This window comes from Crocuta crocuta, unplaced genomic scaffold (assembly GCF_008692635.1).
Source record: "Crocuta crocuta isolate KB4526 unplaced genomic scaffold, BGI_CrCroc_1.0 scaffold383, whole genome shotgun sequence".
NCBI classification, from domain to species: Eukaryota; Metazoa; Chordata; class Mammalia; order Carnivora; family Hyaenidae; genus Crocuta; species Crocuta crocuta.
In genome coordinates this window covers 1,247,038-1,364,036 of record NW_027531897.1, presented here as the reverse complement: position 1 = coordinate 1,364,036, position 116,999 = coordinate 1,247,038, and the positions used below count along the sequence as shown (strand labels likewise).

The 116,999-nt window shown below is 41.5% G+C and overlaps 1 protein-coding gene across 3 annotated transcripts; it reads left to right on the top strand.

Annotated features, from left to right (window-relative positions):
* Positions 1 to 8,834: 8,834 nt before the first annotated feature.
* Positions 8,835 to 81,353, top strand: PIK3R1 (phosphoinositide-3-kinase regulatory subunit 1). 3 transcript variants are annotated; one of them, XM_077773522.1, is made up of 15 exons: positions 8,835 to 9,546; positions 55,220 to 55,312; positions 55,753 to 55,827; positions 62,362 to 62,493; positions 63,301 to 63,502; positions 63,714 to 63,793; positions 75,593 to 75,695; positions 76,410 to 76,508; positions 76,631 to 76,811; positions 77,022 to 77,147; positions 77,856 to 77,998; positions 78,154 to 78,330; positions 78,429 to 78,497; positions 79,117 to 79,287; positions 79,991 to 81,353. In XM_077773522.1, exons 1-15 carry the CDS (start codon positions 9,207 to 9,209, stop codon positions 80,178 to 80,180), a joined length of 2,181 nt encoding a protein of 726 aa, XP_077629648.1. In that variant the 5' UTR covers positions 8,835 to 9,206; the 3' UTR covers positions 80,181 to 81,353. The 3 variants fall into 3 exon arrangements, with proteins under 3 accessions (XP_077629648.1, XP_077629650.1, XP_077629649.1); XM_077773524.1 differs by lacking the exons at positions 8,835 to 9,546; positions 55,220 to 55,312; positions 55,753 to 55,827; ... (1 more) ...; positions 63,301 to 63,502; positions 63,714 to 63,793 and adding an exon at positions 72,025 to 72,127; XM_077773523.1 differs by lacking the exons at positions 8,835 to 9,546; positions 55,220 to 55,312; positions 55,753 to 55,827; ... (1 more) ...; positions 63,301 to 63,502; positions 63,714 to 63,793 and adding an exon at positions 74,052 to 74,217.
* The last annotated feature ends 35,646 nt before the right edge of the window (positions 81,354 to 116,999 follow it).

Sequence of the window (116,999 nt, the reverse complement as noted above, 5' to 3'; positions counted from 1 at the left end):
TTGACTTTGGAAGCGATACAGGTTTGGTTTTTTTCTTTTTTTCTTTTCCTGTTCTGTTCTTTTTCTCTTTGTCATTCAGTGCGAAGTACAACTGGATAAAGCAGTTCCGGGTTTTGAGTGCAGCCTAAGATTGTCATTTCAGTGCAAGGAGGTTCAAGTTTTAGTTGTTAGGCGGGACTTTGACAAAGATTACTGACCCAGGCATTTATGTGGAATTGTATTTTAATGTTTCATTAGGTTGGGTTGCATTTTGCCACTTTAAAGATGGGTAGGTATTAACTAGAAAAGATCAGAGTAGACAGGCTTATTTTGAGGTATGCTCTCAGGGTAATGGATCTTCAGGGTGCAAATAATTGGGAACTTGATGAATTCTGCACGGAAGCCCACAAATAATTTTTCGTTAAAAAAGAAAAATACAAGCACCCTCCCCCCTCTTAAAGTTCTTTAATAGATTACACCTTTCTTGAAATTAAGAATTAAAAAATCAGTAGAGGATAGTTTCTTAGAAACACAAGTTGATTAAACTTTGGACAGCAAGTGTTTTGGTTGTTACAAAGAAAATACCTTAAGAGCATTTTTTTTTGGAGGGGTGGGGGAGGTCCCTGTAAAATTCGAGCAGGTGTGTTGGTTCAGAATCAAGATTTAAACTGGAAAGGTCAGTCTAGGAGACCTACCTGCCGTATAGAATTGTTGGGTTATGCCACTTCTGGTGTCTTCTGCTTTTATATGCCAGTTGTAGTTAGGTAGTAGATAGTCCTACTTTTCCATAACAATGTACAGTTTTTTATGTGTATCTCATACTGGCTTTCAAAGTGTTATGTGCGTTTTGCTTTCTAACTTCCATCTTGTTTTGGGACCTGTTCTTGTCAGTTGCATAACAGAACTCTAGTGTACACGGTCTATCTGCTGTTTTATCTGCTTTTGTAAAATGATGTTATCACTGTGTCTTTTCTCATGTGTGACGCTGATAGTGTGAAAAAGCACTTCACTTCCCATGGGTTAATTATATTGTCTTTTTTTAGTTATTTTTAAAAAAGAATTATTAAGATCAGGAAATCCCCACAGCATAAAGTTGGTTTGGGGGAATGAAGTGGTAAAGTAAGTTACAGTTAACACCTATTTCGGTTGTTGGCAGTGATGCTGGTAGTGTGCATGTATCTTCTGGAAATGCCAGCTGTACCTAATCTGATTTTTGGAGGGTTTTGTATCTTAAATGCTAACATACACCACCTACCCAAATCTTCTCTTGTTAAAAACTGTGACGTACCTTTAATTAAATTCTTCCATGAATGCCACATGATTTTTAAATTAGTGTGTTGGTCAAAATCTCTTTTTTTTTTCCTTATATAGTTCAGGGGTCAGGTTCTAAAAAGGCATCCACTCTTGAAAGATTGTCCACATGCTCATTAAAACGGGAACTGTTTCAGTTCATCTTTTCTCATGTTTGCATTTTGTGATTTCCAAAATCCATTTCGGTAAAGAGATGGTGAAGGAGCAGATTCAAAGAAAGTGATTTAATGGTCAGGTAGATCATAGAAAGCTGAGATGATGGTTGCTTTTGGGGTTTTACTTTTAATTCTCTCACTTGTGGGACATACACCATGCAGAGGAAAATGAGAAGTGCTTTTTTCTGTATGGTACACATTTTAACTAGGCTCCTCACAGATTCCCCTGTTTTGGAGGACACAGGGATTTGCCAGTAAAGGCAAGAAAATGGAGCCTCTTCGTGAAGCTCTTAGAAAATGAGGTTGCCTATCAGTGGACGAAATGGCTTATCAATTTAGTTCTTTATCTTAGAAAGCACAATATAAATTGTGTAACAGCTATTAATAAAAAACTTAGATTGTAAATAATTTTTAAAATATTGGTATTATTTATTGCTTTTTTTTTTATGTCTCTTCTACCTATGTCCTAATGTGATTTCTTGTTATGCTTCTGCCAATGCTCTTATTGAAATTACTTGCCTAAAAGAATGGCAATTAAAGGCCATTTCATGTACATGATGCTAAATGAGCTGAAAAATAGACTGTATAATTACTCATAAACTCATCTATTTGGCTTATGTTAGGTTGTTTTGCTTTTTGTTTTTTTTTTTTTAAGGGTACAAAAAGCATTGTCTTCCTTAAATTAAATCAATTACATACCCATGGGCACCTGTAGTCAAAATAGTTTTCAGGTTAAGGATCACCCCAGAAGTACTGAAATCACAGGAGTTTGAGCAATGTGTGAAGAGACTCCACCAGTGTGCAGAGTGAGTTAATAAAGCCAGGTGCCTGGGCGGGCGGTCCTTGCCCCTCGCCTTCCTGACTGGACCCCAGTGGTCCAGACCCTGGGCAGAGCGAGGGCTGAAACCTAAGGATGCAGCTACCTTTAGTCCCTGGAGGACTGTGTTAGTGCCTGTCATCTTTTGTCTTTGAGGGCATCTAGGGAGCCTTCAACATAACTCTGTTGGAGAAGAGTCTTGGCCCCGCCCCATTCTCCTTTGCCTTGATCTCTCCAGAACCACCCTCTACCTCAGGCTGGGGGTGGGGGATGGGTAAGGGAGAGAGAACTAGGAAGGCAAAGTACACCGACTCCCTTTATGTGTCTCTCTGAAAAGGAGTTAAGGAGACAGCAGACTTTTGGCTAACTTCAGGATGCATTTACAAGAGATGGCAAGCATTTAGAGGCAACGCAAAAAAAAAAAAAAAATTCCTAGCAAATGTTTCTGTTTCAGATTAGAAGTAAGGGATGTTGAATACCAGTAGCAATAATAATAATCATACCAGTAATGGAATAGCTGCAGTTTACTAGCTATGTAATGTCCAGCAAATTATTTAAGTTTTCTCTGCTTGCTTTCTCTTCAGTAAAACGGGGGTAAAAATTGTATCTAGGAGGTTGTAAAGGTTAAATGAGTTGATATATACGAAACTCTTAAGAACTATGCCTGATCCATAGTAAACGCTATGTTGGTGTTAATTGCATTAAGCTCTAATTATCAAGCATAGAGCTAAGCACTTTATAGATGTAATTTCATTTAATCATCCTAGTAACCCTGTAAGGTGCATGTTTGCTTATTGTATCTGTCTCACAGGTGATAAAATTGTGCCACGGAGAGATCTGAGTAACTTGCCCAAGGTTAAAAATCCAGACTGTGATGGGGACAGCTGCCCGTGTCTGAAGCTCAGTGCTTATACTAATCTTCTTGCTAAGGCTTTTGCAACATAGTGCTGTATTTTCACATGAGGAGGGGGGCTCAGATCATCTTCCTTAGTCGTCTCGTTCCATGGCTGTTTCGTTAGTGCCTCTTCATTGCGATGAGGCAGAGAACCAGTATAGTCACCACCCCCTGGCCTTTCCCAGGTGTTAGCATATGTGTCTCAGGCCCCGCAGAAGCCCCTGGAGGAGCATAGGCATCTTCCCGCCAGCCTCCTGCTGATGACTCCTGGGTCTCCCTTCTCTACTCCTCCTTAAGCGCTCCAGCTCTGTGTCATCACTTTGCTTTCTGCAGAGTCCTGCCTCTTGGTTATTTCACCGAGCTTGTACCATACCCCTCCCAGCCTCCCTGCTCCTTGGGTGCCAAAAGGGCTTGCAGGCAGGAGTCTTCGCCTAAATACCCTGCTTGCCCACAATTTGGGCTCAGCCCCAAGCCTTGCAGCCGGCAGCACATTCTGGTTGGTTTGAAAATGAATGGGGATGTTTGATGACTGTTAATTTAAGCTTAATCTAACTTTGATTTTTATGATTTCTGCTACACTATATTTGAAAGGTGGAAAGCTTTTTAAATGAATTGTTTTCTTAAGAAGACTGTGAATTTAGTTTGAAAGCTTGCCCTAGACTCAGACCTAGCACCTGGAAGACAAAGAAGTGGAGTGTAGGGAAGTGTGGGTTAGGGGTCCAGGAGCCTTCCATGGCCTTTGCATCTGAGCTGAAGACCCACTGTGTGCTGGGACCCAGTGCCAAACTGCTCCTTTAACCACAGGATAGAAGTGTATGATTAGAGTATATTCTTGATTTATTTGAAGTGATTTTAAAATCTTATATTGCTGCCTCCCAGCAAGTTTGCTAAATCCTTGTCCTTTATAAAAGGGGGGTAAGTCAACACAAAGTCAGAGCACTTTGCAAAGAATTTTGTTTGGTTTTCTGCTAGAATGCCTGCAGATTAGAGGGTTAAACTGAAAATTTACATTGAGGCATTTGAACATTAAGAAGCCGTGGATTGCTGATTGTCAGCTGTCAGACACAATTTTATTTTGAGGCACAGAATAAGAATAGATCAGTATCTTAGCAAAGGGAGAAAATATACTTCTGATAAATGGTGTGACAGGCAGTCTTTGAGAAGATTGAAAGACTGGAGCGCAATGATTACTGTTAAAGAAATTTTGAACTATTGCATGTGATGTTATATAAGAGTAAGTTTCTTATTTGTTGATGAGATTTCTTTACACCTTTCACAGTAACTTACATGTGCAGGAGCTTGGAGCCTACCTAGATCATAAAATTGCATTACTTACTTGAAAACATTAATTTATGGATCATAGATATTGTTCACATATGAAACCTTTACTGTGTTAACGATTGTGTTGAAGCTAGGTGGAAAGAGTTCATTGGATAGGTGAATGTAACCAAAAAGATTGGAGGCATAATCTTGTGAATCTGGGCAACATATATCAGGTCGATCTGGGTAGTTTGGGCTCCAAATTGATTTTAGGAGGGTTATATTACAGAGGCAATGCCAGTGCCTCTGGCTGCTGAGTTTTCTGCAGTCCTGGGGAGAGGTTGAGGGTAAGAGGAACAAAAGAAAAAAAAAACTTGCTAGTTGTCAGGATATGATAGCTCTTGTGACTATGGATTAATGTTTCCCATATTCACCTAAGGAGGAGCTGAGCCGTTAGAAATTGTGTAGTCAGGGGCCTGGGACAGTGGTAGGGGACGTAGATGCCAAGAGGGGTACAGGTGGCAGAAGCTGGAACTCTTGGAGAGAAGTGGGCAGGATTCCAGAAGTGGGCAGCCTTCCAGAAGTGATGTGCCCAGAATTCTTTTTTTCACCAGTTTATAGACTTCTTTGGCAAGGATGCAGTTTACTGAAGTCTCTTTGGAAGAAAATTTGCATTGCCCAAGATCCTGGGTCCTGAACTTGATGGAACTGCTGCCAAGTTGTAGTGGCTTTTTTTTTGGCAGGTGTGTTTGTGAAAGAGCCACAGACACTATCAGTAGGGCCACTGTCCCAGAGAGTAAATAGAAAGCAAACATTCAAGGTTAATCTGAGGCGCCAGAGTGTGCAGGCAAGGAATCTGCATCATTGACCCCGTGGACACACCGGGGCTGTCCTTTGTCATCAAAGCGAGTTGAATTTGGACAGTAGGTTCTCGTGGTGTTAAAAGTGGTGGCCCTGGAGCCAGAGTGTGAACTCTAAGTTGCTGAGTGTTACCATGGCCAAGGTGCTAAATTCTCTGTTATCTCAGTTCCCTCCTCTGCAAAGTGAGAATATTGATAGTGCTGCCTTCGGGTTATGCTGAGTATTCAGCATACTGATGCGCATATAGTTCCCATTAACCATTAGATGGTAATGGCTGAATGAGTTAATGCACACAGAGTTCCCAGTAAGTGTGAGATGAGGAGGAAAAGGATTGGATAGATTAATATACATACAGCTTCCAGTAAGTGTTAGATGATGCCCATGATGACCACTATGACAATGACCGTCATCAAAATGGGATGGCCATCAGGAGACATTGTGTATTGTGCAGCAGGGTAGAGGTGCCTGCCTCTTCTCCCTGGCCAAGACAAGATAATGACAGGACACTATCCAGTCCCCCACCCAGATTACTAGTCACCTTTCCCTCTTCTCTTACAAAGTTGCTCTCCAGCCACTTCGTTGGCACTGAATCTTGGCCAGCCTCGAATTGTTTTGATTGATCTTTGTGGCCTTGGCATTGTGGAGTCCCAGAAAACAGGAATGGTGTGTTCTTATAATCCTAGCATCATAGAAGATGTAGTTTTCTGTTGTTTTGTGTTTTTTTTAATTATTATTATTATTTTTTTTATCTGATGAGAGCCCAGAATTCTGCACAGGATTTTTCTCACACGCAAAGTTAGGTTCTCCTTACAATTAGCAAGGGACAGGAATTTGTAGAGATATATGGGTTTCTAGCACTTGGGGTGGGGATTGCTACCTGTCAGGTCTGGCCTTTTGAGGTCATCACGTTCCTCAGGGTTCTTTTTCTCTTTGCACAGATTTAGCCTCAGGCCAGCATTAGCACAATTTTCAGGTTTGTGAAACCTTGACCATGTGTAGAGCCTCTTAGTATGGTGTCCCCTTTTTAGGAACATGAGTATCTACAGAGGCTTGTTGGAATGGGGGTCCTGATGGTTGCTGAGGGCTGTGTAGGGGAGAGAGTGATTAAGAGAGACAGACGGGGCGGGAGGGAGAGACAAAGGGAAGAAGAGAGGGAGCATATAATATAATACTCACCATTCTGTGAAGAATCTCACCAAACTGGCCCACTGGGTTGTTGAAATAGCGGAAGCCATAGGCAGCAGCTGGTGGAAAGATCTCTCCAACCTACTAGTTGAAGATTTTTTTTTTCCAAAAAGACCCACATAGCCAGGAAAAGCTAACAAAAATTTCAAGGCAGATTTGGAGGAATTAAATTATTCTTAGGCATGTTGCCTGGTTTCCAGGCATTTAGGGATATGTAAATTTTCATGTTCTTTAGAGTTCTGTGTCTCATTTGTACAGAGTACATTAGTACTAAAAACGAGATTTGCTAGTTCTACATTTTTGTGTGAATTTCTGCAGTGAATATTTAATTTGATCCTGAATCTATCAAAAGGAGAGATTGTCTTCAAACATAATATAGTTTATTTTTCTCCTACACCCTGCTGGTTGCTTTAATTTTTTAAATCCGATCCGATGACTGAAATACAAAGTAGAATATCTATCTCAAATTAATATTCTTACTGTGCAAAGGCTTCCAGTGTTTGTTTTTTGCTTCTTTTAATTTTAACTCTCCTAAGAGTATTATCGTACTATGGCTAAGAGGCTCTAACTGTGTAAAGTTGAATACTTCATGCTTCTGAATGCCAACATTACAGTCTGCGATTAGATTTTGCTTCTGAAGATGCATACACCGAAGAGTTCCTATTAATACTACACATCTAAAGTGGCTCCACTCGTTAAAAGGTATCAAGCTCTCTTTGATATAGCAAGCTGATATTCCATGGCTGTCGTTGATGGCTTTGTTACTTGGCCAGCTTAACTGAAACCTTTAGGTCGCTATTATTACTCTTTGTAATAAAGATGGCATTGAGAAACAACTGAAGTGCAAAGTGTATACAGGCACACCCTCTTCTGTTGGCGGGGGCACCTGCTGACTTCCCCTCTCCAGAGTCTTTAATCCCTCTGCCTTCACTATGTTCAAAAAAGAAAAAGAAAAAACTTGGAACTGCTTGTTTTCCCCAACACTGGGGCTACCTTTCCAGGGTGATCTCCAGCAACCATCTCTGCTCCCTCTTCAGTTCCTTAACTCCTCATATGCTAATTGGTATCCTCCATACCTCTAGACTGGAGTCTAATGATGATGCGGTGATGGGTGATGGGCAGAGCCCAGGTTCCCCAGCCTTGCCTCACTTTCCTCCCTGCTGGAGGCCCCTGCAGGACTTGGCCTCAGGGGTTAGCTTTTCCCACCCAAATCCTCTTCTTTATTGTTTCCTGGACATAGGGTTTGGTTCCAAACTTTGAATTTCCTTTTTCAGGTGCATTTAGTGAACCTCAGTGTTTGATCCTTGGATCATTTTTTAACCTTCAGTATTTTTCCCTGCGAGTTCCTCCATTCCACTGAGTTCAGGCTTGTCTTATTTCTAGTCGATCACCAGATCTGCAGTGTGTTCTCTCTCTTGAGTCACAGACCAGGTTTTCACATGCCCCCCACCATCCTTTGCAGCTGTAAGCCCATCAGGTCTCCTGGCTTCCCTCTGCCTGATATCCGTGGCTAAATTCTTTTAATGAACTCAGGTTCAGGCCTTTTGCTGCTGTCCTGACCCACATTTAAGCATCACCACATCCACTCAGGCTTCCTCTGCCATGTCTGTTACTTCATTCTTCCCCTTCTCATACCTTCTGCTGACACCTTGGTTCATGCCCTCAAGGTCCTTTGCCCAGACCACTGCAGAGCACGGTTCACGCCTTTCCTCACCTCTTCTATCCCTATGCCTATCCGTCCTAGTCACCATTATTAGATTGAGATGCTTCAAGTGCATCTCTGGTCCTGTAGCTCCCGTCTCTCCAGACGTTTTCGGTGGCTCCCTAAATTAGACCCCATGACTCACAAACTCAGTGCAGGCATGCATCGTGTCATATAACCCCTGCCTGTCTTCCTAATCCAGATCCAGTGTTCCGTCTTTGGCTTCAGACGGATTGCACTGCCTGTTCTGGCTCTTCCCAGAATATGACATTTGCTTTAGTCACATCTGTACCCAGGATCATGCCCCACATTCCATTCTGTCTTCAGATCCCTGCGGTTCGATGTGATCTCTCCCTCCTTTGAACCCAGTAGTGTTCAGTCTCTGCCTGTCTTAGGGTTGACCTAGTGTTACAGTTCCTTGTTTACCGTTCTCATCTCTGAGACGCTGCCACATGCCAGCACACCTCCCACCCCTGCCAGGTGTTCTTGGAAGGCAGGGACCGTCTTACTAATCTTTGTTGTATATATCATGTTGAGCAATAGCCCACTGGCCTGTGTGTGTATGCCAAATTGATTAAATACTTGTTGAATGGAAGTAGAAATTCAGAATCACACAGATGGCAAAGTGTGACATTCATTCATAAGTCTTGTTTTTCCTTTGCTAGGTGAAGCTTGTGCGTGGTGTGCAACAGTAAAATCAGACGCCAGATGGACAGTGTGACAAGAGTGTCAGAAAGGATTGGGCCGCGCTGCGAGAGTCAGCCTGGAGGCCAAGTGTTGATGAGTTGCTGAAAAGAGAGGACCGTGGGCCGCAGAGGAAGTGGCGCTCTGTCTTCAGTCACACCATTGATGGAGGACAGATGGACAGCCGGACATCCAGTCACCTCTCCTCTTAAACCTTTGGAGAGTTGTCCTTTGTCCTCTGCTGGACACCTATTAGGAATCTTAACATACTCTCTGAATTCGCTTTCCATAGAAACGTAAAGTCAGACTGCAGTGTGCAACTGGACGCGTCTGTTGCATGGTTACAGATCTGCAGCCATGAGTGCCGAGGGCTACCAGTACCGGGCGCTGTATGATTACAAAAAGGAACGAGAAGAAGATATTGACTTGCACTTGGGCGATGTATTGACTGTGAACAAAGGGTCTTTAGTAGCCCTTGGATTCAGTGACGGACAGGAAGCCAGGCCTGAAGAAATTGGCTGGTTAAATGGGTATAATGAGACGACGGGGGAAAGAGGGGACTTTCCAGGAACTTATGTTGAATATATTGGAAGGAAAAAAATCTCGCCTCCCACACCAAAGCCCCGACCACCTCGACCCCTTCCTGTTGCACCGGGATCTTCGAAAGCTGAAGCAGACAGTGAGCAGCAACAGCAAGGTCAGTGTTAATGAGCGATTGCTTTGCGGCGCTTTTTTTTTTCTTTTTTAAAGGAAAAGCCTAAGATTTGTGTCAGATTGTAGTGTGCTCTGAGCAGAAACTTACTTTGACAACCTTACCTGAATTTATATATGGTCCATAAAAGCTGGGTCAGCCATTACAAGACTGGAGAGTTGTGTTTGTGGGGTAGGAAGTTGTCCAAAAACGGAGATGGTGTTTGAGAACTTGTTCTGTATCTTTAAACCCTGTTTTTGTAGTTGCCATTGAATTAAACATCTCATGCATTCTTATTCTGTAATTGGTCTTACTACATGTAAATAATCGTTTGAGGAAAGAAGAGAGTAAGTCTAATGTCAGTAGATGTAGCACTAACTTCATTTGTATGGAGAAATGTAGAAAGTAATAAAGTGAGCCCAGAACTCAGCAGAGAAGAAACCATTGTTTTTATAACCTGGTGTCTGCCTCTTAGGTTCCTCTCCAGAAACACTGGCTGAAGTTGAAACCTAATCCCGTACTCAGTCTAGATGTAGAGGGAGTTCTCTTCCTTTGTGGGCAATGTCATTCGTAGCATTAATGCCTCTTCTTTGCTTGGCCTTCATGAGAAGAAAAAAATTACTGAATGCTTTTCTTATATAGAAACCACCTTGATTCAAAAACCACTCTTGTTACTGGAGATGGTCCACACTTCAGCTTTGTGCACAGCTGGTTGTTTAAAGTTTTTCTTCTGTTCATTTTCACAGACACCAGCACTTTGCTCCACTTTCCTGTTATCACCTTTGTTGAACACTCATTTCTTCATCCATAAATTTCAAGCTTTTTTTTTTTTCTTTCCTACGTGTTTTTTTTTCCCCCCTCAGACTGAGGAAGGTTTGGCAAGATATGTTTAAAACAGGTGGACCCATTTGCAGTGGTTGCGTGTTGAGTAAAACTGCCCATGGCACTTTACAGTGTCTTTCTGGAAGGGATTCTCACACGATCGTGCCTTCTTTAACGTTGGCTTATTCTAGCACATACGAATGAGGTAACAAGAATCAAGGAGCACTATGCAAGGATAAATAGCTGCCTTTTAGCATTGGGTAATAATAGGGTAGGGAATATTTTTAAAAGTCAAGAGTAACTGCCTAGAGATACCTGAAGGGATGTGCTCTTTCCTCCCCTGCCTGACCCAACAGGGATACTTGTTTGATGAACATTATGCTGTACTTTATAAATCATGTCCAAATATTGTCTTCTACTATACAGTTCAAAAGCAGACGTTATTTTTTTTGTAAGAAAATCATAAAACGTTGACTCTGCATATAAATATATATGGTTTTATCAACCATTGAGATACCTTTAGCAGATAGAGGGTATACATGTAATTGGTTTTTCCCCCAAACTACATATTTTTAATTTGTCTTTTTTTTTGAGTTAAAAAAAAATTCTAAAGTAGGCCAGTCCAAAAGGAAAAATTACTTAATTTGTCCCAGAATACAAAAGATCCCAGAATTTTACAAGTATCTGTGTTGGATTACTGGAGAAGATAATTTAAAAGGTAGAAAAAGGGGTACCCTGTCAAGATTAGTGACACAAGATTTTGTAAAAATAATTTCTAAGCAAAATTACATTTGATAACTACTATTAGGTGTAACTTTTCATTGTAAGCAAAGTGATTTTCTCTTCTTAGGTCCCAACCTATTTTATAATGCTTTCTTTCTCATCTAATGTGGTGACAGTAGAGATTTTAACAGCTTTTTCTTTTTTTTGTTTAATACATGGAAAGTAGACTAAATGAAATTTTTTTGTGGAATTTAAGAAAGAAACCATGATAGTGTGCATTCAGATATTAGAAAGAGTGGGCCTAAATATAAATGAGTAATTAGGAGTAACTGAAAGGTTGAATAGGCAGTTGAATTGGAGATTGTGAGGGAGCTATCGCACTAAACTAGATTTTTCAGAAATGTAGTCTTCTAGTCTTATTTACATATGATTGCTATGAAATGAGAATTCAGTAGCTCCAAGTTGCATGTCACATTGACAAGGAAAGTAGTTGTAAGGACAGCTGTGGGATTCCACTTTCTTTTTGCCCACGTGTATGTTTATTTGGATGCCTTTGCAGTGACAGATTGTGGGACAGGACAGAGAGGATAGTTTTTCTCTTACTGTCCTTGAATTCTTTAGCCCTGTATTCTTTTTATCCCTTCCCTCCTCCATTTGATTAAGCCTGCTTTTCCTGTTTCACTGTCTTTATTTTATTTTGAAGGTTACCCCTGAGGTCTGAGGATCAAATGCAGGTCTCCTGTTGAGATGTCCCGTTGGGAGTCGGCACGCCCCGTAATGGGCATGGGATAGATAGAGGGTGCTCACCCTGGCCTGTGTGCTAATCGTGTGGTTCTTGTCCCCTACTCTTGCAACATACTCTCTTATTTTTATTTTTTTTAATGTTTTTTATTTTTATTTCTTTTTTTGGGGTGTGGAGAGAGAGAGAGAGAGATCGAGCGCAAGCAGGGGAGGGACAGAGAGAAAGAGGGAGACACAGAGTCCGAAGCAGGCTCTGACAGCACAAAGCCCGACTCAGGGTTTGAACCCGTGAACTGTGAGATTATTACCTGAGCCGAAGTTGGATGCTTAACTGACTGAGCGACTCTGGCACCCTTTTTGAATTAAAAAAAATTTTTTTTTTATTTTGAGAGAGACCATGTGCATCCAAGTGAAGGAGGGTGAGAATCTCAGGAGAGCTCTGTGCTGTCCACTCAGGGCTCGATCCCATGAACCATGAGACCATGACCTTAGTCAAGATCAGGAGTTGGATGCATAACTGACTGAGCCACCCGGGTGCCCTGTCTCTTTTTAAAAGGAAGTTGTCATTTGAACTCTGGCCAAAAGTAGACTCTGTGAGGGATTCCTTCTTACATAATAGAACCTACTTTTCCACTTTCCGTGAATGTTCCTGGAAATAAAGCTATGAAGATTAGCTTTTGAAACTCCTTTGAAAAGCTGCTAAACCTTCCACCAGTACATTTTGCGTACGGTTTCTTAGGAAGCCCAACCTGTCGATTGAATTGAATTAATGATTTGGACGTTGTTGTGTTTATTGGCCTTCATTCGAGTCATTCAGTCTACATGAATTGCATCCCTTTTTTCTGCCAGGAAGTAGTGATGAAAAATGGCATCAAGATTTGAGAGGGATAGCATGCCTCTCTAGCCTTTCTCCTCCCACCTCAGGTCTGTGCTTCCTTCTCTCTGCTTGGGCAGCTCCTGGGTGACTTAATCTCAATTCTTTTTTTTTTTTTTTTTTTAATTTCTGAGAGAGAGAGAGAGAGAGAGCAGGGGAGGGTCGGAGAGAGACGGGGACCCAGAATCAGAAACAGGCTCTAGGCTCTGAGCTGGCTGTCAACAAAGAGCCTGACGCCGGGCTCGAACCCACGAACCGTGAGATCATGACCTGAGCCGAAGTCAGATGCTTAACTGACTGAGCCACCCAGGCGCCCCGACCTATTCTCAATTCTTGGCTCAAATCTTCTCACAGAGGCTGGCTCTGCTCACTTTCTTTCATGTGGCTACCTGTCCCTCTGCCTTTGCAAAGTATTTACTCACCATGTTGATACTTATCTGTTCCTTCTGGTAGACTGTAGGCTCTTTGAGGGCAGGGACCTTACTTGTCTCTCCATTATCCCAAGCATCTAGAACAGTGCATTAGGTTCGCAGTAAGTGGATAAAGGCTGGCTTCCAAGGTTCATCACCGAGCTGTTTCATGTGACACGTGACTTGAAAGGAGCCATGTGCTTTGTATGTCATGCGCAGGCAAGCCTGTGACAACCCATCCTGTTTTTAGAAATCACAGTTTCTTTGTTATTTCCCATCATTCACATCTGAGGAATATTGCAGCCTTGGCCTTGACCATTGTATGCCATGTCTCCAAAGCTGGTATTTAATACTCGAGGGCCTAGGATAGGTAGTTCTACTAGTGGGAAACTGTGTTAAGCTGATAGAGGGTACTGTCAGCCACTTAAACAAAGTGATTGGAACATGTGTCAAGAGGAGCAGGTGTCCTTAGGCACAGATTTTATTCCCTTCCCCTACTTTCATCTCTTTCCCTTGGCAGGAGGGCTAAAATTGCCAATGGGAATTTTACACTTTTTACACATTTTACACTTTTCCCACAATCCAGTCAAGCCCTGCTTGACCTTCAGAGAGAACTCCCTTCTGTACAGGTGAAGGGTGTGCAAAATGTGTGTCACCTGATCCTTGGGGGCGCCATGCTGTTGAAAGACAGTACGCTAGCTTTTTCTGCATTGGACTCTTCAACACTGGCATTCCATCCCTGAACACCCAACCCCATTCAGCCGCGGTCCCTACTTCCTCTCTACACAAAGAAATGATGGAAGTGGAGACATAGGGATAGAGGAATGAAAATGTATTCCTTTTTTTTCCATAAGTAAGCCATCCAGTGGGGCTGTTTCTTAAAACTGTATTTTGTGATTCTTTAATTAAAGTCATGGTAACAAAGACTATTTAGACTAGTGACATTCTAGGGACAAAGTAGAATCTAGTTAACTATACAAACTAGTGACCATGTTAGTTTAAATAGAACAAACGTTGGAATCTACTCACTCTCAAAGTCGCTTAGGGGGTCTGAGTTCGTACCCACCTCCATACCCAATACCACCCCCGTTTCAGACCCTGACAATGAGTCCCGGGTCCCAGCTAGTTCCCCATATAAAACATAACACATACATTTGGTAAGAGCAGTTTTAAATTTCGATCAAAACTCTTTCTAAACAGAAAAAGAAAAAAGCTTGTACCTTGTCTTTGCTTTCAAGGTTTCCCAACCATGTTATTTTTACATTTATCACACTCAGCATTTGAGTGCCCCTCTGTCATTCCTTGTCTAGAAGGCAAGGCTGTAATAAATCACATAAATCGACTACACTGTACAGGGGTCACAGAAGATAGCGACCCGATCCAAAATTACACACCTTTGCTAGGACTCGTGGTCATAACATACGGCTGCTATTACTCACCCAGATAGTACCTGTGAAAGTAATTGGCTTTGTTTCACAAATTCCTGCCTTTATGAATTCTGTTTTCGTTGAGATTAGACCTTATCATAACTTTCTTCACCTTTGTTTCCTACTTAAGTGGAACTTTGCTGTGAAGTCAGAGGATCATCCTGCTGATGTCCCCTGAATGGGGGGANTTTTGGTGCTGACTGCCCACTCTGCTTTGACCATGCTGCTTTTGTGGGAAAGCAGGGCTGGTTAGAGGGCATTTGAAGGTGAAGGCTGTAGAGCCCTGCCTCTAACTTCTGACCAACTGGAAATTTTAATGCACATGCTAAAGATTTTTTACCCAGGTGTAAAAATTTAAGTGTTTGGCCTCTGTGTTTTAGTATGAAATGAAATACATTTCCAAAGGATATAATCAGTTTAATTGATTGAAGACTAGATCTGGAGAAAACAAAGGCAATAATTATTTCTGAAAAAATCAGATGCACCTAACGATTTCTCTTATGACCCAAGAATATATTACTCATGTTTTAAGTTACATATTATAATACAGTTATCCCCTCTTGAGTGTCAGCACGTCTGTTCTTTTTGCTAGATTCTTGATCTTCGAGACATTTTTTCCTTCTCATTTTAAATTTAATTATTTTGTCTTCCCAGAAATGTGAAGAGAAAGGAAAGTAATCCTAAATAACAGTTTGCATGTTCTTGAGAAGAAAATTGACAGAGAAAAGCTGCCCACCTTGGCTGCCTTTTACCAGAAAAGTTCTGCCCTGAGCTGGCTGGTCATGTTAGGAATTATAGGCAAATGCTGAGGGCAGATGAGTAGGGAGCACCCCTTGGTACCCCCAAACAGAGAGGAAAACATTCCTCCCTCTTTCCTCCAGTCTGTTATTTGACCAGAAGGTATCTATCTTTTCTTTTCCTGGACAGTTAAGTTCAAGGTTACAGATATTATTTCAGGAAAAGACTTTTGCTGTGTTACCATGACCTGTGGCGTTTAGAGTCCCAGAGCTTTGGTATGGAAGCTATATTTTCTTACGTGAGATATACGTTCAGATGATTTCCTCAAGAGTTCTGGCTATAGACATTTCATTATGTGCTCTTTTTTCCAAAATGGGTAAAACATCCGGTGTCCATATCTCTACAACCTAAACAAAGCCCACGCACCTCTGACTCAGGCAGGAACTCTGTAAAGTGGAGGGAGCCTATTCCGTGTACTAGCCACCCAACTAATGGTGATGCTGTCGTGAAATTTTCTTTGTCATAAAAATAGAACTCTGTATTGCGACAGTGTTTCCTTTTTCATTTAGTTGTCAGTAGATTCCTTGTTAAGTTTGAGGTCAGTCTTCTCGGGTTTCTTGGTGAATGCATCTTTGTCGAAGAGGAGGAATTCTGATTAATAAGCACTTCTTCCCTAAATCAGGGTTTGAGAAAATAAAGAACTGAAATTCTTAAATTTAACAGCAAATGGTGATTGCATCTGCTAAGTAGCGTCCAAAAAGGGGAGGATTTTGTACCTCTGGCAAGAAAGAGTACCAAATATATGATGCCACTTACATATCCATATTTTTCTTGGTAAAACAGATGTAAGCAGTACAGCTGACTGTCGTATGTATGTGTGCCTTTGTTGCGAACACATTTCCATGAGGAATGACACAAAATTGGTTTGAAGGCTAAGGAAAGGAAAAATAACTTGGCGTGATAGCTAGATATTAGAAGCATAATTGCATGATGGATTATATCTAATGTTTTGTGGTCTTGGTTGATGTTATAGCACTGAGTACCAAAACAGTTCTTAGGTTTTCAATGAAACTAAAAGAGAAGGTCAGGGTGTACTAGAAGTTGGCTTTATTTTAATTTCTTGGGTATAATCCCTAAAATGTCAAGTTTAACAAAATACTGTCAGAATACTTTATAAATGTGTTATGCTTGCTTACTAATTTCTATAAACTACCACAGTAGTTTGTTTTTACTGTGATAATTCCATGCACTATATACATTGTTAAAATGGTCTGATAAAATAGAACTTTGCACTTGAAAACAAAAACAAGCAGCAGACCTTGCTGTTTAATTATGTATGCAGAATTTTGTCCCAGTGGCTTTCTGCCGTAGAAAGTATGGCTGTCACTTTCAGGAATACCTTTTCTGGATACCTTCTTGCTTGGAGGTATTTGCATTCATCTGTTCATCTATTTTCAGATGGTAGCTTGTATTACGTGCTGCCTATGGATTGAGTCATCTATCCCGTCACAGTTTGATACATATTGAAGTCCTGACTGTGAATTTATTAACTGTGTTGTAAGAGACTGTTTGTAATTTGATGATCAAATGTGATATCCAAGATAGTAAAGATATGGGTATAAGTGAAATATAAATTTCTGATCCATTATTTGAGTCAGAAATTCCATTCTACTTTGCTTCCTGTAAATTCTTTAATCCTTCCTCTTCTTTTTCTTCCTCTTCTTCTAATTCTTATTCTTACTCTTATTCCTCAGCCCCTTCTGTTCCTGGTGTTTTCTAGTTGTAAAATAAGTAGTAGATACTGTCTCAGTCTGTTGAGCTTCCAACTTCGGCTCAGGTCATGATCTCGTGGTCTGTGAGTTCAAGCACCTAGTGGGGTTTTGTGCTGACAGTTCAGAACCTGTACCCTGCTTCGAAATCTGTTTCCTTCTCTCTGTCTCTCTGCTCCTCCCCACTCAAGCTCTGTCTGTCTGTCTGTCTCTCTCAAAAATGAGTAAATGTTTAAAAGAAAAAAGAAAAAAAAAAAGAAGTAGATACCGTCTCTTCTGAGTTTTGGCTGTATTTTTGCTTTAAACTACTGGCACTTAGGAAAACTTTCTCCATTCCTACTAATAAGAATTGTTGGAGAAACCAAACCCAGAAAAGTTAAGTTGTCACTGGTAGTATTTGATTAATACTTCAGCCCTGAAGCCAGAAGAAGGGTAAGTGGTGAAGGGATGTGGATGGAAACGCAAGCTGGGATGATTGGGCAGCTGTGCTCACACGACCTCACTGCAAGATCTGATGTGGAGGTTTGGCCGGGAAATCAAATGAGATTATTGCTAATGAAAGTGCCAAATTGGTAGCAAGGTTTTGTTTTTTGGGTTTTTTTTGTTTTGTTTTTTTTTTTGCAAAACTTCTCAGCGTATGATCTTAAGGTATATTTCAACAGTGTGAGAATTTATGCTCTCCCTCTGTTGGTCGACACTGAGGAATTGCTGACTTCTAAATTGGTTGGCGACTTCCAGTTTGACACATTGTAGTTCATGAGTGAATTAAGGGACATTCATGGAATGCCTTCCTTGTGCTGCGTCTGTGTGGTGTAATTCAATTTGTTGGCATGATGGGTGCTCAGAGTTCTTAAGTATTTGTGTAGTGGGTTTTTTGTTAAATTTTCCAAGGCATGGAGAGAGGGTGATGGTTTTCACATTTGTCTATTCCAATTAGAAAGGTTTGTTTATTCAGAGCTCTTCAAATTTATGTGATAGAACTGTTACACTGTGTGCCCAAGAGGGCAAGGCTGCATTGTAAAGTCAGCCATATTGTTGGTATCATCCTCATCCGACAAGCTTTATCCCGAGGAAGGAAGCTGCCATCGTACCACAACTCAGACTTGGCCCAAGGTACCGTTGCCAAAGTGAGAAAACCTCACATTGGTTCCAACATGCTGTTGGTTCTTGGAAGAGTCAGTTTTCAAAATTGCTTCAGGTTGAGAATAAGATAATCTATTGTGAATCCTCATTAAACACCACTGGGTTTGTTTCATCCTGTGTTTTAAAATAATTTTTAACGTTTAAGCATGTTGCTTCTTTATCAGTGAACAGTTCATTTGAAATATATCTTTCCATCCATGTGTCCCGATTGTTTGAAACATAGCTGAATTATTTGCATCATTACTTGGTAATTTGAAAGTATTTCACCACGCTGCTGACTTGCTTTTTTGGGTAGCAAAAAGTAAGTTTCCTATTTTTGAGGAAGAAAGATTCAAAAAGGTTAGAGCAAAAAGACTTTATTGCTAAATAATGTCGAATATCTACTGAGTACCAAGGAATGAGATTTTGTGCATTTGGTTAGCACATATCAAAGAAATACAGTCATTGAAGCACACTTTCCCCATGGTTGTATTTAAATGTGGAAAATGCCTTTTTCCAAGTGTACCGTAAATTAACAAATGTCGTCAAGACTTTACTATTAAAAAAAAGTACCTGAAAAATTTTCAGACCTACTGTTTGCCAGGCATTTCGTAGGTATTTTTCATTTGATTTTTATATCCACCCTGCAGAGATTGCATTATGACCATCATTTTCCTGATTAAGAGGGTAAAGCTCAAGGGATTGTGCACATATTTAAAAAGGAGAGGGCTCCCTAGAAGGAGTATTCAGAGGGTTCAGAAACACTCCAGCAGGCAGTTGCGTGGCTCCGGGTAAGCAGTCCTTTGTGACGTTACCAGCAACTGAAGCAACCAGATAGTTGAAGCGTTTTGGGTGGTCTTTAATTACGTTTGTTTTATCTGTTAAGTTTCATTGGCTGTTACATTTGTACAACCACACAACAAATTACGTCTTGTTCTTTTTAATGTTTATTTTAGTTTTGTGTGAGAGGGAGACACAGCATGAGCGAGCAGAGGAGCAGAGAGATAGGGAGACACAGAATTCAAAGCAGGCTCCAGGCTCGAGCTGTCAGCACAGAGCCCGACGCGGGGCTCCAGCCCACGAACCACGAGATCATGACCTGAGCTGAAGTGGGACGCTTAACCGACTGAGCCACCCAGGCGCCCCACAGATTACCTTTGTTTCATGTGACTCACAGCATTTTTCTTACGTCTGTTAAATATAGTAAAGGGTGGCATCACAAGGAGACTGATGAGGCCATGTAACCAAGACAAAGTTTTGGGTATATGTGTGTAGACGCAAGTTTCATGGGGAAGAAATAAACCTTGATCAGATAGCCAAAAGCTGTGTCCCATTGATAAGTGGTTTTCCTTCTATAGATGTTATTTTGGAAGAAGTTTATGTCTGTTTCAGGTGTTCACCTCAGTTTCAAAGTTTCTTCTTTCTGACTTATTATTATATCATTTTGATTGAGATGAAGCACAGGCTGGTTATTACCTGTTTAAAAGCCAAAAAGCTGAGTGTGTCCAGCATAAGACTGATGTGTTTTGGCATATGGATGCTGGCTGCTTGAAATCCAGAAGTACAAGAAATCCCACGTGGACTCAAACCAGTCTCAAATCTTAAACCTAAGTTGTGTCAGAGTCAGCAGTAAATGCCATTTTAAAGCCTGGCTCATGACTGAATTCCTTTGAATGTCAAACTTTATTTCCCAGGAAAGTCAGTCACCGCCAAGTTTGTAACATAAACATTGTGTTTTCTGTTTCCAGAGTCCCAAGGACAGGAGGGTGGGTGAGAGCACGTGAAAAGCACAGGTGAATTTCATTTCTGGGTGTTTAAAAGGACCATGTGATCTTGCACAGAGATAGTCTCTGCAAGGCCATGAGTAACAGCAAAACTTCTTGGGTGCTTTTATTTTTACTCATGTCCTTATCCTTGAAAACATTTGAAAGTTTCCTGATCTAAAAAGGTCTCTGCCTGGTGCTCTGGACACAGCCTCGTGAGACTTCTCGCTAGAGTTCCTAAGAAGGTGGAGAAAAGCACTTGGATTCTAAAGTGAGAAATGTCTACTGTAAACCAGACAGAACGGAGCTTAAAAACAGTAAGTTTTGGCCACCTGTAAATAGGTAGGCAGAGCCACATCTACCCCCCACTCTCTGCTTGTAATTGAGAAAGAGCCCAGGCAGCTGTCCCTAGAGTGCCCGTCCCTTCCTCTTTCTCATCTCCCTCAACAGCGCCTTCTTCTTTGGTGGGAGAGGTCATAACTTGGCAAAGAACGGGGCAAAGCGGGGGTCTTGGGACAGGGGCTATTACTGTCGCATCCTGAGATTCTCCCTCCACAAAAGTAAAGTGTTGAAGGTGAGGAAGAGTTAGAAAGACCTGTGTGGACTGAGGTTTGAGTACACTGATAGAGTTCTCCATCATTCAGCGCCACAGGAAGCCAGGCAGTGAAGGCAGAAGAAGGTTTTCTTTCAGGCCAGCGAAATGACATTGGAATGAAAACCACACTGGGAATTGGCCTGGGAACTGTTCATCTCAACTGGCCAGCCGGCTCTAGTTCTGAAGCCATCGCACAGTGGATTAGGACTAGCTCAGAGCAAACACCAGGTCTGGGTAGATTTCTCCTTGCTTTGTGATCACGAAATAGGAAAAATATAGCTTAGCCTGCTCAACAGGGTTGCTTCATAAAGGAAAGGGGGAATCAAGTAGAAGATTGGAAGAAAGAATAGACCTCCACCAATGATTTATTGCTTCAAAATGACATGGCCCTAATGAAAGAGGGGGAGAAAGCAGTTAACTGTTTATAAGTTGAAAAAAAAAAAAAGCGATAAGGTGGGATGAAATGTGAGTGAAACCATAAAAAGAGTGGTCGTAAATAAATTATAAATGTGATAGCATGTTAAAATCCATATGAGAGACAATTAGGAATAGAATTAATGCAGTCGGAAATAAATTTAGTGTTGTAAAGAAGAAAAGCAGATAGGCCTCTTCCAGAATCCAAAGAAAAAGAAGAATGAGGGAGAAAGATGATAAATACATAGAAAGGAGATATAACACGAGACTCATAAGTGCTGATAAACAGGAAACCCTATGGAGTGAAAAAGAGCAACATAGTAAAAATAACCTTGCATGCATGTGTGCACATTTGAAAGTGTTCTCAACATTGTTGCTATGAAATCAGTGGAAGGCTACCTCTAAATAGGTTTTGGCCCCACAAAAAAAGTTTTAAGTATAAAAATATTATTAAAGCATCTAGTCAGAATATCTAGTTAAGTACCAGGCTTCCGTCTCCTTTGTAGTTGTACATGCCTAAAGATAGTGGTTTGCTGTCAGTCGAGTTTTGAGGAGAAAAGATGGTAGCTTGAGAATTGAGGGTGCTGCTTCCTTGTATTTCACCTGGAAAGGCAATTAATAGACACTCTCTGATCTTATCAGCAGGAGCTCAGAAAGATACATGAAGCTTCCCATTTCACATGGGAAGACCTAAACATTCCTCTTCATCTAAACTTTGTAATGAGAAAGTCAGAGGCTGATTACCTGAAAGAACAGTTACCCGAAGAATAAAATTGTAAAGTGTGTATTTTCCAAAGACCTAGAAATAAAATGCATGTTCCCCAACTCAGACTATAGAGATAGTGTGAAAATATTACTGGCTTGGGCAAGTGGGAATCTATATGTACCTATATTTTGTGTGTTTAACAAATGCTAGTTCTGTGTCAGGTGCTGTGCTAACATTTTACTATGTTAACTTGTTACTTTTCGTAAGAACTCCAGGGCATTGGCCTTATTATTATCCCTGTTGTAAAGGAAAAGAAATTACAGTTGAGTTCAGTGATAGCCCAAGCGCACACAGCTAGTGGAGGAGTTGGGATTTGACTCAGACTGTCTGCCTGTTGCCCCACTGTGCTTAAGCAGCTGTACCATACTGCGATAAAGCACCCTCTGCCAGGAATGTCTGTGCTCAGTGACGATGTGATATTCCTGGACACACAGCCCATTGGCCAGGAGGGCACCCCGGAGCCAGAGATGATCCCCTGGCTTGCCAGGGACCTGTGATGTGGCCTGATACCAGGCGGTGAGTTGAACAATAAGGTTTTTCCACTTGCAGGAAATAGACCCAAGAAAAACTAAAGAGAACGAAGCACTTGTGTGAGTTACTCTCCCTTTCAGGAGAAGGACCTATCAGAACAGCAGGCTGGAAAGAGGTAGTTAAAGTCCTGTTGGAATTTCTGGGGTGTACGTGGTTAAAAATTAACCTTTAAGTTACCACTCACTTGACTAGCACTTCTCAAAATGTTTTTTACGTATGTATGACATATATTTATAAAATGGGGTAACGTATATCTACTAGTGTATATAATGTTACATATAAACATGTGATGGCACAGTATACAAAGCAGAACGACAAGGCGTTGTCGATTCAATCATGCAAACGTACCTTTGTGTTGGAATTTGCTCATTTCACTAAAATCAGCTTGAAAGGATTGAGAGCTAGTTGTAACCTGCTACTCCCCCAGCCATCAGATGCTTGTAGTTATGTACGGTTATATTGTAACTGTCATTTGTGGTCTAATCTTCCCCAGAAGGGAAACTTGAGAAACCCGGTCAGCTTTAACACGGAGAGGAAGTTTAAACATTGGAGCATAAAATTCATGGTTGTTTAGGTTGAAACTCCGTTTCCTGTCAGACCACGTCTCTCCAGCTCTTCTGCGAATGGAATCGTGTAACTGTGGCCCGCATTCAGGACAAATTTCATAAGATGCACCGAATATTTACTCATGTTGGCTTCCGTAGTGTGTGCAGCAGACCCCAGGACCTCTGCCTGTCCAATGGTGATGTGGTCAAATTAGGGGATTCGTCTAATCATAACTATTTTATACCCTTAACTGCTTTTGGCGAATTCTACCTTAGCTATTCCATCCTTTATTTATTTAGTATTTTGAATATTCTTTAGCTCTCAGAGTGAGAACACTTTTGCGGGGTACGGGACTAGTGTTCTAGTCTGGCTTTAAAACTAGTTGCCTTTCATATACTCTGAAGGAGAAAGTTGGGGACAGGTTTACAATGATCTTTTGTTCCCAGAATGCAAAACATTGCTCTCCCACCTTGCAGGGAACCCCCATGCAATCCATTTGCTAGAATACATTTGAGATATAACTGAAGCTTTTGCTTACGAATCTCTTGATTCAGTTAATTGCTAAGGGACCATCTTTTGTCAGCGTCAGATGTTTAGTACACAGTTGGAAACGTTTCAAATTTTATATCCCAGCAAATGTAGTTCATAATCTCCAAATTATGTTATCTCACATTTAATGTATGATTTGCTAAAAGAAGGAAATGAAGAAGGCTGGGAGTTAATACAACAATCAAAACTTTTTAAAATGAAGGCAAAAATCCCTTGCTTCTAGAGATCATTACTGATTGGTTTAGCCTTTTCTCAGAAATCTATCTCACTGAGTTGCTATTTAATGTTTCAGGCAAAGGCACTGTAGGCTCTGATTAATTTCATTGCCTTATTCAGGACCTTCCATTTACAGGCATGTCACTGAATGATGACTTGAATTTTTGATTCGCTAAAAAGGTTGCTGTTGCAATTTTTTCTTATTCCCCTTTTTACTTCATTGCATCTGGTTTCTGCCTTTGTCTTAAATACATGTAAGATGACATGTTTTACCTCTGGGATGAAAAGTTTGAAATTTCTTCACCATGATTCTCAAGATAAGTTGACATGCATTGAGCCCTTGGTTTGAGTTGGTTTGAGCCAGCCACACCGTGCTGTGTGCACTGCTCGCATTTTCTCACTCATTCCACTTTTCAGGTTGAGGCCCGGAAACGTGCCCAGAAGCAAACACTAGTTAATAGTAGAGAGCTGGGATTTGCATGCCGACGCTGACTTCAGGGTGCTTTCCAACATCACGCTCTTTGCCACCCTCAAAGTGAAACGGAGAAGGAAAAGAACCTCTAGCAGTCTTACCGAGAGGCCATGTCATATTAAACCCACTGCTGATGCTGGAAGCAAATATTAAGTAAATATTAGGAAGAAGTGGCCTGTAGGTTGTAGACGTTTTAAATATGATCTCACATCTCTATAATCTTTGGCCATTTTCAGTTACCCTCAAACAAATTTAAAAAATCTTAAAGATATAGTTATTAAAAATGTTCGATAAGCCAGTATCTTGTTTGTATCAAGATCATGTACTTGAACTGTATATCAAACCAGAGACTTAGTCGAGGCTCTTTGTACAAAATCATCAATTTCTTTAAAAAATGTTTTAACGTCTATTTATTTTTGAGACACAGAGAATGAGCAGGGGAGGGGCAGAGAGAGAGGGAGACACAGAATCTGAAGCAGGCTCCAGGCTCTGAGCTGTCAGCACAGAGCCCAATATGGGGATCGAACCCACGAACCATGAGATCATGAGCTGAGCCAGTCAGTTGCTTAACCGACTGAGCCAGCCAGGTGCCCCTCATCAATTTCTTTAGAAGTGTTTTCACAGTAAAGAAGGAAGACTGAAATACTGTAACTTAAAGCAGTGACCTCATTCCATCCAAGCGAGAAAGTATTGTGCTATTAGAACATTGTCAGTGTTTGAACCTAGAACTGGACTCGTTTATAGCAATTACAGTCTGGAAGAATTTTTTGCTTTAATTGCTCAACTTAGTAGAAGTTTAATCTTGGAGAAGAGAGCAGCCCTGACTGAACGCAGGTGAGGCTGGACATGGATCGGGCATCTGAACTTTTCCGCGTGATGCCATGTTGAGTCTTGCTCAGAGAGCACATCAGTCACTCTTGGGTTCCTGTCGATGCTAGTGATTCCGTTCAGCCATCAAGGCGGATTTGAGGCAGGGGGATGCCCAGAAAGAGAAGTCTTCCATGGGTAGACAGGCACGCAGATGCTTTCCCAGGACCGACCCAGGAGAGAGAGGTTAAGCCACACTGCAGTAGGTGGCACTAAGATGAATAATTCCACCCCTTGTAGGAGTCAGGGTATCCTCTGTAGCTGTGTTGGGGAAAATTCACTGCTGTGCAGTGGGAGGTGAGGGGTGGCCTAGGGATAGCCCAAGGTTGAGCCGCGGCCAACGATTTCTCAATCCTTGAGGCGTTGAGGTCCCCTCCTCCAGCTTGCCATTTTTCAGACTTAACCCTCAGTTTCTTAGGTAAGTCGGAGTATGTCTATAGGGAAAGCCCCTGGCTTGGGATTAGTCGAGTTTGCCCGAGGAAAATGGATCCAAGCAGGAATAAAGTTTGCTGACCCCTGTCAGAAAGGTTAACATTTTCATTTATGTTTTACATGACTCATTTTAAATTACAGTGCTCTACAGATATAGAAAGAAGCCTTCCTCTTCCCACCCTCCCCCAGACACCACATAATGGAAAAAGCAAGAATTTTCGGCATAAGCATGTTTTTTTTTTCTTTTCTTAAAACAAAAAGCCAGTCTCTGATGGGACATTTTTCCTGCTAGAATTCCCACCGGTCCACTGTCTCAGTTTTTACAAAAGGCCACAAGGAAAGAGGAAGGCCCGTTTTGAGGCCTTTGCCTCTGTGTTATTTGAAACACACTCTTGTTTCTGTTCTTGGTATCAGAAGAATTGTTACTTTTGAGCCTTTCATAGGCACGTAAAACCTGGGCTCTCTGTTCAAGTATTATTTTGATGAAGAAAAGATTTGTTTGCTGCTGTGATTAGACACATAGAACTCAGAAAGGTTTTGATGGTGTATTTCCTGTTTTAAAAGACGTGTCCTCTCTCAGAATCTCCGCCTAGCTGAGAGGATTTTCCTCAGAGAAAATTCATCTCTGGGAAGAATCATCCATGTGGAGGTCATAACCTAGAACATTTTTTTGAAGGGAAGTTTCAGTGAATTAAAAGAGGGCGGAGTTAGGAAGCTCAAAGTTCTGTTCGCTCACAGCTGTAGCTGAATAAACCATTTCAGCCTGGATCCTGGGCAGTCCCCTAGTTTGTCACAAACTTGTCTCACACATTACTGATGTCCCTTCATAGTGGAAGAGAGAGGTAGCCTGGGGCCCCACTGGGAATTTGTACCCATAGTCCTACCTTTCTTTCCTCCACAAAATGTTCACTGAAGAAAATACACATGAACCCGCTGTGACAAACACAGGTGTCCAATAGCAGCCTTTCTTTGTCTTTAGAGATAGTGTAGTTTGCTAAACAGACAGAAGCTACCTGGGAAATAGGTCCCAGCCCGGGACTGCAAGTATAAAGCAAGTGCTCAGTTAACTCTGGTGGCTCAGGAGCAGAGACAGATTAGCTTTGGGATTCAGGTTCTGAGTAATCTGCCATTAAGCAGTCACGGGAACCAGAGTGAGAAGGGACTATTTAATTGAAACTGCATAAAATGGTTCCTTAAGCTTCACGGACAATTGAGTAACTTCAGTTTCCTCTCTTTTACTCTTGTTTACTTCCTGCCCTTCTAGAACCAAGCATTAGTTATTCTGGTCTCTTACAATGAGAAGATTAAACAGCTGTAGTTTAAATTAAAGCATTAATTTGGAGTGTTGTGTGGCTGCATTAATTATATCTTTACTAGATGACATTCCCGTGGATTTGACAGATGCATCTCTGCAAACCGAAGCTTTATCTGGAGCAAACTGAAATTCTGTTAATCACCGGTCCTTGGTGATCTCTTATTTATACACAGAAGCCCTTTAAAATTGAAATAATTTGACTTGATTTTTTTCTTCTAGTTAGGTACAAGAAAAACAATAGTTTGAGCAGGAAACACGGTTGCAAGGAATGTATTTGCATCGGATGGGGGACTGAGTGGAGGGAAAATTCTGTTGTTTCATTCAGTGGGACTTAGCAGAAAGCACATGTTGAAAGTTTCTCACCTAAATGGGTCTTAATTAAAGACTTTAGGGTGCATTTCTTTTAATAGGATTATTAAGCTCACTCAGTGATCCTTGTGAAAACTTGTCTTTTAACTGCATATCAAGTAATAAGTTAAATTTCTCTGGTGGGGTGAAGAATATTTGCTGTAACTGTAATTGTAGCTCAGGCAGAATGTATTAATGCCACCATTCACTGAATAGTTGACTGGTTAGATCCATCATAATGTTTCAGTTTTCTCCCTTTGTATTCTAATGAAGCTGAGGCCTTAGAAAAATGTACTTCTTTGAACGCAGGTATCATGTGGCAGTCGGTGGGAGTAGAGTTAAGAAATAATAGCTTCACCTGAACATCGTCTATAGTTCTGTAATGTTTTGTTGACTAGCACATCCCATGGGTTTTGGAGACAGTTTCTAAAGAAACCCAAAGCATTGTATAGTTTGATCAACCTCCCTGCATCCGTTTGGCACACAGAATTATTTTTGTTATTGCAGGGACAAACCAGGGGTGAAGTGACTCACACTTAATTGCCACATGAAATCAGGCATCCAAATCACTCACTTCGGGTTGGTTCTCTGAGACTCAGCTGCTGTCTTCAAAAGGAAGAAATAGGTTTCAGCATCCTAAAAGAACATACGTGATGGGTCTTACTCAAAAGAGCCTGCCTGGTGGTTTGAGGACGATTTTGAATGACTTTCATACATGAGCTAACTCCAATTTCATAATTAATTATTGTACTGTAAGTGGATCTATTTAATAGATCCAGTGGTTGCACCTGTTGGGAAATTTAGGAATTCTGATAAATATGCTTTCTTCATTGATTTCAAGCTGGTTGAGTTTTGAATGTACTGTAAGTTTGGGTGTTTGTGGGCATTTGGAAGATGTTTAGGAGAAGGGGTTTGTTATTGATGTAGGATCACCAAAGCAGTCATTGCACTTTTTTGTTTAGCGCCATTTTTCATTGTTCTTGCTTATGCTGGAACACTTGTGAACAGGCTGGGCTTTGAACAATGCCCTTGGCCAGCCGTTAGTCCTAATTACTGTGACTAATCTGCTGTGTGTCCTAAAGATGGTAACGTACTTCACTTTGGTTTTCTCATCTGTAAAACAGAATTTAATGACACTCCACCAAGCAGAGGATTTTGTTGAGGCATCATGGTCACAACCAAGCCCCTAAAAAATTAGAGTATTAAAAACCTAGTATTTGGCAGAACTCAGCAACCCGTTGATACCATTCAAAAATGTTAAAAACACATTTGGCACGCACACAAAAGAAGTTCCTGAAATTAAGTGATGTGTGTAGATCTGAAGGAAATGAAAGGAATTGAAATTGTTTAGCCACAGGAAATAAGGACCTAGAGCCGGCTTAAACATCTGAAAATTTATGAAATGATTCTTTTGTATCTTCTTTGTGGCAATCCCAAGAAGAAATGAGGTTAAATTACAGCAGACGTTACAGAAGCTAGACAGTCCTGGCGGTGGCTTTGACCAGTTTTCTGAGACTCATTCTTGAATCTTGTCTTGGCTTCCAAGGAAAGAGGCAGTGCATTCGCCAAACACCTGTGTACTGGCCTAGTGCTTCTTTCTTAAAAGTGTCTGCATGTGTGCTTAACGAGTCTTGTCCCCTGGAAGATGTTCTCTGGTCAGCTCCTGTATTCTTTTTACATTGTGTGTCTTCATGACCTGTGCCCTTTGGTGGGAAGCCATTCCACAGTTTTTAATATGCCACTCGCGTGTATTCTGTACGTATTGTCTGCCTTCCTTTGGTGTAATAACACTGTCAAAACCATACCTAGGAAAAACATGTGATTTTGTTCCCTCTACTTGGTGTGTTTCTTAATGGAAAAAATTGTCAGGTCGTCTTTTTTTTTTTTTCTTACCAAGCCAAAATTACAGTAATGTAAGAAGACACAACTATTGAGCTTTTATGATTAATAATCATTTAGTAGATAGCTCATTGGTAAAAGACATTCTGAGCCTTGACAGGAGGGGAGGAAAAACCATCTTTTCTACACTGAAGGTTTTGCTTAAATAGTCTTAGCAATAAAGATTGCCACCTATTGGTTAAAAAAAGAAATAAAACTAAAAGAAGTTTGCCCATCTAACAGGTGGTGGGGCATGAAAAAGTGGAATTATTTTGATGGCGCTTTTAGCTGAGATATTTGAAAATGTGATTTAATGAAGAATTCTTATTCTGTGCTTTCATTTTTTTATACCCCATCTCATTAAATCATAGTAGATATTGATGGAGAGGAGGTGTGCCACTCTCCTGGTCCCTTTCTAAAAACATACTTATGAGACTGTCAGAATTCCATTTTAATGGACTGTTAAGTGGCTACATGTATGTTTACTTAGACACATGTTGGAGGTTTGATTTTGAGAACATTTTTTCTAACTTTATTGTTAATTTGGTCTTTGCTCCACTCCAGGCTTTGAAATCCATCATTTCCGGTCTAGCCAAAATGGGATGGGCTTGGAGACATTGGCCTTCTGAGCCTTTTGGTGCCAGGATATGCTTTTCTAGATCATGAGCACTATACAGAGAGCTGTGACCTGAGTGATGCCATCTCCCCAAGGTCATCAGACATCTTAAAGATACATTGATACTAATAATAACAATGAAAGGTGATTGTTTTTGTTGAAAAGTCCCAAATGGCTACAAACTTGAAAAATGTTCTTTTTTTTCCCTAATGTTTATTCATTTTTGAGAAAGAGAGGGACAGACGGACAGACCATGAGCAGGGGAGGGGCATAGAGAGAAAGAAACACAGAATCTGAAGCGGGCTCCAGGCTCTGAGCTATCAGCACAAAACGCGATGTGAGGCTCGAACTCATAAACCGTGAGATCATGACCTAAGCCGAAGTCAGATGCTTAGCCAACTGATCCACCCAGGCGTCCTTGGAAAATGTTCATCTTAGTAAATCATTCCCCACCATTAGGATTGATAAATTCAAGTATTAAGAATCCTTAGATTTAAATATAATACAGTAGTATAGCAGTGTTTTTTTTTTATTGTTAATACTGTATCATCTTAAATCCACCTGTGCTCCATATCCCCAATATCTTAAACACCCTTCGTTCAAATCTTGAAAAAATTAACACCTACATAAATTAGTGTCTTATCTGTGACTGTGTGTATGTGTGTGTGTATGTATTGGCATATATCCTAACAAACTTAGGAATAAAGCCACCACTCTCCCTGTATTGTGTCCTTATTTTTTGCTCACATGTCTACTCACATTTGGAATTTTAAGCCGTTTGATGTTAGGTACTTCCCTAATAATTATTTAATACCCTTTGGTGGGATTATGTATTCAGCACATTAATTGTGTGGTAACCCTCCCCTGACTTCACCCTGAGAACTTAGTACTCAATCAGCTAAAGAAAGAGGTAGTACAAGGAAAGTGGGGAGAACCATATGTTATTTGCTTTAATTTTTATATAGTACACCTATATATGTGTGAAAAAAATACATAAACTGTTATAAAGCAACATATTGGTGAATTTAAATGAGTAGGCACAATAAAAGCAAAAACCAAACAGAAGAGTGGTTGGAGCGAATCCATAATAAATCAAGAACTGTTTTCTGAAGAAAGTACAATATATTTATATTTTCCCAACAGATTCCTGTAAATGTCTGCAGGAGGCTTGTACCTGGTGCTGCTGTGTAATTTGGAGTTGGGATAGAGGAGAAAAGAGATATTTGTGAACATTGTCAAGGAGTTTAAGTCATGAGCATTTTATGTAGGAAAGTTGAAGTGCATTGTTATAATCAGTCTGTGTAATTTCCTTCTGTAAAGACCTGCCCATTTACCAGTAATGATACCTTCTTTCTCTTCTATTTTTGTCCCTTCCTTAGGAAAAGGAATATATGCTTACTCACTTTTTAAGATTCAGAGTCATTTTCCTGTTCTGGTTGGTTTTATCCGTAATATTAAAGAAGAGTAGAATTAGGTGCATGTGAAACTTTGATCTCTCTTCAGTTTCTCCTTTTTTCAACTATCCAACTGTTCTCCCCTTTTAAATTCTGCTCTTTCATCCATCAACTGTGTATTGTGTATCTCTCCTTGGTCTTTTTATAGTGTGTTTCCCTAAAAGCGGATACACTGGGCCTTTTAAATACTGCCCAGACAGATTATGTGTCCTAGCACTTCAGAATATTGTACTGGGCATTTGGATTTTGTAACTAAACTATTGTGGGTTTTTTTGTTTCGTTTTGTTTTCTCCCAAATGACATTGGTTAGTTCAACAGGCCATTCTGGGAATACTGCTGCCCTGTGTAGCTCCTGTTGCTGGGCTAGCACAATAATGATTTAACCTCCTGTAAAGCTACATTTTAATAGGTGTTTATAGATGTCACGTACCACGCATTTCAAACACTCTGTGAATGGGAACTCCTAGGGAAAGAAGTTAAGACACATGTTTTCTCAGTCGGGCCACTGTTTGAACTTTCCACGTGGAAGACAGTCAATAGACTACTTGGTGAGTCAATACATGGGTGAATACCCATGTCATGCCAGTATCCTTAACTTGCTTCCCTAAGAGATCTGGAGGCGATTCCTTGGGCATCCCTATTCACACTCATTTATTACATTCTTACTGTATGCCATGTACTGGGCTGGATGCTGGGGTTGCCATAATAAGTAGGATATATTCACTGCTACCTGTGAAGTTCAAACCCTGGTGGAGGGAAGCAGAGCGTGTGAGCTGAGTGCCGTGGCAGCTGTGTGAGCAACAGTGTACCTTAGGAACAGGACAAGGCACCTTCCTTCACCCTTACCACCCACTTGGCATCACTGCCGTTTCTCAGGTTGCTAGGGCTGCATTGCCCCCTCCTCAGATTATCGGAGCAGGGGGAGGGAAGTGGGTACCTCCCACAGGTCTGGGATCTCAGTGATAGGCCCCAGCAGAGGATAGGAAGCCGAGTGGAGCCCCACCCACCCCCGCCCCTTCTTGCTCTCTGGCATTGCCAGACCCCCTCTGTTCCCTTCCTCATAGCCCTTGTAATTCCCACCTGCACCCTTGCCTCTGACATCATTTGCAAAGAGAGGTGGATTGACATACTTAGATATAGAAATTATCATAAGTGCCTTAAGTTTCCATATTTATATACTAAAATTTTTGTTACCCATAATGTCACTGATATAAGCCCATTTGTATTCATCACCAGTGAGTTATCCAAAATAATTTGAGTGGTCAGATCTGGGCACCTGGCCACCCTTTATCATGTTCCCGTGTTCTGGGTTTTGCACAACCACCTCAGCTGTGAGCTTTGGAAACATAATCCCTATATAACTTGGAGGCTTCCTGTGTTGATATTTAGCCATGCTAGGAAAGTTTTGTTAGCTCTTACATATTCCCAAACTTCTGTGCTGCTCTGAGAGTTTGAATGGACCCCGTTAGAGTTTTGGAAGTTAATCACTTATTTTCAAAATGTGCTTACCAGAGCCACTGAGCTAAAGGAAACCTAATTCATATCTTAAAAGTCCCTTTTAAATCAAGAAAGTATATGTGATTACCTTATATGCATATTACTAAAATTAACCTGGTGCTCCAACAGCCTGTTGCCTTGGGACTCCCCAGGGGAGAAGGGAAGTGAGGGAAATGATTAATTTCCTGACACAATAATCAACTCTTAGCTATTACAGATTTATCTGCAAAACCTATCCACATGCCATGAGTTACTGCTATTGCTTTTAGATAAGGATTCCATTTAAACTACCGTAGGATTTACCTTTTTTTTAATTTTATTATTCTTTTGCCAAGGAGCTTCTTAAAAGTAGGTAATACAGTGGTTCTGTTGTCCAACGTTGCCTTTGTCATTGTGGAAGTTAAAATTCCTGGATTATATATTTGATTTTAAAATAGCTATTTAACGTATAGGGGAAATGTATTTTTCATAGAACCTTTGCAGCACATCTCTGATTGCCATGCTGTGCGTAAGATGACTCAGAGATTCTTGGTTTAGAAGATGAAAGATGTCAACGGTTGCTGAGTCGGTTTCTCAGTCTACTGTTAGGTTTAAAAAAAAAAAAGTAATAATTTGAATAATGAGCACGTCTCTGTGAGGCCCAGTGGCCCTCTAGGTTTTTACTTGTTGAGTAGACGTAAGGGGGCTGGACATTTGTGAGCCATTGACGGACACTCAGAGGAATTGCATAAAAAGGGGCTTAAGTCAGTCTCCAGGTTGGGGTTGGGGTGTACAGAAAGGTGGGGGGTCCCGTAGGCCTGGAGTAATCAGCCAGCGATTCCTGATGGTGGACCTGGCTGCAGAAGATAGGAAGCTTTTCTTGTGAACTAGACCTGAAGCTCCTGTCTTTCTTTCAGATCTTCCAGGCTTTTTGTTAGTCCATTCTTCAGACTTTGTAGGTTTTTTCATAGAATCTGTCAGTATCTATAGAGGAAAGTCCCCAGTTGACAGCACAGAGAGGGAGAAAGGAAAAAAGGAAAAAGGAGTGAACTGGGTGTCATCCAGTGGAAGGACTCAGAAGGACTCAGATCGGATCAGATCTGCAGGCCCCACCCTGCTTGGGAGCTAGTGGAGCCTTGGCTGTGTGCAGAGGAATGGCTGACCTTGGAGATGTTCTGGTTGGATCATGAGTTTGGGCTTGGAAAGCACTGCCTCCAGTTCAACTAGCAGGAATGAGGCAGAATTCGCAGTTTGATGTCTTGAGACCTTGCCATTTGCCAAGTGTTGAGCAATCCTTCACATCTCCCCCATTGAACCAAAGAGCTGGGACCTGCCTCACGGTGAGTTGGGCACAGATGAGAAAGGTTAGCCGCTTGCATCTCTCAACTGCTGTTGGGACTAAGACCCAGACCATCCTAGACCACTCTTGACAGCTGTCCTGAACCCAACGTTCAGCAGAATTACAGGCCCAATTTCAGGCCGACTTGGGGAGTTTGTGTCTATTGATGGGCAAGCACCTACATGTGTCTTTCATTATCCTGTTGCAGTTGCCTTAGGAGATGCTGTTTAAGTTGGCAGACAGACTTACTGAAAGCAAAGCTTGTCACTGGTGAGATTACTGATTTCACCAAAAAGAAAAAAAAAGGATCAAATGCCAAGGTAGAGGGAGGAGAGTGTGCAGCCTTTAAAAGTGTGGTGAAGCCATCAAGTTAACAAGAAAAAGAATAAAATGTGGTTTCAATTTGCTGCCCTAGGCTTGGGATGATAATGTTTCAATAGTAAACTGGAGGGTGTATGTGTGTGTGGAGTGTGTGTGTGTTCTCTGAATTTCAAAATCCTAGAAGTTATTTTGAATATTAGAATTGAATTTTATTTCAGTCCCTAGGTCTCTACTCTGATAGTAAATTTGTGTTTTTCAAGGCACTCGGTGATGATCAGAATGAGAGGTTGCAGACCCCTAAGCCAGAAGTCCCCACCCTTGTTTGTGGAGAGGAGCTACTTTTTCTTTCTGGAGGCTCTTGAGTTACAGGTTCAGAACCTGGAGTTGGAGTTGAAATGACCCTTCCCAACACTTAGCAACTTACCTGTGTGACACCCCGCTGCCACCCAGTGGCAGCAGCCTGCACAGCACAGTAGCTGTGATGTCTGCCTGCTTCTGCCTTCTCCTCCTTTTTGTTGCTCACAATTTTGTTTTTTTACCCCGCATATACTGCCTGACACAGTATTTGATGAGAGAAATGAGCTCTATGTCTGAGGCTTGAGTAAGACATACTTAAGTTTATTTACCTTGTCTCTGCTTCCAAACAATACTAATTATTAATCTGCATCACTGCCCCCCCCATTAGTAATAAGATGCATACTTCTTCCTTGAATGTTTATCTTTTGACCAGAGAATTAATGGTTAGTGGTATTTCTGCTTGCTAGAGTTTTAATTTAAGGTGGGTCTTCACTTCTGTCTTTGTGTTTATGCTTTGAACTGTGGTTTCCCAGTTTCCAAGTATGTTTCTTGACACTTACCCTACATTTCAGATGAAGAGTTACGTGTCCCATAGGATTGAAGCTGAACTCGGAGAAAGAGCCAGCTAGCAAATGGAATGATTCTGTCTTGTGAAAGTTTCCAGCCCTTTTGCAGTAGACTCGGAGAAATAGAAAATAAATATTCTTGGGAAGAAACTGGGTTTGTTAGAACTTGGCTAGAAACTTTAGGAAAGGAAAGAACATTTCCTCTGGCCTCAGGAGCACATTCAATGTGAAATATTACTCTTTTTTTTTTTTTTAAAGAGCTAAACTTAAATTTATCTTTGGGTCATATGTTTGACTTGAAAATAAATGGATCTAGCCCTTATTTTAAAAAAAGGTTCAGAATCCTCTTTTTCGTAAAACGATAGTCTGGAAAGTTAGGCAAGATGCTCTCCACATCAGCTATTAACCAAAGACAGCTGGGACTTAGAGAGGTGTTTGCATATATCTACCGGGAGACGGGAGCTTGGTGAAATGTGATGCAAGTTAGTTCCAGCTGCACACATTTGCCTTATTTGAGTCGTTTATGGTCAATGAAATGCATGCTTCTTACATACATCAGTGTAGTCCTATTCTCTCAGCACTTGACTAAGCAGGTGGAAAGTTTATTTAGTCAGAGGAATTACTGAAAACAATGAACTATAAACCCATCTGTATCCATTCCAGGAGCTATTAAATATCTACATTTTATCTTCCCATGAATCCCTTTCCTTTTCTTTCTTTCTTTCTTTTTTTGGTATTTTTATAACCTTTCCAGATTCTTGAGTCATTTTTAAACGTTTGCCATTTGATCATAATGTGAGCCTGCACGCTTGAGTATTCTACAGATCAGTTGCACAGTCCATGCGTGAGCAAACTTCAGATGGTAGCTCTGTGAACTCTATTCTTCTGGCACTGTTAGCAGATAGAAAGACCAGGAGAAATTTGTCGGGGACCAAAGAACGATTCTGTGTGCCAAATCTAAACATGGACTGTGTAGATGTTTTATTGTCTTGTACGGTCAAGCCAAGTCCCTTTTTCTGGAACTGGCCCAAATGGACTGATGATGAGTGTTTTCGTTAGTCACCGTTGGCAACTTACTTTTGATAATTTCAGTGTGATTGAAGAGAAGTCCCCCTTGGAAGTGCTTAGCTATTGTTCGTACCCATAATTACGTTTCTTTTAGGTCTTAAAACTTTATATAATACAGGGAAGTAGATTGCATGAGCATAGTCTTCCCTTTCCCTTTTTCACCCCCCATTGAGGCAAAATAAGTAGTATTGTAAGTTAAATCAAGATTTTCTGACGTTCTAGAGTCTTATTCCTAAATTTTTCATTGGGCAGCCTCAAAATCCTTGTCTTGCCTTTGTCCCTAGTTGACACGGATCAGGCCACCGTTTGTACCGTGAATAGACCTGATGCCACATTGAGGCTGTACTTGCTGGGGAGAGAAATCTTTCAGGGGAAATAACTCTGGATGGGCCCGCAGCATTAGTCACTGGGTTGCTCCAGAAGCTTCCCAGAGCTTAACTTCTGAGATCTTTTGAGATCCAATTTAACAGCATCTAATTTTCTAAAGTTACCTAAGGAGAATTATTTCATCCCCTCATTTGCAAAGTACTCACTTTTTTAGTCCTTGCGAAATTTTTGTCAGATAAAGATTTTTCAATGCCATGGATGTGGAAGAAATAACCCCCTCTTGCCGATAAAGGGAAGTTAGTGTTGTATGGGAACAAATGGTGAATTCAGGGCTTCCCTGGGGTCTTTGGCAGCATTCATTCTTGACCAACCTGTATGCGAATAGCATCTTTATGTGGGTCAACCTCTCATTCAGCCACATCATCTACTTCAGCAAGGGGCTGGTAGACAAATGTCACTTGTTAGCTGCTTCTTCATGAGCCTTATGGACCAAGCGTTAATTGGAAGCCGTGCTCTGTAAAATAGTCCTTGGGGGGAAATGGGTTAGTAATTTTACGAAGACAGTGGGGTTGGGGAAAACACGGAAGCTTGTCTGCAGTGAACCGTATCTTTATTTTGATTGGTGGCTTCACTACTTTTGTAATATGCTTTTAAGATCCCAGCTCACTGCTCTTCTTAGGGGATCAGAGGGCAGAAGTGAAACCCACTGGCTGTCAGTGTAAAACAGCAACTCCCTCTCTGGAATCAGTATCTCTTGTCATTCATTGCTCTTGTAATGGATTGTAATGTGCACATTCATAAGTGTTCTTATGTCGTTTGGAACATTGTTTCATTGTTTATGCTTTGCACAATTCCCGAGAAGTGGTGATTGTTTGGGACTTCATTCTGCAAGTCATGTCACATTAAAATGCTGATAACATCTTTAAAAACCACAAAGACATGGGCTTTGCAGGCGTGATAACCGAGTGCCTTTCTGGTGTGGTTTTTATTCTTTTTTACTGAAGCACCTGGTTGCAAATGAGGAGTAGGGAGGCGGACACAGAATTCATAAGGGCGTGTTCACAGAAATCTTTAAAGTCAGGTATCTGCTTCTTCAAAATAAGATATTGTTCAAAACAAGTTTGATGACCCCAACTAGATGTTTTCCTGTTCTTTAATGAAAACAGCCGAAACTTATTTGTTAACCTGTGTCATTCTCTACCTTGGCCACCACCTCTGCTTTTCTCTTTAACTCCCCCTCTATTTTGAAGGTCAGGGAAAAAAAAAAAAAAAAGGCATGAAAGCATTTTGTTATCTTTTAAGTGCTACAGACATTTCAGGTATTACTTCAACATTTCTCACTTTTATTGTGGTGGTGAGAAGTTGATCGTTGTTGAAGCACAGTGAGTATTGTTGGTGTCCTAAATGATCATCTGGTCTCAGCTTTGCAAAATCTGCCACTGACCACATGTGGCATTTTAATGAACTTAGTGAGACCTATTCTAATGACTCAGAGCACAATACTAAGGAACAGTGCATATGGGTGTATGTCTTCAGAAAAGATTATACCTGGAATTCTACAATTAGAAGAATGTGGCTAGAGACCCTATTAAAATCAACCATATACCTCTGGAATGTCATTCCCATTTCACTGTGATCATTGAGCAAACCCTTCTCTAAGAGGCTGGTTTCTGAGCCTGGGGGAGATCAGAGAGGCCATGAGGCACCGAGCAATCTCACGGATCAGGGAGGAGGATTAGCAAGGGAGCGAGATAATAGAGAAAGAGTATTGCCCAATTGGGAAAAAGTTCAGGAAGGGATAAGGCTCCTGTTTTTCACTTTACCCTAAGTCTGGCTCTGTTGAAGGAGGTTGGTGCATTCACCCAGCCACTTGTAGCATGGTGATCCACCAAGCCAGGGTCAAGATACCCCTTGTACGTGTCTGTGGTAGAGGGCCTCCTCCTCAGGGCATGGCTGCAAGAGGGAGCGACAGACAGTGTGTTTTATGGGGGACTCTTTGCTCACTGCTGTGAGGTATTCCCTGAGGGATGTAGGATGCTGCTTGGGCCACAGTCTGAGGTGGGAGACCCAGAAGTGAGAGCTTCATTACCCAGTCACTTATCTTTACTTCTGGTTATTTTCCCACTTTAGCATTTTGAATTATGCAAGCAAGTATAAAAGAATTTTTAACTCAATGAAATATGGCAGCTGGATGATAGAAGCTGCCTGTTTGTTAGGAGGAACCACAGAATTCCCTCTACCCACAAATTTCATCCCCCCATCCAGCCTACCAAAAAGCCTGCTAAAAGGCATGAAGGAGTGACCCTCATTAACACAGGGCTAACCTTTGGTGATTCTCCAGTGGTCCTTTATGCCTTTGGCTTTCTGTCTGTTGAAAGTCTCCACAGGGAGTCATATTATAGTCATCAGGATGAGGAAAAGATGTGTACTACACTTGAAATGATTCTGTTCTCCTAATAATTTTTCATGTGTCCTGCAAATTGGTGTTCTTTTTCCTCTGTTAAACAGTTCTTGTGGAACAGATTAATTAACGTTTTCAGACATCCAGTGTACGTGGTCTTTTATTTGGGGTTTTGGTTTTTGATTTTTCCAACCCCCTAATATTTTTTTGTTCATCAGTAATCCCTGAATTTTTCGTATACCATATTCAAGTACTGGGTAAGGAAAGGGTTACCACTTCTGGGCATTAAAATCTTGATAATACATTTTTTAAGGGCTTGTATTCATTATTGTTAGCAGAAACACATAATGCAGTTGCTCAATTGTTTTCAGACAGCAAGTTCAATTCATAATATTCATAGAGTACTGGAAAGGATCTTAGAAATGATAACCCAGTCCATACTGCTTATGTCCAAGAAAACTAAGGTCCAGAAAGATTCTACTTAGAGGAGTCCCAACCAACCTTCATGAAAAAACTTGCCTGTGTCAGGCACTCAGCCAAGCACAGAGTGCAGTAATGAGCATCTGTGCCCTAGATGTCTGCTCTTGAGACAACACTGAGGGCAAAGAAACAGATAACATTCGAACACAGGTCACACTACTTCTAAAATGATTGTTCTTTCATTAAACTTTTTTTAAGTTTATTTATTTTGAGAGAGAGAGACAGTGGGGGAGAGAGGCAGAGAGACAGGGGGAAAAATCCCAAGCAGGCTCTATGCTGCCAGTATGGAGCCCAGTGGAGGGTTCGAACCCACCAACCATGAGATCATGACCTGAGCCAGAGTCAGATGCTTAGCTGACTGAGCCAACAGGCGCTCCTATTCTTTTATTTATGTTAGCTAAACTCAGCTAATTAAGAATCTCACATGGGTCATAGTCTATCATAAGTTTCATCCTCAGATTGTTCTCTTGGACCAAGAATTCTTGAACATTTTGGGAGTAATGGACTCCTTTATCCGTGCATTCATGGATCTATTCATTGATCACATCCTCTGTGTGCTGGTACAGTGGGTGTGGGATAAATTCCATGAGTGACTTTCCAAAGCTTACATTCTGTTGGCGATCTGGAGCCCCCCTGTTTAAACACTGGTTTATATCTAAACTTAATCTTTTTTTAGCTGCTTAGTGTAGGTGATGTGGACATACTGTTACAGACCACGTACTTCCTCCTGAGACCCAATTTCCCGTGGTATCATCATCAAGTAGCACATTATACCAAGGTTTGACCTGCATAGTCAAGTGCTAAAACCATTAAAATTGACACCTCAGAAGCCATGTTAACTTGATAAACTCTGTCAAAATGTCAAGTGTCTGATAAGGGCAGACTCTTGTAAACATCTCCTTTGAAATTCAGGTGTGGTGACCCCCACTGCCTTCAGACTCAGGCCTAAAGTCCCGAGGTCTGAGGAGCACGCTGTAAATCTACGTTCTTGTTGCCTTTCCTGAATAATGATATTTGATTCAGTTACCTTTGCATTTTTTATAATGTTATCACATAATCAGAGCTGGCAACTGCTTCCCGCTTCTACCACTTATAAAACATTTTACATTTGGGGAGAACAATAGCGGCTTTGACTTTTTAAAGAAAGAGTTTCTCTTCTGGGGTCCAAAATGGAAGCAGATATTTGAGCTGTGAAACTCTTTTTTTTTTTTTCTTCCATAGAAGCATCAGTTAGGAGCTGGGTTTAAGCTTCACACTCCATTAATTTGGAAAGAGTCAAGTTTTAGGACTGGGAGCAAGTAGCACAGGCACCTGTTGCAAGAGAAACAGTATTTGACAGACGGAACAGGATGTCACTTACCTTGCTCCTACCTTGTCCACAGCCCCATGTCACGCTGCCTTTGAAGCAAGAATTTGAAGCCCGGAATGCACTTTATATGGTTACCAACACAGTCAAGGGATAGTTTCCAAGTTTTTGTAAGAATGGATTCATTAAATTGCGTGTTTCAGGAAGATGGGTGTACTCAAGACCTTGAATTTGAAGATGCTGCACTTTAAAAATAGACCGAGCACCTCCTTCTGCCTCTGCCTCTGCCTCTAGTACTCAATACTCATTTCTACCCCTCCACCCACNTGTTGCAAGAGAAACAGTATTTGACAGACGGAACAGGATGTCACTTACCTTGCTCCTACCTTGTCCACAGCCCCATGTCACGCTGCCTTTGAAGCAAGAATTTGAAGCCCGGAATGCACTTTATATGGTTACCAACACAGTCAAGGGATAGTTTCCAAGTTTTTGTAAGAATGGATTCATTAAATTGCGTGTTTCAGGAAGATGGGTGTACTCAAGACCTTGAATTTGAAGATGCTGCACTTTAAAAATAGACCGAGCACCTCCTTCTGCCTCTAGTACTCAATACTCATTTCTACCCCTCCACCCATTTCACTTTCATTTGTCCGGTAGCTAATACTGGACATGTTAATGATCACTCATCTTACAAATGAAATTATTGAGGATCATACTGTCAAGATGTGAACCTAAGCAGACCTTAGATTGTCTCACTTAATAGCTGGACTGGGGCAGCCTTTCCCCGATAATGGAACCTTTTGTCAGCTGTGGTCAGCAGACTGCCACACACTGAGGAATACTGAAGACTCTGTCTTCTAGAGCGGTGCTGCCCAGTACACATCCACTAGTCACATGCCACAGTCACACTGAGCTATTGAAATGCGGCTAGTCTGAACTGAAATGTGCAAGGAGTGTAAAAGAAGAAGTAAAGAATGCAAAATACCTCATTACTAACCTTTATATTGATTGTATGTTGAAATGATAATAGTTTGAATAAGCAGAGCTAAATAAAAGATTGCATTTTCTCTCGTTTATTTTTTACCAGTAATGTGGCTACTGGAAAACTTTAAATTACAGATATGTCTTATATTTGGGCCCCATCATCACAGAGTTCTAAAAGTCATTCTTTCTCTGAATTTCTGATAAACGGTACTTGGTGACTGTTCCCATAAATTCTTTTGGGCTTCCTTTCATGAATATTTGTATCTTTTCTTTCAAAATGAACAATTGTCTGATAGAGCACAGGACCATGGAAATGGTTGGTATCACCCTGTGGTTTTCAAGGGTTGAGAAGGTTGGTTGTCCCTATGCCTGATAAGTTCTGCCCTCATTTAGTAGGTGTAGATCAGATATGATCAACATCTTGTAGAATGTTCTAGAGTTGGAAGAATATGGTAAAGACAGAAATGGGGCCAATCAAGGAGCCCAAATGGCTCGTCTTGAGCTCTCTCCTTTCCACATCTGTTCTTTACCTAGAGAAGTCATCTTCTATCTTTGTTGTCTGACTCTTAGCAGTCCGAGTTTCCAGGGTAGTGCGCTTGGCTATACCAAAAAAGGATGTAGTCTTTAAGGAAACTATATGCCCTAAAGGAATTCACTGAAAGGACGCTAAGCAACTAAATAAAGATTCCTTAGAAGGGAGCAACCTTTATGTCTCCAGTAGATAACCCCTGTCACTTAAGTCTTGGCTCTGACTGGCAGAGCTCTGTGAGCCTGGACAAATCACTTACCATCTCTGAGCCTCAGTTCCCCTCTGTAAAATGGAAGTAATGGTAGAACTGGCCCCATAATGGGATAATTTCATAAAGGAACTTAGCACAGGACCTGGCACATATTAAGTGCATCATCAGTGTTAGCCATCATTATTAGCACATGGGTAATGAGAGCCTCAAATGTGAAGGGCAGCCCTTGGTGTGTTACTTCCAGTCTTATCTGATTTGGGATTATTTCCTACTACTACATTTTTGAGAGCACATTATTTTCAAGTGACTGAATGCCGCATCCCCTCAGAAGGAAAGGAATAAACTTACAGAGATCTGGGTTTTAGGGAACAGAGCAGTTTCCCATATCATTATTTCTGATTAACCCCTTTACCTGTTTTATCATGGACATTTGCAGTCACTGACTGGCTAGATCATGAGCCCCTTTTGCATGGACCCTCCCTCCTATCTCAAAGAGCCCAGCATGTGTTGGTCAGAAATACCAAAATGTTAAAAGGGGCTGCATTTATAAGCACCTTAATTCGGCAACTCAGGAGAAGGAGTTCCGTAGGACAGAGGTTGAAATGGAAAGAGCATGGCCCCTAGGTGCAGACAGACGTGGGTTGTTGGTGTCTGCACTGCCAGACACTGATCAAGTGATCTTGTTGCAGTCACCTAACCTCTCAGTCTTTCCCACATACGAAGTGAGACTGATGTCCTTCACAAGGCTGTTAGCGTGACTCATGGAAATAAGCTAAGTGACTAGAGCGGTATCTAGGCGAGTAACTGTTCACCCTCCTCTCTCCCTCTTTCCTTCCCTTGGCCTGACTTTTATGTTGCTCTGAATTTCTGAATCTCTATCCCTGTCCCAAATTGTGCTACATAGACACCAAGGGGAAACTGCATTCTTGGATTTGTAGTGGTCTGCACTTTGGAATGCATTTAAGAACACGTAGTAAGTTGTCTTCTGTTAGACCCACATACAAAGAAGTGGAAGAAATGTTTTAGTTCTTTTGAACTCGTTCACACTGACAAAGTCAAAGTTTGTATCTCACTCGAAGAGACTGCTTCAAAAAAATTTCCCCCATCGTGTGTCCGAAATTACAGGTTAAGGTAGCCAGATGAAATCTAATTAAATTTTGACATTTTTCCATTCTTTTAACTTAACTCATTTAATTTATTCCCTTCCCTCCCCTTATTTGAAGTAACTTTTTGCATGAAGTCCAGCCTTCCCCTGGAGTTTTTGCCAGCCATGCAACAACATAACAGCTGAAGTGAGTAGAGTTGTTATTTTTTAAATATTTATTTATTTTTTGAGAGAGAGCAAGCAGAGGAGGAGCAGAGAGAGGCGAACAGCTGTGGGCTCTGCGCAGACAGACTGACAGTAACAAGTCCGATGTGGGGATTGAACTGACAAACTGTAAGATCACCACCTGAGCTGAAGTTGGACACTCAACTGACTGAGCCACCCAGGTGCCCCATGAATAGAGTTATTGTTAAAGTAATTCATGTTGAGATGTAATTCAGTGATTTTATTTTAGCCCAGTGATTACCTCGACTTTTATCTCCAATTGCAGAATTTAAGAACCAGAAGTTGTTTTAGAATTCTTCGGCTAACCCTTACTACTTCACTGACACGCAGCTGAAGGCCCAGAGGTATTAAATGTTTTCCTCCAAGTTCCCACCGTGTTATAGACAGAGCCATCTAGAACTCATGTCTTCACCCATTGCCTGCACAGTAGCGTTTCAACTGTTTTGATGTCATCAAGTAACAAGCCAGCGTAGGACCTAATAGCATTTTTTAAGAAAAAAGTAGTCACAGAAAGGATGCAGTATGTTAGAATACCCTTTCTGGTTTCTTTCATAGGTTACATGAAATGGCCCCAAAAATATTTTATGGACTAACAAATCTGGGACTTTAAAAGGATAATGCAGGGGCGCCTGGGTGGCTCAGTCGGTTAAGCGTCCGACTTCAGCTCAGGTCATGATCTCACCGTTCGTGGGTTCAAGCCCCGCATCGGGCTCTGTGCTGACAGCTCAGAGCCTGGAACCTGTTTCAGATTCTGTGTCTCCCTCTCTCTCTGACCCTCCCCTGCTTACGCTGTCTCTCTCTCTCTCAGAAATAAATAAAACCTTAAAAAAAAAAAAAAAAAACCATAATGCAAAGAGTGACCAACAGGGGGAAACCTAGTACATCCTTTTGGCTTAATTCGCTTAACTTCTAGCCCCTTGTGAAAAAATTACCCAAGCTCCTGTTGAAGCCAGCAAAAAACATCTGTTGTGTTATTTATAGCCCCATTTTCTAAGAAGCATATTCTATAGCAGATGAAAAAGAAGTTGACAGATCATAATTCATAAAGTTACTGAGGCCTGATCTGATAGAACAAAATGTACAAAACTCCCTCCCATGGTTCAGGCCCTATCGCTTCCCTTCCAATGGAAGACAGAAGTGGTGTCCCAGAGAAGCAGAGCACAGGTTGTTACGGAGATTAGGACAGAGATGGCTCTGAGGCCAGAATGCAGAAAGGAACAGCCTGCAGTGGCCGGTGATGGCTGGCCCCTCTGGGACGGCGGTCTGCCAGGGGCACTTTTTCATTAACAGCATCACAGTGACTTCTGTTACAGGCAGCCCACATTTTCCTTACCATGCCCACTGTCCCTGGGAAGTTTTAGCAGTGTGAAATCTACAGACTGTTACAGTCTAGTTTCCATCAAGAACCTCAAGGGTTCATTAAAATTACTGATTGAACAGTTTCATATCTGGGGCTAGCTTAATTTTTAACATCCCTCCTTTTCTTTGAGTGTTTGGCTCTTCGTGTATTTGATGTGGCCCCTTTTTTTCCTCCTGTTTTAAACAATTATAAAATAGGCCCACTCCTCAAATATTACCCATCTACATGTTTGGGGTTGTTTTTTTGTTTTTTTTGGTTTTTTTAGCTTATTTCTGAGAATCTTTGTAGAAAGAGGTCCCATTTCTTTCTGTAATTGATATGTATTTTATATTCTGCTTCTGTTCTGTCTGTAGGGCCTCCTGTATCTCACGGTTTGTGAAACAAGGTAGATGGTTGTGGCAAAAATAAGTCTCTGTAGTATATAGGACTATGTATTGCCCTGGGTTTTTTTCAAAATGTAATGATGTGGTTCACCTGTTACCCAATTGACCCATCTAACATTGTTATCCTTAATAACATGAATTTCCATGAAATTCATCAAAGTCCATGAATTTCCATAGCTGAGAGGTGAATAGTCTCTTGCTCATTTCACCAGTGATCATAGTATATTATGAAATAGGGGAACTTACTAGCCCCCCAGAATTAATCACATTTGAGGCAGTGGAAGTATATTGCTTTATTTTTGTTTAAATTCCAATTGCTCATGAGGCTTGTGTTTACTTTTATCTTAACATTGTTACCAGTTGCTTTATTATAAATGGATAGGTTAGTTTTATGTATCAGTGGTTTTTTAAAATATTTTAAATTGAACAAATCTGTCTAAATAGACATTTTCTTATGCGATTTTTCTGCAGTAGCTGGTAAGGAATTTTCTGTCCAGTATTTTCCATCTCCTTGTTTCTTTTTGCTTTATTTTCTTTTTCTTCCTAATCCTATGGATGGCTCATACATTTCCTTTTCTCCCCCTCAGAGACAAATGTATGTGTATTTGTAAATTATTTCCTGGGCTCTTTATCGTCCATCTGTACCTTGCTGCAAGTGATACATTAGCCAACTATATTTAGCTGAATAAAGCCCATTACATCCTTGGGGAAGAATGTGCTTAGTTTAGACTTATGAGAAAATATTTAATAAATGCTGTCCTCAAAATATTTAGCCTGGCTGAGGGGACTGGCAGGGATTCAATCCTGATAAAGCAGAGGTGATGGCGAGATGCTGGCCCGCTAGCCCAAGCTCCAGCTGAACAGACGCTGCCTCTTGTCACTAAGGGTTGTCACTGTAGTGGTCTTCCCTTGACAAGTGCTCTTCTGTCTTTCTTCTCTTCTCAGGGCTTTGTAAGCCCCAGAATGGAGCCCTGCAGTGTGTCTGACTCAGAAGGCACCTGAGATGCATGGAGTGGTTACTGCTGGCTTTGAAGTCAATCTCTTCTATAAAATCACTCCTTTACCACTTCCTCCTGGCACATCTTTGGCTAAAGTGCTAAATTTTTCTTAGCCTCAGTTTCCTCATCTTTAAAATGGGGACAATTATAATCCTTTACAAGGTTGCACAGATTAAATGAGACGAAGCCCTCAAAGCAGTGAGCACAGTTTCCAAAACTAAGTGTTAAATACATGAGAACCATCAGTAGTAGAAGTAGTAGCAGTCATAGTGCTTATAGTAGTGGTAGCAGGAATATTTCCTATTCCTCTCCTCCTACCAAAATTTAAACAACTGAGTCCACTTGAATGTGGCCAGTTGGGAAAAGCTTTCTTGTGGATGTCAGGGGAACTGGGTACTTACTAGTTCTTGGCCTGAACTTACTGTGGCACCTTGTCAAGTTCTGACCTACACATGTAGCAGTGCACAGAACAGTGGATCCTCTACAGCTCATCTCTCTCTTTTGGTGTCTAATTAGGTATGATAATCAGCTCTCACTAGATTTGATAACTAGACCCTCTGAATCAGTCCTGTCATGTGCCATCATGTGTTTAGATGCTGGGCTCCTGGGATCTGTTGTTAAACCAGCCCTTGAATTCCAGGGCACATTGGCAACAAGTACGAAGGTTAGCTGTTGGGATTCTCTCTCCCACCACAATCTGGGTTTTCTCTCTGGGACTGGTGGGCTCATCCTTGCTGCTCAGAGTGTGTTCTGAGGGCCGGCAACACGGGCCTCACCTGGGAGCTTGTTGGATATGCAGAATCCTGAAGCCCATGCAGATCAGAATCGGGCTTTTAGTATGCTCAGTAAAAATTAAGGAAGCTTGTGCCTTGTGAATATTCCAACACAGAGAAGATATTTACTAAATCCCTGTGGAATTAGTATTTTACACTGATTTTTCTTTCTAGACCTAATGTTTCTTTCCTTCCTTTGGGTACAGTGTATTGATGTTTTTGTCAGCTTGGGCCGCCATGACAAAATACCATAGACTGAGTGGCTTGAACAGCAGACATTTATTTGCTCATCTCAGTCCAGGTGGCTGAACCTCCGAGGTCCAGGGGCCACCACAGATGGGTTCTAGTGAGCATTGTTTCCTGGCTTGTAGATAATTGCCTCTCTTCCCACTCTCTCCTAAGGAGGGAGAGAAAGAGGAAGCATTTTGGAGTCTTAGAAGGACCCTAATTCCATCATGGTGGCCCCACCCTCATGACCTCATTTAAACTTCGTTCTCAAAAGTCACATCTTCAAATACTATCTTAATGATATTTGAGGCTTTATCGTGTGGATGAGGGGAGAGGGTGCACTGTGCAGTTCAGCCCACCCCAACTGATTTCCGCCACCTACATTGAAATGCTTCACAGAAAGTAAGGTGAATTGATGGATCGGTAGGTAATAAAACAGATCTACTTAAATGTTGGTTGTAGAACCTAGGAGGAGGCTGGCTACATGGGCACTTCCTGTACAGTTCTTTCAGCTTTTTGGGATGTTTTCAAATGTCAGAGAAAAAGCCCACCTCTCTTGGTAGTTATTAGAATGGGGTCTGGTGGTTGTTTCCTCTGAGTTCGGTCCAGGCTTTGTGACGAAGCTGGTGCCACCCAGCTAGAGGACTTGGCCTCTGTGGCAGCCCTTCCCTCCTGTGGTACTTTCTCCTCGGCCCTCCAGCAGCCTGCTTCTGCGCATGTAGTGAGGGGCCAACCTAGATCAAGAAGCTTCTTTCAGCTCTCTCATTTCACCAGTAATGTCCATCTTTACAGTTTCTCTTTCACTTCTCCGCTCTCCTGATCAGAGGATCTTTAATTCTGGAGAGATGGGGGCTTCTCAGGTTACATCGGAAGACCCTGCTTTTTTAACATTGTATTTATCTGTTTGACTGTGAAATCTGTTACCGGCCACAAATTGGAGAGAAGTGAGTGCCTCTGGAGGTTCCCCTGGAGCTCCCCTGCCTCCCTCTTGCCACTGAAGGGACTCTCATTGATTTCTCTTTCTGGTGTTAATTTCCTGCATTTGAAAATATTTTATAGTGAGGGAGAAGGTGCTACCTAGCTCATTTTGGGGAAGTGCCGAAACTGGTGTTACCAGGGTAGGTTTACTTGAGCACACCAGCAAGTATTGGGGCTCCTCGCTTGTGAGATCGAGCATCACTTATCTGTGCTTTATGCAGCACCATTCATGATCGCCGTTCCCTTTTAAATTCAGGAGACTCCCAGGAAATTCTGGGTAACTTCTTACAGGTTTCTTCCCTTGACTGGGACTTGTAGACTCTGGGGAAGAAAAACAGGCACAGGCTGAACTTCAGGACACTGCTTACAAGCTTTGTGACCTTGACCAAATGACTTAATTTCTTTAAGGCTCATCTTCCTTGCCTTTTGAGTGGGGATAATAAGGACCATTGCATCTTTGGATGGCTATGAATAAAAAAAATGAATGCCATGTGTTGGTGGGAGTATGGCTCCTAGTTGATATTCAGTAAGATTCAGCAAATGGTCAGGTACCCATTGTGGTGTGGTGTGTGATTTTCTCTTCTTTCCTTCCCTTTTGGAGCTTTTCAGTCACACTTCATGTGAAATCTTTCTTCACCAACAGACCAGAAGACCAACTTCTCTTATAAATCATTAGTCCCAGAACTCCCAGGGACTCCATTATAAATTATTTTCTGGGGGTGCGAAAACAGGAGTTCTTTTCTTCCTCACTTACATTCTGCCCATCATTTTAATTTTTGCTCTACACGATAAATTGTAATCTTTAAAAAAGACTCTAGGGGATAACAATCATATTTCATTAGGTTAGCCTATCAGAGATTAAGTATAATCTTGCATTTCAGTGATCTCTTACCTCTGAGGATTTAGCTAAGGCCATCCAAAGCAAAACTGTAATGTATTTTTAGGTTTACTAAGATCTTTAACTGCTGTGTTTCCTATGCGAGGCTGTGGTGTAGAAATAAAACTAAATGGGCAGAGATCTCAGATCCCTTTCATTTGTTTTTAAGCTGTGGAGCAGAAGGGATCAGGGGGAGAAGATAAAGATATTAAAGACTAGTTAGTTTAGGGTATCTGAAAAGATTTGCAAACTTCCTATTTAAATCTGTTGACAAGTCTTTTAATTCCCCCTGACTAGTTATCTCTGAAAATAATGTAGTTATGGCTAAAGATTTATTTCCACATTGACTCTCTCTTCCTTTTTTCTTTGTCCATCCTTTTTTTCCCCCTCCCTCCTCAAAAAAAGTCCCTATTTTCCCCAAGTCCAGTATCATTCCAACTTCACTTTTCTTTACATTCAGAAAACTGAAGTATAACTCAAATAGAAGAGACCTTATAGGGGAAAAGTGCAACATGTTGAAAATAATGTGATATTTTACATAGGACTTTTGAAAGGCAGAATGCAGTGTCTACCCTATCAAAATACTCTAGTTTGCCACCTTAAAAAAAGTATTGAAAATTCTGTTTCCGTTAATAGTTTCTAGTGTTAAAATTTGCCATTACAATAAAAAATCTTTTAGTAGTGAAAAAAATTACATAAATAATTCTAAATTAATAATGCCTAACCATTAGTTTGTGCTTTCTACATAGTAGGCACTGCACCTACAATGTTTATTTATATTACTCATTTAATCCTTATTACTTTCATAATTATGCCCATTTTACAGATGAAAAAAACTGAGGTTCAAGTTAATTAACATGCCCAAGAATACACTCAGTAAGTGGTGAAGCCAGTGTTAGACCCCAAGTCTCTTTGGCTTTAAACGTGTGCTTTTCATAATCGTACTACTGCTGATTCAACAGGTGCGTTCCAAAGTTGAGGAACCCATATTGATTTTTTTTTTTTTTGCTTTGTTTTAGTTTTTTAGCAGTACTGTCTTAGCCAGCATTTGTTGTGGTTTCGCCAATAGGGCTTAAGACGTTTAAATGTCAGGATATTAACCATCATGGATATAAAGTATGAATGTGCTTATAAAGTTTATTCCAGAAAAGTATTTGTTAGACTTTTGCCTACCAGAATGTACATTTTTCAGTAGAAATAATGAGAGACGTTCTTTCAGACAGAAATAGAGTTTTGACTCAACAACAGTTAATCAGCACACATCTTGATTTAATATTGATCCGCCCCTTGCATATATACTTTCTTTTCTGTGTATTTATATGGCATTTTAAAAGGTAAGTGCCACTTTTTCATGTACTTCCAAGCTACTTCCATCAAGTAATGAAATACTTGGCTTGGGCGGTCTCTGGAGTCCCAGAATTTCAGCTTAAACTTTCCATTCATCCCTGCCAGGCACTGACTCTGAAATATCTTTTTTTATGGAGACTGCCTCCAAAAGGTGCAGCTGTGTGCTGGTTTCATCTTGCACTTTGCAGCGGCGTTGGCACCATTTAACGTGAGGAATGCCACTGTCTCCCACACACCACTCGTGCCCAAGGACTGTTCAGGCCTGTCTGGGTTAGTGGTTTGGGAAGGGTCTGAGTTTGGAGAGGAGGCTCCCTTCTGTTCCATGTGAATGGCTGTCACCAGGGTTAAGGTAGAAAAATAGAACTAATGGAAAATGCAGCATCTGATGTATCACCAAAAATTCTTTCTGTAATCGGGGACACCTAATTCATTGGTATTCGTATCGGTGTTGAGGACTGATTCCTCTTCTGAAATAATATATGTCTTGCTTCACCACTTATAGGCTCATTTGCTGTTCCTTCTTGTCTTCTTTTCTCCTTAAGTAATACTGATTTCTTTTGATGAAAAATGATTCCACTAAGTCAAAAACTTGTGTTGGACCAAAAAATGGTAGGGGAATCTGAATTCACCCAGATTCTTAAGAGTAGATTTGGCTCAGACTTAGCACATGGGCTCCAGCAATTTTCAGAGCCAAAAAGCATTTCTAATTCAGTTATAAAAATTTGTCTGAAAGATGAAACCTAATAAAAATGTATATATAAACTTCATGAGGACCATGCTGTGTCATTTTGCGTTTTGTTTGATAGTCACCGTATATGATCTATATATTGCATTTTTTTTTCTTTTTTACTTCCTTTATGTTTTAGTTTGTTGTATATAATGTGGTGCTTTATTGTGGACCTTTCAAAGAACAACTTGCCAAATTTGACAATGCCTACCAATTGTAGTTTCCTGTTAGAATTTCTTAAAATGGAATGTAATGGAAAAGGAAATAGTGACCTTGTGTACTTAATAATATTAGAGGAATCGTTGATTTTAGGATTGTTGAAATAATTAGTATTTTGCCTTAGAATACGTTTTAGATTTGTGATATTGATTGATCCCCTTACCCATAGGAGAAAATGTGCACTTTAAAGGCTTCTTGGGTAGGGCTACACATTCCCTATGTTTAAATATTTTTAAGGGGAAATGTATTGAATCACAGATATTGTAAGAGAATAGGAAATCCTTGAATTGTTAGTTAAAAGTAAGACCTCTCTTTATAAAATTTATCTTTTAAAACTCCCATTGCAAAGCCTTAATCAGCTGAATCAGTGATTCAGACATTTGAGTAATACAGCTTTTATCAATATTAAAAATTCAGTGGGAAATTCACTAGCCTCCATCATAAGAAGAGTACCTATACTCCCTATAGAACATCTAGCTTTGGTTTTTTTTTTTTTTTGTATTGTGATGTGCTCTTTGAGAAAAGTTCCCAGATTGTTGTAGGTACCCGATGGCTGTCACAGTGCTTTTCAAAAACTTGAAGTAACAGGTTATGAGTGAAACATATGGTATTTTGTAGCTCAGGATACTGAAGGCAAACTACCTTTTCTTTCTTGCTTTCTTTTTTCTTTCTTTTCTTTTCTTTTCTTTTCTTTCTTTTTTTTTTTGCCAAAGAAACCTTGAAAGAAGTAAAGAAAGAAGGTTTTTCCTTTTTTTCTTTTCTTTCTTTTTTTTTTTGCCAAAGAAACCTTGAAAGAACTAAAGAAAGAAGGTTTTTCCTTTCTTTCCTTTTTTCTTCTTCTTCAAGCCAGAGTGAACAAATAGAGAGATGGAAACCCTTTTATATGTAGTATTTGCCAACCCAGGAATCTAACAACTGCTGGTGCATATTTGAATCGCAATTAGGTGAAATCTTTAATTATCAGCTAATTTAACTTTCAGATTTGCCTGCAGAAATGATTGTGTTGATAAGATTCTGGAGGGAGATAAACCTTTATTAAGTAACTCCGTTTTCAGGTGCCAGCTTTAAAGAATTTTTTTTTAAATTAAAAAAGACCTAAGTAATTTATGAGGGCAGGGACAGAGCCGGACGACTATTGCATGGCTATGTGGGATTGTGTATTTACTAGTTAATCTTTAGCTTTTTGCATCTTGGCTGTGTGCTACTTAGTGAGAGCTAGAAGTTTGAGAAGGCTAAGGAGAGACGCTACAGTGAATTCTTGCTGATGGTTCTCTCCACCATTTCTAACCTTAGGTTTTTCTCTGTTGCATATGCTGATGGGATGATATATATCACTTGGTTTAGCATAGGAGGCATTTATGGGGGCGGCGTTTTTGCGAGCTGATGTTTTTCTGAGGCAAAAGGAAGTAGTTTATAGTTTATCAAAGAAGATGAAATGGTATGCTTTTTCATTTTACAGCATATCCTTTTTTATTTTACAGTGCTTTTGATGAAAAAGACCACATGACCCTTTCAAGACATTTGTATTCTTGCCTCTCAGATACACTGAGATTTTAACATTTAGAGATTTGGGGGATTTCATTGCTGGGTTTTTTTTAAGGAATTGCTCACATGAATTTGCTTATCATAGTAGAATGTCCTAAAATTTAGTAGTAATCCAAACTAGATTAGTAGCTTCATTCCTGGATTTTCTGATTCTGGGGGTTTATGGTCGTACCTGGGAATCTGTCTTCTTAGCAGGTTCTCCACGTGATGGAGAGGCTCAGGTAGGGAACACAGGAGAGATGAAGTTCCCACTCAGCTCTGTGCCTAGTAACTAACTGCCTAGAGGGTCAGTGGCATGTCTCTCCTGCCTTTGTGAAGTCCATAACATGTTTAAGCGACGTTGCAGTAAGATAGAGTCACCTAAGAAGTTGTGATAGACTTTTCGTGCCCTGAGTACAGATGTCACTTAGCCCTATGCCCGGAAGCTCTGTCCCCAGGGATGGCTTTATGGTGGTGTCTTAGTAGCACAAAGCCAATTCAAGAGTCTTTCATTTGCTCTTGACATATATGCCCTTGGCTCAGGACATATAGGGCCAAGTTCTCTAATAGGGTGGCCACTAGCCCATAGAGCTGTTTCAGTTTAAATCAATTAAATTTTTGTTTGTTTGTTTCTTCAGCTACAGTGGCTCCATTTTAAGTGCTCACTAGCCACATGTAACTGCTTGGCTAGTCACTGCTTTTTTGGGTAGCACAGCTAATAGAACATTTCCATCTTTCACAGAAAGTTCTACTGGACAGTGCTGCTGTGGGATTTTCTTCCATTGTTTAGCTCCTCTCCTTTTATCCTGGGTACTTAAATGGCCAGTAGAGTTTAGTAGAAAGATTGCATGTGTCTGTCACAGGGCATATGGCAGTCTAAAAGGCTCCTGCACTGCTGGGTTTAGGGTATGTAACATGACATAAATTATACTTCCCTCTCTGAGTTCAGCATTGAATATAATTTTTACCTGACTTACATGTTGTGAATTTCTTGTTCTAAGATTATTCTTAGCATTAGAAAGATGGGCTTCATTAGAAATTTGCTTAACATAATAAATGGCTTATAATAATCATACCACTAAAATCTCACTGAAACAAAATTATAAGTATTTAATCTTTCTTAAGGGTTTTAAACGATTTATTCCTAGATAAGAGGGCACAGTGATGCACCGTAAGTGTCTAAAAAGTTACATGTTGCAGGCTAATAGAAAGGTTGCACCTTTAAGTATTTTTACATAGACTATCATTTACGTGTATTTTGCAGTTTGAGAAAAATAAGGTGAATATGTTTAGCTCCCTCTTCTGGTATATTATGAGATGAATATTTTTACTTAAAATGATTTTCTGTAGCTTTGGAGTGAGAATACAGTTATTAATGTAATGTTGAAGGCCATTATTTGTGTGTTAATCCAGTTAGTTTCTTCTTGTGTCACTACGATTTGTAAAATACGTAAATAAAGCGCGGAAAAACCGTTTGTGACAGCATCACATTTTTTAAGATGCTAACTGACCAAAATATAGCAAAGCAAGGCTTTGGTAGCGGGTGCACACACAGGGGCTTAATTGGAATGTCATGTGGCCAGTGATCATCTGCAAGTGCCCTGTGTCTAAATATTTTAAAGTTCTAAATTATGGTAATGAACTGTTGAGTCAAATCCGGTCCATCCTTCTGCCTGGACAGTTACTGCTTCATCATGACCCGGCGGCCATTTCCTGGGTTTCAAGTTCTGCCTCGGAGCGTGGTGATCTGGGGAGAGCTGACCACTCTCCCAGCCTGGTTTTGCCGTGCACGGAGGGGGCTCTGGGACAATCAAATTCCATCCTACCCTGAGTCACACCCACCCAGCCCCCAGCCCCAGCCCATGTACCTCAGGCACAGCAGCACACCCCGGCAGAGAGGTCTGCCCTGGGGAGGAGGGACCTGGGGAAGAGGCCTGGAGAGGCTAATTGGGCAGGGCCTTCCCAGATTCTAGCTGAGTATTCCAGAGTGTGTCCCAGGAGAGAAGTAGGCCTGCCCTCTGGGCCCCCAAAACTCCAGGAAGAGACTGCTGGAAGAGGCCCAGAGAGAGGAGCCCTCTGAGGTGCAGGGCTCAGCACAGGGCGCCATCTTGCTCAGGCCCGAGTTTGCTGGTGTCAGGTGGAACTAAACTGTTCTGTGTTTAAGTGTTCTTCATTGTCCTCTAAGGCATCTGATTACCCCCAACTAAACATAATGTAATTGTCGGATTCTGTTCATTCACAGCTTTGGCTCTGCCGGATCTTGCTGAGCAGTTTGCCCCTCCTGACATTGCTCCACCCCTTCTTGTGAAGCTCGTGGAAGCCATTGAAAAGAAAGGTAATTGGCTGGTAGAGGGAACCCGTTAGTTTGTTTTGTCCTTATTTCGTGGGTATCGCAATTTATATTTGTCAGTTGGGCACTCACTAAATAAACTTCTTGCCACTTGTCCTAGACACATAAGCTCTTTGTTGCCGTGTCCTGGGGAAACAGCCTTGGTCTGATTCCTGACTCCATATTAACATGTAGTTACTGTATGGAAACTATTAAATTCTCCGTAATTTAATAAATATAATTAACTTGCTCCTTAGTGGCCAGACGACTTCGCCAAAAGTATTGACATGCCAGCTACGATTAATAGTAGGAGTTAACTTCCAAGAATATTTGGTACACACATCTAGAATAGATAGGGGCTGGAAACTGGAATGTCGTTCTGGCAGCGGGCCCACAGGTTCTCCAGAGAGCTGTGTTTTGCATGCTCAGTCTGTTTTGTGTCTTAGGTCTGGAATGTTCAACTTTATACAGAACACAGAGCTCCAGCAACCTGGCAGAATTACGACAGCTTCTTGATTGTGGTGAGTGTCATGGAGCTAGAAAGACAAATGGGAGACACGGTTTCTTACCTTTCAGTTTCAGGTAAAGCGCACAACACTTGAACTTGATCATACAGCTTTCTGAGTTTGAAGGAAGCTCAGAAATCACACACAGTTCCCTCTGCCCTATTATGGTAACAACACAAACCAGCGCTGACCTTTGATGTTTGTCTCCTGAGTTGGGGTGTGTGTGCCTGCTGTAGGCATGTTGGCTCTCCTCACAGCCAAGAGCCTCTGGGTCGTGCAGGAGTTGCAGAAGAGAGGAACACCCTCTTGGGATTTCTCTGGCTCTGTGTATCGACCATCTTTCTCCGACTGTGCAGTTGGCTACATCTGATTCATCTGGATCAGCTTAAAAAATATTTATAAGCCTATGTCATTTAACAAATGTCTCTTCTGACCTTTTCCATTTTCCCCCCCCCCCCCCCCTTTTTGGCCCTCCTTCCTTCCTTCCAAATGCTTATTTGCTTTTTCATGCCATGTTTATATTAAGTAACATCATGATAGTGTTATATTCAGTGGTATGCTGGTAAACCCAATGCTCAGGCAGGTAGGGGAACCCTGGTTTGTAGTAGTTGCCCATTTCTGTGGTGTAAATATGCCCACTGCGGTCAGTTTCAGGCTGCCAACATGTTATCACTAAACTCCAACTTGGAAAGAATTGAGCACAGTTGGCGATGAGCAAGCCAGCTCCCACACACCATTGGTTAAAGGACATCAATTAATTCAACCAAGTGGTGGCTTTACTCTTTGTTCCCCCTCTCCTTTGCCAAACAGAATAAAACTATAAATGTGAATAAATTCACTTGGCGATCATCCTGGCAAGTCATCTTCTCTATCATTTGTAGAATCTCTCCAATCCTTCATCCCCTCTCCAAATTTTTTTTAGAAAAGTAATTTTCTGCCTCACATTATTTCACTGAATTCGGATTTAGGAAACCAAAGGAAGGAAACCCAGTTGGGGAGGAAGCTCTTTGAGACATACACTTGTGCAAAGCATGTAGTCCATGAAAAACTCTGAAGGTGAGACAGCTTTAAAATGAGGCAGCTCATCAAAGTTTCTAGAAGAGATGTTTCTGGGAAAGAAGGAGATTCTATCTCTGTCAGTAAATAGTTTCACTTGAAATGCACCACCCAGACGTTTGAAGTTTGAAAATTTTTTTGAACTTTCATTTTTATTTCGTGCATGGAAACCAGTGTCACGCACATGCAAGGCATGTCCCTTGACAGCTGCATCTCCTGCCTCACTCCCCAGACTGGGTCGGTACGAGCTGACCGGCAAAAAGCTCTAGGTGAAAGACGTACCTTTATTTCTTACAGCTTGACCAGAGTGGTAAAGAAACAGTGAATTTTTGTCCTTAGCCAGTTGAAGTTGAGATGCATGTTTTGGTCAGAAAATTGGTCAAACTGAACAACAGTCACAGGAAATGTTTAGACATCAGAGACCGATGCAATGAGAGTTATTTGAGAAATAGTGGTTAAGCTTTTCAATGTGATTGAAGGCAGATGATGCAGGTTAGGTCAAGAAAACAAATCTTCACCTCCCCTCCCGAGATGGAATACCTAACCAAAATTACGTCAACAGTATGTTTTGACAGGCAGCTTTCCTGCCACACTTGAGACCAGGTCACACAGGTAGAAAACTGGTTTCGTTTGGATTCTGTTTGATAAAAGTGAATTTTGTGAGAAGAGAAAGGGTAAACATTATCTAAATTTAGGGAGTGGATCTTCCAGAACTTTTTATAGCTTAAGGATTTTTCAGTCCATAAGAATATTGTAATACCTTGGAGGAAGCGCAGAGGTAAGTCACACTAAAGAGAGAGAGAGAAAAGAATTCATGGCTTTTAACCAAACTTTGCGAATTACCAGAATCTGAAAAGGAAGGATGTGAAGGATAACGGCCTGCTTTTATTAGCACCTCCTAAATCATTTTATTTCATCTACATATTACCCTTATGATATTAGTTACTGCTGATGGCAAAGCTCTGACCTGCACCCAAATTGTTCCAACTCAAAAGTCCATACTGTTTTTTTTTTCCTACTGTATTGACCTACAGCGAATTGTTCCTTTGTTGTTCTCATTTGAATTTTCTCATTGTTTTGGTTTCTCTTAACCGGAAGCAGGTCTTTTCTTTTCTTTTTTTAATATTTTATCTTTGAGAGAGAGTATGTGCCCTCAAGCTGGGGAGGGGGAGAGACAGAGAGACGGAGACAGTATCTAAAGCAGGCTCTGTGCCGACAGCAGAGAACAGAGAACGGTGGGGCTGGAACTCAGGAACTGGAACTCAGTTTAATGCTGAATGGACTGAACCACCCAAGCAGGCACCCCACCCTGAAGCATGCCTTTTCTTTAAAAGTTCTCATCACAGTGGCACCTGGGTGGCTCAGTCCGTTTAAGCATCCGACTTTGGCTCAGGTCACGATCTCACATTTCGTGGGTTCAAGCCCCATGTGGGGCTCTGTGCCACCAGCTCGGAGCCTGGAGCCTGCTTTCTGTGTCTCCCTCTCTCTCTGCCCTTCCCCCACTCACACTCTGTTTCTCTCTTTTCCTCAAAAATAAATATACGTTAAAAAAATTTTTTTTAATAATAAAAGTTCTCATCACAAGAAAAGTCCTGTACCTTTGGTGATGGATGTTAATTAGATTTACTGTGGCTGATGATTTTGTAACATAAACATCAAATCATTATGTTGTTATAATGACATGCACGGTTATATGTTAATTATATATCACTTAAAAAAAAAATCAGGCTCCTTTAGCCCCACCACACCTGTCCACTACTCACTAGATGCCAGTAGCATCGTTCCCAAGTTGTAACGATCAAAAATGTCTCCAGACGTTGCGAGATATGTCTTGGGAATTGGGTTCGGGCAGCAATTGAAAACCTCCCTGAGAACTGCTGCTCCCTTAGGTAGAGATGAGCTGGGAAGAGGACTCCATTCCAGTGGGAGGAAGGCTGAAATGCTAGAGAGCCTACCAGTTACCTTCCTGAGCAGACTCCGTGAAAAATGGGGCAGAAGAGGGATACCAACCCCTCCATCCCAGACCCATAGATTGTGTAGTTCTCGCCTCGCTAACCACAAAAGTCATCACATGACAGATGCCTGTGGCTCTTGGAAGAGCTTGTTAGGAGAGTTGTAATGCAGAAAAGGAGACTTAACGGAGCAACAGTCAGAAGCTCTAAGGAGCCTTAGAAGCTACATTAAAAACAATAAAACCTATGTCATCAACTAGTGGATTTGACATAAGGTGAGCTTATCCAAAAACTATCCCCAAGACTTGAAATAAGACGATTTGATTCAAAGGTTATAAAATCCTCTTTGGAATACACTTCATGTGTTCCAGAAGGTCTTGGGTGAATTAACAGTAGTCTGAGGATTTTTATAGCCCAGTCCACAAACATTCAGCAAGCCTGTCCTATGTGCTGGGACCCTGAGGGGAGCAGAAAGAGCAGGTAAGAGCCACAGCCCGTGCCCTTGAGGTGCTCTCAGTCTAGAAGAGGAACACTTAGTTACCATACCATCTGGGAAGTGTCATGATAGAGACGTGGCCCTCCGCTGAGAGAGGGACCTGTGGCATATTGAACATCTTCATGTTATATACCACATTGCCAAATGGTATCACATTCTTTAAGATGAGCAAATTAAGTAACTTTAATTTTCTGGGCAAAGAGACACAGTAAATGATGCGTACAGGGTGTGAAGGGTACGGGGTGCAGCAGGTTGTGAAGCGGGCAGCGGCTGTGGAATGTTCCTACAGTGAGGCACACACAATTTTGTCAGACAGGCCCCTAGTAGTTGCATTACTTCCAATGTGGGTCCTTAATGCAAAGACCTTTTCCTTGTTAGAGATCATTAAGTCCACAGGTGGTTCTCTAGAGGACACTTAAGTGATAGAACGCTTTGCCTCTCCACTGCCTGAGATTAGTAGTTCTTTCCCTCCGATTCACTTAACCACATTTTCTACGAGGTGGACTTTTCTGAGCTTTATTGGTGTGTGATTCTTTGGTAAGGTCTGCCTAAGTTAGTAGGGCGACTTGGGTTTATGATACCAATGTGTCTGAAGAACTTAGGTAACTTCAGCTTCAACCCACAGTGATAGATAGTATCGCACTCCCTTCATGGCTTTCCAGGACACCACCTTCTACTCTGCCTGCAACACTTGGACTAAATGGATTCCTTTTCATTTTCTCCGAGGCCACAACCTAATCCAGTCACCAGGTTATGTTAGTTCTTGATCATGTCTCACACATTTCCAACTGTTAAAATTTGAATTCCCAGAAGTGTCTTCTTCACTTCCAGCAGTGCTCTTTTCAAACTTCTTTTCAACACCACAGTTAGTAAAGCTATTGAAAAAGGTAGCGTTTTGTTCCTCGGCTTACCTTTTGCCCATTGAGTACAGCAGTCTCCGGATGATCTTCCTCGAGGTAGCCCTCACATCACTGGGTGTGCAATCCTTCAGCAGCAACCAGATGCTTCCCCTAAGATCTAGATGCCTGTGGTCTTCCTGCCCCAGCATTGCCTCTTTCTGCCAGCATTGGTGCCTTTCTCTACCCTAAGCACTCGGAGAGTGGTATGGGTTAGTATTCCCCCATTATTGAATTGCCTGACAATGTCCTCAAAACGTTATAAATATTTTTATGACTCTTCTTGAGATTGTTAAAATTCTGTGTGTCTTACTGTTTCTTCAGATACTCTTTTGAGGTAAATTTATATTAATTCTGAGATGCAGTATTTCGCGACTCAAAATTTAGGAAATCTAACTGATAGATTAGTTCATGTCTTCCTGTTGAGGTTTTAGAAGGATTTACTACGTGATTAGCCATCCCTAAACAGAACTCTTCTCAGATCAGAAGCACCCTCCAGACAGTATTTGGAAATATATGAGGGGCTACTTTAGTTCACTAGGGCTGCCATGACAGCCTTCCACAGACTGGGTGGCTCCATTCGCAAACCTGTCTTCTCACAGTTCTTGAGACTAGAAGTCCCAGATCAAGACAGGTTTGGTTTCCTCTGAGGCCTCTCTCCCTGGTGTACGCATGGCCACCTTCTCACTGTGTACTCACACTGCATTCCCTCTCTGCGTGCGCTCTTGGCATCTCTGTGTGTCCAAAGTTGGTCTTCTTACAAGGATACCTTGGACACCTGGGTGACTCAGTCAGTTAAGCAACCAACTTTGGCTTAGGTCATGATCTCATGGTTTGAGAGTATGAGCCCCACGTCGGGCTCTGCACTGAAAGTGTGGAACCTGTTTGGGATATTCTCTCTCTCTCTCTCTCTCTCTCTCTCTCTCTCTCTCTCTCTCTCCCCCCTCCTTCCCCTCCCTCCCTCCCTCCCTCTCTCCCTCTCTCCCCCTCCTCTCCCTCTCCCTCCCTCCCAGGCTTATCCCTAATGGATTCATTTTAATTAAACCACCTCTTTAAAGGCCTTTTCTCAGTGCATGCGGGTGGCTCAGTCAGCTAAGTGTACAACTTCAGGTCAGGTCATGATCTCAGGGTTTGAGTTCGACCCCGGCATCGGGCTCTGCACTGACCGTGTGGAGCCTGCTTGGGATTCTCTCCTCCACCTTTTGCCCCTCCCCTGCTTGCTCTCTCTCAAATAAAAATAAACTTAGAAAGGGGAACCTGGGTGGCTCAGTGAGTTAAGTGTCCGACTTGGGCTCAGGTCATGATCTCAAGGTCTGTGGGTTCGNGACAAATATCACATGTTTGCACGTATAGGAGGATTAGGAGGAACTTAACAGAGGACCATGGGGGGAAGAAGGGGGGAAATGGTGGGGGAAGGGGAGAGAGGCAAACCATGAGAGACTCTTGAATGCTGAGAACTGAGGACAAATGGGTGTGGGGGGGAGATGGGCATGGAGGAGGACACTTGTGGGGATGAGCACTGGGTGTTATATGGAAACCAACTTGACAATAAACTATTTATAAATTAAAAAAAAAAAAAAGGTCTGTGGGTTCGAGCTCCGCATCAGGCTCTGTGCTGACAGCTCAGAGCCTGGAACCTGCTTCAGATTCTGTGTCTCCTCTCTCTGCCCCTTCCCTGCTCATGCTCGCTCTCTCAAAATAAATAAACGTTAAAAAAATTTTTTTAAATAAATAAAATAAACTTTAAAAAATGACAATAAAGGCTCTATCTCAAAATACACCTCCTGAGATAGTGGGAGTTAGGGCTTCAGCATATGAATTGTGGGGGACACAACTCAGTTCATAAAGGGGGCATTGTTTTCCGTTGTTGTTACCCCAGAGTCCGAGTATGTGCCCCTGGGATCCTGGGGAGAGGCCATCATGCTAAATGCTTGTAACTTAGGGGACAGACTTCCACAAAGAAAAATTGTTCTATTTGAAATGCCAGGCGCAACCCCTGTGAGGAACCCTGCTGATAACAACTCAAGTCTTTTACATCTGTCCTCATACTGCTTACTTTCATGTGTCACATTTGAGTCACACGTACAGAAAATCGGCCCTGCCAATGTACACAGTGTTTGAAATGCTTTTTAAAATGTTTCTGTCCTAGATGCCGCCTCCGTGGACTTGGAAATGGTCGATGTGCACGTTTTAGGAGACGCTTTCAAACGCTATCTTACAGACTTACCGAATCCTGTCATTCCAGTAGCCGTTTACAACGAAATGCTTTATTTAGCCCAAGGTTTGTTTTCTTTTCTGAAAACCTCGGTGACCATACAGTGAGATGCGGATGTGCATGTAAACTGTATGAGATGCTGCCTATAAAGAGAGCTGTTGTAGAAATTATTAGTAGGAATCTGCCCCTCCCTGACACCCTCTCTGTTAGCACAAATTCCCTCCCTTACCAGGGCATGCAATGGGAGAGCCAGATTCTCGTTTGCTTAGGAAGACTGTCCACATGTTGAAATGGCTAATTGTTAACCTCTTATCAGTATTAACAAAGTTCAGTACGTCACTGAAGGCCACAGTGTTCCAAGTGCCATCTTGGGATTCAGGGAACCAGGGACTGAGACCGTTGACTAGCGATGTTCATACCATTTTCCTCGAGTGGCCATTACAAAATGTGTTGAGGGAAGAGGACTCTCAGGCTTAGGAGCCTAATGCTCAGTTCAAGTGCTCTGGGGACAGGAAATTGTGGTTTGTAACCTTCAAAGTTGAACCCTGTGATACTTATCTGATGCTCCTCTGAATTAGCCAATCACACTCAGAGCTGCTCAATAGAGGGCAGAGCTCTGCCAGCACACCCTGATCCTCTTGTGGTTTTTTCACACCAAAAGTTTCTTGCATTTCCATTTGACTTGAGATTTCTCCTTTCTCGCATTGCCTTTTGTACTGAGAAGAACAAATGTCCTGTCCGCCACTCATGACTTTGTTGTGCATCTGTAGATGCAGAACAGAAAAATGTTCTAGGTGTTTAGCTACTGATATCTAGAAACAGACTCTTAGTCTTCTTCTTCTTTTTTTTTTTTTTTTTTTTTAAACTCTATAGAAGTACAAAGCTCTGAAGAATATATCCAGCTGTTGAAGAAGCTCATTAGGGCACCTAACATACCTCATCAGTATTGGCTTACACTTCAGTATTTGCTCAAACATTTCTTCAAGCTCTCTCAAACCTCCAGCAAGAATCTTCTGAACGCAAGAGTACTCTCTGAACTTTTCAGCCCTCTGCTTTTCAGATTCCCGGCAACCAGGTAAGGCAAAAGGAGAGAAGCATGTATTTTGGGGTGATGGGGACAGTCCTGAGGTGATTGATTGATCATTAACCTTATTCTCAAGATAGTTGCTCACAGATGCATGGGCACATTTACACCAAACACATTGACTTGAATGTGGATGAATGAATATGAGCTTGTTGTTGAGGAAGAAAAAGGTTTCTGATAAAACTTTTTTTTTTTCTTGTAGCTCTGAGAATACTGAACACCTCATAAAAGTTGTAGAAATTTTAATCTCAACGGAGTGGAATGAACGACAGCCTGCACCAGGTAATGCCTTTTGGATTTTTAGAGTTCTTTCATGGTTCGTTTTTTAGAGCCTGAAAAATGGTGGCTTTAGATGTCCCGTGACGTAACAGAAGCTGCTTGTAGAATTGAAATCCGTAACATGTTACCTTGGGATTTAAGGACAAAATGGCTGAGTGGTAGTGTGGTTGGTAAATGTTATCTGGATTTCAGTGTCTGTGAACTTCAGATGATCTCCATGTTAAACGAAGGTTGTTGGGCGAGCTCTCCCTTCCCCTCAGCTTTGATGCGTCTAGTTGTTGCATAAATTATGGGGCTCATTTTAGTTGTTGACATTCTTGTTTTTCTTTCTGATACTTATAAAATAGGGGATTTATAATTACTATATAATTTAAAGTATTTTGGAATGTGTGTTTTGGAAGCAGGTATGCGGAGAAATGTCTGTCAAAATAAACATTTTCAATAATGCAAGCAGTTTGAAACCAGGGTGTTCACTGCAGCAAGTTAGAGCAGGCCAGACACTTCTTTGAAAGCAGGCTGGCATTCAGTTAGCCATTTAACAAAGCAGGAAATGTAGACCATGTTAGTAGTGGATTTGATTTAAACTGATGTATTTTCCTTCTACTGTGGAAAGTCTAAACAACTTTCCTTTGCCATATACTGATTAGAAGTTAGCTAACAGAAGCTGGTCATTTAGCATAATGATTGGGGCCTAGTAGGTAAAGTTTCAGCACCAGTAGAAATGTTGCTTGTATCTTAATTTATGCCTAGAGTTAAAATAAAACATCATGCATTTACTCTTCATTATAGGTAACTCACGTACACTACCAAATTTATCTCTGTATAAACAGGCATGGGGTCCCAGTGATCAGTGTTAATTAAGCAATGGGAAGTTAAGTTGTGCTTTTGTAGGTAGGTGTTAAATAGCCAGGCTTGGTTGTTTGCAGTTGGATGGAGCAGATTGAGAGAGGCAGGGTTTAGGCTTAAAACCCACCTGTGTGGATTGATGGATGGCATGGGTAACCACTCATGGAGGCAAGTATTTGGAAGGGCTGCTGTGGGCAGGCTCAAAGTATGGTGTCCAGAGGTAAGAGAGGCAGCAGAAATCGTATATAGGGCAAGTGTGGTATGTTCCACATGTTCCAAATCACAACAAGCAGGATGTTTGATGGGGATACTCTGAATTGTAGGTGAATGGCACCAGAGAAGTCTGTCAACAGTGGCCTAGGACTTTAGTCGAGGGGTGGCCAAAGGGTTCATCTCATGTCACTACTCAAAGCATTTGTTAATGGATTTGGAAACTCTTTGTGGGGGTTCAGAGGCTGCCTTTTGGCTCAGTATGAAAGAGCCTGTGGTCGGTGTTTAAAGGTACCCTGTGATGAGGGGATGGGGACAGGTGTGAAACATGGCACTTGAGCCCTTTATTGACCAGCCCCCACCTCAGACTAAACACATGGGTGGGGAAAGGAGAAGACTAGTAACAACGAAACAGGACTCTGGGCCACAGGGCAGAGCTGTGCTCTTCCACTCACTGCTGGCACTCGTATGTGTGGAGATTTGTCTCAGAGGAGGGACAGCCGAGCCCTGCTTGTAGAAGGGGCCAGAGGTCTTCTCAGTGCCCACCCCTCTGGAGACAGGAAGGTAGGAGAGCGAAGGTCAGACAAGATTTGATAGATACCCACCAATGAATTTATCTGGAATATTTAAGAATATCTACTGTATACTAGGGAGAATCACGGGTGGAGTTTTATTAGTCTGACTGGTATAAGCTGGTTAAACGTCCTTATGAGTTTCAACCCAGTTCGACCAAAGAAAACATTCACATCCACCCATTTTCATCATGTGCACTTCCGGACTGCCTGCTATGTCATAGACCCTCGTACAGTCTTCTAAGAAACTGATGCACCAGTTTCCCAGGCGGGTTAGTTCTGTCAGCCGTGTTGAATGATAAACAATGCACTGAGTGTTTACGAGTTCATCTCAAGACTCATGCAGCCTCTTCAAGAAAATTGAATCCAAGTAATCACTAAATTCTAATTGGAGCTAGTTTTCCCTTTGTGTGTTATCTCCTAGCTATTATAAGGAATGTATAGTCCTTTGGAATGAAATAGATGCTTCATTAGTCCCTCACTTGTGGAAACACCCCACCTGCTTCAGGTAGAACATCGTCCTGAACACCTGGGTATTCAGGATTGACGTTGCTGCAAATGATTGGCAGGGCACTCTTGGATAGAGAAATGATTTCTTAGGCCTGGTGGGAATCCAACATTTTCGTCAAGTTCTTCTTCATTGCCCCAGCATGCGCTATTACCAGAGGGCTCTGGAAACGCAACGCTGATGCATCTCCATTGAATAGTCATAAATCATTTATTTGAACTGACTTTTTTGTTGCGTACACAAATGAGTGCTTGGAGGGGTGCCTGGGTGGCTCAGTTGGTTAAGCGTCCGACATCTGCTTGGGTCGTGATCTCGCGGTTCATGAGTTCGACCCCCGCGTCACGTTCTGTGCTGACAGCTTGGAGCCTGGAGCCTGCTTCAGATTCTGTGCCTCCTTCTCTCTTTCTCTGCCCCTCCCCTGCTCGCGCACTCTCTCTCAAAAATAAAAATAATCATTAAACAAAAAAAGAACTAAGTACTTGAATGGTTTTAGGGGGAGACAGGGAAACAAGGCTATTATGTAATAGATGGACATCTTTTGCAGTTTTTACCTGGTAGAACTTGAAGTGATAGGTAAAACTGATGATGATTGAGGCAATGTGTCAATTTGTATAAGACTGTTAGCATACAGTAATTAAGTGCTAGGCTCTAGGGTGCTTACTCTGAACATAAAAAGAATTTTAGAAATGTGATGGGTGACTTTGTTGGGTAACTGAGTAGATCGAAAAGGCTTGTAGAAGAAATAGGACTTGAAATGTGCTTGGAAGAATTGCTACAATTTGAAAAGGGGAAGAGGAAATAGTATTCCAATTCGACGAGTTTCAGAGGTTTAATCACAGTAAGTTGCAAAGTACAAAAATAATGACTGTTACACTAGATTTTAAGAAATAGTAAATGTTTTAAATGACGGTGTCGTGGAAAGCATCATTTTAGAGTCAAAGGCTTTGTCCAACACTTCATTTGCTCAGTTGGAAACTGAAGCTCCCCCAGAGGTTAAGAGCTCTCCCTGCTAATACCCAGCATGTGCCCAAGCCAGTCCCGGACCCCAGCCTGCTGCTTGCTGCGGCACCTGCTTCCTGGGTTTTGGGAAGCTTCATGAGCATTGGGACTGCTTTTAGTGTCTAGTCCCAAGTCCTCTGAGGTTTCCAGTAAGCAAGAAACTAAAGATAGATGATATTTGCTTCTCTGGGTCCACATATAGTAAAGGAGCCCCAGTGTAGTTTTTATAGGTTTGGGGACTATAGCATAGAATCACTCCACCCATAGTATACTGGTAAGAACAGTGAGTCAAATAGGTCTGCTTTGAATCAGCTCTTGCTCCTCATTTGCCAGTTCATATCAAGTAACTCTGCTTTCCAAATGGTTTTCTAGTCTGTGAAATGGGAATACTGCCTCTCTCCTGGGGTGGTTGTGAGATGTAAATGAGGTGGTAAGTACTGAGGCTCATAACCCTTTAGCCTGTCTCTCCTGTTGCCCAGCTCTGGTTTTTAATGACCTTCCAGGGGTGGCCCTGTTCTGCAGCTCCAGTTCCTCAATCCTGACAGGCCCTTCTCTCCATCAAGCCCACATTCCCAGCCCACAGAGCCAGGCCTCCAGGTGCTTGCCTGGCCTTCACTGCTAATCTGCATAGGACACGCTCCTGGCCCTTTGTTGCTCCATGCCTGCTTTGCTTGAAGGGAGGACGGTACCTTATTCAGTATGATGCCCTTTCCACTGTGTGCAGCTTGGTGAGGAGAGGGGCCTGGATTTCAGGACCAGGTCCCCCTCCCACATGCCCTTATGCAGTGCACAAAATGTACAACTGAACACAGGCAGCCCAAACAGTACCATCCATTTCATCTCACAAGTAGGTCTCTTCCTGCTGGGTGTGCGGTGATCAACCCATTCAATAGGTCTATGCCCTCAACACCTTGTCTTCTTAAACTTCACTATTCTGTGGTACTTCCTGTTGTTTTCATCTGCTCAGTACATTCCTCAAGGGCAAAGGGTGTTTCTCCCGTTGAGCTCCTCCTAGCCTAGAGCTAAGCACAGCATAATCAAATTTGTAAAAATGTTTTGCTAAACTTACCAACTTTCAAAGCACTTTTGCACCAGCACTCATTGAATGCATCCAGCAAAACTGTGAAGCAGGCAGGCATCTTCCCTATTTGGAGGGAAACTAAGGTTTGAAAGGTTGAACAGAGAGTAAGTTCTCACAACTTTGATAGTCCACTGTTCCCTTTGTTACTAAAAGTCTAAAAAACACCTAAAGCTGAACAGCAGGTTTTCTTGAATCATTACGTGTTATGTTTACCCTACTAATACTCAGGTAGCTAACGCAGATTTCTATAGGGCAGCCTAGGTAAAAATGGGACCATTTACCACAGGGTGTCTTTGAATGAAATCCATTATAAGTGTATTTACATATTTCAGATTTCACGGATATATTCAGAAATATTAATGCGGCATAATTGAAGTCTAATATTGCACCCTCAAACCCAGAGTGGAAAATAAATGACTCTTTCTCCCTCCTGCCCCTTCTACACCTGTCAGAGTTAATGTTTAACCACTGGCGCATTGCAAAACATTCATCCTGAAGAGCCTGATTCATAAATCTTGTTTTAAATGCTCTGGGCTTGGTTTGCAACCAAGACTAAAGCAAGCACTAAGGTAGAGGGAAATGACTTTCAAAGAGTTTTACTTTTCTCTGATTTATTTTTTATTGGGTTTAAAATGTGGTCTGACATTAGAGGGTTGTTTCAAAGGTGAGAAATGAAACCTTGAAAAAACTGCATATATTTAGATGGGTAGGAATAAACTACACTAATAAGGCAAGCCATACTAGGTTTTATCGCAAAATAGGAAGTTTTATTTGTGCTCTGAAAAAGAAACCCATTTCAGAGTGTATATATTAGTGGGGTATAGGTCACCCCTGCATTATTTTCACAGTGCTGCCTTCTCTTTCTCTCCAAGGACAGAATCTGAAAAGGAAGGTGTGCTTTATTCTGCTAAGCAACGGTCCCACCTTTTCATGTATTTCATAGAATGTAACCTATGTAAAGCTGGGTTTATTTAGAAGTTCAAATGGATGTTTTCCTTAGTGCAGGGTCATTAAGAGCGCTGGATATGGAGTAATGAATTTGCATCATACTGAAAGGCTCTTCTGTTCTAATTTGTCTTAAGTTAAAATTGTGAAGGGAGGTATTTGTTTAACCCGTAAATGAAGATTTGGGTTCGTTTATTTTTTTTTCCGTTCTCACTGCATTTTTTTAAAAGAAGTTATGTGGGGTGCAAGCTGGTTGTGGCACACTCACTATCTGATGGTGGTGTGCACTTGTGAGATAGCGTTCTGTCTGTAACTTTCAAACATATTTTAATGATTAAGGATATCTTCCCTGACAAGATCACACCTGCTGAGAAATGAAATGTGGCCTATTTTTGCCTCTGAAATGAGTTTTGCAAAACTTAGAGGAAAGGAAAAGTAGTAAGACATAGTGTTTTGAAGACTATAGAAGGTAAAGTCAGTTTTCAATTACATGTGTAAGGTTTCCAGTGTGACTGAGTGTTTGGGTCTCCAAGAAATGCTGACATTAAAATACAGGCTTTTAAAAAAAAAATTTTTTTTTTTAAAGGGCTTAAAGAAGGGGCTCCTGGGTGGCTCAGTTGGTTAAGTGTCCAACATCAGCTCAGGTCATGATCTCACGGTTTGTGGGTTCGAGCCCCATGTCAGGCTCTGTGCTGACAGCTCAGAGCCTGGAGCCCGCTTCAGATTCTGTCTCCCTCTCTTTCTGCCCCTCTCCCACTCACACTCTGTTTCTCTCTCTAAGAAATAAACATTTTTTAAAAATTTTAAATAAAAAAGGGCTTAAAGAAAGTGAATAACATTTCCTAAGTTGTTATAACATCTGTGGGTTCGATTTATTATTTATTTGTAAGTGAATCCTATGTTTGTGTGGTATTTTGGACGTAGGAGGAGATGAATGAAATACAGTACACAGAAAGTTGATCTTTTTTTCCCCAAAGAGAGGTTACTGATTCTGTTCTGCCAGCAGAGGGCTCCCTTTTTTAGGTAATAAGGAGCACTATGTGTCTCGCCCATCAACTTTTCGAAGACTAAAATTGAACTGGGAAAGACTCAGCTCACCCTTTCAGTAATGTAACAGAACCTCTGTGGTAGAGGATTGTAGGTACTGTGAGACATTTGAAGCAGAGTTTTCAAATCTCTCAAAGTCGAAGCTGTGATGCTTTTCAGTGGACAGTGTTCTGTGACAGAACCGTTGGACCAGTTAATAGTTTAATCTTGGAAAGCTTTGACACAAAACATCATGTAAATTCAGACAGATAGGCTTAAGAGACTGGTGTTTCCGAGGCTTCTGGCTTTAGAAAGACTATTTTTAAAAGTAGGGCAAGATTCTGCTGCTCAGGATGTAAAGGTATTCTCTGAACTAACCTTGTGTCCCTGTGATCAGCAGGCAGGAGCTGCAAGATTCACTTAGAGACTTTTTTTCTTCCCACTGGCAATAGGTTTTTCATGCTTTATCAGTCACACCAAAGGAAAGTTTGTGAAGCCCCTAGTCTTGTGAGTTGAGCACATTTCCCAGATGTTGCAAGTAATCGTCAACCTGGGGCCTCCCTCTGTGGACTTGATGGTCCACACCTAGATATTCCTTTAGCGTTCTCTGCATATGACCCTGGGGTCCCCTTCCTGTACAGAGTCTGAGGGTCTTACAGACAGAACCGTGTTGCCTCATAGAGAATTAGAAGGTGGTTTTTTAAACATTTAAACAGGCTAAAAATAGAGAACAGGAAAAGTCAGAGTTTTGTTATAGGTGTGAATTTTTTCACATGTGGCCTAAAAGACATGAACTTAAGTTTCACTTGTTAATTTTAACTTTATCTGGCAGAGGGAAGTGAAGACATGGCCAGTGGGTGGAGAAAAAGGAGTTTAGGGCTTAACGTCAGAAGGCTAGGTTGTGGCCCTGGAGCGCTTTGATCTTGTGCAAACCCCTTAACCCCTCTGGGTGAGGATCGTGTGTGTGTGTGTGTGTGTGTGTGTGTGTGTGTGTGTGTATAGCATGAGGGATGTGCTTGAAGTGATCTTCGGATTACTTTCTGGTTTTAAAGTTAGTGATTCTGTGATTTGCATTCTTAAGGTTCTTGGGATATTAGTAAAGCTATCCATCTAGGCTGATGCAAAGTGAATATTTTCTTAGGTCAAATTGTAGTGTGGTTCGTTACAACTTTCTCCAAGGACAGAAGTCCTCTGCAAAGGCATACGAGTCAGCTCGCCCTCTCCTTTGCTCCATTTAGCAGTCACATGAATGCATGCAGACACACCTTTTAATTATTAGACAGTTCTAGGGCCAATTAAACGTGGGTTGAAATTGGCTTCCTAAAAGCAGCTTGCGGAGTGGGGTTTTTCTGTTAGGATTCCCGAGGTCGTGGAGAGTATAGTACCCATGCAGTCAACAGTAGCCTTCCCTAGGATCCTCTCCTCCCACGATCAAGCCTTTTTTCAAACCTGTACCGTGCCCAGTTCCTTCGTAGGGCTTTCCTCTTACACCTGCGGGGCTGTCTGTGCTGGTGTGTGGGAGGAGGTGGACACGAGCAAGGCACCGTGTTCTGGGCCGTTCGGAGAGGCTCCGGCCTTTACAAGCAAGGCTTTGATTCTATTTTTGCTGAACTAGCTCAGCCACTTCCTGTGTTTGGCCGTGCATAGTGCCTCGCTTCACTGTGGCCACTTGAGCCCCGCGCGCTGCCGCAGCCAGTTAGGGAGACTATTTTAGGTCCCCTCACAATGGCCTTCTCATTTCCTTGGCGAAAATGAGCGAGTTGGGCTGGCAGTGGCCACTTGTTAGCCGATGACAACTTTGACTTTGACTTCGGCGCCCCTCCCCCACCCGAAATCCCTAGCTCAGCAAATATTTGAACCTGCCCAAGTTAATCATGAAGCCGTGATCTTTATCTGCGAGACGTGCGAGCGCCGGGGCTTTCTCCCTCCCGCTTACGGCACCACCGGCATCCAGTGGCTGTGTCAATGGGGAGCGGGCAGTGAGCGGCGCTGCTGCTGCGGTCCCGGTCCCGTCCCGGCGTCCGTGTCGCGNGGGGTGCTGCCGCGGAGCCGTCGCCTCCGGGCGGGCCGAGGGGAGAGCGGGGGCGTCAGTTCTCCGGGTCGGAGACCCGCCCGGCCTCGGGAAACTGCAGACATGCATAACCTGCAAAGTAAGTTGTGCCTTTAACTTGCGCCCCCCTCACCGCTTCCCTGCTTTTGTTCTTGCGTGCCCTGTTCCCCTCCGCAGTTTGTCTTCGGGGTGTGTGAGTGAGACCAAGTGCTGTCTGGGGAGGACAGATAAGAGATTAGCGGAGACACTCCCCCCTTTCCTCCTGGGGCACAGAGTGAGGAAAAGATGGGCTTTAGGCTGGACACGGGGAAGGAGGTAATTACACAGTGCTTGGCTGGAAGTTGGTGCCCGGCCAGGCTTTGGAGAGACGTGGAAAGTCACCTGTCTTGCTCCCCTCCTTCCCTGGTCGGTTTGCCACATGGGATCCAGCAGCAGGACTGGTCTGCACCCAGTGCCCAAAGACATGGGGTAGCCCTCTGGGCTGTTAGCCTGTCCACAGCTGCTGGCAGGACTCCTGGGGGAGGGAAAACACATTTTTATTAAAGTAAAACATTTTTTTCTGAACCTCAGCCCAGGACATATCCCTCCACCACTGGGACCATTTTTGTGCGTGCGATTTTGAGTTTAGGCATAGAAAAGTGGCCGTGGCCGTCATCCGAAGGCTATACGTTGAATCTGCCTTCCTCCTCAATGGGAAAATAAATCCAGTTAGACAGGATTCAAGCAAAGAGTGCTGCTCAATGAAGTGTCTTGCCTTTGCTCTGCTATTTTTTATGATTCTAAATTTGATAGACTAACAATAAATTTTAAGAGGTTCTCTGTTCCTTAAATTGTCACACAAATATGTGACATGCATAAGTACATTGGAACACAAAGCCCACTATAGTTTTTTCAATCAACTACTATTTATTTGGGGGGGTTCCCCCCCACCTCTTCATAATAATGTAAATATAAAGAGGTGGTTTTCACTGGGAATGTACATTAGACTCCAGTGAGGATGGCAAGACTGTATGCAGAATGGCTGTAGAGAACTAGAATGAATAGATTTATAGAGGAATTGATTTCTTTACATTAAATATTGCTAAGCAGAAATAATAGTCCCCAGGGTGAGGCTTTTGAGATGGAGGGAGGACGGGGGGAACCCAAAAGTGATTACATCACTATCCCTCAAGCAGTTACTAGCACAAGAAGTTGGAAGATGGGTTTATCAGTGAGAAATAGTTTGCAAACATAACTCTACCTCTGCTCTGCCTTCTGATATATGGCCTCTTTCTTTTTGGAAGACATAACTTACCTGGACTAGTCTTGTTAGCCCATTAAGTGTTAGTACATTAAGTGTGTACTGATAAGAGGTACCTCTTCATTCCTGTTAAAATGCTTCATTGTTACTCCCTAGTGTCTAGCGTCAACTTTAGTATGTTTGGTAGAAGGAGGTTTTTCTTTCAGTTGTGCTTTCTAATGTGGTACGTTTGTAACCGTGTTTAAGTTCTGAGTTGTCAGTGAATTATGTAGGAATGAAATTAAATATCCAGAGTTCTTGATCCCTTCTGCTTTTAATATATACCAGAGGCATTTAAAGACTGTAAAATATACCTTAAATATACCATTTTGATGCATCTGTAAGATTTTTAAACCAAGGCATGACCAGGCTCTCCATAAACCCAGATGCACTAGGGGGAAAAAAAAAAGCTCCGGGCTGCAGCATATCAGCTTTTGTCAACCTGCCAACAGCGGAGCGTACCATGCTGCAAGGAGTAATAAAAAAGGAATTAGAGAACTCCGTGCTGGAGGAGAAGAGTCAAATTAAACACCTTTTTGAAACGATGAGCATGTATATACATTGCAGTCCTCTGAAACGTGGGTTCTTCGTGAGGCTGGGATTGTGTTAAGAACGGATCTAGAAGAGAAATGATGGAGCAGGAGTGGTCTGGTGACATTTTTCTGACTTGATTGGCTGGGGTGTGTGATGTAATAGGTTACAGTGCAGCCCCTTATAGGTTTTAAAATGAATTCCAAGACACCATTACAAAGAAAGCCGGACTCTTTTCTTATAACTGAGCTCAGCCAAGGAAACTCTCGCACAAATGTACAACACTGTTTGGAATATGGAAGACCTGGATTTAGAATATGCTAAGACAGATATAAATTGTGGCACAGACTTGATGTTTTATATAGAAATGGATCCACCNGGTTGCGGGGGGGGGGGAGAGGGAGGTTGACAACTACTGTAAACCGATCCTCTTGAGGTTTCTAGTTTTTATGAATTTGTTCTAATTTAATAAAAATTAGTTTGATCATAGCTTGGACATTAAATTGTTCGCCTCTGGAAGCGAGCAGATCAGGCTGTCTGTGGTAAATGGGTTTCTTTCTTACTTGAATAGATATGAATTGAATTCCGGTTTTTCACTGATGTCTTTTGTTAATCGAGGTCCTTTGCTCTTTGGGCTGTATTGCTGTGTATCGTTCATACTGTTCCTTTAATTAAAATGATGTGTCCTTTGTGCTACTTTCCTCTTTTGACAGTGGATGGGAACAGTGGTACTTTGCAGTGATAACACTTGGTACTTTAGAAAGCATGTAAAATGAAGCAGTGATTACAACTCAGTTGTAGGTGACCTGCAACTATTCTAAATCAAACGCTGAGACTGCCTGCTCTTCTGTTGAGACACTATAATGAGAAAAGGAGTTGGCTTCTTCTTAGTTAGTCCTAGTCCTTATAAAATGTTCTTGATAGACTCCTGAAATACATTTTTGTGTAAACGACTGTCCTTTAAAACTTACAACTCAGAAGTCAGTTACAAATCCTAGCCTTATTTTGCTTCCCAAATTTTCTACCAGTATTAGCCCTGCTCCCAATTAAGAAATTCAGAAACACTGCAGTCTTTTATTTGTCACCAATAGGTATATGAATACTGATTTGACATTGAGGAAGAGGGGTATGGTTTTTAATCAGTCTTGGCATCTGGAGCACAATATATCCAATAGAATATTAACATGAATGCTGAAGAGATTTAGGTCACAGATGAGTTTCTTAAAGTGGCTTTTGGCAGAAGAGTGCCTGAAATACTAAGATTAGAGAAACCCAATTCCTCCTCTTAAAACATATTGCTGTAGATGAGCTCTTTTCTTACAGCAACAGCATTTGTGGAGGACAGAAACCGAATTTGTCTTTTATAATTAAATAAAAAGAGGAAATTAAAGGCAACCCATGTGATTCCTCCTGCTCATATGTTCACGGTTTCCTATTTTAGATTGATTTGATCAGGCCTGAAACTTTAATATAACTAGAGCCTAGAAGCAGAATGCCGGGACTCTGGTTTTACTCTGAAATACACTCACATGGCCGGCCCGGTTTATTTGTTAATCTCTAAGCTGTTCGCTTCTTTTTCACTTCCTTGTCTTTTGGATCCACACTCTGAGAGATGTCTTTAAGAAAACGATCGTGTTTCATGGAGTTGTGAATTACTGCTGTATTTCACAGTATTGTAAAGAAACTTAGTTCTCATTGCAACCTTCAACTGTAGTTGGGATCGCTAGCAACTTTTTGTTTCTCTTTAATCTACAGCGTTGCCTCCTAAACCACCCAAACCCACCACTGTAGCCAACAACGGTATGAATAACAATATGTCCTTACAAGATGCTGAATGGTACTGGGGCGATATCTCAAGGTAAGGCTACAAAAACCCTGGACTGTTCGTTCACTTGAGACAGAGTTCTGGTTTTAGAGAAAGAAATGCACCAGCTTGCTGAGTTCCATTTTTAGGATATCCTCCAACATAAGCATGAAGCATAGTTGGTCGTCTTCCAAAGAAGACCAGAGAAGTCCCTGAGTGCTGGGGCACCGTGGGTGCTGGATGCCACAGGAAATTAAATACTCGAGAAGTTTCATTATTGACAGTGAGGTCAGGAGAGCGCCAGGGTGCAGTGGCTCACGGCCTTGAGGGAGGGTCCAGAGTCACTTTCTGTAAGAATTAATGTTCGTATCTTATCCAGATGAAAAATACATCTTTCTTCATACCAGTTTTTGGTGTGTTTTGTTTTTTTTTGTTTTTTTTTTAAATGAAAGGGGAGGAAGAGTCCTCTTTGGGATCATGACTTTCTGAGCTCGTTGGCCAGAGTGTTTAGAGAGACCAGTTTCGTTTTGTTTTGTTTTTTAGCTCCCAGTTTGCAATGAGATGAAATTTAGTATGTTTCTATATAAACAATACATGCAGTCAGAAAACGCAATTAATGAATGTCAATCTGTAGGGGCGGGGAAGGGGGGATAGAGGATCTCCACATACTTGGTGATGCTTAGTTTTGCTGTGAAGCTCAGACTCTAAAAATGAAGCCTGTTTTAAAATCCTCAAGGTGAGCTTTGTCCTGTGTCCTTGTCATTTTAGGGAAGAAGTGAATGAAAAACTTCGAGATACAGCTGACGGGACCTTTTTGGTACGAGACGCATCTACTAAAATGCATGGGGATTACACTCTTACACTAAGGTGAGTCGGGGAACGTAGCCATGATGGAGGTGTGGAAGTAGACATTAGAACGCATTTCTAAGGAAGAGTGTAATGTTATTTTTATCATACTTTTGTAATGCTGTTTTTCATTTTATTTACAGGAAAGGAGGAAATAACAAGTTAATCAAAATATTTCACCGAGATGGGAAATATGGCTTCTCTGACCCACTAACCTTCAACTCTGTGGTTGAACTAATAAACCACTACCGGAATGAGTCCCTAGCTCAGTATAATCCCAAACTGGACGTGAAATTACTTTATCCAGTATCCAAATACCAACAGGTATTCAAAATTGAAATGCTCACGTTACAGTATTTAGACAAGATACTTTCAAGTATTTAGAAAGCATTGTGAAGCAGGTGAATTGCATGTAATAGAATTTTAAGAACTTTATACCTGTGATCCCAAAATTGCAGTTTGAGAATGGCCGGATAATTGACCACGTAGCGGATCAACTGAGATTCTTTCTCTTCCATCTCTTAATTCTTCCAGGATCAAGTTGTCAAAGAAGATAATATTGAAGCTGTAGGGAAAAAATTACATGAATATAACACTCAATTTCAAGAAAAAAGTCGGGAATATGATAGATTATATGAAGATTATACCCGTACTTCCCAGGTGAGTGAGTTTTTTGCCAAAAACAAGTGAAACTCTCAGAACTCTTAGTTACTAGAATCTAACATGTTTCACTTCCGTTTCGAAAAAAGAAAATAAAGTTGATCTTTAGCTAATGAACTGGGGGGAAAGATCATGTATTTGTGAATCATTGTGTAATATTCGTAGCATCACTAAACCTTTTAAATGAAGCTTGTAAGTGTCAGAATGAGAAGTTCTTGTGAATAATTGAAGAGGTTGCTGGGAGTTTTAAGTGGATTTGACATCGTATCCTGAAGTTCCACAAACTTGTCTGACCTCCAAAATGGAGATTTAACTTTTCTATACCCTGTCATTTAAAAAAAAAAAAAAAAAAAAAAAAGGGAATGGAAAGATTGCAGTGCTTTCCTGGAGTGTTAATCTTCTTTAGGCTGTGATGTATCTAGGACCACCAGAGGGAGTAGAAGGCAACATGGATTCCTTCAATTGCTGATAAAGGGGAATGGCTTTTAAAACGAAAACTATAGGAAATTGTCAGGCAGTGTGCTTTCATAGACTGGGAAAATTCCCAAAGGAAACGTGTGCTTCTGTGATACTATTTGAATGGGTTTTATGAATCAGAGGCCTTCCTTGCTAACAGAGTCCTTACAAATGTCCCGGCCTTGTCTCACAATAACAAATTATCTATTCTGTGAAAGGTATGACATTGTCTTATTAAACATTGTGTTGTAGGAAATCCAAATGAAAAGAACAGCTATTGAAGCATTTAATGAAACCATAAAAATATTTGAAGAACAGTGCCAAAGCCAAGAACGGTACAGCAAAGAATACATAGAAAAATTTAAACGCGAAGGCAATGAGAAAGAAATACAAAGGTTGGTGAACCATGAGGGTCGTCCCTGTGCTCAAGATAATAACCCAAATCCTCCTGCTTTCGGTGCTTTGAATCAGTTTTTTAAAAGGACGGCACAGGAGAGGGAGACCATCACGGTGAAGCAGGTCGTGACCGGTGCCTTTCTCTTGCCTGTAGGATTATGCATAATTATGAAAAGTTGAAGTCTCGCATCAGCGAGATTGTGGACAGTAGACGACGACTGGAGGAAGACTTGAAGAAGCAGGCAGCTGAGTATCGGGAGATTGACAAACGCATGAACAGCATTAAACCAGACCTCATTCAGCTGAGAAAGACAAGAGACCAATACTTGATGTAGGTCATCCCGGCGGAACCCTGGGAGCGAAGGACCGGTGGTGGCAAAAATTAAGGATTCATTATTAATGCGTTTTCCTTTTATAACCGTCTTCCAGGTGGTTGACTCAGAAAGGTGTTCGGCAAAAGAAGCTGAACGAGTGGCTGGGCAACGAAAATACCGAAGAGTAAGTACTCCCCTCAGGTGGGAGGTGGCACGGGGGTTTTGTCCTGTTAGGAGGACTCGTGACTCGCTTTGTTTGCAGACCGAGGGAGGAATCTTCCTGAGTTTGGACCCTCTTCTATAAAGAATGTTTAAAAACAAAGGAAAGTTGAGTGAAGGAGGATGCCAAGCTAGTTTTTACCCACAGTGCCATTAAGTGACTCTGTGTTTATAAGGAAGGCCGTGAACCTCTGAAAAATTCCCCGGTGTGTTTTTGGAAGGGTCGGGAGGAAAAAAGGACACCGTTCTTTTCAGTGTATCTCTAGGGCTTAAGTCTGTGTTTTGTTTGAATTATCTGAAAACTGGCACTCCTCCTGGTCCCTCGGTTTCCTGATCTGCACTGGACAAACAGGATTGTTGGATACCTTCCTCTCTGCGCAGCTGCCTCCGTGCAGTTCCTGACTTACAAAGAGGAAGAGTATTCCTTACTGGGGCTCTTTGTCCAGGGAGGTCACATTGAAGGCCACAGAAGCTGCTTGAGTCAGACCCACGGTGGCCGGCCTGGCGGGCTCGGTGGGAGAGGTGACACACGAGCGGGGCCTCCCCAGTGCTTCGTTTGCAAACCGTGTCTCCTGCCTCCTTAGCCAATACTCGCTGGTGGAGGACGATGAGGATTTGCCGCACCACGACGAGAAGACCTGGAACGTCGGCAGCAGCAACAGAAACAAGGCTGAAAACCTGCTCCGGGGAAAACGGGACGGCACCTTCCTGGTCCGGGAAAGCAGTAAACAGGGCTGCTACGCCTGCTCCGTGGTGTATGTATCTATCTCCGGCAGCTCTTTCTCCTGTCGGACAGGAGAACAAGATGTAATATTTGTCAAGTCTAGGCGGAAGCATAGAAACCTGCTGTCGAGTTCAGAGACTGGGGTTTGGGCCCCAGTCCCCCACCTAATAATCCCGAGAAGCCTAAATCTTTTCACCTTTACAATGGAGGTAGCAACACGGGTTTTTTTTACTTCCCAAGGCTAATAGCATTAGAATACGAGGGAATTCATGTGGGAGCTCCACCCACAGGTCAAGTCCATGGCTCAGCAGGCAGAGGGATGTCACTGGCCTGGAGATCGGTGCACCCAAGAGGAAAGGGAGCATCTTCTAGGAAGGAAAGATTCTGAAAATTGTATCCAAAGCTCTCCCTCCATTTAAGCAGAAAAATGCTCCTGCAGGAAAGGAGGGAGAGGATTGTCCGATTAGTGCCTGTGCTAAGCGTAGAGCCCTGCTCGTACGGCAGCGCCGACAGTCACGGTAGGGACGCGCGTCCTCCTGTGCCTGATCTCGTTTCTGAAAGCCCCCCTGTCGCACGCATACCATCCTAAAGATGAGAAGACAGTGGCTCAGTGAGGCCCAAGTCCACAGCTACCCCGGGAGTGTTCCCTTCCTGGTCCGCAGGGGGTACATTTTCATGAGGACCCTTTCCTGGAAAACCCTGTTGAGTCACCTTGTTCCCTCTCTCTTCTCCAGGGTGGACGGCGAAGTGAAGCACTGTGTCATCAACAAAACGGCAACCGGCTACGGCTTTGCCGAGCCCTATAACTTGTACAGCTCCCTGAAGGAGCTGGTGCTACATTACCAACACACCTCCCTCGTGCAGCACAATGACTCCCTCAACGTCACACTAGCCTACCCGGTATATGCACAGCAGAGGCGATGAAGCACTTGTCCTCTGATCCTTCTCCTGGAGCTCAACCACCCCGAGGCCTCTGGAAAGCACAGGGCTCCTCTCCAGCCTGACCTGTAATTGAGCTGAGGAAACGCGGCCATCTGCCTTCAGATGGGACTCAAGCTTTCGACAAAAAAGTAGAGGGGAAGACACGCAGCCTAGCACTGTGCGAGGACCATACGTTTCTGGAGTCCTTGTCTTTTTTTTTTATTTTGGTTTAATTTAAAGCCACAAGGACACACAACACAAAGAGAAAAAGAAATGCAAAAATCTCTGCGTGCAGGGACAAAGAGGCCTTTAACCATGGTGCTTGTTAATGCTTTCTGAAGCTTTACCAGCTCAAAGTTGGGACCTTGAAGACCAGAGGGTGGACGGGCTCGAGAGCCCTGGCCTGGGGACCCTAGAGCCGGGCTACTTCGGCCTGGGTGTGGGCTGTGCACGGTGGACCCAGACACCTCGCACTGTGGATTATTTCATTTTCTGACAAATGAACGGTATGTAGCAGAAAGGCACTTCGGCTCACCAGAGACGTTTGGCGAGAACGTCCGCTCATGCACGTTCGGAGGAAATTCAGGTGTAGCGGAGTCGTCAGCAGGTTTTTCGTTTAGACTTTAACAAAAACCACCCCAGCAACAGAAAAATGGAGCTTGGAAAAACGGGACTTTAAAAGAACATTCATTATATAAAATATGTACATAACCATGGATGACTAACTAAACTATCAAATAGATGGATTTGTATCAATACCAAATAGCTTCTGTTTTGTTTTCCTGAAGACTAAATTCACAGTGCTATGCAATTCTTAATTTTCATTGTTATTTCAGTTTTAAATGTACCTTCAGAATAAGCTTCCCCACCCCACTTTTTGTTGCCTGAAAATACTGTCCCTAATTTTTTTTGTTAATATTCATTTTGTGATTTTTTTTTTTAAAGAAGAAGTGTGTACAGGATGCCAGTAAAAAAACAAAAAAAAAATGGCTTCAGAATTAAAACTATGAATTATTTTACAGTTTTTCTTGTACAGAGTACTTGGCTGTTAGCCCAAGGTTAAAAAGTTCCTAACAGATTTTTCTGGACTAAATGTTTTGTTGGGCAGTGCCTGATAAGCTTCAAAGCTGCTTTACTCAATAAAAAAAGAGAAAGATATATGAATATGACAAAGTATCGCTGAGTTCAACAATGTTGTTTCAAAACTCTTAAAATACGGTACCAGGTAATGTGTGCTTCGTTAAGAATTGTGAACTTCCTGAACCTAGGGAGGGGGGATGTAGCAAAGGGGTGTACAGGTGGGGGGAGGGCGGGCTAGGATGGTTTGCACTTTCTCATGATGACAGAGAAATGAGTAACTAACTTCTCCTTCACTCTTTTCCCACTTGATCTGCAAGTTCTTACCCATTAATTCCAAGTACAGACCTACCGGAACGCTAACGCCATGGAGCAGGTCAGAGCATCTAGTTCTTAGGAAGAAAGGGAGCCTCCCGGGGCAGTGTCCACCTTTGCTTGGAGCACTGTTTTCAAGGTATAATCGCTGCATTTAGACCACATGCCTCTTCAACACTAGACTACCCGTGACAACCAGTAAACGTTCACTTTGGGAAAAGCATGATCTGAGGAAATATTTTGAGTCCACCCATGTGTTATTTTCCTAGCTTTCCATTCCATTGAGGTCATACAGCTTATAAACAAGATCCTCACCGTTACCGCGCCGGGCGATGTCGAGCTCGTGAAAGTCACAGTCGCTTCAGGAATCCCGACAGTGCTTCTGATTCATCACAGTCCTCGCGTGTGTTACACTGTGGGCAGAGGAAGAGGTTTTAGAGCATTCCTTCCAATTCTGGGCAAGAGGGAGAGGTCTCTCTCCCTGACTGACATATGCAAAATCCATTCTGTTCTGTGGCAACTGTGTGGTGGTCCCTCTCCGGGGAGGTTCAAGCGGGATCTTAAAATCCCAGTTCTCCTTTCCCATGAGCCGTCCAGCCACAGCTTGCTTTCCAACAGTGGGGAGGGTTTTTTGTTTCGGTTTTCCATGTTGTTCTTTTAAAAATTCCTCAGAAATAGTCAGTCTAGCCGCTGACTCTATCAACTGTACAATGTATTTTTTTCTTCTTTACACAATGCTATTCATTCTCAAGAGCAATAGTCAGTCCTACGGCCAGAATGCAGCCCTTGAACTTTTGACTGTACTGATCGGACTGCCTCCNCCCCCCGTTATAGTCTGTCAGTGTCAACTTTAAAAGCACCCTTCCCCTTCACAAGGAAGTCTGACGACTAATTAATAGTGGTTTATAAACTAGCATTTTGGTGGGGGTTTTTTTGATAGCACATCCATGAATGCTGTTAGGTATGATTTTCCTTTAATATCTGAAATACAAGATCTAAGATGGAATGCTTCATTAAAAAGCAGCTTTGTTAATGTTTCTGGCTCCACACTCTCGCGAGATGGCATGGTAGGTAGGCACCTGCCCCATGTTTGCATTTCACAAACCTAAATGTAATAGGAAGGTTTCTCTTTGAACAGCAAAGGCAGGATGCATCGTTCCCTATTAAGGTGTAACTCACTAGGTCTGTGATGTTACCTCTCTGCCAAATGCCTTTTCCGTTGCTTGTAGCATTCCCACTACATTCGTCCTTATAGATGTTTGACCAGAAGGGCTTTTTGGGTTCAATCCGACAGTCTTCTAATAACACTGAGTGGCTCGTGAGTATGAATGGATACAGCAGAGGCACTCCTGATAACATGCTTTTATGCATGCATTGATTCTCCCCACCCACTGTAACATCCTAAAGATAAAAGCCAGACCCTAAGCTAGCTGCAGAGAGGCTGGGATAGGGCTGTACGAGTGGGAGCACTGGGCCCTGAAGACTACACACAGAAGAAAAATCAGAACCGTGTGAAAAGACAAAAAGCATGTGTTTGCAACATCTGACAAGTTCACGGCCCTTGATATATGTATATATGTATATGTGCATGGACTGTTTCCAGTACACCTTTCAGCCAAAACAGATCCACAGTCGTTGAGTTCAAGTACATAACGAGCAAATGTCTAGTACAGTTCTTGTGTATGTGTATGGGTGGCTTTTTTTCCTTTGAGGTTGCTTTGTTTTGTCTCGAAGAGGTGAAAATTGTTTGCAAGTGAAGTGAGAAGTTCATAATTCTTTGGCTTTTTTTCCCTGCTTTTAAACGTTACTCCTTTGGGGGAGCTGGTCTGGATGACTCGCTTAACTTGGAAATCCTCATTTTTGCTGTATCAAGTCAAATGTGTTTATGTGAGCTGTCACTGTGGGGAATCAATTGCTTTGTCATATAGCTGGTTATGAACTAGTGACGTGTTTGGGAGTCCTACTGATGTTCCTTAATGGGAGAGAAACTCTGCTGGTTTAACACCTGTGCTTTTGCTATGCATGGTACCCAAGTAGTTGGAAAACAGACCCTGAAATCGGACTTCGGGGCCTTGTAAGAAAGGGGCAGTTTAAAGCACAATGCCTCACATGGGACAAAGTTTGAAAATACCAAATTCTTATTTTTTAAAAATCACGTTGTATAAAACATTAGTATTATGAGTAGCAAGGGAACAGAATTGGGTTCATTGGAAACACTATTCAACTTAAGGTTAAACTTGTCACCATGAGATAGCATTAGCTGCTCAGGATGCTGCTATTAAAAAAAAAAAAAAAGAAAAAAATTAAAAAAAAAGCAAAACAAAAAAAACTCATTTATATGTGTGTATTTTTTAAAGCTACGATCTGTTCAATGTTTTTACAAATCTGTTTATATGACATTGTTAAAATAAAGTTGGTCTTTTGACGAGAGGGAGGATGTCATGTTCAGTTGTAATTTTGCCTTTACAAGGCAACTGGGGATGGGGAGGGGGTGGGGTGAGTGTGCCTCCTTGACATTTTGTTCAAGCTATAGATTCAATGGAGCTATGTCTTGTTGTTTTAAGTTGCTTTGATGCATTGTATTAGGTCTTCAAACAGAATAAAGGTTGTTTTGAAACTGAAGTTATGGTTCAAGTTTCAGTGATCACCTAAGAAGTATTTCTAAATTGCTCTCCTGCTCTTCTGATTAACAAATGTCGCTGCTGTTCCCAGAGTTTTCCACTTCCGTTTTCATTCTATCATCACATTTTCTCATTTTTGTCAAGTGAGGAAGACACTACAGCACAGGAGTGATAGGTTAGGGTTGTTGGCATAATTTCACTGTATTCTCAATGATGAAAAGAAGATCACCTCTAGGTGATGTGATATCAGTGCCAAGCACGTTCTTGCTATAATGGCCATGGCGCCCCAATTCTTTCTCATCCACCATCCATCCCCCAACTTTCAGAATTGTTCTCTACAAACCATTTTGTTAAGGCTGCTGTTTCTGTCTCTATTCTACAGACTGCACTGTTCCCTGAACACCCACAGTACAGGGAAAGCGTGAGGCACTGTTCATCACACCTAAGTGTGTCACGGGGTGTGACGTGGGGCTTAGAGAGGGAGCGAAGCTACACTCTACACAGGTTTCTCTTTGTAGCATCTAGTGAATATGTACAAACGGTTCTTAATCTGCAATAACTTTCCTATTTGTTTTTATTGCTGAGTGAATTTACAGTGATTCTACTTTGCCTGTACATGGCACTCATTCACCATGTAGGCACAGCAAGGGTCCCAGACATGGAGGCATGGTCTAGTAATGAAATGAGAAGGACACATAAATACAGTCATGGCAGCAATGACTAATGGAGTATGGCAGAACTCAAATTCCCTTCCTGCTTTCCCCGTGCTCAGTTCCGGATCACAGAGAACTATATTCCCAGGGTCTTTTGTCGCCTGGCACTTCTGTGGCACTAACTCTTGCCAGACAAACCCTCCGTCCAAGGTTTGAGAATCCTGGGGCCGCTGGCTTCTCAGCTATAGCATCAGTGCCTCCTACCATTTTTAGTCTGGCCTAAGACTAAAGAAAGATAGCAGCTTCCTGCTGTTGGTAATCTTCAGGATTCTCTCACCCCCACCTGTCTGGTTTTTGAGCCCTTCCACCACATGAATAACCAATTCTCTTTGCAATTCTTTAATAGCTAGAATTTTTTTTTCTGACTGATCTTTGATTGATAAACCATCTAAGTTCCATTCAACACTTCATATGCATTATCTCCTCTAATCCTTTTACAATTATGAGTTTGAAGGCAATCTCTCCATTCTACAATCGGAAAGTGAAGTAGAGACGTTAAATGATTTACTCCGATCATGCAGCAATTAGAGCACAGAGTGGAACACTAAGTGGTGTGACTCAAGCCAAAGCTATTCGCCCCTATGCCGTAACAGCCTTCCGATGGGAAATGCTAGGAAGTTCAAAGTAAAGTTTACAGGTCACTCTTCCTGATGGGGAGCTAAAGATGTGGTTCTCCACTGGTGGACACTGCACAGGTGACTGATAACAAATGGCAGGAAATGCCTTAGGTTTGCTTTAGACCAGGGGTTCCTGACCAACAGCATGAGCGTCAATACTTGGACAACTGTCCCAAGTGCAAATTCGAGATTCTAACCCTTGGACTACTAACTCAGAATAGGCCCAGCAACCTTTTCCCACCAGTTCTCTGATTTTTAAAAAAAAAAAAAAATTGTTTTTCAATGTTTATTTTTGAGAGACAGAGATACCATGCAAGCAGGGGAGGGGCAGAGAGAGAGAGACACAGAATCCAAAGCAGGCTCCAGGCTCTGAGCTGTCAGCACAGAGCCCAACGTGGACCTTGAACTCACAAACCACAAGATGAAGACCTGAGCCAAAGTCGAGCACTTAACCGATTGAGCCACCCAGGTGCCCCAGTTCTGATTTTACTGCACACTAAAGTTTGAGAATCACTAGTTAACATCACCTGATTGTTGAAATAGTACTACCAGTATTTTCATTAGAAGCCACTACTATTAATGAGTAACAGAAACATTATGATGTAATTTAATTTACGTTCACTGCATAGAGTCTATACAGAAAATAGGCTCTCAGTTTAGGAGGTCTAGCCTTGTCTTAGTTCTGTCTTTAACCAGCTGTAGGAACTTGGCCAACTCAGTTCACCCGTCTAGGCCTATAATTCCTTATCTGTAAAATGAAGTTGTGAGTCCAAATATGCTCTAGAAGGAGGCCTAGAGATGGTGATGTGAGCTAGTAGACTGGATGAGACTACTTAATCCCCTGGTCTTCCATTTACAGTTTGGCCACAGTGATAACCCACAACATGAATGGTCATCACAGATCCCTGCAGTTGAATGAGAACTGGCTCCTCGTGTTGTCAGTGACCACAGCCAAGAATGCATTAGCAAAATTAGGGTCCACTTACCTGATGTCTTAAGGCTACACTTCAGGTGAGTCAAAGTGGGAAGTCAAGTTGTCAATAATGTGAAGGTTAGGGTACTGGGAAATGACACTCACTCTCTATCCAAAGCATGAGGCACTGAGTCACAGAACATGGCCTACCAAATCCTCTGGGACATGGCAAGTGTATGGTCATGTTGTAACTAACACTGTATCAACACATTAAAAGCTTCTCTTTTTTTTTTCTGAATTTTTCCCGTAAAGTCTGCCTAAAAATAAGAATCTTCTCAAGACTTCCATGTAAGCCTACGAACCATGAAACCTCTAGAAGAAAACATAGGAAAAAAGCTGCCTGACACGGGTCTTGGCAGTAATTTTTTGGATAGGACACTTAACGTGCAAGCAACGAAGTAAAAAATAAACGTGGGACTACATCAAATTCAAAAGCTTCTTCACAGCAAAGGAAACTATCAACAAAGTGAAAAGACAATCGCTGGAATAGGAGAAAATATTTGCAATCTATGTATTTGATAAAGGATGGATTAATGTTCAAAATATATTTAAAAAAAAACTCATGAAACTCAATAGCAAGAACCACCCAAAAAATCCAATTTAAAGATAGGCAGAGGACCTGAATGGAAATTTTCCCTAAGAAGACTAACGAATGGCCAAAGGCACATGCAAAGGTGGTCAGTGTCACCAATCATTAGGGGAAAACGTCAAAACCACAATGAGATTACCGTTCTAAGAGGTGTGTGAAGTGCTATTATCAGCAAGTGACATAACCAAGATGGCGACGTAGGTCCTTCCTGACTTTGCTTCCCCTCACAAAAACAACTAACAACTATTCATGATCAAAACAGCACTGAATGAATCCTAGAATGCTCAAATACCCCATGTACCAGAGGGAACAGGATAGATTGCATTACCAGGGTAAGAGGAACAGCTACCTGCTGCCCACAGTGCCCTTCCCCTAGGCCAGCACCACAGCATGCCAAGAGATCTCCCCTGAGCCTACAGTTCCTCTAGTGGAAAAAGAGACCCCAGGGGTAACATCCAGCCCCTCAGCACTGGGGGTTAGATCTTGAGAGCCACTATTCTGGTTCTGTCTCATAGGAATCACGGGATTCTTCAGGACTTAACCACTGGGAATCTAATTATAACAGAGAAAGGGGGAGCGGATTCCATCAACCAGCACTTGGATGTTAGCAGACCAAATTTCTACCTCTAGAGCCTAAGTAGTCATTCCCAACCAGCAGTTTTGCCTATCTGCAAAACCAAGCAGGGCTTGTAGCCTGACTAGGGTACTTAGCGGGGTGCAAATATGCCTGATTAGGGTCCTCAAACAAGAAGTTTTGACAGCTCTGAAGTCTCGTCTGCCTATGCCCAGGCAGAAAGGCTGAGTCATAGCCTCAACCACTGCAGAGCATGGTCCTCTGCCCCATCTAAAAGGAAGAACTGATGAGAACACCTTGAGGCTGTATAATCCAGCATCATTCAAGCCAGGAGATAGGCAAGTTAAGCTGATCACCCTCAGAGCAAAGCCAGTGTTGTGACTGGGACCAGGGACATAGGTCAACTTAAGACCACAAAGACCTTTAGTGGCTTGGGACCTCCTCCTCCCACTGCAGTAGGCAGGGAAACTAATTCATACACCATCTTTCTGCTGCACACAATCTTCAGCCTGCCTGAACACACCTTACCAAAACACACCAGGAGCTGCATAGTTCATCCAAAAGCTTTGCTTACAGTTGGACTTGCACAGACAGCACAATTCATGGCTTTCCATGTCTGCAGAACAACACCAGGACCCTGCCTGACCAGGATACTCCGTGTACACGTGTGCATAATTCAGATCTCAAAATAATGAGCCAAGCAGGCCCAGGGACCCATCCTGGTGCTCTGCCAGGGCAGAGAAACCAATTCGCAGCCCCACCAACTGCTGAGTATAGTACCCAATCCAACTGTAGAGTAAGCCTGACCAGAAAACCCAGGCAACTCTGGAGCCCATCCTGTAGCCTAACTTGGGCACGGAACCAAAACAGCAGTCCTATACAACTGTTCTCAGTGTCATACCATCCCTCCCACTCCTCCTGATGACCTCAGAGCTTGAACAGTTGCCTCACCCCAAAATAGACCCCCAGACTCCATCTGCCCAAGAACATTACTGGCAGCCATGTCTCAGAACCCAGACTGAACTGACTAATGAAAATCTGTCTTTGCCAGAGGGAACCAGCAAATTCTGGAAGAGGAAACCACTCACTCAAATGCACAGATACAAATGGAAGAAATCAAAGGTCATCAAAAATCAGGTAAATATGGCCCCACCAAAGGAGACTAATAAAACTCTAATAACTGACCCTAAAGAATTGGAGATCTATGAATTGTCAAAGAACTCAAAATAATCCTCTTAGAGAAATTTAATGAATTACAAGAATGCATAGACAACTAAGTGAAATTAAGAAAATAATGCATGAGCAAAGTGAGAAATTCAACAAAAAATAGAAACCATCAAAAAAAAAATCAACTGAAATCCTACAGTGGGAAAATCTAATTACTCAACTGAAGAATTCAACAAAGAGCTTTAAAAGCAGACCCAACTATGGAGAAATAATCAGCAATCTGAAATGCTAGATATTTGAAATTAACCAGTCAGAGGAGTGAAGAGAAAAAGGAACCAAAAAAAGTGAAGAAAGCCTACAGAACTTCTAAAAACAAAGAAATGTTACTTTCATGGGCATTCCAGAGGAACAGGGCAAGGGGGAAAAGGGATATTTAAAGGAATAATAGCTGAAAACTCCCCCAAAATCAGGAGAGAAATAAACATTCAGATCAAAGAGGCAAAAGTGCCACAGAAAGTTTGAAGCTAAATAGGGCTACATTAAGATACATTATAGGGGCACCTGGGTGGCTCAGTCAGTTGAGTGTCCGACTTCAGCTCAGGTCATGATCTCACGGTTTATAGGTTCAAGCCCCACGTCGGGCTCTGTGCTGACTGCCAGCTCAGAGCCTGGCATGTTTTGGATTCTGTGTCTCCCTCTCTCTCTGACCCTACCCTGCTCACGCTGTCTCTCTCTCTCTCAGAAATAAATAAAACATTAAAAAATATTTTTAAAGATACATTATAATTAGATGATCAAAAGTCAAAGACAACGAATTTAAAAAGCAGCAAGAGAAAAGAAAGAAGTTAGCTACAAGGGAAACCCCATTAAGTTTATCAGCATTTCTCTAAACAAAAACTTTTCCGGACAGGAAATAAGGTGATGACATATTCAAAATACTGAAAGGAAAAACCTGCCAACCAAGAAGACTATATCTAGCAAAGCTGTCCTTTAGAAATGGAAGAAGGAAAAAGACTTTCCTAAACAAAAGCTGAGAGAATTCATCACCACTACACTTGCCTTACAAGAAATGCTAGGGGTACCTGGGTGGCTCAGTCAGTTAAGCAGTTTGTGAGTTCAAGCCCCACATCAGGTTCTGACCTGTAAGCACAGATGCAAAGCCTGCTTCAGATTCAGTGTCTCCCTCTCTCTCTGCCTCTGCTGAGCATGCTTGCCCTCTCTGTCTCCCTCTTTCCCTCTCAATCCCTTGCTCTCTCTCTCTCTCTTAAAAATAAACATTAAAAAAATGCTAACGGAGTCTTTTGAGTGGAAATAAAAAGATGCTCTTTAACACCATAAAAATCTAAGAAAGCAGTGTAAAACCCATCGGTAATGGTAAAAACATAGTCAAAGTTAGATTCCATAATATGGTAATAGTTGTGTGGAATTCACTTACAATTTGAATTTAAATGTTAAAAAACAAGTAATGCTAGTACAAAAATCTATTATTAGTTACACAAAATTAAAAAATGTAAACTGTAATATCAATAACCTAAAATATGAGGGGAAGAAAAAGTAATAGTATAAAGCTTAGGGATTCTATTGAACTTTAGTTTTTTTTTTTAAAGGCAGTATTAATTTTAAGATAGTTTATGTAAACCTCAAATAACTTGGGAAAAACCTGTAATAATTTCACAAGAAACTGCCTGGGAAGATGGCAGAGTAGGAAGATCCTATGGTCACCTCATCCCATGGATACAAGTATATAACACCCAGATCAATGTAAATAACCTAGGGGAGAAAAGGTGGACACTAGCAGAACAGACTCTCCACAGCTAAATGTAGAGAAGAGGCCAAATTACAGTGAGTACGAAGGGCAGAGACACCATCAAGAGTTAAAAAGACCCACGGGACTGGAGGAAAAGGCATCATGGGTGCAGAGAAGAGAAACAAAAAGACCCGTGCACCAGGTGCCCTAGACACAGGAAACCTGCACAGGGAAAACAAATTTTTGTAACATTTCACTTTGAAAGCCAGAAGAGCCAAAAATTCAGGATTTCTTACAATCAGTAGGCTTAACACAAGGAACTTTAAAAATCTGCAGTCTTCACTCTATGAAAGTTGAGTGATGAGAGGAAACTGAGTCCTGCGCTTCAAGAGATAGCACAGCAGGGGTGCCTGGGTGGCTCAGTCAGTTGGGTGTCCAACTTCGGCTCAGGTCATGATCTCACAGTTTGTGGGTTCGAGCCCCGCGTCGGGCTCTGTGCTGACAGCTAGCTCAGAGCCTGGATCCTGTTTCAGATTCTGTGTCTCCCTCTCTCTCTGGCTCTTCCCTGCTCACACTGTCTCTCTCTCTCAGAAATAAATAAAGAATATTTAAAAAAAAAAAAAAAAAAGAGATCACACAACAAACAGCCTTGCTGAAGTACAACATAGAAACAGCAGTTTGACAACAACTGGATGCAGGAGAGGAAGGTGTGTTTACTAACCTCAGGGTATGTGCTGGAGGGGGCAGGGATCATTGGGAGCCTTTCCAAGAATCAAAGAACTTTTCCACCCCACCTCCCAACCAAGACACATGGAAATCTACAGGAACCTATGCAGCATCAACACTCTCAACCAAGCTTGTTAACAGTGCCCTCCCCTTGCATTCTCCTGCAGGCATGACCCCTACCTCCAGGTCTTTAGTCCAGATCCCCTCCCACAGCAGGCCTGTGCAAACCTTGCTGTCATCCTACTCCCAAGTTCTCCTGCAAACCTTTCCCATCCAGTGTGCCCTTGGCTGGAGCCCATCCAAAGCAGTGTCGCAAGCCCAGCAGTGAAGCAGCCCCAACAGGGGTCAGCACCACTACAACGTGACTCTTACCCTGGGAGAGGGGAATATAACTACATATACCAGTCCAAATGCAGCCTAAGCAGTGGGCTGTTAGCATGAATCTGATCTGACTGCAGGGTCTACCCACCAACAAAAGCATCTCAGGGAAAAAGAGAGGTAAAGTGCCCTAAAGTTCCATGCTACTGCATCTCAGGCAATTGCCTGACTGACATAACTTAAGTCCAATGAGTCAGACTAGCCCACTAAAAACAAAGGAACCAAACCCTGCCCATAACAAAGTAACCCATTGCAGATTACTGGAATAAAGGAAAAAGTGGCCCACCCACAACATTAGAGCACCTGCAACACAAACAGGAGACACTCTGGAGTCACCAGATACTGGCAAATAGGGACAGTACATTTCAGGGTATTACACGAACTCTTCTTTTAAGGCCACTACTTTCAAAAGCAGGAGATGTAGCTGACTTTCCTAACACACAGAAACAGATAAAGAGAGTTAGACAAAATGAGGAGACAGAGGAATATGCCCCAAATGAAAGAACAAGACAAAATTACAGCAAGAGAGCTAACTCAAACAGAGATAAGTAATAAGCCTGATAGAGAATATATACTGATGGTCATTAAGATACTCAGTGGACTTAAGAATAGAGTGGAGGACCTCAGTGAGATCCTCAGCAAAGACATTAAAACACAAAGAACCAAGGAGAGATGAAGAATTCAATAAATGAAATTAAAAATACTCTCGATGGAATAAAGAGTAGACTAGAGAAAGCGAAAGAATGGATCAGTGACCTGGAGGACACAGTAATGAAAAGGAATCAACTTAAACAGGGGAGAGAAAAAAATAGTGGAAAATGAAAACAAACTAAGGGCACTCAGTGACACCACCAAGCGTAATAACATTCTCATTACCAGGATCCCAAAAGGAGAAGAGCGAGAAAGAGGAGCAGAAAACTTATTTGAAGAAATAATAGCTAAAACCTTCCCAAACCTGGAGGAGGAAGCAGAAATATGGATCAAGGATGCATAGAGGGCCCCTAATAAAATCAACTCAGGGAGGTCCAAAACACACAGTAATTAAAATGGCAAAAAGTAGTGATAAAGAGAATTCTTAAAGCAATAAGGGAAAAGAAAACAGTTACTTAGAAGGGAAACCTCAGAAGGTGGTAAGCTGATTTTTTAGCAGAAACTTTGTAGGCCAGAAGCAAGTGGCATAATATATTCACACTGGTGAAACAAACAGAACCCTGCAACCATGAATACATTTTACAGCAAGACTATCATTCAGAATAGAAGGAAAGAAAAAGTTTCCCAGCAAACAAAAGGTAAAGGAATTCATGACGAAACCAGCCCAACAAGAAATTTCACTGAGGAAGTTTTGAGTGGAAAGAAAAAACCATTAGTAGGATTAAGACAAGTAGGAAACATGAAAGCAGTAAAATTAAGTATACCTACCAAAAAAAATCAAGGAGTTCACAAAATAAAAAGATATAAAGTATGACACTATGTGCTTAACATGTGGAGCAGAAAGGAGTTAAAATTTGATGGTTTTAGAATGGGTTTAAACTAACGTGATCATCAATTTAATATAGTGACATGCAAAAATAAATAAAGACAAAAGAATCCAAGTAGATCACTAAATAAAGTCAGCAAAACACGAGCAAGGAACAGAGAAGAAATACAAAAATAACCATAATACAAGAAACAAACAAAAAACCCAGTAATTACACACTTATAAATAATTAATTTGAATATAAATGGATTAAATGCTCCAATCAAAAGACACAGACTGACAGGACGGATAAAAAAAAACAAACTCATCTATATGCTCCTTATAAGACACTCATTTCAGACGTAAAAACACATGCGGATTGAAAGTAAAGGGATGGAAAAACATTTATCATGGAAATGGAAAAGAAAACAAAGTAACAATACTTAAACACAACAGACTTAAAATAGACTAACAAGAGACAAAGAAGGACACTAAATAATCATAAAGGGGACAATCCAACAAGAAAATATAACAATTGTAAATATTTATGCACCCAACATGAGAGTACCCAAATACATAAAGCAGCTAATAATAAACATAAATAAATTGATAGTGATACAGTAATTGTAGAGGATGTTAACACTTCACTTACATCAAACAGAAAATCTATTTAGATCAGCTAAACAGAAAATCAACAAGGAAATAGTGGCTTTGGATGACACACTGGACCAGATGGATCTAACAGATATTTATAATATTCCATTCTAAAATGGTACAATACACATTCTTTTCAAGTACACAAGAAGCATTCTCCAGAATAGATTACAAATTAGGCCATAAAACAAGTCTCGACAAAAATGAAAAGAATGAAGTCAGACCATGCATCTTTTCTGACCACAATGCTATGAAGCTAGAAATCAACTACAAGAAAAAACCTGGAAAGAACACAAATACCTAGAGGTTAAATAACATGCCACTAAACCATCAATGGGTCAATCACAAAATCATAGAAGACATCAAAAAATACATGGAGACAAATGAAACTGCAAACACAATGGTCCACAATCTTTGGGATGTAGTGAAAGCTGGTCTAAGAGGGCAATTAATAGAAATCCAGCCCTACTCAAGAAGAAAAATCTCAAACAACTTAACCTTACACCAAGAGGAGCTACTAAAGAAAAACAAAACAAAATCCAATACCAGCGGAAGAAAGGAAATAAAATCAAAGCAGAAATAAATAAAACAGAAACAAAAAAAGAGGAGAACAGATAAATAATATGTTCTCTGAAAAGATCAACAAAATTGATCAACCTTTAACCAGCCTCATTAAAAAAATAAAGAATATTCAAAATCAGAAATGAAAGAAGAGAACTGAGACCACAGAAACACAAAGGATTATAAGAAAATATTTTGAAAAATTTTATGCCTACTGACAACCTAAAAGAAATGGATGAATTCCTAGAAACATACAATATACCAAAATTGAGGCAAGCATAAAAGGAAAATTTGAACAGACTGATTACCAGTAATAAAATTAAAATCAATAATCAAAAAGCTCTCAACATACAAAAGTCCAGGACTTTTCACTAGTCTTCACAGGTGAATTCTACCAAATATTTAAAGACAAGTAAATAGTGGGGCGCCAGCGTGGCTCAGTCAGTTGAGCATCAACTCTTGATATCAGATCAGGTCATCAACCCAGGGTTGTGGGATCAAGCCCCTCATCAGGCTCTGCACTGAGCATGAAATCTGCTTGGGATCCTCTTTTTCTCCCCTCCCCCTTTTAAAAATTAGTAATAATAAAGACAGGTAAATACCTATTCTTCTCAAGCTATTCTAAAAATTGAAAAGGAAGGAAAGCTTCAAAATTCATCCTATGAGGCCAGTATTTCCCTGAAACTGAGATAAAGATCTCACAAAAAAAGAGAACTAGAAGCCAATAATTCTGATGAATAGAGATGCAAAAATTCTCAACAAAATATTAGCAAACCAAATCCAACAATACATTAAAGAAACTATTCACCATGATCAAGTGGGATTCATTCCTAGGATGCAAGGAGGTTAAATATGCTCAATGAGTCAATGTGACAAATCAGATCAATAAGGAAAAACCAAAAACCATATGATCATTTCAGCAGATGCAGAAAAAGCATTTGACAAAATACAACATCCATTCATGATAAAAACCCTTAAATGAAATAGGTTTAGAGGTAACATACCTCAGTATAATAAAGCCCATCTATGAAAAGCCCAAAGGTCATACTCAATGGCGGAAAACTGAAAGCTTTCCCAAGGTTGAAGAAGATAAGGATGTCCACTCTCACCACTTTTATTCATCAGAGTGTTGCAAGTCCTACCCACAGCAAGTTGACAAGGAAAATAAATAAAAGCCTTCCAAATTGGTAAGGAAGAAGTAAAACTTCCACCCTTTGCAGATAACATGATACTATATATAGAAAACCCTTAAGATGCCAACACAAACTATTAGAATTGGTAAACAATTCAATAAGATTGCAAGATACAAAATCAGCAACAGAAATTCATTAAATTTCTACACACTAATAATAAAGTAGCAGGAAAATAAATTAAGAAAACCATCCCATATACAATTGGATGAGAAAGAATAAAATACAAAGAAACTTAACCAAGGAAGTAAAAGACCTATACTATGAAAACTGTATAACACTGATAAAAGGAACTAAAGATGCCACAAATAGACAGATGTTACATGCTTACAAACTGGAAGAAGAAATATGGTTAAAATGTCCAAACAACCTAAAGCAATCTATAGATTTCTAGATATACTACAAAGCTATGATAATCAAAACAATATGGTAGTGGCACAGAAATAGACACAGTGATCAAGGCAACAGAATAGAGGCCCAAAGGGAACAGAAATAAACCCAAAATTATAAGATCAATTAATCTTTTTTTTTTAATGTTTTATTTATTTCTAGGAGAGAGAGACAGTGTGAGCAGGGGAGGGTCAGAGAGAGAGGGAGTCACAGGCTGAAACAGGCTCCAGGCTCTGAGCTGGCAGTCAGCACAGAGCCCGACGCGGAGCTCGAACCCACGAATCGCGAGATCATGACCTAAACGAAAGTCGGACGCTTAACCGACTAAGTCACCCAGGCGCCCCTAATCTTTGACAAAGGAGACAACAATATAGAATGGGAACAAGAAAAAGATAGTCTCTTCAACAATGGGGTTGGGAAAACTGGACAGCTACATGCAGAAGAATGAAACTGGACCACTTTCTTATAGCACACACAAATATAAACTCAAAATGGATTATGGACCTCAATGTGATTGATACCTGAAACCATAAAAATTGTCTAAGAGAGCATAGGCAGTAATTTCTGTGACACAACCACAGCAATGTTTTCCTAGGTATGTCTCTTGAGGCAAGGGAAACAAAAATGAAAATAAACTATTGGGACTAAATTAAATTAAAACCCCCTGCAGATATAGAAATGCTGAGGCATAGGAGCACATGTACCCCAATGTTCATAGCAGCGCTCTCCACAATAGCTAAAACATGGAAAGAGTCTAAGTGTCCATCCACGGACGAATGGATCAAGAAGATGTGGTTTATCTATACCATGGAATACTCCATGGCAATGAGAAACAATGAAACCTGGCCATGTGTAGCAACATGGATGGACCTTGAGGGTGTTATGCTGAGCGAAATAAGTCAGGCAGAGAAGGACAAATATCATATGTTTGCACGTATAGGAGGATTAGGAGGAACTTGACTGAGGAACAAGGGGGAGAAGAAGGGGGGAAATGGTGGGGGAAAGGGAGAGAGGCAAACCATGAGAGACTTGAATGCTGACAAAAACTGAGGACTGATGGATGTGGGGGGGAGGGGGGGATGGGCATGGAGGAGGGCACTTGCGGGGATGAGCACTGGGTGTTATGTGGAAACTAATTTGACAATAAACTATTTGTAAAAAAATAAAATAAAATAAATTAAAACCCCCTGCAAAGGAAACAATCAACAAAACTCAAAGACAACTTACTGAATGGGAGGAGGTGTTTGCAAATCACACATCATAGCGTTAGCATACAAAATATACAAGAACTTATACAACTTAACACCAATAAGCCAATTAATCCAATTAAAAATAAACAGAAGACCATGCCTCCAAAGGAGACATACAGATGGACAACAGATGCATGAAAAGATCTTCAGTGTCACTCATCCTCAGGGAAATGCAAATCAAAACCACAAAAATCACCTCACACTTGTTGGAATGGGTATTACAGAGGAGAGGGATGACTGGATGAGGTAGTCACAAGTTACAAACTTTCAGTTCTAAGACAAACAAGCACTTGGGATGTAAGGTACAATGTGTTGGCTAGAGTTGACAAGGTATGGTACATTTCAAACTTGTTAGAAGAGTAAATCCTAAGAATAAATCCTAAGATTAAACCACAAAAATATATATATATATTTGAGAGAGGAAATAAATGCAGATATATATTTGAGAGAGAGCAAACACGTGCACACGTGAGTAGGGGAGGGGGAGTGAAAGGAGTCGGGGGAAGAGGAAGAGAGAATTTTTTTTTTTTTTTTACAAATAGTTTATTGTCAAATTAGTTTCCACATAACACTCAGTGCTCATCCCCAAAGTGCCCTCCTCCATGCCCATCCCCCCCCCCACATCCATCAGTCCTCAGTTTTTGTCAGCATTCAAGAGTCTGAGAGAGAGAGAATTTTACACAGGCTCCATGTTCAGTGTGGAGCCTCAAGCAAGGCCGCATCCCACTACCCTGGGATCATGACCAGGGTCGAAATCAGGAATCAGATGCTGAACCGACTGATCCATGCAAACACCCCTTTTTTATATTTTTATCAGATGATGCATGTTATCTAGACTGACTGTGGCAATTGTTTCCTAATATATGTAAGTCAAAACATGCTGTATACCTTAAACTCATACAGTGCTATGTGTCAGTTATATCTCCATAAAACTAAAAAAATAAAAATTCTGGTGCAGTAGCTTATGTGTAAATAGATACAAACGATAACCATCTAAACCTCAGATAGAAGAACAACAGAACATTTTTGTCTCCAGCTTGATACTGTTGTCATAAATCAGCTCAACAGAAAACTACTAAGATGCTTTGCAGGGAAGGGGTATGAATGAGAAATCACCAACATGCTTATCTGCATTTGCTTTCCAGACGGAAATTTAGAAATTCTCTGCTTTGTGTAGCACTCAATCACAACTGTCTGAAGCCTGACCTCAGACTTAGCCTGTTGTTAAATAAAAAAACAAAAACAAAACATCTAAAGCCACACCTAGCTTGACACATGTAGAGGGGTCTGGCCTATAGTAACAAGAACTGGACAGTCAACCTCTAACGACCACCCCTCATCACCTTACCAGCAAAGTTACAGGACAGCTCCATCCGTCACCAAGACTGCTTATGAGAATTATGGTTTTGACTGGAAAATATACCATATGTTCTATGGCCTACTGGAATCAATTTATTTATGAGCTTATTTCAGAGTTCAGTGATTTATAGTCCAAAGCTTTCAAACCAAAAAGTATGGATAACTTCATCACGCTGGAGAAAATGTGCTGGTCACTTTACTTCATATTCACTGTCATCTTACGAGAGGCCCCGTAACACACGGTTTAGGGCTTTAAATAGGTTTGCTGACAGTGGTGTGGATCTGTTTCCTTGCACCCCCGAGGCTGAGCGGTCTAATGAGGGCTTCCTGATTCATTTGGCAAACTTTGCAGAGTGCCTATTTTATGCAGGACATTGCCCTTCCTTCTGAAAGCCCAATGAAGAAGAAGACAGGTGGCTGCCGTCAATGATCTCAGTCTGCTGGTGAAGGCAAACTCCATCATCATGATAAGAAATGTAGTGGAGAGGAATGAACAAGAAGTTATAAGAGGCCAGAGAGAGGAGTTAGGCAAAGGTTCATAAAGGAGATAAAACATTCCCTTAAAACAGTACCTAGTTTAGAAAACTGGGCTTTACTTTTGGTCGCTCCTTGTCTTTGCTCTCACTGTCATCACAAAACACCACAAATGGCGTAGGTAATAAATAAGAAAACAAAGAAATGTATTTCCTACCATTCCAGAGGCTGGGAGGTCCAAAATCAAGACGCTGGCAAGGAAGGCTTCCAACGAAGCCTCTGTTTGCTCCATGCTCTAATGACCTCTTTGTCATACCTGTGCGCATGCGTGTATGAGTGGCTCTAGGAAGCTAAAGCTGAGGGGTCTCTCTATACAAAGGCCATCTACCTGAATATCTCACTTTTTCTGACCCGAATTACCTCCCAAAGGTCCATCTCTGTGGGGAAATAGGTTCAAGTATTCCTTATACTCATATAAATGGGTTAGAAAAAAGCTTAGGGCAGAAAGCCGCCACCAAGGGGCAAAAACGCCCGAGGTTAGCTAGCGAGATAGTGTAATGGAATCACAAGCAACACAAGGAATCACCTGCCGGGAGTTACTTTCCACCTGGTGCCAATGTACCTTGATCACAAACTCCACTTGCCTCGCAGACCCTTTGCTTCTCACACACACAGGTTAATGATTACTGTCTGATTGTTTTCTCGACATTCAGCAAGTGTGTAAAATCTTGTGTTCTCCACATTCACCACGTGGGTAATCTCCTGTGAGCTCAATAAATAAGGAGATGAACCTCCAGTTCAGGACTCATGTCTCCTCCTGGACCTAAGGCTCTCTTGTAGCAGCGTTTTCGCACAGAGAGTAGTGACACTGAGGCTTTTCTTTCCAGGAAGCAACTTGATTCATGCCGGTTCTGCTCACTTGGGTTCATACCCAAAGAACAGAGCCTCAAATGCCACGGGGCATAGTTTTTTACACATTTTCTATTTCTTTGTCTCCCATATATGGTAACACACAAACATGCAGTCCGATTAAGTGGTCTGTTACAAGTTGCGAGGGATGTTGTCACCTAGGCATATTGCCAGGTTGCCTTGAGGGTTTTTTATTTCCTCTCCTTAGGGTGGGGACCCTACCCCCACACACTCTCCTATTCAATTCTATGTCCCCTCTCTTGCTGGACATGAGAGAACCCCAGACTCATAGTCTGCCACACATCTTCAAAAAACACAATGCGGCCTAGGGTTTCAGCATACGAGTTTGAGGGAAAACAAACCTTTTAGCCCTTAACACTCCTTCCTCTCCAGCCTTAATGAGACCAGGTATTTTTGTGACGAGGCCATTGTGCCACTTAATTCAATCACTTTTCAAGGGAAGTGGTTTTGTTTTTTCTTTAAGTACTGTCATAGGCATTAGCTTCATTACCAGTTCTCCTCCAAAGTTGAATGTCCCCATCTGTGGTTCCATCAACTGACCTCATACCCTCCTCCCTCCAGGCAGGCTGCGGTCCTCCATTCATGAACATATGTCAAGGCCTCACTGGCCTCTGCTTGGCATCGGATGTGAATTGTATGCAGTGATATCTTTTCCTTTTATTCTGGTTAGAAACTCTCAACTCTGCCTGTCGGTAGAGATTTAATAGAAGACCTGACCTACTGAAATAGAATCTCAAGGGTGTAGATTAAATAAGACAACATTTAGAATGCACCTGGAACATGGCTGGCATCTAATAAATGGAAACTAATAATTATAATTGTTGGTAAGACTTCCCCATCCAATGAAATTAGATTCTCAGTAAACTGTGTCTACAACTTGCGATTTACTGTCCTTCTTAGCATAGGGCTGGACATACGGTGGACCATTCAAAATGTATTTACTTAGCTTCTAAAGTATTTATTTATACCTTACTGACTTCCCAAAAAATATTTTATTGTTTTACTCTTATTAGATCTTAGGTACCCACATAGGATTACTCATAATCCAACACACTAACATCGCTGATCCATTGGCTGTTCTATTACGTAATTATTCTTTAAAAATATTGTATAACATTTTATTAAACACGAGTATGACAAGATTAAAAAACCAACATAAAACAGACATAAAACAAATAGTGAAGGAGGAGGAGAATGGAGAAGTTATTAAAAATAAAACAAATCATGTCTAAGGAAATTTCCAATAATTAAAGGAAAACAGAGCTTCCTCTCAGCCAAGCAAAAAAAGAACCATGAGACGGTTTCATAGACTCAAGGCTTCAATAAGAGGCACCTGTAGTTCATTGTGAACTAAGCATTTGCCTCATCCAGATACATGAGAGGAACCTGCCTACGGGACCTTTGTAAAACCACAGTAGCTCTTACACAATGCTCTTGATTTAAAAATGTCTCCAAACTATTCCATATAGTGCTTTCTTATTCAAACTGTGGCAGAAGCCTGGTACTCCTCTAGAAAGGAGGTTCTCCGGTGTGGCTCTAAAACCCTGTTCATGGTACCTGTCCGTTTCCTAGCACCCTCAGGAAGCACTCACTTCAACATGCCCGAAAAAGATGATCAGCAAGCTCTTCAAGAGGAAAGGCCAACAAATTTGCAGACCACAGCTCATACACTAGACTGTTCCAGGCAAAATCCCAGTGGTAAATCTCTTTTGCCAATTAACGTTACTTTTGGCACATGGTTTAATAACAGTAAATGCAAAATGAAAGTTAATGCAACTTTTCAAGAGGTCCTTGTGACATCTCTGGCAGAGGCAGATCTCAGAGCTATGGGGAAGCAGACACTGCACTGTCTTATCTAGTCATCCGCTTGGTCTGGTTTGGAGCCCACCTTCATGTGCAGCGACTTTCTGTTCATCATTCTCCATGGGATTTCCTAGTTTCAGTTCATTTTTAATGTCTCTAATTTTTTTCACTTCATCTCTCAAAGATAGATGCCAATGATGCACTTTAGCTAAATAACACCCATGAATCTTTGGAAGCCCAAGTATTCTGGCCNGGTGGTGGTGGTGGGGGGTGGGAGGGAGATTTTTCATCAATACATAGAACTTTTGAGGAATCTCTGCACAAATTTTTGAGAACAGGATAGAGTGGAAGTAGGTTCTCACCAGCCTGTGATTAAAGGTATTAGAAGGAAAGCTGTCCCTGGGAAGGAAGTGGTTATCAAACCTCAACAGAACTGCACAACATACCCCACCCCTCTCCAGTTCAGAGAAACTGAGGCTAGAAGTAAGGGTGGGCCAGCATGGGTATGATGGAAAATGTTCAGCCATCAGCTCTCCCAAACATCACTGAAGGTAGAGTAGGAAAGAAAAGCACAGCAGCACACTAACATAGAGCACTGTCACTATACGGCTACAGTGCATGAAAAATACCTTCAAGGGCACATACAATAATATACAGTAAAACAATTGGGACACGACGAGTGTTGGATATGTATTTGATTAAAAGTTTATATGATTTTGGGGCGCCTGGGTGGCTCAGTTGGTTAAGCATTCGACTTCAGATCTCATGGTTCATGGGTTCGAACCCCACATCAGGCTCTGTGCACAGCTCAGAGCCTGCAGCCTGCTTCAGATTCTGTGTCTTCCTCTCTCTCTCTGCCCCTCCCCCACTCATGCTGTCTCTCTCTGTCTCAAAAATAAATAAACTATTAAAAAAAGAGAGAGAGAAGGAAACATCTAAATTTAAAAAAAAGTTTATATGATTTAATTGTTATCTGGGACTATAATTTATCTGATTTTAAGTTTTTATCATTCAATTTTTAATAATAGCTGTGTATAACAACCAGCTTGCAAAATAAGTGAAAACACAGCAAGGTGAGTTTTGAGTCAGCTCCAGCATACCGCTGGTGGTAGGAAGGAGCCATCCTAATAGATACATCACATCTCATTGTTGTCTTAATTTGCATTTCCCAGATGACATATGATGTGGAACATCTTTTCACATGCTTACTCGCCATCTGTATATCTCCTCTGGTGAGATGTCTGTAAGGTTTTTGGCTTAATTCTTAGTTGGGTTGCTTTCTTATTGTTGAGTTTGAAGAGTTTTTTGTATATTTCCGATAATACTCCTTTATCAAACATGTCTTCTGCAAATATTTTCTCCCAGTGTATGGCTTTTTTTTTTCTTTTCTTAAATTTTTAAATGTTTTTTAATTTATTTCTGAGAGAGACAGACAGCATGAGCAGGGAAGGGCCAGAGAGAGAGGGAGACACAGAATCAGAAGCAGGCTCCAGGATCTGAGCTAGCTGTCAGCACAGAGCCCGACGCGGGGCTCGAACCCACTAACCATGAGATCATGACCTGGGCCAAAGTCAGAGGCTTCACTGGCTGAGGCACCCAGGTGCCCCTCTTTTTATTTTCTTGATAATGTCTTTTGCAGAGCAGAGCTTTTTAATTTTAATGGAGCCTAATTTATCAATTCTTTGAGGGATACCGTCTTTGGTATTGTATCTCTTGTCTTCTTTAATCCATTTATTTTTCCTCAGTGAGCATGGAATACCTGTGGGACTTAGAAATCCCACAAGTATCAAAGAGAGAACAAAAGTAGTAAATTTTGATTGAGGGTGTCATAAAGGCTTTTACGAAATATCATGGATTAAGGAGAGGAAAGTTTTGAAAGGCACCCAGTTTGAAGCAGGAAGAAATGCATGGAGGTGAGAAAAGTGTATGCGTTTGCTCATGTTGATACTCAGCGGGGTCAATCACTTAGCTGAGGAACCATCATCCGGAAACCACAGGAGAGTTTTCAAGATTTCAAAAGCACATTCACAGGGCAGATTTCAGGTATCTTCTTGAAACTGTATCTTTTTCCTACTCTCAATCTGCCCATATATCCTTCATCTTTTGTTAATAGTGAAGACGGGGTCCAATACAAGAAAGTCTTACTAAAAGAGACAACTTCAAGACCCTGAGTTTTCCAGAGCAAGCCTGGAGGTCCAAACTCCTTTAGAAACTGTTAAAACCTAAGACAGTTTACTGGAGACTGTAGCAACCCTGAAACCCTCACTGAATCTAAAGGTCATTGTTCAAAGTCCTAATCTTTGTCTCCTTGCCTAATTCTGGTATCTTTTGCTGGGGAAATTAGCTCAGAAGTGTATTTAAAGGACTTCAAAACAAAACAAAATAAAATTCATATTATTTATAGGCAAAATTACTTCTTTCACAAGGACCTTCATTAATATGTAATACGCCTTTGAGAGATGACATTCCTATTTGATAGATGGAATTTTCAGTTCCAGAGGGTTAAGAAAGCATCCCTATGATGGCACGTAAAGAAGGACAACATAATATCTGATCACAGTAATAATGATAATAATAACTGCCACTCTTTGTCTTGACTGCTTTGTACTGAGCTCTATGTGCCGTTTATGTGTTACCTTACTTAATTTTTTGCCCTGAGTTGGCAGATGAGGAAGCGGAAGCTTTAACAAGGTTATATAGACTATTAAAAACTCATGCAGCTGGTTTGTGATACAGCTGGGACCCAAACCCAGGTCTACTAATGCCAGAGTCTGTGTTCAGACACAGAAGCCTGTATTATTTCCAATGATATGAAATGTCTTCAGCCATGTGTGACATCTTAGGGAACAGGGACCCCCAACAACCTTGTCTTCAGAGATACAGATTTGGTGACAACAGTAAACAGATGTTCAGTGCATCCATTCTAGAACGCCACTCTTCATCCCTGAGCTACATTTCCATCTATCCCAGTGCTCCCCATGGATTCAAATTCCTCTGACCTGCCCTCCCTTTCCTCTTCACTCCTTCTAAATGATTACCTTTACTTTCTAACACTCATTTGGCCTCAAGTTCTACCTTCCATTTCAGTTAGGAATAATTTTCAAACATGAGAAAAGCCATAGAAAAGTGGCTTCAATAAATACAACTAGAAATCTAGAGGCAGGCACTTGTTGGGATTGGTTTGGCGGTGCAAAAATGTCATGTAAGGTCCCTTTCATGCTTTTCATATAGTTTTTTCCGTTTGATTGGTTGGTTGGGTTTTTTTGGCCTCATCTCTGATGCTTCATGGTCACAAGATAACTGTTCCATTTAGGCCATTAGATTCACATTCAAAGCAGGAAGGAAAGGAGGGAATGAGCCTTCTTCTTATACTGGGTCCCTTCTATAAGGAAAAGGAAACTTTCCCAAATGCCTCCAGCAGACTTCATATCTCCTTGGCCAACACTGGGCTATGCAGTCATTCCTAGCTTCCAGTGAGGCCAGGAAAGTGAGTACCTCCCTTCTGCATCTATAGTAGAAAGTGAGCAAGGAGAAGGTACTGGATTGACTCCTGGGTCAGCCAGTCAATGGTGTTTGCCACTGTGGCATCAGAGCCCCTTTCAGCTCTTTTGGTTTAATCCTTTGTCATCCCCACACAGGCCGTAGGTTTCCTGAAGGCAGTGTTTTTAATTATCTCTTCACTGTGCCCCCTCCTCACTCTCACTCTCACAAAGGCCTGGGGGACATTGTTGGTATTATATAAATATCTGTGAAATTGAATTTATTAAGTATAAAAAAACATACATATAAATATAAGGAGTGTTCTTTTTTGGTATTTTATTTGATTTTGACTGAGACACAAAAAGTGAAAGAAAACCTTTGAGAAATTCCATCAAGATTTGATTGTATGTCACTATCATGAAAAAAACCATGCAATGCTCAGAGGAGAAGGGAGGTTGCTAAACCTAACACTTTCTGATTTGGCCCCTTTTGCCGACCATTTCCATGATGGCTGACCCTTTACGGAGCCTCTGCTGGACACAGCACAGGAAGTCAAGCCTGCATTTCCCTTTTGTTGGAAAAACTGATCACAGTTTTGCTGGGGTAGAAATCTGAAGCTATTGGTTAAGGCTGATTCTGTTACTGCTTCTGTCTCTATGGGTAGGCATGGTGAAAGATGACCAGGACAATACTGACTTAGCATTCCTGAAGCTTTTCTGAACCCCTTTACCCAATCCTTATCCATTGCTCTTTTTAAGTGTCCATGACGCTTCCTTGCCTTTTCTTTCCTATCATCAGCATCGCCTCCATACTCACCCTTGCTCTCCCAAATGGCCTTTGAAAAATACATTTTGAAAAGTAAATAATACATTTTGGAACCATAAGTTCAGCAAACAGAGAGAGATGCTATGCTGAAAGAAAGCGTGAATTTTACCCAAAGTCATCACGTAAGCTGGAAAAGTTCCACCTTACAGCAATATTCTCAGTGATAAAGCTGATGACAATGGCAGTAGCCAGCTTACAAAATGGCCTCTATGACAGCTCCAGTGATTCTTGATCCCTGGTATTCATGGTCCTATGTAGTCCCTTGCACACGGATTCTGGCTGGCCCCTGTCACCTGGGGCGGTCTTCACTGAGGGAAGCTTTATGGATGTCATAAGAATATTCAAGAAACCCTACTGAGAAGTCCATGTGATGAAGAACTAAGGCCTCCTGTCAACAACAGAAAAAAGGCCAGCATCAACCCACCAATCGTGTGAAGATGTTGTCTGAGAAGCAGATCCTCAAGTCCCAGTCAAACCCTCATATGATGTGGCCCTGGAAGCTATATTGACTGAAACTTCCTGCGAATTCTCAAACCTGAGCCACTCAGTTTAACTTCCCCCAAATTTCTGACATCTTACAATAAATATTTATTGTTTCTGGAAGTCACTAACCCTAAGATACTACCATTCTCATTCTCTCAAGGCTTAATATTCATCCTTTTAAGTTCAACCTCATAATCACCTTATACAATGTAGGAAGAATGGGTACAACAATCTACACTTCACAAATGAGCATGCACAGGCTGAGAGAGACAAGGCAATTTGGCCAGGATCACATTGCTAATGCATGATCATGCCTGGCTAAGGACCCTGGTCATCTGACTTCTACTTTGAGATATTTTCTACCATGGCCCTCTGTTAAACCTGCCCCTGAGTAATGGATCATTGGCATAACTACTAGACTGAGTAGTGTTCAAGGTGACACCAGGTGAGATCTCTAGCCTCTCACTGGGATAACAGATATCCACCTATTGCCCTGGGCATCCTGAGCCTCAGGACTCATGCGACCTGAGCTAGGTGACGGAAATGCACATGCTATCTCCAAATTAAATTTCTTCTCCTTCTCCTTCTTTAGCCTCAGCCTTCTTATGGCCATCTTTGTCTCTCTCCAAAGAGGGTTTTGAAGTCATGATGGAAAGATGATGACTCACAATGTTTCATCTTAGCTCACAGTTCCCATTAGAATATGTCGTTCTTGCCTGGTTCAAGAGCCTCCCAGCTATTAAGAGCAAAGTTTTGGGTAGAGAAGAAACCACCATGTTTTCTATGACTTCTTTTTCCATATTATCCATCATAGCTTCTTTCTAGTACTACCTCTATTTCCAGAAGATCTTTGCCACTAGATCAGGCTCACACTTTATAAAGTTCTGGATTAAAAAACTCAAGTTTTTTACGTGCCTTCAAGAGAGAAGGCACGTAGAGGTAAGAGCTTTAAGCATCCCTGTCTGCAGGACTATAACATAGGAATTTATAGTTGAGCAGAGTGTTAGCAAACCATTTCAGTCAAATTTTCCTTTCTGCCACTGAGTACTCCCTTCATGGCAGGGAATGATCTGCACCACTCAAAGTCACATCCCTCACTGGTCTACCAGTCCACAGGAAGACTGGGTTTCATGTTTATAAACACAAAAGGGGAGAAGATGTCCAAAATCAAATGGGACTTCTACTTTTCTAAAGTATATCTATAGGCTTTCATAGTTGACACATTCTTGGAAGTCATGTCATGTAACCATTGCATTTTACAGATGAACAGACCACTCCTAAACAAGATGCCCCTGGGCTTGATGAGAGGCCTGTGGCACTGTGTCTTGTGCCTCTTCTCCACACATAGTATGGCTTTCCCCATAACCTACTCGCCTTGCCCACAAATAACTCAGAATAGTTCCTTTTCTATCATCGCTCTAACCAAAGCTCACAGCTTAGAGATTGACCACATGAAGGTTTGGGAGTAATCTACCCTTGGGATCTGCTCAATGGGAATCTACTATAACATTCTGGAACGTAACACATTTACTAAAAACTCTCACTTGGAGGAAGGAGTCAACATGGCGGAGAAGGAGGGGGATCCGTACTTTCCACATCTTTCAAACAAAGAAAGGTAGAAGCCAAAGAACTTTGAACCCCAAGAGTCTGGGAGAAAAAGAGACAGAGTCTACCAGGAAGAAAATGGGGAAACCAGATGGCCCCATAGGTGTGTAACTGCAAACTACGGGAGATGAAAGGGCCACAGAGGCACAGAGGGGAGGGATTCCCTTCTGCATAGAGACAAAGGGGAGAGAAAGAGTGGCTGGGGAATGGACAAGAGAAAAACTTCCAACCAGGACAGAGAGGGATTCCATCATTCCGTCTCTAACTGTAGGGCTTTCAGAGAGAGATCCCATCTCTAACTGTAGGGCTTTTTTCAAACTGGGGCCGGCTGCCTTGTTTGCACACCAGGGGAGGAGGGGAGTCACCTCCGGGTTCAGTGGTACATCAGGGGTGCAGTCAGTAGCAGAAGAATCTGGTCCCCTGCCCTGAAGTGGTGCAACACATCTGGGGGATCACATTTTGGGGGCATCAATAACATGCACGGGGTTGTTTGTTTGTTTGTTTTTTAATCCAGCTAAGTGTGGGACATAGGAGACAGCTAGTGAGAGAGCCCACCTCATCTGCACCTGTGGCATAGTGAGGATGGATCCAAAGAAGTGATTTGGAACACCTGGTCAAAGGAGACGGGACTAGAGGGTCACCATTTTTCTCCCCACCACCACAAGGCAGGACCTCAGGGATCAGTCCATGGGGCCCACAGTGGAGGTGGGACCCACCTACACCAAACCACGTCCCACCATGCTGAGTAGCTGCTTATATACTGGAGCTGGATAGATGCTGTGGAACCAGACAGCTCCCTCCTCCAGGCCAGCACTGCAGCATTGCCTGGATTAATTCTAGGTCAATTCTTTTTATTTAGATGTATCCTCCCTTTTCTACTTCTTATTTCCTCCATCCTCTAGGTTGGTTATGCTGGTTAGTGGTTTCCTTAAACAGACATAGTTAATCCATTCTCTTGATGCATGTTCTACACCTCCCTCTTTACTTTACTTTCTCTCTCACTTGAATAATCAGGCCATATAGANGGTCAATTCTTTTTATTTAGATGTATCCTCCCTTTTCTACTTCTTATTTCCTCCATCCTCTAGGTTGGTTATGCTGGTTAGTGGTTTCCTTAAACAGACATAGTTAATCCATTCTCTTGATGCATGTTCTACACCTCCCTCTTTACTTTACTCCCTCTCACTTGAATAATCAGGCCATATAGTTTATCTGGGTAACATTATCTTCATTTCTTTTTCCTCGCTTCCTTCCTTATTCTCCTTTCTCTCTCTCGGGATTAGCTTTTAAGTCTCTCTACCTGGTCAATGTACATTTTCTCTTTTTCCCTGCTCCTTTCATTTCTCTCGTTGTATATACTCTTCCATCAGCACTGCCTCCATCCTGTTCTTTACTTGTAGCTGGTGTTTCTGGGTTGTTTTTTTTGTTTTTTTGTTTTTTTTTTTAGCTTCTGTTTCTTTGCTTGTTTGTTTTACTTGTTTGTGCATTTGCGTGTTTTTGTTTCCTGTTTGTCAGTTTGTTTCCTTTCCAGGGCTTCTTCAAGAAACAAACCAAAGCGCACCTGGTGGAGGGTCCAAAACACCACTAAGAGTAGGGAAATAAAATAACCAAAGTCACAACAACAGAGAGCAAATAACGCTTTCCAAAAAACAAATCCTGAATGGCCAGGCCCTGAAAAGATTATGATCCCCACTTCATATAGCAGTATTCACAGGTGCAGAGCACATAACAAACTTTTAAAACTTACAAGGGACAGAAAACTAGCCAAAATGATGAAATCGAAGAATTCTCCTCAAAAGAAATTCCAGGAAGAAGTGACAGCTAAAGAATTGATCAAAATAGATATAAGCAACATAAGTGAACAAGAATTTAAGAATAATAGTCATAAAATTATTGCTGGGCTTGAGAAAAAGCATAGAAGACAGCAGAGACTCCATTGTTGCAGAGATCAAGGATTTTTAAAATAGTCGTGATGAATTAAAACGTGCTATAAATGAGGTGCAAAATAAAATGGAGGCAGCCATAGTGCAGACTGAAGAGGCAGAGAGGAGAATAGGTGAATTGGAAGATAAAATTATGGAAAATGAGGAAGCTGAGAAAAGAGAGATAAAATGATCCAGGAGCACAAAAGGAGAATTAGAGAATTAAGTGATGCAATCAAACAGAACAGTACTTGTATCATAAGAATTCTATAAGGAGAAGAAGAGAGAGAAAGGGGCTGAAGGGGTACTGGAACAAATCATAGCCGAGAACTTCCCCAACTTGGGGAAGGAAACACATTGAAATCCAAGAGGCACAGAGAACTGCCTTCAGACATAACTTGAATCAATCTACTGCACAACATATCATAGTGAAACTGGCATAATACAAGGATAAAGAAAGAATTCTTAAAGCAGCTAGGGATAAACGGGCCTTAACATACAAAGGTAGACACATAAGAGAAGTAGCAAACCTATCTACTGAAACTTGGCAGGCCAGAAAGGAATGGCAGGAAATCTTCAATGTGATAAACAGGAAAAATATGCAGCTAAGAATCCTTATCCAGCAAGCCTGTCATTCTGAATAGAAGGAGAGATAAAGGTTTTCCCAAACAAATAAAATTTGAAGGAATTCATCAGTACTAAACCAGCCCTACAAGAGATACTACAGGGGACTCTATGAGGGAAATGTTGCAAGGAACACAAAGTACCAGAGACACCACTACAAGCATAAATCCTACAGACTATTTTTGTTTTTTTATTTTATTNAATGCATCTATTTGCTGTCTACAAGAGACTCATTTTAGACCTGAGGTCACCTTCAGATTGAATGTGACAGGATGGAGAACTGTCTATCATGCTACTGGAAGTCAAAAGAAAGTTGGAGTAGCCATACTTATATTGGACAAACTGGACTTTAAAGTAAAGACAATAACAAGACATGAAGAAAGGTATTATATAATAATTACAGAGTCTATCCATCAGGAAGAGCTAACAATTATAAATGTCTACACACCTAATTTGGGAATACCCAAATATATAAAACAATCACAAACATAAGCAGTCTTATTTATAAGAATATGCTAATTGCAGGGGACTTTAATATTCCACCTAGAGCAATGGATTGATTGGCTAGACAGAAAATAACTAAAGAGACAACGGACCTGAACAACACATTGGAGCAGATGGACTTGACAGATATGTTTAGAACTCTACATCTCAGAGCAGTGGAATACACTTTCTTCTGGAATGAACATGGTGCATTCTCCAAATAGATCATATACTGAGTCGCAAATCAGCCCTCAATAAATATAAAAGAAGTGAGATCATGCCATGCTCACTTTCAGATCACAGTGCTATGAAACTTGAAATCAACCACAGGAAAAAGTCTGGAAAACCTCCTAAAGCATGGAGGTTAAAGAACATCTTTACTAAAGAACACATAGGACAACCAGGCATCGAGAAGAAATTAAAAAATATATGGAAATAAATGAAAATGAAAATACAATAATCCAAGCCCTTTGGGATGCTGCAAAGGCAGTCCTAAGAGGAAAATACATTGCAATCCAGGCCTATCTTAAAAAACAAGAAAAATCCCAAATACAATATCTAACAGCACACCTAAAGGAACTAGAAGCAGAATAGCAAATACACCCCACACCCAACAGAAGAAGAGAAATAATAAAGATCAGGGCAGAAATAAACAATACAGAATTAAAAACAAACAAACAAACAAACAAACAGTAGAACAGACCAATGAAGCCAAGAGTTGGTTTTTTGAAAAATTAAACAAAAATGATAAACCTCTAGCCAGGCTTCTCAAAAGAGAGAGAGAAAGAGAGAGGACCCAAATAGATAAAATCACAAATGAAAATGGATTTATTACAACCAATCCTTCAGAAATACAAGCCAATATCAGGGAATACTGTGAAAAATTATATGCCAACAAACTGGACAACCTGGAAGAAATGGTCAAATTCCTAAACACCCAAACCCTACCAAAACTCTATTTCTAAGAAATAGAAAATTTGAACTGACCCATAACTAGTGAAGAAATTGTATCAGTTATCAATAATCTCCAATAAATAAGAGTCCTGGACCAAATGGCTTCCCTGGGGAATTCTACCAGACATTTAAAACAGAGTTAGTACGTATCCTTCTCAAACTGTTCCAAAAAATAGAAATGGAAAGAAAACTTCCAGACTCATTCTATGAAGCCAGCATCAGTTTGATCCCCAAACCAGACAGAGACCCAGCAAAAAAAGGGAACTACAGGCTAATATCCCTGATGAATATGGATGCAATCATTCTCAATAAGATACTAGCAAATCGAATTCAACAGCATATAAAAAGAATCATTCACCACGATCAAGTGGGATTCATTCCTGGGTTTCAGGACTGGTTCAATATTCACAAATCAATCAGTGTGATACATCACATTAACAAAAGGAAATATAAGAACCATATGACCCTTTCAATAGATGCAGAAAAAGCATGTGACAAAATACAGCATCCTTTCTTAATAAAAACCCTCCAGAAAGTCAAGATAGAAGCACTTACTTAAACACCATAAAAGTAATTTATGAAAAACCCATAGCTAATATCATCCTCAACAGGGAAAAACTGAGAGCTTTTCCCCCTGAGATCAGAAACACGACAGGGATGTCCACTCTCACCACTGTTGTTTAACAAAGTGCTGGAAGTCCTAGCATTAGCAATCAGACAAAATGAAATAAAAGGCATCAGGACTGGCAAAGATGAAGTCAAACTTTCACTTTTCGCAGACAACATAATACTCCACGTGGAAAACCCAACAGACTCCACCAAAAGTCTGCTAGAACTTATACATGAATTCAGCAAAGTTGCAGGGTACCAAATCAATGTACAGAAATTGGTTGCATTTTCATACACCAATAATGAAGCAACAGAAAGAGAAATAAAGAAACTGATCCCATTTACAATTGCACCAGAAACCGAGGTGTAAATAATTTACAATTTACTTACAATTTATTTACAATTGCAAATAAAATACCGAGGAAAAANATAGAAACAATCCTAAAATTTGTATGGAACCACAAAAGAAACTGAATAGCCAAAGTAACATTGAAGAAGTAGGAAATCAAACGTGAGGCATCACAATCCCAGACGTTAGCCTCTACTACAAAGCTGTAATCCTCAAGACAGTATGGTATTGGCACAAAACAGACACACAGATCAATGAAATAGAATAGAGAACTCAGAATTGGACCCACAAATGTATGGCCAACTAATCTTTGACAAAGCAGGAAACAGTATCCAATGGATAAAAGAGAGTCTCTTTAACAAATGGTGCTGGGAGAACTAGATAGCAACATGCAGAAGAATGAAACTAGACCACTTTCTCAGACCATACACAAAAATAAACTCAAAATGGATGGAAGACCTGAATGTGAGACAGGAAACTATCAAAACCCTAAAGGAGAAAGCAGGAAACAACCTCCTTGACCTCAGCCACAGCAATTTCTTACTCAACATATCTCCAAAGGCAAGGGAATCAAAAGCAAAAATGAATTATTGGGGCCTCATCAAGATAAAAAGCTTCTGCACTGCAAAGGAAACAATCAACAAAACTAATAGGCAACAATGGAATGGGAAAAGATGTCTGCAAACGGCATATCAGATAAAGGGGTAGTATCCAAAATCTATAAAGAATTCACTAACTCCACACCCAAAAACAAATAATACAGTGAAGAAATGGGCAGAAGACATGGCCAACAGACACTTCTCCAAAGAGGACAACCAGATGGCCAACAGACACATAAAACGTTGCTAAATGTCATGCATCATCAGGGAAATACAAATTAAAACCACAATGAGATACCACCTCATGCTGGTCAGAGTGGCTAAAATGAACAAATCAGAGAACTCTAGATGCTGGTGAGGATGTGGAGAAACGGGCACCCTCCTACACTGTTGGTGGGAATGGAAACTGGTGCAGCCCCTCTGGAAAACAGTATGGAGGTTCCTCAAAAAATTAACAATAGAACTCCCCTATGACCCAGCAATTGCACTGCTAGGAATTTACCCAAGGGATATAGGAGTGCTGATGCATAGGGACACATGCACCCCAATGTTCATAGCAGCACTCTCAACAATAGCTAAACCATGGAAAGAGCCTAAACGTCCATCAAATGACAAATGGATCAAGAAGATGTGGTTTATCTATATAATGGAATACTACTTGGCAATGAGAAAGAATGAAATCTGGTCATTTGCAGCAACGTGGATGGAACTGGAGGGAGTTTTGCTAAGTGAAAGAAGTCATCCAGAGAAAGACAGATACCATATGGTTTCACTCATATATAGATCTTGAGAAAGTTAACAGAAGACCATGGGGGAGGGGAAGGGAGAAAAATGTTACAGAGAGGGAGGGATGCAATCTTAAGAGACTCTCAAATAAGGAGAACTGAGGGTTGATGGAGGGTGGGGGAGAGGGGAAAGTGAGTGACGGGCATGGAGGAGGGCACATGTTGGGATGAGCACTGGGTGTTGTATGGAAACCAATTTCATAATAAATTATATTTTTTAAAAAAAACCTCTTACTTAACCTCTCTGATTTCTTCTTCATCTATTAAGTACAATAATAATAACTGTTTCATGCAACGTTAGGATAATTAAATGGAAACAAACAAACAAAGAAAAAAACTGCAAAAAACTTAGCTCAGCTGGGCACGTAGGTGGCTCAGATGGTTGAGGGTCTGACTTTGGCTCATGTCATGATCTCAAGCCTTGTGGGTTCAAGCCCCGTGTCGGGCTCTGTGCTGACAGCTTGGAGACCGGAGCCTGCTTGGGATTCTGTGCCATTCTCTCTCTATCCCTCCTCACTCATGCCCTGTCTCATTCTCCTTCAAAAATAAATACATGTTAACAAAATAAAAACAAAACAAAGCAAAGCAAAAACTTAGCTCAGTGCCTGTCATGCAGAGAATGGCCAGGGACTGCTAGCGTTGGTAAGAAACAATCACCAAAAGAAGACATCTCTGTGGAGAAGTAAAGATGCACCAGGGAAGAAGAGCCATATGAAGAGCCATTACTCAGAAGTGGAGCATTGATCACAAGTGGTTCTGGCCAGCATAATATTACAAGAGGGCTAGAGGGGAAAACAGAGGCCACTGCAAGGGGAGGATCCGAGGAAGCAGCCAGCAGGTGGGAGAAGGAACGCAGACGGAATGAACAAGAGGGGAAACGAAAAGAACCAGGCCAACATGTTTACATTTGACTCTCTGGCGCAGCTGGGGAAAAGCCTTTCTCCCCCTAACCATCCTGAGAGGACGGCCTGAGGTAAGTTCTGTGAGGAATAAGGAAGGGATGAAGGAAACACACTCACGACTGATGACAGTGACATCCTTGGGCTAGCCTCTGCTTACCAGGCTCTCTGTAAAGCAGTCACAGGGCTGGGACCCACCCCGAGGCCCTCCGATCCGTGGAGTTCCCCACTCACTTTCTCTCAGCCTTGCCGCTCACCACACCCTATTTCCCCTCCAGATGTAGCTGTGGGCGCCCACTGGGAAGCACGCAGAAACCCATCCCTCCTTGCCCACCTCTGCGAGTCACGCTCCAGGCCTGTCCACTTCGCACTTACCTCAGTGACCTTTTCTCCCCGGAGGACAGCAGGAGCAAGCAAGTCTGAATGGATGGCTTGTTTGTCGAAAAGCCCTAGGGGCATTTGTGGGTAGAGACCAGGCCTTAGCACCAACTTGCCAACTAACTTCAGGGACGTAACTTAGCCATAGATGCCACATCCATAAAATGAAGTTAATAAGATTCATGGCTGCTGTTATCTCAGGGAAGAGGTTTGGATCAGGCAATTGTTAAAATGCCTCCTGATTTAACTAGGACTCTGGGAGGCAAAAAAAGTAAGAGGAGAAAGAGAGAGGTGGCGCAGAGGGAAGAGAGGAAGAGGAGGAAGGAAGGAAGGAAGGAAGGAAGGAAGGAAGGAAGGAAGGAAGGAAGGAAGGAAGGAAGGAAGGAAGGAAGGAAGGAAGGAAGGAAGGAGAAAATGAACAAATGAACTTTTAAAAATGCCAAGGTAACTGCAGGGTAAGTGAACTTCATTCCTACACTATAGCCTGAGCGGAAGGAAGACTGGCTTTCTACTTCCAAGAAAGCCTCCTAAAGAATGACGGACACTGAAGGACCTTAGATGGGAAGGTGAGTAAATTCTGCCAAGATTTATTCTGCACATTCCTGCTCTTAGCACAATCTCCCTGCCTGGCTTTGCAAAAATTTCTAGGGTCTCCCTGAAGAGTCTGGGGTATGTGAATTCATTGATTTTCTTGGAGAACCAACTAGCTCAGTGGAAGAGATAAGCCAAGAATATGGTGCAGTTTGCCTGGAAGAAGTGATATTTCCTCAGAATTCTCTCATGCTCCATTACCCTATGTAAGTGGTTCTCAAAATGTGATTCCCCAGGAACTTGTAAGGAAGTCACTTTCTTGGACCCCACTGAGACGTACCAAATTAGAAATTCTGGGGATGAGGCCCAGAAATCAATGTTCTAATAAGCCATCTAGGTGATTCTCAGGCTTGGCCAAAGTTTGAGAACCACTGGTCCACACCAGTACTTCTGAAACGTTAACCTACATACAAAATACCTAACACGTTGTTAACCTTTAGGATTTGATTCAGAAAGTCTAGGTGAGGCCTGAGACATCTAATGAACTTCTCGGTGTTGCTTATGCCCGGGTGTCCAGAGGGCACTTTAACTAGCAGAGCTCCACATCAGTGATTCGCATAAGAATTCAGAGGACAGTCATCCGGGGAGATGTATAGACCATCAGGGCTTGAGTCCACCCCCAGAAATGCTGGTTCAGTTGGTTTAAGGTTGTATCCCAGCATTGGCGCTCAA

Bases quoted from the DNA above. Each gene is read 5' to 3' on its own strand.
- PIK3R1 (XM_077773522.1), top strand. From the start codon at position 9,207: ATGAGTGCCGAGGGCTACCAGTACCGGGCGCTGTATGATTACAAAAAG. The intron at 63,503-63,713 runs GTAAGGCAAAAG...TTTTTCTTGTAG, and splicing joins TTCAGATTCCCGGCAACCAG to CTCTGAGAATACTGAACACC. The intron at 78,498-79,116 runs GTAAGTACTCCC...CTGCCTCCTTAG, and splicing joins GGCAACGAAAATACCGAAGA to CCAATACTCGCTGGTGGAGG.